Source organism: Delphinus delphis, chromosome 17 (genome assembly GCF_949987515.2).
Source record: "Delphinus delphis chromosome 17, mDelDel1.2, whole genome shotgun sequence".
Taxonomy (NCBI): Eukaryota; Metazoa; Chordata; class Mammalia; order Artiodactyla; family Delphinidae; genus Delphinus; species Delphinus delphis.
The window spans coordinates 64,746,714-64,890,892 of NC_082699.1; the positions used below are offsets into that span (position 1 = coordinate 64,746,714).

At 40.0% G+C, this 144,179-nt stretch overlaps 2 protein-coding genes across 5 annotated transcripts; one reads left to right on the plus strand and one right to left on the minus strand.

Annotated features, from left to right (window-relative positions):
• Nucleotides 1–13,474: 13,474 nt before the first annotated feature.
• On the minus strand, nucleotides 13,475–85,257 carry ATAD2 (ATPase family AAA domain containing 2). Of its 3 annotated transcripts, none has more exons than XM_059995151.1 (27): nucleotides 85,018–85,257; nucleotides 72,692–72,840; nucleotides 66,459–66,508; nucleotides 64,307–64,472; nucleotides 63,572–63,674; nucleotides 63,230–63,317; nucleotides 62,294–62,509; nucleotides 53,407–53,524; nucleotides 45,678–45,786; nucleotides 45,325–45,440; nucleotides 41,301–41,475; nucleotides 40,333–40,421; nucleotides 35,727–35,886; nucleotides 34,768–34,858; nucleotides 33,398–33,712; nucleotides 32,922–33,054; nucleotides 32,387–32,573; nucleotides 31,132–31,317; nucleotides 24,665–24,800; nucleotides 23,329–23,525; nucleotides 22,631–22,790; nucleotides 20,534–20,656; nucleotides 20,268–20,411; nucleotides 18,697–19,089; nucleotides 16,902–17,035; nucleotides 15,938–16,066; nucleotides 13,475–15,167 (listed from the first exon to the last, which is right to left on the minus strand). In XM_059995151.1, the coding sequence occupies exons 1-27, from the start codon at nucleotides 85,183–85,185 to the stop codon at nucleotides 15,123–15,125; spliced, it is 4,080 nt and encodes a 1,359-aa protein (XP_059851134.1). In that variant the 5' UTR covers nucleotides 85,186–85,257; the 3' UTR covers nucleotides 13,475–15,122. The 3 variants fall into 3 exon arrangements, with proteins under 3 accessions (XP_059851134.1, XP_059851136.1, XP_059851135.1); XM_059995153.1 differs by lacking the exon at nucleotides 85,018–85,257 and adding an exon at nucleotides 84,321–84,364; XM_059995152.1 differs by lacking the exon at nucleotides 85,018–85,257 and adding an exon at nucleotides 79,733–79,911.
• Nucleotides 85,258–96,294: 11,037 nt separating this feature from the next.
• Nucleotides 96,295–124,834, plus strand: NTAQ1 (N-terminal glutamine amidase 1). Of its 2 annotated transcripts, none has more exons than XM_059995158.1 (6): nucleotides 96,295–96,613; nucleotides 98,217–98,316; nucleotides 99,107–99,157; nucleotides 103,549–103,697; nucleotides 104,320–104,444; nucleotides 124,637–124,834. In XM_059995158.1, the coding sequence occupies exons 1-6, from the start codon at nucleotides 96,525–96,527 to the stop codon at nucleotides 124,669–124,671; spliced, it is 549 nt and encodes a 182-aa protein (XP_059851141.1). In that variant the 5' UTR covers nucleotides 96,295–96,524; the 3' UTR covers nucleotides 124,672–124,834. The 2 variants fall into 2 exon arrangements, with proteins under 2 accessions (XP_059851141.1, XP_059851140.1); XM_059995157.1 differs by lacking the exon at nucleotides 124,637–124,834 and adding an exon at nucleotides 109,492–110,534.
• Nucleotides 124,835–144,179: the final 19,345 nt, after the last annotated feature.

Consider the following 144,179-nt stretch of genomic DNA (forward strand, 5'->3'; position numbering starts at 1 on the left):
GCTATCTATTTTAATTCGGTAGTGTATATATGTCGATGTCACTCTCACTTCACCCCAGCTTCCCCACCCCGCCCCTCCGTGTCCTCAAGTCCATTCTCTATGTCTACGTCTTTATTCCTGCCCTGCCACTAGGTTCATCAGTACCATTTTTTTTTTTTTTTAGATTCCATATATATGTGTTCGCATTGCGTCCCTGTTTTTAAAGTCTTAGTAGAGGGGGCTTCCCTGGTGGCGCAGTGGTTGGGGGTCCGCCTGCTGATGCGGGGGATGCGGGGTCGTGCCCCCACCGGGGAAGATCCCACATGCCGCAGAGCGGCTGGGCCTGTGAGCCGTGGCCACTGGGCCTGCGCGTCCGGAGCCTGTGCTCCGCAACAGGAGAGGCCACGGCAGTGAGAGGCCCGCGTACCGCAAAAAAAAAAAAAAAAAGTCTTAGCAGAGGAACTTTAATGTGCATGGAAATTATCGGGGCACTTTGTTTAAAATGTAGATTCTCAGACCCTGCTCCCAGGAGTGTCTCATTCAGTAGGTCTGGGATGAGGCTGTAAATCTGCATTTGACAGGCAGCTGGTGACTGTTATGTGAGTGACCTGTAGATTTTACTTTGAGAAATGCTGAGCTAGAAAAAAGCTTATAATTGGGGGAAAAACTTACTGCATTCTTTTAGAATTAAGGGTTACAAGCTATATCAAAGTCAGTAGCTGTCGGTTGTTTTTTGTGTTTTTTGGACTCACCATGCGGCACGTGCAATCTTAGTTTCCCAACCAGGGATCAAACCAGTGGAAGCATGGATTCTTAACCACTGGACTGCCAGGGAAGTTCCCCCCACAAGAGTCAGTATCTCTAAGAAGAGATTTCCATTCCTAAAACTGCCAGTTGGTTGAACATCAACACTGAAAGTGAAATTCTACTGCAGCTACTAAGAAATTTTTGATGCTCCCACCCCCATTGCAAACTTCCATCTTCCAGGAAACCTCATGGCCTGCTAAACTCTGGACATTTTAGATGTACTATCTCATTTTACCTTCCTGGTGTCTCTGTGAGGTAGTTGGTATTGTTCGCAGTTAACAAAATGAGGAAGCCAAGGTTTGGACAAGTTAATCTGCCCAGACAGTTGCCCAGTAACCTGCAAAGTAAAGTGGGTTTTGAACTCACTCAGACCAATCCTGCAATCTAATGAAGATGCTACATATAGGGCTTCTCAGAAGGAAGGTAATGCATTGGCCAGGCTCCAGTGTGCACAGGATTTGAGAGCATACACTGGTGTGGAAGTCAGATGCTCTTCTGTTCAGGTCCCAGACCCTCAGCACCAGCAGTTGTTGCTGCATAACAAACCCACCAAAGCTTAATGGCTTAAAAGTCTAAGGTAATTATTTAGCTCATAACTCTGTGAAGTTGGCTGGGTGGCTCGGCTGATCTTCGCTGGACTCACTCATGCATCCGCAGTCAGCAGGTGGGTTGTCCCAGAGCTGCCTGGCCTCATTCATACGTCTGTTAGTCGGCCGAGTGTCAGGGGATCATCGAGGGGCTGACTCATCTAGGATGGCCTCAGTCACACCTCCAGTGGTCGGCTGGCTATTGATCACAGGGGTTACTGGACCACATGTGTCTCACCTTTCATTAGAGTAGCCTGGACTCCTTCACATGTACAGGGTTCTAAGAAATCAAGAAGCAGCATTAAGACCTCTTAAGCCTAGCCTCAGAACTGACAATGTCATTTATGCCACATTCTACTGGCCCAGAGCAAGTCACAGGGCCAGCCCAGATTCTTCCTCTTGATGACAGCAGCTATAAAGTCACATTGCAAAGGGGGAGGATACAGGAAGGGCAAATTGTGGCCATATTTGTATTCAATTTACCACAATAACTATACAACTAAGGGCAGGTTTCTTAACCTCTCTGTTTTTACTCATCTGTTGTCATGCCCTATCTCAAAAGCTGATAGTTCATGCAAAGGGCCTGGCTTATCTTAATTTCTCAGAAAATAGTAGCCATGATGCTGCTGATGCTGTCCTCTAGGGTTTTTCCAGCCTGAAAATCTTCTGTATCTGCACAGAAGAGAGATTAGGCTGATTTTTTGGTGGCCCCTCAGGGCAGGGCTTTGGCCTCAAGGTTCTCACTCTTGATTTCATGATGTTCCAGTTAACACTCTTCTGTTTGTGGTACAGAAACCCATTCAAGCTAGCTCCGCTAAAGAAGTCAAATCTACTGTTTGTCCCTGCATGTCTACTTTATCCTCTCCTCCCTCGACTCACCTTTTAAGACTCTTCTAGAATATGGCCCAGCCAAGTGGCCTTGGCCAGGGAGTCCAATATGACTGTTCAACTCTGTTCATTAGAGCTAAATGGTCTGGTTCTCAGTGTTGCAATTCCAAAATCTAAAGAGAGAATCTGATTGGTCCAGCACATCTTTTCTTGAAAGGTCAGCTTAGTCCAATCTGCCATGGCAGGAGGGGTAGGCACTCTTGTGGGGGAAAAGGGCAGCTTTATGTGGGCAACAGAGGCTTTGAGCCAGAAGACACAATGATTCACATTTCCTGGCCTTCTCTAATTAAAACTACCTTCCTATCAAATATTCGAAGTACTCAACTTCAAGAACCTTACAAAAACCCCATCTTCTCTCTGAACATCTCTTAATAAAACAGAGGCAGGGTGGCTATTTCTCCCACCCACTCACCAAAAACCTACCACACACTTTAGCTATAACACAGGTATATTAGTTTGCTATGGCTGCTGTAATAAAGTACTACATGCTGGGTGACAGAAATTTATTTTTCTCATAGTTCCAGAGGCTATAAGTCCGAGATCAAGGCGTTGTTAGGGGTGGTTCCTTCAGAGGGCTGTAAGGGAAGGATTTGTCCCAGGTCTCTCTCTTTGACGTGCAGATGGCTATCTTCACCCAGTGTCTTCATATCATCTTCCATCTGTACGTGTCTGTGTTCAACTTCCTCTTATGAGGACACCAATCATATAGGATTAGGGCCCACCCTAATGACCTCATTTTAATTTAATTCCCTCTGCAAAGACTCTACGTCCAGATACAAATTAGGAGGTACTGGGGTTAGGACTTCAACATATGAATTCAGAGAGAGACACAATTCAGCCCATAACAGCAGAAAAACAGTCATCACTATAAACAACATAAATGGTATCTTGAGCCTGTTCTTTCCATTGCAACATCGCTGGGCTTATCAGAAGGTCCTTCAGTCCCGACAGCATCTAGTAACTACTTATTGACTCCGTGTCTGTCATTTATAAATAAGCCTTTTTTAAAGCTCCAAGTCTGTGAAAAAGTGGCCATTCTCTGTATTGTTTGAAGTTTTTTTTTCTATTATTAAGATGATGATGAAGCCCGATGATGAAGGCTTTATTTTAAATTATGTGTAATCAAATATTTTGCCTACACATTGCCTAAGGCAATAGTTCTCAACCCTGGTTGGACAACAGAATCACGTGGTGCTTTTAAAAACCATCTGCCCCAGCCTCACCTCCACAGATTCTGATTATTTGTTTTAGGGTGGGATACAGGTATTAAAAAAAATAGCTTCCCAGGGCTTCCCTGGTGGCACAGTGGTTAAGAATCTGTCTGCCAATGCAGGGGACACAGTTTCGAGCCCTGGTCCAGGAAGATCCCACATGCCGCGGAGCAACTAAGCCTGTGTGCCACAACTACTGAGCCTGCTCTCTAGAGCCTGCAAGCCACAACTACTGAGCCTGCGCTCCACAACTACTGGAGCCTGCATGCCTAGAGTCCATGTTCTGCAACAAGAGAAGCCACTGCAATGAGAAGCCTGTGCACCGCAATGAAGAGTAGCCTCCACTTGATGCAATTAGAGAAAGCCTGTGCACAGCAATGAAAACCCAACACAGCCAAAAATAAATAAATAAAATAAATTTGTTAAAAAAAAAAGACATGCATGTGTCCAGTGTTTTTTTTTTTTTTAAAAAAAAAAGAGCTTCACAGGGACTTCCCTGGTGGTCCAGTGGCTAAGGCTCTGTGCTCCCAATGCAGGGGGACCAGGTTCCATCCCTGGTCAGGGAACTAGATCCCACATGTCACAACTAAAGATTCCACATGCTGCAAGGAAGATCCCGCATGCTACAACTAAGACCCGGTACAGCCAAATAAATAACTTAAAGAAAACTAAACAAAACAAAACTTCTCTAATGATTTTATCCATCCACCTATCCATCTACCTGTCTACCTATCATTTATGGCTGCGTTGGGTCTTTGTTTGCTTTGATAAAATCCCGAAAGTTGTGGAGGCCAAAAGTTTATTTGGGTTTAAATATTGGGTAACAGGGGCCTGTCTAGGTCTGGAGGTTGTTCAGGCCTTTTTCACTGTTGTGAAGTGAATCAGCACAGAAAGACACAGCAGTTTTGGCTACTTTTAATTTTTTAAACAAATTTATATATTTACTTTTGGTTGTGTTGGGTCTTTGTTGTTGCGCGAGGGCTTTCTCTAGTTGCAGTGAGTGGGGGCTACTGTTCGTTGTGGCGCGCGGGCTTCTTATTGCAGTGGTTTCTCTTTTTGCGGAGCACGGGCTCTAGGTGTGCGGGCTAAAGTAGTTGTGGCTTGCGGGCTCTAGATCGCAGGCTCAGTAGTTGCGGTGCATGGGCTTCATTGCTCCGCAGCATATGGGATCTTCCCGGACCAGGGCTCGAACCCCTGTCCTCTGCATTGGCAGGCGGATTCTTAACCACTGCGTCACCAGGGAATCCCTTGGCTGCTTTTAAAAAGCAGATCTCATAGTCTTGCCTTCATACTGATTCTTCCATCACTGGCTCACCAATCATCAAGTGAACAGTATTATCTCTATTTATCAGAACAGACTCGGCGATGCTGCTGTAACAAACCCAAATACACTCTGTTTAACATATAATGATTTATTCATTATTCATCAAGGTTTCTTATAGCTCTTAGTGACTCTCCGGGGCAATGTTTACCAAAAAGTGACTCAGGGATCCAGGCTGCTTCCTCTCTTTGGCTATATCATTTGGAATACCCTTCTTCTAGGTTGCCGAGGCAGAGGGAAGAGAGATTTCTGCCAGCTATTAAATGCTTTGGTTTAGAAGTGACACATAGCACTTCTGCTTAGAGCTCTTTGATCAGCCCTAGTCACAGGAAATGTGAGGGAGCACAAGGACATTTTGGTGAGCGGTAAATGTCTCTGCCATGTTACTGTAACAAAAGTCTTCTTTTTTGGAGAACATCTTCAAGAAGATTGAAGCCCATGTTTGACTCCACAGTCTCTGCTTCTCCACTGCACAGTGAAGCCTACAGTCTGTGCTTCTGTGCCATGGAGGATAAGGTAAAGCCAAACCCATATTCTTTAGTGAGGTATGAGGCAATTTGGGTGTGTTAACATGTAATTTCACCATATTACACATTCCTTAGGGGGCAGGGACCATAGCTCATTCTTTTTTAAAAAAATCTCCCTAATGCCTTATAGGTATTAGGATACATACATAAATATATAAATTCAGCAAATATCTTATAGGTATTAGGATACATACATAAATATATAAATTCAGCAAATATTAATTGGACAAGACACATAGTCCCTGCCCTCATGACTACAATTAAAATATCCTAATAGAAGAATATTCAGAACCACTCAAAAAAAAAAATCCTAATAACATCTTCATTTTGTGTCTTGTCATTTGTAATGTAGTTTAACTATCATTATCTCATTTTAATTATGAATGTTATAAATTGAAAATGTAGGCCAATTAGCTTGGATTTCTCATTGTTAACTTTTCAGTTACTTTGTAGCTCAGGTACTTTGTAATTTACTTCTTCCTTTCACATTTCCCTCCTGTTTCATAGCTGGGTGAGAGGTATGCAGTTTGCAGCCAGCGAGGTGATATAATGCTATGCTTATATTATGCATGTACCCAAAGGTTGAATACCTCCTTTCTGATCACACAGATAAGATCTGCAGACTTTTAACAACTTTTCTGAGAACTATTTGCCCAAAGACAGTAGCGGGACAATATAAAATAATCACTTCACAGAAACTTAAGAAAGATAAGAATTCATTCATGCTTCTCCCTTCCTAACCACTATTAGCATTTTGTTGTATTTCCAGATCAGCTATTTTTAGATGGAAAAAAAAATGTGTTTAATAATCTGTTTCTTCTCCTGAAAAGTTATTTGGTATAAGAATATTAGAAAACTGTCATTTTGGATAGACAATTTCATTTAGCTAGTACTTTAGTGATTATACTTCATGCAACAGCTGTGAGGTGAAGGTTCAGAAGAAACCAGGGAATTTATTTGAGTGATGGTGGTAATTTACATTTTCTCCTTGATGGGTTGGGGAAGGAGTCTTAAGGAAAATTTAAGGAAGAAACAGAAAAGGGACATATGCTGTGGTCCTAAATATAAAACACGTAAACTGAATGTAAAAAATAATTACAGAACATAAGATTGGGGGGTAACTTATTTTTCTTCCTAAATAATTAAAGCAGATGCTAGTGTCTTTTTTTAAGACCCTGATTTTCTTAAATATTCACCACAGTAAATAGCTATAATTAGGATTCATCACACGTAATCAGTTTCCAAATTATTTCATGAATACATTATCTATTGCAATGAGCAACACCCGCCTTCTCCCCAAGTCAATCTTTAAGCCAGTTGAAGTTTCACAATGGTACTTGTAGCTCACAATGTCTGCATGTCCAGGGTACCCACGTTTGGCACTTTTTGATCCATTAAATGTTTTAGTCCCATATCTTTTGGACGTTTAAATCATTTTGATTTGGCATGTGCTCTGAAGGTAGTAGTATTCCAAGAGTCCTCTCACTGCATGTTAAGTGCTATTCTCTGACTCTCAGCCAGAGCTCGGATGTTGGCAGGGTTGATTGCTCAAATATAGTGATTTCAATTCCAACCTTTGCATACTAAAATTACATAGCCTAAACATGAAGCTTCCAGATTTTTCCTGTTAAAAACAGAGTAAAAACATAATTTAACATTGCTACAAGATAACTAAGACAATCTTTAAAATGGGAAGGAATTTGAAAATAAAATTGTTTAGGCTATCACAATAAATATTGAGGAAATTAATGTTGGTTTGTGAGGTTCAATAATAGTGGAGAAAACTAAAAAAAAATTTATAGCTATTGTTGGGGCATTTCACATTTTCTCCTTTACTTTATAAATGGAGCGAGTGTCTTATGTTGGATTCTTCCTAAAGCAGACTTGGAGTAAAGGATGTAAGTGGTTATTTGGGAGGTGATGCCAAGAAGTACAGGCAGGGGAGTGAAGTGAGACAGAGAAGGGAAGAAAGCTAACAGAGTCAGTTTCAAGCAGGTTGTTGCTCTGAGACCTAGGGCTCAACCTCCATGGAGAACTTAGAGACAAAGTGTAGAACACACCTCAGAGTTGTCCCACCCAAGGGGCAAGGGAGCTGGGGTATTATTCACTGACTCCTACTTTTGTGTGGCTGGCAGCTATTCCCAGGGATGTTAACTTCCTGTCACTTCCAGCCTACATCCAGCATGGATCATGAGAACACCCTCAGGTGGGGTTATAGATATTTGCAGGTTGCCAACCATGGCATATACCAGAATGTTGAATGCCAAGAGCCTATGAGTAGGGCACCTACAGTATGTGTTCAGGGAAAGTGACTAAGAACATGGATTTCGATCAAACAGACCTAGTGGAGTCCTGCTTCTCCCACTTACGTGTGAAATTGAATAAATTACCTAATCTAAACCTCAGTTTCTGTATTCAGTTTCTTTATTCTGACTATGCAAAGCTAAGAATATACAATCGTTAATTAGATGGGTTTCAATCTCATGAGGGTGCCCAATATGTGGACAATTAACTACCAGCAAATTGAAGTGAAAATCTGCTCTTTTTATAGCCTTGAAATTGGATAAATCTAACAGAAGCAGCTTCTAAAAATATAAACCTGATTTTATCTTTCTAAAAATTAGATGCTATTAGCTAGATCCCTCTCCTTTTCTGAAGCGTAGGCTTCCCCTTACCGTAGCCCCCCGGGCCTCTATTTCTAACAACTTCATATCTTCCTATTCTGCTCCCAGATCTTCTGCTCTGCTTATCCATTACACAATCATTAAGTCAACTGATTATTTATTGTCAACCATGAACCTATTATGTAAGTGCTAGATCTATAATCATAAAAACGAAACAAACTTAGCTCCTGACTTTAAAAAGCCTATGATCTGTGGTGAGATACACATTAAATAAACAGTAGAAAATATACAGCAAAAATTGTAAGTGTCATGTAAGACTATTAGAGATTAAATGATAGATTAACATAGGAAACTGCATTTAGATTGAGGGGGGTCAGGAAAACTTCTCTAAAACAGTTACTTTCACGCTGAGAAGTAAAGGATAGGAGTAGGAGTTAGACATGCACTGGGGAAGGGAAGGGCATTCTAGACAAAGGGAACAATACATGAAATAGCCCAGAGGTAGGAAAAAAGAAGTGAAAAAAGTCTAATTGTGGCTAAAGTGTCGTGAGCCAGGGGAGGAGTGGAGAGAGGAAGCTGAGAGGCAGGCAGGGGCCATAACAAAGATCTGCAATGGGAAACACTGAGTATGAAAAAATGATGGTATCAGATTTGAGTTCCTTAAAAGAATATTTTGGCTACTGAGTGGAGAACGGATGGCAGGGGGCAAGATTAGAAGCCAGACCAATCAGGAGGCTCTTGCAGTAGTACAGGCGTGTGATTTCAGTGGGTTGAGAGAGCTACTAGAGGAAGCGGAAAGAATTGAGAGATATTTGGGAGGCAGAAAATCAGGACTTGGCAATGGACTGGAAGCTGAAGGGGAAGGAAGCTTGAGGTTTCTGGTTTTGGCATTGGGATGGATGCTAGCGGCATTTATTGATAAAAGGAACTCTGGAGGAGCAGCAGGTTTCAGGGAAAGATTAAGAAATACTGGTCTTTAGTTCAGAAAAGTGATACGGCCTGGAGATATAAATTTGGGAGTAGTTGGTAGTATACAGGTGATATTCAAAGCCTTAAGAGCAAGGAACACCATGTGGAGAAAGAGTGCAGAGTGAAAAGAGAGCCTGGCACCAAGCTCTAGAGAACATGAAGAGTAAGGGTAGAGAAAGAAGGCCACCACAAGGGAAAAAAAAAAAAAAAAAAAGGAGCAGCTCTGGAATCTGGAAAGAAAACCACATGGGTGTAGTGTCCAACAGGCAGGAGAAAAAAATTGTTTCAAAACATATACGTGTTCTATCACATAGAATGGTGCTGAGAAGTAGAGTAAGAAAAAGACCAAGAAGTGCACATTTGATTCAGCAAAAAGGCAGTCACTCGTCCCCTTAGTGAGTGCAGTTGGAAGAAGCATTTTAGCAGCCAGCTATGCCCTATTCCAATCATGCCCTTCTCCCTGAACAAACATTTTTTTAAAATGCAGAAACCTCCTTCCTTTTGCTTTGAAACTTGTAGCACTCCTATTCCAAGGTGAGAAATTCCCCTTCATATAAAATTGATTCAGAACCTCTTTAATTTCCTTCCTCATCTTACTCTCCTATGACCACCTCATCTTCTGAGGAAGACGCATCTCAAGGGGAGATGAGTTGCTCTTTCTCACCATCATTTTTTTTTTTTTAATTCTACTTTAGTTTTGGCTGCGTTGGGTCTTCATTGCTGCGTGAGGGCTTTCTCTAGTCGCGGCGAGCGGGGGCTACTCTTCATTGAGGTGCGCGGGCTTCTCACTGAGGGCTTCTCTTGTTGCTGAGCACAGGCTTAGTTGCTCCGCAGCATGTGGGATCTTCCCAGACCAGGGCTCGAACCCGTGTCCCTGCACTGGCAGGTGGATTCTTAACCACTGCACCACCAGGGAAGCCCCTCTCACCATCATTTACTTATAACTCCTACAATTCTGGAGGCAAGAAGTACAAAATCAATATCAGTAGGCCAAAATCAAAATGTTGGCAGGGCTGCACTCCTCTAGAGGAATGAGGGGAGAATCTGTTCCTTGCTTTGTCTAGCTTCTGGTGGCTGGCTGCCAGCATTTTCTTGCTTGTGGCCACATGATGTCAATTTCTTTCTTTCTTTCTTTCTTTCTTTCTTTTTTTGGGCTGCGCTGGGTCTTCATTGCTGCACATGGGCTTTCTGTAGTTGCGGTGAGCAGGGGCTACTCTTTGATGTGGTGCGTGGGCTTCTCATTGCGGTGGCTTCTCTTGTTGCGGAGCACAGGCTCTAGGCATGCGGGCTCCAGTAGTTGTGGCACGTGGGCTCAGTAGCTGTGGCTCGCGGGCTCTAGAGTGCAGGCTCAGAGCGGCATGTGGGAACTTCCCGGAGCAGGGCTCGAACCCGTGTCCCCTGCATTGGCAGGCAGATTCTTAACCACTGTGCCACCAGGGAAGTCCCTGATGTCTCAAGTTTTGACTTGATGGTCACACTGCCTTCTCTTTAAAATCTCCCTCTGTCTCCCTTTCATCAGGATACATAATTGCATTTAGGGTCCACACAATCGAGAATAATCTCCCCATCTCAAGAGCCTTAATTATATCTAAAGAACCCTTTCCTTTTTTGTTTTGCCATAGAAGGAAACATTCACAGGTTCCAGGGATTAGGATGAAGATATCTTTCTGGTGGCCGTTTTTCAGCCTGCCACAACAATTATGTTCAAAATATGGACTTACAAAGACTGTACTCTCGGGGGCTTCCCTGGTGGCGCAGTGGTTGAGAGTCCGCCTGTCGATGCAGGGGACGCAGGTTCGTGCCCCGGTCCGCGAGGATCCCACATGCCGCGGAGCGGCTGGGCCTGTGAGCCACGGCCGCTGAGTCTGCGCGTCCGGAGCCTGTACTCCGCAACGGGAGAGGCCACAACAGTGAGAGGCCCGCGTACCGCAAAAAAAAAAAAAAAAAAAAAAAAAAAAAATCAACTATGTTAAAAAAAAAAAATAAAAAAAAGACTGTGCTCTCTTCTGCCTCCCCATATTACCTGAAAATCAAAATGTTTTTAATTGTATTCAACTCATCTCTGAAACTGGCAACTTTTCTGTATTACTGTGAATATCCCCACCAATCCCTAGGGGGCTTATGTATACAACTATGGAATTATCTTTAATATGCACTGTACTACTAATCAAGGTCTTACTAAGCCTTTACAAATATGCCTTCTAAGTCTTTCTTTCGACTTTCCTGCCTCTAGCCTGTCACTTTTCTAGACGATCTAAGAAAAGCTTTCAAGTCCATTTGACCATGCCACTTGTGTGCTCAAGGACTCAGTGGCTCCTTACTTTTTCAGCTGTTACTTCCTATAAGCAACAAGTCCTGAATTTAAAAATATTATAGTCCCTGAATCTTGCCATCTTTAAGGTCACCTCACAGTCCAAGATAGCTTCTGGAATTCCAGCTATTTCCTTTCTCCCTCCCTCTCCCTCTCTCTCTCTCTCAACAAAATGGGGCCATGTGACTAAGTTCCAGCCAGTGAGATAAAAAAGGGAAGTGTGCACAATTTCTAGGAAAGGTCTCTGGAAGGAAAGGGGTGAGAGCATTTTCTGCCCTTCTCTGCTTATATATATATTTAATACATATAATAATATATAAATATATTTTAAAACTATAAATATGAATTTATTTATATGAAATATGAATTTATATGAAAAACTATAAATATGAATTTTTTCCAGGCACCAGGTAAAAGGAAACACACATGCACAGAAATATATATATAACTTAATCACTTTGCTTTACACCAGAAACTAACATAACTTTGTAAATCAACTCTACGTCAGTAAAAAATAAATAGAGTTTTTACCCCCACATATAGTATCTCTCAGCAAGTAGTTACCTTACACTCAAGTCCTAATAAAGTCCCTCTTATTATGGGGAAATCTCTCAATTGCATTACTTTGAGCAAAAATGTATTCTTTGTGTGTTACGTGGCAGGGAGGTTGTACTGAAGAGAAGATAAGTGAGACTGAAATAATCTCAGTTGATCCCACGGTGTACACTTCAGGGATCCCTGATAGAAAGAGTAAAAAAAAAAAAAAAAAGGCGAAGGGGGAGCATAACTTCTCGTTCCTTAAGACTGGGCTGTATACAGTGACCTTCCTCCAGAGCACAGTACCCAAAGAGTAATTTTACAATGGAGAAACCTGAGAAACGCTGCTTCTGCCAGGTGATCAAGGTCAATCAACAGTCATAACTCACCATGATAGTAAGTAACCTTGATATGATCACTTTACTTCTGTGATCTTCCTCTGCAAAATCCATAATCCCAGTCTAATCATGAGAAAAACAGACTAATTCCAACAGAGGGAGATCTTCCAAAATACCTGACCAGTACTCCTCAAAACTGTTAAGTCATCAGAAACATCCGTTGCTGGATTGTCTTTTTCTTGTTGAGTTTTAAGATAGTATCATATTAAATTACATAATTATATAATAATTATAGTATAGATACTATCTGCAGAAGTAGTATGAAGGTTTTGAATTTTGATGAAATATCATTTATCCAACTTTCCTTTAGTTGCTAGAGTATTTTTTGTGCCATATTTAAGAAATCATCACCAAATTCAAGGTCATGTTTTCTTCTAAGGATTTTATAGTTTTAGCTCTTAAATTTGTCTGTCCTTTATGCCAGTACCACACTGTTTTGTGAATGTAACTTCGTGTAAGTTTTGGAATAAAGAAAGTATGAGTCTTCCAACTTTCTCTTCTTTTTCAAGATTGTTTTGGCCAGTCAGGGTCCCTTGCAGTTCTGTTATGAATTTAGGACTGACTTTCCCATTTCTGCAAAAAGGGCCATTGGGACTTTGAAAGGTATTGCACTGAATCTGCGGATTGCTTTGGGGAACATTGCCATTTTAACAACATTAAGTCTTCCAATACATGAATACAGGATCTCTTTCCATTTATTTAGGTCTCATTTAATTTCTTTCAGCAACATTTTTTACTCATGAGTGTACAAGTTTATACTGCCTTCGTTAAGTTAATTCCTAGGTCTTCCACTGTCTTAGGTGTTATTGTAAATGGACCTGCTTTCTTAGTTTCCTTTTTTGGATCATTCATTGCTAGTATACAGAAATACAACTGATTTTTATGCTGATATTCTATCCTGAAACTTTGCGGTATTTATTGGCTCTAACCGATGTTTTGTGGATTCTTTAGGATTTTCTATATATAAGATCATCTGTGAATATGCCTTTTATTTCTTTTTCTTGCCTAATTACTATAGCCTGATTGCACTTTTAAGCAAAAAAATGAGAAAAAAAATTCTAGGTTTGCAATTTCAGCATGGTTTTGAAAGTCTACATAGGAATGTAGATATATTACTTCCCACGTCTGCAGACAGTATGTCATGAAAAGGACAGGAAGCAGATTAGTCTTTGTAGCTAAAGAATATACACATTTCAGTGTCAACAGCATTTTAAATTATGCACAGTAATAAGACAGATTTTTGCAACTGTTTTGCACTGAATTATTTTAAAATAATTAAGAAACAGAAACAACATTGAGAAGCAATTTTCACCTTTAAAATTTATTACAGAAGCTATAAATATAAAATAAAATCCTAGTTATAAAAAATGCATCTAGAATAAGTTATAATAAACTTCACTAAAAATGAGTACGTGTGTGTGTATGCGAATCCAGGAATATACAGGTACTTAAACGTTTTCAGTGACTTGCATTGCATCACGCATTACAAAAGACAGTATCTACTAATTAAGGTATCTGAGTTGAGTTTTAGAAGGCTTTAAATACAATATCCAGATAAAATGACAACAAAAGGCAGTTTAACTCAGAAACTGTATTAGAATCCAGAATCTCTCATATGAGATCATTATCCCCTATTCCCCTCAAAAGAAGTTTCTAACAGAAGCTATTTCACAAACTAATAGTAGAATGTCTCCTAAAAAGGAAAAACACGGGCAGAGGGGGAAGGGAGTGAATATGCATGGCAGTGAATGTTTTTATTTCTTTAAGAAAGAAATGTATTTTTGGTATCATTAATACAAAATTTATAATATTTACATAATTGCATATAAAAGGTATCTATAGAATACAACCTAAACACATTTAGAAGGATATAAATAGTTTTCAAATATAAAAATTTCGTGCTATTAAAAAGATGTTTAACAAAGTAGTCATTAATACATTTGTTGTATATATCATAAAAGTAAACCGAAAAATATTTAAAATTTTTATTAATCCAAATGAGAATTATAAAAAATGTTTATCTAAAAAGCATTAATTTTGACCTTCAAGTACAGAATTGTGGTGCAGCTAGAAGTTGTTCAAGGGCCCTCCTGCAAATCACTACTCGAACACTAGCTTTTAAGTGAACAGGCGAGGACGCTAAAGGCAGATGGGAGATGGGCATTGAAGAAAACAAAGATGACAAAGGATGGCAAAGAGACAATGGTTAAATAAGTTTCTAGTCTGACACAATAAACTATTTTTAGGAAGGATAAAATTAAAAGTGCTTAAAACTAAAGAATGTCAATGTCACTAATTACTCTTTTTTTTTTTAAAGGAACAGACTGCCCTTAAATATAATAGTGTTTATTTATTTTTACTTGTTGACAGTTTGCTTTATTTATTTATTTATGGCTGTGTTGGGTCTTCGTTCCTGTGTGAGGGCTTTCTCTAGTTGTGGCAAACGGGGGCCACTCTTCATCACGGTGCGCGGGCCTCTCACTATCACCGCCTCTCTTATTGCGGAGCACAGGCTCCAGACGCACAGGCTCAGTAATTGTGGCTCACGGGCCCAGTTGCTCCGCGGCATGTGGGATCTTCCCAGACCAGGGCTCGAACCCGTGTCCCCTGCATTGGCAGGCAGATTCTCAACCACTGCGCCACCAGGGAAGCCCACTAATTACTCTTAAGTGCCATAAACATTAGTTATCAAAATAACTTTATTAAGAGTTGGTCACACTTTAACTACTGATAAGCACAGGAATACTATACTACAGTGACTCAATGAAAATTCCAATATTTATCAGTTATCTCTGTAATTTATCTTACACATGTACATAAATACCAGAAAAGTTTAAATATTTTTATTTACTATTTTAATCTTTTCCTTAAAGATACAGGATTTCATCTTGCATCAGTTATGTCAGCATGACAAAGGTGAATTAAATAGGAACGGAATATAAAGAATATTTGGTACCATAACCTCATGATCTGGAACAACTGTAGTTTTCTATTTCTTGCTCCATTTTCTAGATAAAGGGTAGGAAGGAAAAATAGTAAGTTTCAATATGGAAAAAATCAAAGAAACATGACTCCATTGCTGGGGTTTTTTTTTTGCAGTAAACAACCTTAAGGATATTATTATCCATGTATATATCTGATAGTGAAACAGAAACTTTGTCCAGTGTTTATGACTATCACATAGACTGGTATCACTGATGGGACTTCATTATTTAAACCTCTTTGAAGTAAGTCTGAGATGCTTTCATCTTACATTAAATTCATACAGTTATTAATCAAGGCACTGGTGTACATATAGATATTAATACTTTATATTTTGTAGGTACTACTGTTACATATATATTATTCTGTGTAGGTACCATAGTATACTTTATTAGATATAATAAATACTATATATATTACATGCTAATAGGTATATAGTAGATACCAGTTATATATAATATAAAATACTATATACGTATCAGCCAAACTCTATTTTTAAACATTAGTACTTGAATGCCCACTGTAAAGCAGGATTAAGTAAAGACAAATAGGTCTATGTTAAGTCTGCCTTAAAAAGGAACTATATATCTTCATCAATATACACACAAAATAGATTTTTCATAGTTTACAGATACTACAGTGTTCCATTGCTTATTAAAGAAACACAAACTAATTTAAGTGCTAGATTTAAAAAAGCACAGAACACAGTTATACCTAGAAATAATCCATAATCCACACATTAAAAAATGGTATTTAAAAATTTTTATAATGTGTTAACTTATATATATTAGTTTACCTGAATAAGTGTTGTTTTGTCATAATCCCTGCGATGCTGATAAATACACTGGCTGATTACAGCATACAAATTTTCCAACTGAGAAATATTGTATTCTTGACTTTTTCTAACAACAGTCTTCAAAAGATTCTAAAAGAAAACGTAAGTGTTACATATGTGAGAGAAATTCCCTGAGATATTTTAATTTTGAAGATGTGGGGGCATTTTTAGAATATAAGCCAGAGAGAAGGCAGGCCAAGTCATCTAATGAGACACTGCAGCCTCTGATAATGACTCTGACATTCAGCTGTAAGTTAATGTTATCAACATTCTATGACTCTGGCCTCTCATCCTAAAAACTACAGCTGAGGAGGTTGCCAATTTCAATTCTAGCCATACATCACTAGAGACAAATTTAAAAATAATCTCAAATTAGACTAACAGGAAAAAAGGCAACATTTTTGCAGAATATTTTATGGCACTATGAGTACATTATAATCAATTCTGTTATGTGAAATAAAAAGAGACAGTACATAAATGACCTCACCACGTCAGGGTTCTTTTCTTACAAAAAGGAATTTCCATCCACTCAGTGTTTTTTTGTCATGACTGAAATGGACTTACTATTGATAAATTTCTGTGATTCTTCAAGTCTGGTCTTACCTTGATATTCCATTACCTCATAGTTAACCACGGTTGCATGTTTTTGTTAAGTAAAAACCAACTAAAATGGCCATATGTAATGGTCATAAAAACAATGTATGGGATCAGTGACATAGATAAGTATGTTAAAAACAATAATATCAACATACTAGCCATCTCCAACCACTGCCTTTATGAAAGTTATTCTATACTAAGTTTATCCTTTCATAAGATCATTATTTATTACATGCCAAATTTATGCAATGTACTATTACAACCCCTCTTTTGGTGGGTTATGTTTCTAACCTGCACAATGAAAGCATTATGATTTCAATTTACATACTTTTAATTGCTTATGGTCCACAACAAGTGAGGGTGTAGGCTGAGAAAGAATTGCCAAAGCCTTTTCAACACTGATGAGCTGCTGTTGCTCTACTTGGGAACGTCTAGCTCGAGTCATTCGCAGAACACACGTTTCTAGAATGAAAAAATAAATAACTATTATTTGTTTCATAGACATTTTATAATACCTAAAATAAATATTAGGCAGATTAAATAGCAGGACATATTTACTTAGACACAAACCCCTGTTCTGGTTTATTGACTCTGCTGTAAGATTAAGATGCTGCCATTTACACACTCAGAAATTAAGGACAGGGAATCCCCTGGTGGTCCAAGTGGTTAGGAGTCTGAGCTTCCACTGCAGGGGGCACAGGTTCAATCCCTGGTCGGGGAACTAAGAACCTGCATGCCGCACAGCGCGGCCAAAAAAAAAAAAAAAAATTAAGGACATTTCAGAACTATTTTCTCAAATAAGAGTATTTCAAGGGATCCTCAACAGATTAGACTGTCTCCTACTTAGGCATAAAACTCAGAATTTAAGAGCTGGAAGGGGCTTCAGTAATCTCGAATAGGAGTTGCAAACTACTATGCATAGGCTAAATATGGATTTAATTAATCCATAATTAAAGTCTTCTTAGAACACAACCATGCCCATTTTACATATGTGTGTCAATGTGGCTTTTCTAGCAGGGTTGAATAGTTGTGACTATCTGGTCCTTTACAGATAAAGTTTGCCTATCCCTGATCTAGAACAATCTATTCACTGAGAGATGAGAAAAATGAGGCCAAAGAAAGGTGAAGACTTTTCTATGGTCAACATACCTAACTGTTCTAAGAGCCAGGACAAGAACCCAAATCTCCTGACATGGAAACAGGTACCTGTCTCACTAAATAGTGTCCTTTTAAAAAAGATAATGATAAAAGAAAAAATAAACTTCGAACCTAAACAAAACATACTAAATTATACAGCCAGAGGATTAACATTTAAAATAGACCATTCTAAGATTACTCAAACACACGAGAACTCATTTTAAGGGAGTCCTTGGAAAAGATTTATCTACAGCATATAAGCCACTGAAGAAAACCAGTCTCATTAACTTAGTCAATACTTGTTTTTGACCAAAATAAATTTTTGACCCTGTTACCCTTTTTTTGCTTTGTAAGACTAAATAATGTTTGGCTTTTCCAAAAACCAAACAAATCTAATGCCAAAGGTCCAAAAAGGTGCAGACAGGAAACAATTCTACATGAAAGACTTTGGGAGCAGGATCATTAGAATAAATATAAATAACCTTGGGCTAAACCTACAGTAGGAATAGAGGAATGATGGGGGTGGGTAACAGTTGTTCTACATCACTCAGCAAGAAATCGCAGGATAAGAAACTGCTTATCTTGCTTAAAAATGAGAGGGTATCCTGCCAGCTTTTAAAAATTGTATAGCCAAGCACTTTGCTACATGCTTTAGATGAATTACTTTATTCAATCCTCAGAATATCTTATTACCCAGCAACTGTCTACCCCAATTTTGCAAATGAGAAAACTGACGCTGATGGGTCAAGAATCTTGACCGAGGTCACAAGCTACTAAGCAGTAAACTACTGTTTGATGCTGTAGTGTGCTTTTAACAACAGTGATTTACTAGCTCAATAGTTATTAAAGATAATGCTATTTTCCCTAATTAACTCCTGTACTCTGAAAGACAAGGAAAAAGGAGTAAACTGAGATGGTAATTAACTATTTAAGAACTTTGAATGAAACATCTTTTAAACTTAGTAAGTTGCTTGACTGAGACTTACCTTTTGCTTCATTTTCATCAGAAGTATCTGCTATCTCAGAGCCAGAAGCATCTCCATTGCAAGTGATCTTATCTTTCCTCAATTCTGTACATGCTATAGTCTTTCCAGATTCTTCAACTTGATTTTCAAAACAAGTACTTGAATAATTATTTCCCAATTCCATTTTGCTTTCAGAGGCATTTTGCTGCTTTTCGTTTTCCTCTATTGAAGACTCCCCTATGTCTCCAGCCGCATTGTGGTCTACGCTTGTGTCTTGATTTTCCTCTGTATCATTCTCAATTTTGTCATCTACGACATTTTGGCCATCATCTTTTGCCCGTGAAATCCTCCTTCGTTTTGTTATGGTGCCTAAGTACCACTTCGACTTTCTGCGGATTTTTCTCTTCAACGGAGCTTCAAATAATTTAAAGAAAAAGGGTAAGAGAACATTCAACAATTTTTTAAAGTCTAAGTAAGTGGGAGAAAAAAATACCTCCTGCGATATTAAGGGGAGAATCTGAGATATCACCATAGTACTGTATGGTTGGAATACACAAACAAAAGTAGAGAGTTCTGTGAGAAGGTAGAAAGTGGTCAATGACCTGTCATTCTAAGGAATTTGGATTTTATCTTGAATAATTTTTTAAAAAATCAAATAGCTTTGAGGAGGGCAATGACATGAATTGTCTGATGCATATTTTACAAAGGTCGCTTTGGCAGTAGTATAAGGAATGAACTGAAGGAAGGGTGAGACTAAAAATAGCTTACACTTCCTGAGTGCTTACCGTATAGTAGGAACTCTTCTAAGGCCTTTATATGTACTAACTCACTGACATTCCACTTTAACCTGATCAGGTTTGCTACCATTATCGACATCATTTTACAGATGAAGAAACTACAGTATACAGAGATTCAACATTCTGCCTAGACTAGATGTAGTGCAACCACACTGCAACCTTATGTTTGGGAGACTCATCCATACTGTTGTATGTACTTGAAGTTTAATAATTTTCACTTTTGTACAATAATCTGTGTTTTTCCATATTCTGCTGTTGATCTGCATTGGGTTGCTCCCATTGAATACTGCCTCTATGAACATTCTGTTTAAAAGCATTGAGGAATTATGGCACCAAAATCTGGGAAAACAAATGAATAGCTGAGAGGCTAAGAAGCTGAGGACAGTCTGAAATTCATGGAGCTTAAAGGGCAAAAACTGGAATTAAGAGCTTGCCAAAGAAGAGAGGCCTCAGGAACCCCACAGGATTTGGGTTGGTACTCCATGGAATTATACTCTAAGAAGAAAGAGGAACAGGAAACAGACTAGGATTTATAGGAAATAAAAGTCAGTTTCAAATCAAGTCATACCACAATTAGATCGTGACCTGAGAGGTGACAGGTAAACTGGGATTGCAAGTGGTACTTTATTGCAAGCCTGGATTTATTTCAAGAATGAAAAGTTGTCTTACTGTTAATGAAATCAACATAATTCGCTGCATCAATATAGACAAAGGAAACTGATGGAAAAAGTAAACAGCATTAGAGGAGAATAAAGGCTATAGTTTCGTAAGTAAAAATTACGTAAGTGCACTTACCAGGAGTGCTGCAAGCCACAGGAGTACTGGGGGTCTTCAGCTTTTCATTTTTCTCTGGATCTGGTCTTCTTTCACCAGCAGGAGTGGAATTTTGCTTTGGCATTACATGGTAGTAAGATGGAGCATATTTGGAAGAGCTACAACCTTATAAACAGACATGTGGAATATCAAATCAAATTTCCAGATTTGAAAATTACATGAACAATTAATTAAAAGGACTCAATACATCTAAAGCATCTTTTTCTGATATCCAATCATTTTCCTACCTCTCTTCTTCCTAGATTCCTGAATTTCTTCACAAAGCCGCTCAAAGTCTTCATCAAGTTCTTCTTTAATTATTGCATAGGCAGTATCTCTTAAAGCACAGGCTCTATGTCTAATAAGACGATCTATGGAATGAATAAAGAATTTTAAAATGTTTTCCTTTTGCTAATGTAACAAAAATTAACACCATATATTGGGCTAAGATTATAGCTGTTACAATTCCTTTTTTACTTCTACCATGAATAGTAAAAGTTACTGGAATTGTGTTATTTCTGTTTTTGATGTTAATCTAATGTTCTGGACATCTGATTCAACATGGCAGACTCAACCTAATTTCATGGCCCTGTCCTATCCAGATCCCTTTGAAATACCAGAGAAATTATAAGAATCAGTAGCAAAACTAAACAACATAATGACACAAAAACAGCAAGGAAGGCTATCAGTGTCATGAGTGAACCAGGGATGTAAAACAATTTTGGAAGAGATATAGAGGATGTTATTACATTGACAGAGAAACTAAACAAAGACAATGAAACAGCAACTCTACATAGGAAACACTAGAAAAAAATCCAAAACTGAGCCTAAGCACTGTTAACTGGAAAATGCCTTGAGGCAACAGGCAGATAATAAGTGAATGTAAATTTGCTTGAACTGCTGGATCAGTCCCCCTCACAGGGCAGTAGGCTGCAAAATTCACACAATATTCAGTTTATAGGTGACAGGAACAGCTATAATAACAGAAGGGATGTTGCTGGGGGCTTTTAACATGGCCTGAAGAAAGGCCAGGCGACGTTCATTGGTTCCTGGAGTGTGGCAGCATCGGCAAAACCTTGGAATCTGTCAGAATGCACATCACTCTCAGGCCCTGCATCTACAGAATCAGAAATTGTGGAGGTGAGGCCCAGCAAGCTGCATCTTAACATGTCTTGTAGGAGATGCTGATGGTAGCTAAAGTGTGAACACCACTGCTCTAAAGTAATTTTAGGTTGTCACAGTGGACGAAAAGGGAAGCAGCGGCAGTATGACTGCAATGAAACAGAAAAAGCCCTCTTCCTCCAGGATAAATGCTTCCTTCTTTCTACAGTTAAGGGGTATTCCCAACATGGTAGGCTGTTTCCCACTGCTTACCTCCAGAACTCTGAACTACAGGATAAAGTCTAGGGAAGGTGTGGGCAGAAGACTGGCAAGGGAAGAACAGTGAGCTTTTAAATTGTTGAGGAAACGCTTAGTGGTGGAAATCAATCTAATTCATAAGGACTACAAATTTAAAAACAGAATGCCAATGTACTGGAGGAGAGAGCCAATGCAGGAAATAGAACTATTAAAAAAAATTATCCACTAAGACAGTTAAGGGCATAGCATCCATAAAGCAAGAATAGGAAGCTAGGAAAAAGCACCTGAGAAAATATTTTTTGGAAATGAACACGTTTATAACAAACATATAGATATTTGAATATATCATTATAAATATGAACAAATATATCACTTAAAAATCCCTTACTTTATACATTTTATTTAACGGACTGGGTATGTGAGGTAGAACGTGAATGCATTCTACGCATAGAAAAGATCTGGAAAGATATCCCCAAACTTAACAGTGTCCACCCTCGGAGAAAGGAAATGGGTGACTTAGTTTTTTAAGTATTACTGTTAGCAAGAATTATGCTGTATTACTTTTGTAATAAAATTTATAATGGTCTTAACTAAGAAAATCCTTTCAAACTTATTTTATTACAGAGAGCTTTAATTTTTCTACTTTGAGAAAGAACATTGATAAACAAAGGAAACAAGCTAAGTTGTTATGCAATTTTGTGTTTCATTAGAGGCTATATCATATAATTGTTTTGGAGTGAAAGAAACCTGCATTTGAATTCTGCCTCTGCCACTTCCTGATAGTATGACCTTGAGTAAGTTTTTTAACCTCTCTAAACTTCCATTTTTCTCATCTGTAAAATGAGGATATCGTTGTTGAGGACTGAATGGCACTGTGAATATGAAATGTTTATAATATAGCACCTAGTATGAAATCACCCACCACTAAGCATTAGCAGCCCCCATTCCACCCTCTGAGGAAGAAAAACAAAACCAGTAATGCTCACCTCCAGGATCTCTATCTGGATTGTATTCTAAAGCATTACTACAGATTAGATCGATATCACTCAAATAGTCTTTCACAGTCAGATACTTGTGGAGATCAATTTTACTGATTACAGATGAAAGGTCCATTGGTTGCTTTATTACAGTGACATAATCAGGAACCTAAAATTCAAGCAAATGACCAAATCACTAAATTAACTCTGAACAGTAAAAAATTTGAGTCAAGTTTTTCTACCAGGCAAAATAAAGGAGAGAGAATAAATACATAAGATATAATGAAAATATATTAATACAAAACTGTGACTCTATTTAAGGCGAGTTTTGTTTTGTATTCATTCTTATTCTTGGTCACCTATATCTCCAGTAACATTCTAAACCTCTTTCCTCATCCAAATGCCACCCACCCTTCAATGTCAACTTAGGACCTCATTCTTAACTGTGTAGGTCACAGTAATATCATGTAGTGTTAAGACATTCTCAAATTACTTCTACAACATTTGAGTTGGGCAAAGTTAATTGTCTATGCTCTGCAGGAAAGGAAAATGCTTTACATAGCTCTTGAAGCCTCTGTGTGCTTAGGATACTACTTGGTATGTTTCCAAATACAGAAAACAAGATCACAGTATACAGAGGGAACCACATAAACTAGTCAAATAGTCTCTAATTCTGAAGCATTTTGATCCAAAGATTAAATTAATACCTCATCAGGGTCAACAGGTTTAGTAAATATTCTGAATCGCTTGTCAATAGCAAGCCTATGTGTAACATTTCTTAAAAAAATCCTTAGTTCTCTAAATGTATCTTCTTCTTGTTCTTCTAGTCGTTTCACTTCTTCTGCTGTCAATGGTCTTGGTTCAGGTGGTGGTGCTACAGGGAGTACCTCCAAGGCCTGCAAAACTTTACATGAATGGAAGATTTTAGTTACCACTCTCCCACCGTATCAAGGGTAATAAACAATTCAGTACACAAAGTAGACAAGCTCTCAGGGATTATCCTCCTTGTATTTGCCAGGAATCAGAGGATTTGGAATACTAAACAGCTATCATAATCTCGACCTCTACAACACCCCCAGCAATAATCGCTAACTTGTAATTTGGAGTGCTAATTCCTAAATCATTACCATTTTAAGATCATTTAAGAGGCTATTAAAATTTTGAAAATGCATATTTCCAAGACAAGAATATTCTAATTTTTTAAAAAGTCATTTTTACTAGTTAACTTTTAAACTAACAAAAAATTGTGGTACGTTTCAAATATAACAAAAATTTAATTTTGTTTAAACAGATATGCACTAATAAGTAATAAGGATAAAAAAGGGAATATGAGAGTGCTGCCCCAATAAGTTGGCAATCAATTAAGGGAGTAAGAGACATAATTATAACATCACTGTAATATCATATTAGTAGTATGAAAAAAGTACAGTGCATCATAAAGGTAATAAATTAATTTTGTCTAGATGTTAGGGAAGAAATAATAAGATATACTGGAAAGAAGTCTGAATGAAATTATGAAAAGACACAATATGCTGTATATGGTTTAAAGATAGAGTGCTTTGGAAGGAAAAAGGTGGGGGAGAGAAAAGTGCCAAAGGTGCGCTTGGAAAGACAGATTGGGGCTATGCTATGAATTCTAGCCCCAATTCCACATAGATTAGGGCTACACTATGAAAGGCCTTGTATGCTTCAAGAACTTGAGTCTAGGGACTTCCCTGGTGGCCCACTGGGTAAGACTCTGAGCTCTCAATGCAGGGGGCTGGGGTTCAATCTCTGGGAACTAGATCCCGCATGCATACAGCAACTAAGAGTCTGCATGCTGCAACTAAGACCTGAAGTAGCCTAAATAAACAAACAAACAAATAAATAAGAACTTTAGTCTATTTTAATGGGAAACATAGGGATTTTAAGAGGTAAGTAAGAGGTATCAACCTCAACTGAGGTTTTGAGCTTCCGATATTAGAAGATGGCAATGCCATTAACTGATATTTCATTTCCACTTTCTCAAAATTATTACATATTAACTTCGATACAAGAACTAACCTGCTTTCTTTTTTGATATAGGAGGCTTAGCAGCTTGCTTTAGAATTAAATCTTCAAAAAATTGTGTCCGTTCTTCTTTATTAGGCAACTGGACATTAAAAATTTCTCCATAATCATGGACAAATAATTCTTGTACCTTAAAAAAGAAAACAGATGCATTTTATATACATATGTATGTATACACACACATTACTATGTATCAATCATTCAATGCCACAGTAGGTTACTGTACACGTTTTTAATGACAATCTAAATTGTGTAATAAAGAAATAATTTCTTAAATCTTTTACTTATATTGAACTTATGTATTATATAAACCATGTATGCAATAGATAAGGAACTAAAAACATGGGATCTTCTTTAGAACTCAAGGCTCCAAACTATAATTCATACAATAACTGATATGGTGATATTTTACTTAATGGGTTTTGTTGAGATCAAGTAATTCACCTTCACAACCCAAAGTGAGATATGAGAATGAGTGGTTCTTCAGTAAGAATAAAGGCTGGAAAATAATAAGTATTGGTAAGGATGTGGAGAAGTTAGACCCCTTGTGCTGGTAGGAATGTAAAAGGGTGCAGCCACTGTAGAAAACAGTATGATGGTTCCTCAAAAAGTTAAACCCAAAATTATCATGTAACCCAGTATATGCAAAAAAACTGCAAGAAAAAAAAATAAAAGACTCAACAGATACTTGTATACCAATAATCATAGCAGAATTATTTACAGTAGGCAGGAGGTAGAGACAATCCAAATGTTCATCACCAGATGAAGAGATAAAGAAAATGTGGTATGTACTTACAATGGAATATTATTCAGCCTAAAAAGGAATGAAATTTGAACACCTGCTACAACATGGATGAACAATGAAAACATTATGCTAAGTGAAATAAGCCAGTCACAAAAGGACAGATACTTTATGTTCCACTTATATGAGGATACCTAGAATAGGTAAATTCAAAGAGACCGGAAGTTACTAGAGGTGTCCAAGGGCTGGGAGAGGAAGGAATGGGGAATAATTGTTTAATGGATACAGAGTTTCTGTTTGACATGATGAAAAAGTTCTGGAAATGGATAGTGGTGATGGCTGCACAACATCATGAATGAACTTAAAGCAATGTACTTGATGTCACTGAACTGTACACTTAAAAATGGTTAAAATGGTAAATTAGGTATATTTTACCACCAAAAAAAGAATAAAGGCAAAACAGGTCTCAGAAGGATGTTTCTAAACAAACCTCTAGATCTTTCCAAGAATTATTAGAGGATGATAATGTTTATTCCTTGTATGATGTTTGTGTACTTTGTTCAGCCTACCTCTGATACAGAGAAATTTACATTCACAGCTTTTGCATTTTCTGCTTTGTAGGTTCTTCCATGCTCCAAACTTATGAAGACTACATACACAACATCATTTATGAAATAAGTCTCTCCTTTTGCTAATCCATTTACTAAACTACTATGTATACAAGAGTCTACTAATGAACTGTATTACATTAATTTGTCATTTCTGGCCCAAATGCACAGTTTTAATCACTAACATTGTGGTATGCTTTACCATATTTGGAGGGCTTTTTCAAAATTTTCTTGGAAATTCAAGAACTTTTTTTTAGCCATGCCACGTGGCATGCAGGATCTTAGTTCCCCAACCAGGGATTGAACCTGTGCCCTATACAGTAGAAGCATGGAGTCTTAACCACTGGACCAGCAGCGAAGTCCCTCAAGCAGTTTCTTCTTCTACATTAAATTTTAGAATCTATTTTTTTGATATTTCTATTGCAGTTTGTACCTTTTCCCCCTTTCTGGTGGCCTGGAAGTTGTATGTTGTATTTCTATTCTTTTATTGTTACAAGTTTTAACAGACATATCTCTAAGCTTCTTTTCCTACCAAACTGTGAAGTTAATAATATCTACATATCAGATACAAATCTGAATGTGCTTTTACTTCCTCATTCTCCTTCACTATGTCCTTCCTGCCGTTTTGAGTTCAGAACCAAGATCAACTTAGATTTACAGTCCTTAAAAAAATGTTACTAGCACAGTTTTGTGACAAGTTTTACTGTTTTCTTTGCTCATTGCTTCTTATATGCAACTTCTGCAAAATAAAAAAAATCCAAGAGGAGAAATAATCCCTTAATAATTATTTCAGTCACGGGTTTATGGGTAATAGTTTCTTAGGCACTGCATGTTCAAAAATATCTTTATTTTGTTCTTTCACTCAAATGCTAACTTTGCTGGGAAGAAAATTACAGGTGCAAAATTATTTTCCTTCTAACTTTGAAAATATTGCTCAGTTGCCTCCTTAGTAGCTGGTATTATACCAGTGAGAATGTAGAAGCAATTTGATTTTCAGTCCTTTCTAGTAATGTTTTATTCTCTTGGAAGATTTTTAGATTTTTCTCTATACTTTTGGAGTTCTGAAATTTTATCTAGATGTGGGCCTTTTTATACCCATCAGTTAGAACAGGGGACCTTTTAAATCTGAACATTATGGTATTCTTTAATTCTATGAAATGTTCTATTATGTGACTATTTTTCTCTTGTACATTTTTCTCCTCCCATAAATCCCATTAAACAGATGTTAGACCTGAATCTATGTCCTCTGTTTCCTTTAACTTCTTCCTCACTTTTCAAATCTTTGTCTTGTTTTTATTATTTACTATAAGAATTTCTGATCTCATGATCTTCCATCTTGCTAATTCACTCTTATCTGTGTTTGCTTCTTTTTAGCCCTGTGGGGTTTTTTATTTGGGGGGAGTTATTTCATGTATAATGTCTTCAGTGGTTATTTTACACAACAATCTGTTGCTGATGCATGGGTATGATTTTCCATGGAGCTGTCCTTCCTCAAAAGCTTACTTATAAATTTATCTTTGCCTTTGAAATCTTCAACTGTCCACAGATGCCTTTTCTGTTTATTCTAGCTTCTACTTCCAGTGATTATGAAAGAAGCTTGCCTATGTTAGACACAGAATGTGCCTGTAATTTGTCTTCTGGGCACAGGGTCTCCCTACTTCTCCCATTCAGTACCTATACATAAGTCACTGCTCTGCCACACTAGTCCTTGGGCCCACCTTCACTGCTCCAGCTGAGGACAAACAACTCAGCTGACTGCTGTCTGGCAATGGCCAGAAGTGAAGAAAGCCAAAAAATCCAAAGTTGTCCAAAGGCTCTTTCAATTCCCTCCTAGCACCAAACCAGAGCTAGAAACCACTCCCATCTTTCAAAGCAGTCCTTTCATGCACATGCTTTAAAATGTGGTTACCTGTATCAATCTAATCCCCACTGCTTGTCTTTCACGATTCATCAAAGTTTCTAATCCACTGATGACTTTCTTTCTCATTTTTCCATACTGCTGTGTTGTTAGGGTCCACTAGTACTCATACATATAGATACTCTGACTGCAGTTTTGAGATGGACAAACTTTAATGTAGCTAATAATGGTATACACAGTACTTCTCACATATTATAGTCCAATGCTATATAGACAGTATCACTGGATCACTAAGGACTACATAGACTATATAAGGCTCAAAGCGGACTTGCTTACTTGTATCCACATAGACTATTCATTTTATAAAATGAGCAATTCCTGGTCCAGTGCCCATTCCACCCTACAGTACAGTGTGATACTGGGATACTTTACTCAGTTTACAGTGATATGCTTAGGAAATATTACCATAAGAAAACAAAGAAGCTATCTTTAAAAAATTTTTTTTTAAGTACAAAATTCCCACATTCTTTTTTTTTTTTTTTTTTCCTGTACGCGGGCCTCTCACTGTTGTGGTCTCTCCTGTTGCGGAGCACAGGCTCCGGACACGCAGGCTCAGCGGCCGTGGCTCACGGACCCAGCTGCTCCACGGCATGTGGGATCTTCGCGGACCGGGGCACGAACCCGTGTCCCCTGCATCGGCAGGCGGACTCTCAACCACTGTGCCACCAGGGAAGCCCCCAAATTTCCACATTCTTGATAAAGTTATCCAAGATTAAACTGATGACAGCTTTTCAACCTCCCTACGTCTTTATAAAGTTCAGCTAGTTTGCCTTACTTATTACCAAGAGTATCAACTTATCTTTGTTTTAAACTTTGAAATAATTAACAAAGTTTTAATTGACAGTGAGTACAATAAATCAATGGTTAATGGGGCTACTAAATAGCAATTCTTTACTCTGTTAATCAGAACATTGCTAGAGTACTTAATTCATTCTGAGTACAGCCTTTCAAAAGGAATATAAAGAGAAAGACATTCAAGAGAGTGACTAGAATTTTGAAGAAACTAAAAATATGTGTGACGTGTAGCAGAGCCTGCTATTATCACACTCCATGTTCTCTTCCTTTTGGGCACACTGCTATATCATATTTCCTGGTCTCCCTTGCAGTTAGGTACGGCTATGTGAGTTTTAGCCAATGGAATGTGAAAGGAAATGATATGTATCACTTTCAGACCAGGCACAAGAAGGCCAATCCTTTCAGCTGGGTGGAATGAAAGTAACCTGGAAAGTCACATGATGAAAATGAGAAAGCTCTCTCAGCCTGAGTGTCTGGTATGACTACATGGTGGAGGGTGGACCCGCCAACCTACTCATCTGCCTGGTATTGTTAAGTGAGCAAGAAATAAACTTTTATTGTATTTAATAGTCCTAAGGAATATCTTATCATAGAAGAAGAAATTTTTAGTGTGAAGAAGACTGGGTCAGAGTAAGGAGATAGAAATGAACACAAAACCATATTCAAACATACAAAGAGCTTGTCATGAAGAAGACAGAATAGACGGGCTCTCTATTTTATGTGGGAAACAAATGGAGATTAAGAAATGGAAGCCTCTCAAAATAAGTTGATTTTTCTAAGGAGTCAGAACTAACAAAATGAATTGTGAAGGTGTTCTATACAAAAGAAAGACTTAGAGTCCAGAACTAGATGACTAAAGTAGAAAACTTTAAGGACTCTTCCCACCCTAAGAATCTGTAATTAATATATACTTAATGTTCATTTCCCAGTTTACTTAAGTTTTAGTTGAAGAATTAACAACTACGAAACTGCCATCAGGGACACAATCTGGTCCTCTGATAACTCCCTGACATCATTTCCTTCTACTTCGTCCTTTATTCACTCTGTTCTAGCCACTCTAGACTTTCTGCGATTTTTTCAACACACCACACTCTTCCTTCAGCGCTTTCGCACTTGCTTTTCCTCTGCCAGGAGCCTCTGTCCCTCAGATACTCAAATGGGTCACTACCTTACCTACTCCAGGTATTTGCTCAAATGTCATCTTCTTGGTGAGGCTAACCTAGTGGATTTAACACTGTGGCCCTACCACACTCTTTTGGCATTGCTTAGCTAAATTTTTCTCCATACTGGTAGCTTGGTATTATATTTTATTTTTGTTTGTCTCTCCCTCAACTAAAATGTAAGCCCTAGGAGGATACAGATTTTTCTCTATATTGTTCAATGCTATATTCCCAATGCCTATAACCATGTCTGTCACAGAATAAGTGCTCAGTAAATATATTTAAAATAAAATATTTGAATTATCTTCCTACTAATGTTCTAAAAACACACACACAAGACTGCAACATGCTTATTATGTATTCTGGGGACGGAGAGGTGGAAAAATGTCCCTGATTTCACATATTTTACATTCTGCTAGTAGAGATAGAGTCAAACAAATTAATACTTAATGTCAAGTAGTGATAAAAACAAAGCAGAGTAAGGGAGAAGACAGTGATAGGCAGAGGTGGTACTGCTGTAATTGAGAAACTGATCAGGAAGACCTCTGAGGTGATATCTAGGCAGACATCTGAGAAAAATAAAGGATCACACCTTTATTTTCTATGTATCTAGGAGAAGAGTATTACAGGCAGAAGCAGAATGAATTTTGTCACTGGTAGTTGTCTAAATTGGCACAAATTTGAAGGACAGTAATTTGGTACTATCAAAAATGTCAAATGTGCATACTCTTTGGCTAAGCTATAGTTATTCCACTTTTAGGAATACATGTTAAAAAAAATCCACATAGTAATGCTCATGTAATTTAAAACCCAAGAATGCTCACTGTAGCAGTTCAACAGGAAAAAAACTGGAAAATAACTAAAATCCTATTAATAAGGATTTGGATAAATAAATTATGGTATATCAAGAAAACAGAAAAAGCTATGCTGCTCTTAAAAGAAATAAGACTTATGTATTAAAAAACACATAAGATATATAAAGTAAGTTACAGAATAGTATGCATCATATTCCATTTAGAGAAAAAAAATTTACAATATGGTCTTACAATATACATACACATATACATATACCATCCTGCCCAACAAGCACATGTATCAAATAGCTAACAATGGTATCTTTAATAGGAAAACTTTTCCTTATAATTTTATTCACCTCTGTAGCACTTGGAATTTTTTCCATAAATTCTTATTACTTAAGTATATCTCTTTTTAAAATATAATAATTTCTCCCAAATTACCTCTTCTGGTAGAGTGGAATGGGGTTTGTCAGAAGTTGCAAGTAGTAAAACTGGAGCAAAAGAAGGAATATTCTGTAATAATGTGGTAAATGTGGCTTTAAGTGTTGGTCCAACTATTTCCCACCACAAGTGAATATGAGGAATATACACTATACTTGGTGCTGTTTTCTTAGCTTCATGAATCATCTAGTAGAGAGAGAAAAAAATTACATTCAATTAGAGAGTCAGCACATTAGTTATATGCTTTATTAATCTGGAACAATGTTTAATTTCCCGGAATTGTCATATAAAACCCTCAAGTTTTAAAAATGCTTCCCCAATCCCACAATCTTGTTTTTAAATGTTTTATAAAAGTCTCATTTTTAGGGCTTGGCTTCTCTGGTGGTGCAGTGGTTGAGAGTCTGCCTGCTGAGGCAGGGGACACGGGTTCGTGCCCCGGACCGGGAAGATCCGGCCACAACAGTGAGAGGCCCGCGTACCACACACACAAAAAAAGTCTCGTTTTTAGAAAAACATAATTGCTTCAAGCAATTAGAAAACAGCTCAAGAAATCTAGAAGACTTTTCTGTTATGGCAACCAAGGTTAAATATAAAAATACAAGTATAAAACACTTTTACATTTAAAAAATTTTAATATAACAAAAACAGAAGCAGCAAGGTTCATATGGTTTTTGGAAACAATCAACCCCTACAGATTTTTAGGAATACTTCATACAGTATAGTTTCTACCATCATGTCAACTGTAACAACAAAAAATTTTCTAATATTTTAACTTTAAAAAAAAATCAATTAGCTGGCATCTTTTATCTTTTCAAACATCATTTCATTTAGTTTTAGGGAATTTACACACACACAAAAAATATATATATACTAATTTTCAAGGGAAATGTACCTACTCAAATGAAGAAAATTAAAATTTTATTTTGCATAGCCGTCACTTTTAAGTATTTTACTCATTTCTCACAACAGCCATACAAGGTAAGGACTATTATCATCTCCATTTTGCAAATGGGGAAAATGGGGCAGAGAGATCTAATAACTTTTCTAAGTCACATAGCAAGTAAGTGGTGGAAAAGGGATTTAAACTCACACTCTTCAATAACTAAGCACTTACGCATAGTTCTATTTTGAAAACCTGAAGTTAGAAATCAGAAAGACAAAAAACACAGTACAAAAAGAACGAGGCAATTCTAGATTTTGTCTTTGGAAGACTACTTTGACTTACAACTTATGTGTCTGGGCAACAATGAATTACCTGGGCACATGTTTCTTCAGGAGATGTAGCACTGACTCCAAAAAGAACAGGAATGTCTAATGTGTACACTGCAAATTTTTCCAAAGCATGGATGACAGCTGGTGCTAAATGAGAACCTTGCCCAAATCCTGGTTCTCCTACTATCAATATTCTTGGTCGAAAAGACATAGGTTGATAACAAGTATTTCTGAAAGAAATGAGTAATAACCTATGATTTAGGGAAAAAAAGTTTAAATTTCCCTCCCAATTACCAACTATGAACTTTAGAAGTCAAAAGTTTTGACAATATGGCCAGTCATAACATCATGGTTCATATGGTTTTTGGAAAGAATCAACCCCTACAGATTTTTAGGAATACTTCATACAGTATAGTTTCTACCATCATGACAACTGTAACAACAAAAAATTTTCTAATATTTTAACTTTTTAAAAAAGTCAATTGGCTGGCATCTTTTATCTTTTCAAACGTCATTTCATTTAGTTTTAGGGAATTTACACAAGAAAAAAAATATATTAATTTTCAAGGGAAGTGTACCTATTCAAATGAAGAAAATTAACATTTTCTTTTCCCTTATTAAAGGATTTTTGAGAAAGTCCATTTTCATATACTGAAGGAACATCGTCATCACTGTATGCCAAGTCACTTTCTAAAAGAGGACAAGAAATATCTATAAAGTAAACAAAAAAAGTGTGCATTAGTAACTTTTCTGAATTACAAAGTAAATCTTCATGTAATGCCTCAGTTAGCAAACCAAGGAACTTCAATGACATTTTTTTAAGAATCAAAAATGTTTGTGTAGATATAAATAACAAGTAAATTAAAATAATGCATTCCAAACTTAGATTAAGTCTAGGGCAATCCGTGAAGTAAATTTCTTTCAAATATCTAGGCAAAGCATGGCCAAATTCCTTTCAAGAGGCTCTTTTATAAAGAAACATTACTGTACAGGGATGTACAAAACATTTAGTTTTACAGATTATGAAAACTAAATGGTCAATCAAGTTTCATACCTGAGTCTAATGCCTTTTTAGTTCCGATTTCCACATGTGGAAATACTCTCTGCAGAGCTTCTAAGATCTTGTCAACTGTGCTTTGCAGGAGTGGTTTCACAATGGCGGACAGTGCCTGCCCAGGTGATGTCACAGCTCTTCGGGAGGCTGGTATCATCTTTTGCATAGCTACTTCGAAGTCTTTAGCTGAGATATTAATTGAAGAGAGATCCAACTGTAGTTTCTCACTGGTGGTATAGATCTGTGGGTAGCGTCGACGCAGAGCACACAGAGCAGCCTCAGAACATATTGACTTAATATCTGCACCACAGTATCCTATCCAAGGCAACCAAAAAACATTTTTTTAAGTAAACCACCGCTCTATTAGCTTGACCATGGTTAAAAGAAAATTAAAAATCAGCCTAGCAATATAGTAGTAAAATATTTAGGAGTAATAAGGCTAAAATGTCTCTCATTCCCCCAAGTGAACTTACATGGTTGATAATAACCCTTAACAAATCAATCAACTTTTGAGAGTGAAATATGCAGGCATGAAGTAGAGCACAAGGGTCAAGAGCACGACTTTTGAAATCAATCAGGTTCAAATTCCAGTTTGTCATTTACTAGACGTGTGATCTTTAGAGATTTATGCTCTCTTTATTCATTTATGCTCTCTCAGCCATTTCTACATCTGTAAAATGGGGATAAAGCTACCTACTTCGCAGGACTGATGTAAGAATTACCTGAAATAATATATGTAGAATGCTTAATAGGATAATTAGAAAAATGTGAACAGTTAGTAAAAGATCTAACTTCATTCTGATATTCCCTGACAGTCAAAATATCAATTACCTCTATATAATATCTAGGACTTTATACGAAGAAAACAGGACTTCCCTGGTGGCGCAGTGGTTAAGAATCCGCCTGCCAATGCAGGGGACACGGGCTCGAGCCCCAGTCCAGGAAGATCCCACATGCCGCGGAGCAACTACGCCTGTGCGCCACAACTACTGATCCTGCGCTCTAGAGCCTGTGAGCCACAACTACTGAGCCCATGCACCACAACTACTGAAAGCCTGCACACTCGCACGCCGCAACTATTGAGCCCGCACGCCTAGAGCCCGTGCTCTGCAACAAGAGAAGCCACTGCAATGAGAAGTCCGTGCACCGCAACAAAGAGTAGCCCCAGCTCATTGCAGCTAGAGAAAGACCCCGCACAGCAATGAAGACCCAACGCGGCCAAAAGAAAAAAAAAAGAAAACATGCCGGCAACTATAAATAAGAAACAAATATAATTTGCATTTCTTTAAACATAACCTTGGCAAAACTACAACTTATTCCATCTTTGAAATGCATGTAATATTTCTTTTAATGCTTAAAGCAATGTTTACCAGCACAGTTTTCCGCTAGTTCTTCTAGAAATATGTCCAGTGGTTTAGGATTCCAATCCCTTGTGTGAATCTTTAGAATTTCTTTTCGAGCCTACAAATAAAAACAGTTAAATTTTTATTATTCAGATTAATTTCAATTTAGAATAATTTATCTAAAATTTTAAAGATTTTAATACCTAATATAAACAGAAATATGAAACAGTAAAAATGAAAAAAAAAGATGTATTTGTAAGAGCTTGAGGATTTTATGTTAAACAGATCTACATTTATAGCTCAAGTTCTAGTCATCATAAATGTGAATGAGAGATATTAAGAAACTACTGGACTATTGTTTATTCTGGTACATATTAAGAACTGTTTTTAAGAGTACTGACAGCTCTACCCATATTTTCTTACTTGGTTCTCAAAATATTAGGCAGCTTTAAAATAACTGCATAGGATTATATGGTTGTATCTGTGAAAAAAGCCAAGGCTAATGAATTGGCTAAGGATTGACTGTTAGGCCACGTGTTCTGAATCAAAATAAAGCTGTATAATTAACATGCAAATGTTGTGCTCAAATTGAAAGAATTTTAAGAGTATTTCTAGGGAGGCACTATTTTATTACAAAAAAAAAAAAAGAGGGGGGTGGGGTGGGGAGTTCCCTGGCTGTCCAGTGGTTAGGACTTGGCACTCTCACTGCTGTGGCCTGGGTTCATCCCTGGTCGGGGAACTAGGATCCCACAAGCCGCGGGAACCAAAAAAAAAAAAAAAAAAAAAAGAATAAAAATTTATCCAAGTTATTTTCTTTAAATAAAATAATGCCTCCCTAAAAATACATACATACATGTTTGAATGTTAATCATACAACTTCGCTTCAGAACATACAAAACTCAATCTTCAATTTTTCGCTATACCAAGACTTGTTCATGATAAAGGCAATCAACTTTGTCAAAATTTGAGTGATGTTAAATTCTTACATCTTTATCAGGTAGGCTAAAAAGGAATTCTCTGTCAAAACGACCAGGCCTTCGTAAAGCAGGATCGATAGAATCCAGTCTGTTGGTAGCACCAATGATGACAATTTCTCCTCTGCTGTCCAATCCATCCATAAGAGCTAGCAGGGTGGAAACAATTGAACTAAATTTAAAAATAAGAGAGAAGAGATTAATTGTATGGAAGCTGAACACATCATTTCTTTTTTTTGCTAAGATTTAATACATTAAATGTGTGACTGAATTTTCTCAGAGCATTCCACTACTTTCAATAAGCTTTTTAAAAAGAAAATCTGTAAAATAACATACTACATGGCACATAGACATTTAAAGTCAATGGAAAACACAGTTTTTAGAATGCTACAAATGGATCCTGGAAGCCATTTCATAAAGCATAATTTCACATAGGAACTTTAGAGTTCTCAAACAGGGATACAACATCAAAAAAATACAAGTACTAGGCCGACAAACAGAAAGTAAAAATAATAAAATGGTTCATTGTGTACACATTATCAAAGGACCCCAAAATAAAAAAGAATATACATAAAGCATAAAAACATAGGATTTGGACTTCCCTGCTGGCACAGTGGTTAAGAACCCCCCTGCCAATGCAGGGGACACAGGTTCAATCCCTGGTCCGGGAAGATCCCACATGCTGCGGAGCAACTAAGCCCGTGCGCCACAGCTACTGAGCCTGAGCTCTACAGCCCGTGAGCCACAACTACTGAGCCCACGTGCCACAGCTACTGAAGCCTGTGTGCCTAGAGCCCGTGCTCCACAAGAGAAGCCACTGCAATGAGAAGCCCGCACACCGCAACAAAGAGTAGCCCCCACTCGCCGCAACTAGAGAAAGCCCATGCGCAGCAATGAAGACCCAACACAGCCAAAAATAAATAAATAAATAAATAAAATAAATTAATTAATTTTTTTAAAAAAGAGTTTTAATTACATTTTAAACTTTTCATTATGGAGAGAGAATAGTAAAACAGTCTCCACATCTTCATCACTCAGTTTCAACAATTATCAGTATTCCTTTTTTGTCTTCACCCAATAGCTTTAAAAAAAACCAACCAAACAAAAAAATCTCAGGTCATTTAACCCATAAATATTTCATGTTAAGTGCTTCACATATGTATTTCTGAGGATAAGGACTTTTAAAAACTCCCACAATACTATGACACCAATGTAAATGACACTAATTCCAATTTCCCTGATCGTCTCAAAATATCTTTTTACATTTGGTTTGTTCAAGCCAAGATCTACACACATTGCACTTGGTCAAACAACCCTCAAATCCATAACAGTTCCCCATCACCCTTCCCTCACTTTTTTTTTCTTCCTCCATGCCATTTATTTTTTGAAGAAACTGGTTCATTTGTTTTGTAGAATTTCCCTCCCACATCTGGATTGAGCTGATTGCTTCCTGATAGGCTCATTTAACTTGTCCTTTAGCTTTCATATTTCCTGTAAACTGGTAGTTACATCTACAAGCTTAATAAATATAGATTAAACTATTTGGGATAGCACATTTCACAGGAAGATACCATGTATTTCCTACTGTATACATCAGGAGGCAAGCGATACCATATTTTCATTTTTAAGATCAGTAGGTTGGGTTTAGTTGAGGTGTTATCAGCTTACTCCACTCATCATAAACTTTACTATTAACCTTTTCAACTTATCTGCTTTCATAGCAGCCACCGATAACTATTGCTTAGATTAAGGTTTCTCAATCTTGGCACCATTGACATTTTGGGCCAGATAATTCTTTGTTGTGGAGAGCTGTCCTGTCCACTGTAGGATATTTAACAGCATCCATGGTTTTCACCCACTTGAAGCCAGTAGAGCACTCCCCCCTCCCAGTTGTGACAATCAAAAATATATCCAGACGTGTCCCCTGGGGGGCAAAATCACTCCCAGTTGAAAACCATAGTTCTTGATCCACTATTTCATAAGGGGTTGCAAAATGGTTATTTTTCTAATTCAATAATTTCCTTTGCGTTTATTAAATGTGATTTTTCTATAGAGAACAAAGTTCTCTTTATCATTATTATTAAATTACTCTGAATCAGGGTTACAGGACAGGAAAAAGAAATGCTTGATTCATTCTCTTCATCAATTTTCAGAGTAATGAGTCACTGTCTTAGCAACCTTTGGAGTGACCAGTTAAGTTCTTTTTTTAAAGAGATCATTAAAAACTGATTTCTGTGTACTTGATACACTTCAATATACTGAGTCTCTTAAATATGTGTATACATATTTAAGAGACTCAGTATACTGGGTCTCAAACTGTCCCGTCTTTGGCCAATGGAAACCCCTTCAAACTGGCTATGTCACTCTGATGTGACCCCAGTAGTCTTTGATTGCTTCTTCACTTCCAGGAATTACAGTATGTTCCAGGCTTGTCTTGCTATTTCCCATCTCAGTTCTGCCTAACACCTCCTCTACTAAAGAATCCTAGTATTTAGAGATCACACTCTGATTACTAAGGGTATGAATTGCCACTGGACTGTGATTGTTTCTAGGCCTTTTTAGTGTCCAGAGATAGGAATCATTTTTTTCTTTAAAAATAAAATTCATCGTAAGTTCATACTGGTATTTCTAATTCAAGTAAAGATTTGAGGGTTTTTTTTTTTTTTTTTTTTTTTTTTTTTGCAGTACGTGGGCCTCTCACTGCTGTGGCCTCTCCCGTTGCGGAGCACAGGCTCCGGACCCGCAGGCCCAGAGGCCATGGCTCACGGGCCCAGCCGCTCCGCACCATGCGGGGTCCTCCCGGACCAGGGCACGAACCCGTGTCCCCTGCATCGGCAGGCGGACTCTCAACCACTGTGCCACCAGGGAAGCCCGATTTGAGGGTTTTAATTTAATTTACTTTATATTTGTATCCTCTTTTCTTAGGCTAAAAATCTTATTTTCTAATGCATTCACATACTTACTTATTTGCATTATCCTACAATTATTACCAACAATAAGATAAAGAGGATAGTTTAATCATGTTCAATGTGCTAACTTCTAAAAAAGCTGAATTTGGACTTCCCTAGTGGTGCAGTGGTCCACCTGCCAGTGCAGGGGACATAGGTTCGAGCCCTGGTCCAGGAAGATCCCACATGCCGCGGAGCAACTAAGCCTGTGAGCCACAACTACTGAAGCCCGCGCACCTAGAGCCCGTGCTCCTCAACAAGAGAAGCCGCCGCAATGAGAAGCCCACGCAACACAATGAAAAGCAGCCCCTGAGCGCCGCAACTAGAGAAAGCCCGCGCGCAGCAACGAATACCCACACAGCCAAAAATAAAAAATATAAATAAATAAATAAATTTGTAAAAAAAAAGAAAAAGATTTACTCCCTTAAAGTAAATAAATAAATAAGCTTAATTTAACAAAAATGTTTTTCTCTCAGATTTTTTAAGTCTTTGGAAAAAACAAAAAACTAAAGTTCTCTTAAAAATATATATTTGAAATGATAAGTGCTTGCTAAAATTATTCTATATTTCTTGTTAAAATTTCTCTAATCCCTTTTAGAACTGTTCCAAAATACAGTAAGTACTCAATTACTTGATTGCAAAGTGATGGTCGTATTATTAAATATATTTTTCCCTATCAACACAATGAATACAGTATGGCTGATAATGAAATGTGTCATATATATAAAAAGTGTGTATGATTATTGGTAGGGTATGTGCACACACAACTATTTTTACCATATAGGAGTAAACATTTTAATTTACTCAGAACAAATAAAATTTTATAGTATCAAGTCAAAGAAGGGGACCAGAATATAGTAAATGTTGTTAGGTGTTAGAAAAGCCAAAACCTACCTATCACTCATAATTTTATGTCTCGTTTCTCTTTTATATTATCTACAATGACAAACAATACTGGCATAATGAAAGCATGCAAACATTTGCTTTTGGGTACCCAAATTAATTAAATAATTGCATTTAAAAAGAAGCTGTGAAAAACTGAAGATGAACTAGGACTAAAATGAATTTAGATTCAGGTTGAGTCAGTGGTACTAGTGAAAACTGCTCCCTTGGGTAAGCAATTATCACAGGGGAGATGCAACTTTCCCATTCTGAAAATCAGGAAGTTGGGCTAGTACTAGGGTAAAAAAAAAAAAAGCATCTGAATTAGTTGGCAACACCTAAAAGATATTTAACGCAAAAATCTGAATATAAAATTGAGGAAAGAAAATTTATTTTTCAAGTCTGAGTCAGCTTTTGCACTTCAGTAATAGGCTGGAGCTAAAAACAATTGGCCACGCTCTTCATGATTGGACACTCAGCCACATTTCCCAGACCCACCCTTATCACTGGCCTGCCTCACTCATTTTATTTGCCTTACCTCACTGGCCAATGGGCATTTAGGTCTGTATCACAAGTTAAATCTATAACCAATACTGTGCTTGAGAACACCCTACCCTTTAGAACAAGTTCACTTTTTCTTTTTCTTCTGTACTACACATTGGTTTCTACTACCAAACAACACTGGTTTATAAACATTCTTTCACCATCTAACATTCTATCCCTCATGCAACATCAATACTGCTCAGAATATAGGAAGAAAGGCAGAAGTACCATCAAGCAAGTTTTACCTGTGAATTTGATCTTGCCTGCTTGATCGTACTGGAGCCAGACCATCGATTTCATCAAAGAAAATAATTGATGGGCGCATCTGATAGGCCTAGGAAGCAAGTCCAGTGATTGCATGTTATCATGAAAAACTTCAAATACATAGACTTAGTATAAAGCATTTTAATCCATTTTCATTCCTATTTGCTTATAAGAAGTTTTTAAAAATATAAACTCAAGAACTATGTTTTAATGATTCAGACACAATAAATTATAAGAGCATACAACTTAAGTTTATTTGCATTTTCAGCTGGAAACATTCAATATACTCCACTGGTTATATCCCTCAGATTTCATACAGCTACAATTATTGGGACACAAAAAATATCTACTGAAGACCAACTGTCGAAACAAGACAAAGAATAGAAGACAGTGACATAGCTTTCCTCCATGTCAGGAGGAAAAAAACATTTATTTAATAAGATGCCATAGTTTAAAATCTATTTCAGTAAAGTTAAAACAAAAAAACCTCAGTGAATTCTACAAAGAGATATAAAAGCATTTGCAACAATATGCCTCAGTAGCTAAGAATGCTATTATCTCACAACTTACTGTCAATACAATTGGGATATGAAACTGAAAGCCACTCTAGGGCAGAGCTAATCTTCAGCTCGTATACTGAAACATAACTCACTACTGTCGTCTCTTTTAAGAGTGAGACTAACACTCTGTCTCTAGTCTTTAGATATGAGACCTAAGACTCCAGAGAACTTAGACCCAATTATTCCTTCCTCTTTTTACTATAAAACTGTTCATCATACGTTGGTGTAATCATGACACGACAAAGGAAAATAATCTAGGAAGAGTATATATTTGGTATAATTATTATGAGTTTATTTCTATGAAAAGTGATCAAATGCAAGGTTTATCCAATCCTTATACTTAATCTACACTGATTACAGATCTATACAGGTAAATTTTAATATCATACCTGATCAAATAGCAATCGCAGCTGTCTTTCAGATTCTCCTACCCACTTACTCAGACCATCAGCACCTTTCCTCATGAAAAATGCTACTCTTTTATCCCCTTGACTGCATTCATTGGCAAGTGCTCTAGCAACCAGAGTTTTTCCAGTTCCAGGTGGACCATAAAACAAGCAACCCCTGTAAAAGAATAAGTATTATTTTAGTACTATACTGAAAAACAGACCAAACAAAAACTTAGAAACCAATTTCATGGATACATTTAATGAATAAGAATGTAATTAAGACAAGTGAAATATCATTTCAATCCACAAAGCACAACTTAAAACCTAGGAATTAATATTCATACTATAAAATTAATATTGAAACTAAATAAAACCCTTTATGTGAAACATATTTTCTTTCATTCATTCATCATGCTCATCATATTATCTTATCTTGCATAAAAGTTATGATTGAAAAGACCTGACTGTTTAATTTTATAACATATCAGGGGAAAGAACAGCAGATTTCACGTATAATCTTTGGTCTGAGCACCAGTAACATAACAGCAAAAGTTTTGCAAGAAAACAGTGGGAATGGACACAAGAGAAAATAAGATAAAAGAAGAGAGAACTTGAAGTAGTGGCTGGGTGACAGGGACTAGGACAACACAAAGAATTCAAGATAATTTTTGGTGACATCACTGCACTGTCATAGGGTAATGTACAGCTTTTTCACATATTTCCAAAGTTATTCATTGTTCTCAGGACAGAATTCTGAGAAAATGGGTTATATTCATAATCTTACTAGAAATGATCATCAAATAACTGCTCTTGAAAAGAAAAGTTAAGGAAGATCCCAGAAAAACAGAAATGACAAAATAAGAATGGCAAAAAAAAAAAAAAAATCACAAGTGATGGATAAAATCTATTCAAAGTCAAGAAAAAAATAAAAGAAAAATAAGGGAATTCCCTGGCAGTCCAGTGTTTAGGACTTGGTGCTTGCACTGCCAGGGCGCGGGTTCAATCCCTGGTCAGGGAACTAGTATCCCACAAGCCACGCATTGCAGCCAAAAGAAATAAAAAATAATAAGAAATGAATATAATCAAATGCAAATGGTAAAAAAACAAAGCAATTGTTAAGAAAACAATCAGACAAGTGAAATAAACCAGTGATTTCAATGTACAAAAGTCAAGACAGAAACAGATTTTTAAAAATATATCTATTTTTGGGCTTCCCTGGTGGTGCAGTGGTTGAGAGTCTGCCTGCCTATGCAGGGGACGTGGGTTCGTGCCCCGGTCCAGGAGGATCCCACATGCTGCAAGGCAGCTGGGCCCGTAAGCCATGGCCACTGAGCCTGCATGTCCGGAGCCTCTGCTCTGCAGCGGGAGAGGCCACAGTGGTGAGAGGCCCGCATACCGTAAAAAAAAAAAAAAAAAAAAAAATATATATATATATATATATATATATATTTTTTTTTTAATATATCTCACAGTAATCTTATTTGTAAGGTGGTATCTTAAAGAAAAAACTTAATGATTCCCATAAAGAGGAAGCAATGAGATGTTCATGATATTGACATCTGTGATAATGAAAACAGGAGAAAACAAAATAGCCAGAAATAGCAGAATCAATTAAATAAAATGTGATACATCCACAAAATGGAATATTATTCAGCCATTAAAATGGAAAGAGAACATACCATATGAAAATAGTTTAACATAGTCATATATTGATTTTTTATGAGCAGAAATGTAAGAAAGGGGAAATGTAAGGAAGGGGAAATGAAGAGAAAAAATTGAAGGAATCTGTTGTTGAATTTTTTTACTTTAATTTTTAAAATTCAAGTATAGTGGATATAAAATATTAACTAAGTTACAGGCATACAATATAGTAATTCACCATTTTTAAAGGTTATATTCCATTTATAGTAATTAGAAAATATGTGCTCTATTCCCTATGTTGTACAATATATCCTTGTAGCTTATTTTATACCTAATAGTTTGTACCTCTTAATCCCCTACCCCTATATTACCCCTCCCCAGTTCCCTCTCCCCACTGGTAAGCATTAGTTTGTCCTCCATATCTGTGAGTCTGCTTCTTTTTTCTTATATTCACTAGTGTATTGTACTTTCGTATTCCACATATGAGTGATATCATACAGTATCTGCCTTCCTCTGTCTGACTTATTTCACTCAGCATAATGCCCTCCAAGTCCATCAGTGTTGCTGCAAATGGCAAAATTTCATTCTTTTTCTGAGTGGCTGAGTAGTATTCCACTGAGTATATACATACCACATCTTCTTTATCCATTCATCTGCTGATGGACACTTAGGTTGCTTCCATAACTTGGCAACTGTAAATAATGCTGCTATGAACATTGGGTTGCATGTGTCTTTTTGAATTAGTGTTTTTGTTTTTTTCAGATATATACCCAGGAGTGGAATTACTGGGGCATACGGTGGTAGTTCTATCTTTAGTTTTTTGAGAAACCTCCATACTGTTTTCCACAGTAGTGCACCAATTTACACTCCCACCAACAATGTATGAGGGTTCCCTTTTCTACACATTTTCCCCACATTTGTTATTTGTGTTCTTTTTAAAATAAATTTATTTATTTATGGCTGTGTTGGGTCTTTGTTGCTGCATGCAGGCTTTCTCTAGTTGCGGCAAGCGGGGGCTACTCTTCGTTGTGCTGAGTGGGCTTCTCATTGCGGTGGCTTCTCTTGTTGCGGAGCACAGGCTCTAGGCGCATGGGCTTTGGTAGCTGTGGCTTGTGGGCTCTAGAGCGCAGGGTCAGTAGTTGTGGTGCACGGGCTTAGTTGCTCCATGGCATGTGGAATCTTCCCGGACCAGGGTTCGAACCCATGTCTCTTGCATTGGCAGGTGGATTCTTAACCACTGTGCCACCAGGGAAGCCGTATTTGTGTTCTTTTTGATAACAGCCATTCTGACAGGTGTGAGGTGATATCTCATTGTGGTTTTGATTTGCATTTCCCTGATGATTAATGATGCTGAGCATCTTTTCAACTGCCTGTTGGCCATCTGCATGTCCCTTTGGAAAAATATCTATTCAGTTCTTTTGCCCATTTTTTAATCATGTTTTTTGTTTTTTAATGTTGAGTTATATGAGCTGTTTATATATGTTGGATATTTACCCCTTATCAGTCAGTCATATCATTTGCAAATATCTTCTCCCATATGTTGTCTTTGTGTTTTGTCAATGGTTTCCTTTGCTGTGCAAAAGCTTTTAATATAACTATGTCTCATTTGTTTATTTTGCTTTTATTTCCTTTGTTTTAGGAAACAGATCCAAAAAAATTTTGCTATGATTTATGTTAAAGAGTGTTCTGCCTATGTTTTCCTCTAGGAGTTTTATGGTGGGGAGAGGAGAGATATAAAAGAGGAAATGAAGTTATATAATACATGGCTAAACTGCAAGAAATATTTACATAGTCATAAAGCAAACAGTGAAAATCAAGTTTATCTATATATAAATAAACTACTGGAAATATGGAAGGGGGAAAATGTGTATATGTGGAGGGTGGGGAAAGTAAGAGTCAAATAGTCATTGTTCACAGGAAGTCTATATATTATGTCTAAAATAGAAAAAACAGAAGGGACTACTACCATTTTTTCTTTGTAAAACTTATAGTACTATTTAACTTTTAAAATTATGTACATATAATCAACTATACTTCATTATAAAATAAAGAATATATTAAAAATTACATACATGTATTACTCTGACATAAATTCAAAACTAAATTACAAAACTGAAAGAAAAAAAGTAAAGAGTATGTATGAGAGGAATTCTACTAAATTATGAAAAGCCATGGAAAACGATTTTTTTTTAATGGAGAATCAATTTTGAAACCATTTTTCATGTTAAACATTAAGAAAGTAAAATATTCGAAACACCCAGGATGTTGCAGGGCAAATATAACAAATTACTGTAGACCTGAAAATTTTCAACAGAGAAGCATTATCTTTCTGGACATAGCATAGCTCAGATTTTGGCTAAAATAAAATGTATAATTAAATTACCTTGGAGGTTGAATTTTGAATTTTTCAAAGACTTCTGGATAAAGTAGTGGAAACACCACCATCTCTTTTAGAGCTGCAATATGATTAGACAAGCCACCAACACTATCAAATCGCACCTGGTAATGGAAGGGAAACATTGACATTCTTAAATTTGGAATCAAAATTAAAATCTTACTCCATTCCCAAACTACCCAAGCCACACACAGTCAACTGAGTAACAGGATCTTAGTTGTGGCCTAAAGATTAAAAGAAGAAAGAAAAGAATCTATAAAGATTAAAATTTCTGATAAAACAATTGATTTCTTTTTTAACTTTGAACTGAAGCAAAAAATAACATTTCAGACTGTACTTACTGAAGAATCTACTTGCATTAGATCAACATCAGCAAGGCTTCCTCCAATTTTCATTCCATCTTTATAAATTCCTTTTAATTCATCTTTCCGAAAATTTAGTGGGAGGCACCTATTTTAAAAAGATTAAAAAAAAAAACCCATTCATCAACCCCCTTTCCTTCCCCAAATTCCATGTTAGAATATATACATTTTTCTTAAGAATTAAAAAAATTTCAAATGGGGAAATCATGAGATTATGTGTTTCAAGTTCCTCATTTTCTTTAGAGGTTGAGAACTTAAGTGTTAGAAATATTTATATCTGAACCTTTATTATTAAAGACATACAATCAAATGAAAATATCAGTTTTCAAGATACCACAGCAACATAAAGTAATTCATGGTTGAGAATTCAGAAAGTATCAATATACATTATAATAATCTTGTCTGACCTACAGAGAGTTTACCATTTGTCAAACACTGTTTTAGTTTAGGTGATTTACATGTATAAATTCATTAAATCCTCACAATATTCTTATGAAGTAGGTATTATTATTTCCCCAATTTTAAAAGAAAACCGAGGCACAGAAAGGTTAACTGTAATGCCCAAGATCACGCAACTAGGAAATGGCAAATCTAGGAATCACATACAAGCAGCATGTCTCCAGATCTGCAACAACTCTGCTACTATACCTCTCAGCAAAATACTCAGTCTACCAGCACCTGGATCCATATCAACCCTTTCAAGCAAGAATGAATCACTACTTTCCTAATTACTTTCAAAAACAGTTATGGTAGGTTACAAAAAATATACCTAGAAAAACCTGCTTGTTTTATAGCTGGAAGAATGAACACACTTATGTTAAAAGTTAAGATGCTTGTAGCAGAATGCCTAAGCAAAAAATGCCTGCTCCAACTGAACACAAGTAAAAGCACACCATGCTCACCCCAAGTGACAATTCTTGCTAGTCTCAAACTCCACGAGGAATTTATACTGTAAAGTCTAAGATGGAAAAGTTTTCAGCTGTGGCTTTTAAAAAGATATTTCTTAAACAATTTTTAATAGAACTGCATAATAATAAAAACCATAGGATTGGGACTGCCCTGGTGGTGCAGTGGATGGGACTCCGTGCTCCCAATGCAGGGAGCCTGGGTCCGATCCCACACCCACATGCATGCCGCAACTAAGAGTTTGCATGTCACAACTAAGGAGCCCGTGAGCCACAACTAAGGAGCCCTGGAGCCGCAACTACGGGGCCAACGTGCTGCAACTAAGGAGCCGGGGAGCTGCAACTAAGCAGCCCACCTGCCACAGCTAAGACCCAGGGCAGCCAAAAAAAAAAAAAAAAAAAGCCATAAGGTTAGATGCACATTTTTATGAAATGAAGGCAAAGTACATAACTTTTGAATGATCTCATTGCTGTCCAATAGATATGAAATGCAAGCCAAAAATGTAATTTAAAATTTTCTATTAACCACACTAAACAGAGTAAAATTAATTTTAATAATGTATTTTATATATCCCAATATATCCAAAATATTATCATTTAATCATACAAAATCAATATTTAAAAAATTAAGGTATTGGACTTCCCTGGTGGTGCAGTGGTTAAGAATCCGCCTGCCAATGCAGAGGACATGGGTTTGAGCCCTGTTCCGGAAAGATGCCACATGCCGCGGAGCAACTAAGCCCGTGCGCCACAACTACTGAGCCTGCACTCTAGAGTCCGCGAGCCACAACCCCTGAAGCCCACGCGCCTAGAGCCTGTGATCCGCAACAAGAGAAGCCACCGCAATGAGAAGCCCACGCACCGCAACAAGGAGTAGCCCCCACTCACCACAACTAGAGCAAGCCCGTGCGCAGCAACGAATACCCTACACAGCCAAAAATAAATAAATTAATTTAAAAAAAAAAGACAAAAATAGGGCTTCCCTGGTGGCGCAGTGGTTGAGAGTCCGCCTGCGCATCCGGAGCCTGTGCTCCACAACGGGAGAGGCCGCAATAGTGAGAGGCCCGCGTACCGAAAAAAAAAAAAAAAGATAAAAATAATCAAAATCGTAGGCTGGTTGGTAGTATCCAATACGATGCTGATATATGTGGAATCTAGAAAAATGGTACAGATGAACCTGTTTGCAAGTCAGAAATAGAGACACAGGTGTAGGGAACAAACTTATGGACACCAAGGGGGGACAATGGTGGGTGGGGTGGTGGTGGTGGGATGAATTGGGAGATTGGGATTGACATATATACACTAGTATGTATAAAATAGAAACTAATAAGAACCTGCTGTATAAAAAAATAAATAAAATTCAAAACAAAAATACAATGCTGAGTGCTGCAAATACTCAAAAAGTTTTAAAATCACTTCTGCCTTTGGACAGTTGCAAAGACTCACAGAATAAAAACAGAATCTGGCTGGGAAAACCAGATTTAATCATTCTATTGGCTCAGGGTCTAGAGCATTTCCTGAGTCAGAGTACAATCATGGTTAAGTAGGTATGTCCAAAAATATAAAAGGTTCACAATCTATTATCTGAAAAATTGAGGTCCAGAATCTTATACCTAAAAAAAACCTCTGAAAACAACTTTTTTCATTATTCACTTAGCAGCAAAACATGACCTGAAATGTCATAAAGGCAATTCAAAATCTCTATTTGTCCTGCTTACTATGGTTATTCATACATTTTACTATAAAATTAATATATCTGACTATACAGTGCTGGCCCAGACACACCTACAAATGTTAATATTGCACATTATATATGTTGTATGTTTTCTTTGTAAATCCCTCCCCCAAATCTGAATTCTGAAATATAAAGCAGCCCCAGGGTTTTGATAAGGGGCTGTGGAAACAGATATAAGTAAGAAAATAATCCTTCACCATCTACCCATTCAAACACGTCCAAAGACCATATTTGTGATCTGCCTGTAAAACCACCGAGTACAAGTCTCCAGTTTTATATGCAAGACTAACTTATTTAATACTATCATTAATATTATAATAGAATCTTACTTATAATTATGTAATATACATAATTGTGTGTGAATTCAGTGGGTATTCACATAATTAAGACTAACAATTAATAAAAAGGACTAACATTTACTAAGTGTTTCTTGTACCAGGTGGTTGACGTATTATCAAACTTAATTAAAATTGGACAAGTACATATTAGTAGGCTCATTATACAGTTGGGGCCAACGTGGCTCATAGTTTAAAGAACTTGCTTAAAATATCAGAACTAGTCAATGATGGTATAATTCAAAACCTTTCTCTATTTAAAAAAAAATCCACCTTCTGTACACTACCACATTGATGATCTCCAGTTGTTTATTTCATAAACCAATAAAGTTATAAGCAAACAACAAAACCTTGTGGACTGAGAAAGTTTCCAACGTCTGATGTGCAAAGTAGGGATTATTTTTGAACATTATAGTTACAAACGCATATAGAACTTAACATATGTCAGATACTATTTTAAACATTTTATAGGTATTAACTCACCTAATTTGCACAATTCTATGAGATAGGTGCTACTGTCTCCATTCTACAGATCAAAAAACTAAAGCATGGAGAGGATAAATAACTTGGAAAAGGTCATTAATAAGTGGTAGAGCTGAACTCACAACCTAGGCAGTCCTAGTTCTTCAAAATTACACTGTAGAAAGGCCATTATTTCAGTTTTTTAAAAAAATTCTAAATACATATACCCACATTCACTTTTTCGTTTTTCCATTTTACTAATAACTTTTGAAAAATTTGGCACAGACAGCACTGAACCAGCACTTTGAACCTAACCAGAGCGTCTAGAGTTGCCAGTTCTAGTTCCTTGACAACCAGTAACGTGTACTTTGTAATACCGGTGAAGCAATTGTGCTATTTATGTTACCTTCTTGTTTAAAGGGGCTAGGCTTGTTCCAGAAACTCCAAACTGAAGCTAAAGAGTAAACTTTAGATGACTAGAGGTTAGCAATCACAAGGAAGAAAGAAAATCCTACTTAAAGGCAGCATTTCTGAAGTTCTGCTATGTAAGTACGCCAAAGACCCTTCAAAAATCCTACGTTGTGGCTGCAAGTTTCACTAAGAGCAATGTTCAAACAACTCTTTGGATGTGTGCTTTCTTTCCCTGCCTAAGTAGGATATAAATGATAAACAGAAGCTGGTCTCTTCAAGAAAAAGTAAAAAGACTAATAAGCCAAATGACTACCATTAAAGTTGTTAGAAGGAATGAGATGTTAACTCCACCATGGTGAAGAAATTGAAAAAAAAAAAAGGTTTAAAGGGCTACATTCAAAAGATCAGGTAATAACAAGTGTTAGTAAAGGTGTAGAGAAATTGGAACTCTAGTACATTGCTTGTGGAAATGTAAAGTGCAGCAGCCATTTTGGAAAAACAATCTGGCAATTCCTCAAAACATTAAATATAGCTAGCATTTGATCTAGCAATTCCACTTTTAGGTATATACCCAAGAGAAATGAAAACATTTGTTCACACAAAAAGTTGTACATGAATGTTCATAATAGCATTACTCATAATAGCCAAAAAGTAGAATCAACCCAAATGTCTATCAACTAATAAAGGGATAAACAAAGTATAGTATATTTATACAATGGAATCTTATTTGGCAATAAAAAGGAATGAAGTACTAATACATCCTACAATGCGGATGAACCTGGAAAATATTATACCAAGCAAAAGAAGCCAGTCACAAAGAATTCCACTTATATGAAATACCCAGAATCTATACGGACAGAAAATAGAACAGTGGTAGGTTAGGGCTGGAAGCATTGGCGAGTGATTAACTAAAGAGTACGGGGTTACATTTCTTTTTTCTTTTTTTTGGTCACACCGTGCATGTACGGGATCTCAGTTCCCTGGTCAGGGATGGAACCTGTGCCCCCTACATTGGGAGAGCTGAGTCTTAACCACTGGACCACCAGGTAAGTCCCCAGGGTTACTTTTTGAGGCAAGAAAAATGTTCTAAAATTGTGGTGGTTGGGATTTCCCTGGTGGTCCAGTGGGTAAGATTCCACTCTCCCAATGCAAGGGGCCCAGGTTTGATCCCTGGTAGGGGAACTAGATCCCGCATGCATGCCGCAACTAAGAGTTTGCATGCCACAACTAAGAAGTCCACATGCTGCAACTAAAAGATTCCACATGCTGCAACAAAGATCCCGCGTGCCACAACTAAGACCTGGTGCAGCCAAAATAAATAAATAAATAAAATTAATATTAAAAAATAAAACAAAATTGTGGTGATGGTTGCACAACTCAGTGAATAAAAACCATTGAATTGTATACTTTAAATGGGCGAACTATATGGCATGTGAATTATATCACAATAAAGTTGTTATCAAAAAGAAAAAGTCTAAAGGGAATTATCAAAACCAACACCAAGGTAATTAAGCCAAATAATGTGACTCAGGGTACAGATTAAACCTCTTGGTTCATAGTTTAAATGAGTCAGAATCCTCCACTAGTCCGAGATCCAAGGGCAGGAATTCTGACTTAAGTCATTTTTATATCCATAGTGCTTGGCACATAGTAGTACTCAAACATTTGTTAAATAATAGGAGGGGGAAAAAATCCTGTACCCAAGGAGCTATGCAATGACATGAGACACTCTCCACAGAGAAAGAGTATACCCTGTGAACCAAATATGGGAACTCAAGCACCAAACAGGCAAAAAAAATTCCTCCCTACTGCAAGATATATCGTAGGTGGTGATTACAGAGGTAAGTCAATCAACAAGCATGTTAATTCCAGAAATATAAACACATTAAATATGGGAAAAGAAATTAAATTTCAAAGTAACTGAAAGCCTCTCACTTCTGTGGGATCAAACATAGGCCTGTTTTGTGAGTCAGTCAACCAAGACAGCTGCCCTGGGCCCTATGCTTGATGGGGACTCCAGGGAGCACTACACCTTACTCTCCTTTTCTGAAGATCATTAAATTACACTATCAAAATATTGGTCTTTAACAATATCCTATGGGGTCTATGAAAAGTACTGACAGCATGGCCTCCTTTTTTTTTTTTTTAATATTTATTAACTTATTTTGGCTGCACTGGGTCTTAGTTGTGGCACACAGGATCTTTGCTGTGGCATGTGGACTTCTTAATTGCAGCACGCATGTGGGATCTAGTTCCCTGACCGGCTATCGAACCCGGGCCCCCGGAACTGGGAGCGCTGAGTCTTACCCACTGGACCATCACAAAAGTCCCTGGCCTCTTTTCTTTTTTTGTGTGTGTGTTTAACTTTTTTTTTTAATTGAAGTATAGTTGATTTACAATGTTGTGTTAGTTTCAGGTGTACAGCACAGTGATTCAGTTATACATACATCTATATATAAAAATATGTATATATTCTTTTTCAGATTCTTTTTCCTTATAGGTTATTACAAGATATTGAGTATAGTTCCCTGTGCTATACAGGTCCTTGTTGGTTACCTATTTTATTTTATTATTTATTTATTTATTTTAAAATTTATTTATTATTTTTGGCTGCGTTGGGTCTTTGTTGCTGCGCGCAGGCTTTCTCTAGTTGCGGCAAGCGGGGGCTACTCTTCGTTGCAGTGCGCAGGCTTCTCACTGAGGTGGTTTCTCCTGTTGTGGAACATGGGCTCTAGGCACGCGGGCTTCAGTAGTTGTGACTGGCCTCTTTTCAAGTGCAGTTTATCTTGGGCAGCCCTGACAGGTTGTCTTTCTGATTCTCTATGCTTCTGGGCTCTGGTTGTGTGAAAAGGGATGATGAAACAAGAAATCTAGACCGTACACTTGTGATTTTGAGACTCTGAACATCAAATTAAAAGACCCTGGGTTCATATTTGTCCTAGAAGAGAGAAATTTGTCAGTACCTATAGAGGTGTTGCCTTCCATGGCCAAAACATGATCAGATATAGTCTGCATCTAATGAGGAGGCTTCTAAAAACTGTTCGAATAGTTGAAGTCTCATAAGACCTCAGTCTTACTTCTGAGCACATTAATAATACTAGGAAAAAAGCACCATTCCCCACATGAGTGTCATTTTTTTCTGCCTTTTTAGGCTTCACCCTATAAGCTTTCTCATTCATGAACTACTATAATGCTACTATTACCCAGAAAATTTCTAATGCATCAGAAAATCTGTTATTACTCAGGAGAATGAAGAAATAACAAGAATTACCTCTTTAGACTTAAGTATGACAGATAGGCAACAAGTGTTAGGATGTAAAAGGAAAAGAAACCCACAAATAATTTGAATAGTCATAGAAAATTAATGTTTCCCAGTATGTAAGAAGAGCAAATTTGAAAAATATATCCAAAAATGGATGGTCACAGTCATAAGTCTAGAAGCTATGTAACTTAGAATTTGTCATGGTAAGAAAATATATCTAGGACAGTATGTGAAGAGAAGACTAAACCTATACTCTAACTTAATGTGAAAATTAAATGAAACAATCTATGTAAAATGCTTAACACCAAGCCAGGAATACAGTAAACACTGAAGCAAAGGTAGCTCTCTATTATTAGTGTGGAACAATGGAACAAACTACCTTACCATGGTAGTTGTTAACAATTCCTATCAGTGGAAGCAAAACCAAAAACTAGTCAGTGGTAGTGGGGATTAGAACACTAAAGGCATAGAGCTAACTCTCCCAAATATACAATTCTAGAATTCTATCCTGATACACCTAATCCTAAGACTCTACAATCCTACCTTAACATACAGACAACTATGTTGTCATAAATCAGTCACTATTTCAGAACCAAACCTGTTCATTCGTTTACAATAAGGACTTCTTGGTCCCGCAGAAGATAATCGATATCTTGGTCTTTTGGGAGAAGCTGGGCCACTATAAAATATGTTGGGCTTTCTCTGATGACGAGGTTCTAAAAAAAAAAATTATATGTATGTGACATATAAATATGTATAAAGACAATTTTGCTCTTCACCTAAATATTTACAATGATGCTACTTTCCATGAAAATACTAGTACATATCTACTGTAGAATATTTTACTGTTCATGTTTTAAATCGTTTATGCCTGCAACGTCGCTGTTGAATATATATGTGTAGCATAAACAACAACTAACCAAAACACACACTGGCCATAAACAACCATTATGATTATACTGATGCATAATAGCTGATTATCAGCTTTGCATATATACGCTCAGATGTATTGAGGTACAACTTTAACATAAATCAAAAGCGATCCTATTTACACTAACTTATAAAATAAAGTACAGAGCTTCCGGGAAGATGGCGGAAGAGTAAAATGCGGAGATCACCTTTCTCCCCACAGATACACCAGAAATACATCTACACGTGGAACAACTCCTACAGAACACCTACTGAACGCTGGCAGAAGACCTCAGACCTCCCAAAAGGCAAGAAACCCCCAGTAACAGGGGTGCGGGGGTCAAAGAGGAGAGATTCCCGCACAGAGGATCGGTGCCGACCGGCACTCACCAGCCTGAGAGGCTTGTGTTCTCCCCCGCCGGGGCGGGCGGGGCTGGGAGCTGATGCTCCGGCTTCGGCCGGAGCGCCGGGGGCGGACTGGGGTTCGAGGCATGAACACAGCCTGCAGGGAGGGAGTCCGGGGAAAAGTCTGGACCTGCCGAAGAGGCAAGAGACTTTTTTTCCTGCTTTGTATCCTGATTCGCTAGGAGAGGGGATTAAGGATGCTCCGTAACTGAGCTCCAGAGACGGGCGTGAGCCGCGGCTAAAAGGGCCTGAAACGCTAACGCCGCTGCTGCCGTCACCAAGAAGCCTTTGTGCGATCACAGGTCTCTATCCACACGCCACTTCCGGAGAGCCTGTGCAGCCCGCCACTGCCAGGTTCCCGGTAACCAGGGACAACTCCCCCGGGAGAACGCACGGCGCGCCTCAGGCTGGTGCAACGTCACGCCGGCCTCTGCCGCCGCAGGCTCGCCCCGCACTCCGTGCCCCTCCCCCCACCCCCGGCCTGGGTGAGCCGGAGCCCCCGAATCAGCGGCTCCTTTGACCCCATCCTGTCTGAGTGAAGAACAGACGCCCTCCGGCGACCTACACGCAGAGGTGGGGCCAAATCCAAAGCTGAGCCCCTGGGAGATGTGAGAACAAAGAAGAGAAAGGGAAATCTCTCCCAGCAGCCTCAGAAGCAGCGGATTAAAGCTCCACAATCAACTTGATGGACCCTGCATATGTGAAATACATGAATAGACAACGATCATCCCAAATTGACGAGGTGGACTTTGAGAGCAAGATTTATGATTTTTTTCCCCTTTTCCTTTTTTTGTGAGTGTGTATGTGTATGCTTCTATGTGAGATTCTGTCTGTACAGCTTTACTTCCACCATTTGTCCTAGGGCTCTATTCGTCCGTTTTTTTCTCTTAATAATTATTTTTTTATTTTAATAACTTTATTATATTTTACTTTACATTATTTTATTTTACTTTATCTTCTTTCTTTCTTTTTTCCTTCCTTCCCTCCTTCCTTCCTCCCTCCCTCCTTCCCTCCTTTCTTTCTTTCTTTCTTATTCTACTAATTCTTTCTTTCTACATTTTCTCCCTTTTATTCTGAGCCATGTGGATGAAAGGCTCTTGGTGCTGCAACCAGGAGTCAGTGCTGTGCCTCTGAGGTGGGAGAGCCAACTTCAGGACATTGGTCCACAAGAGACCTCCCAGCTCCACATAATATCAAACGGCGAAAATCTCCCAGAGATCTCCATCTCAACACTATCACCCAGCTTCACTCAGCGACCAGCAAGCTACAGTGCTAAACATCCTATGCCAAACAACTAGCAAGACAGGAACACAACCCCATCCATTAGCAGAGAGGCTGCCTAAAATCATAATAAGTCCACAGACACCTCAAAACACACCACCAGACGTGGACCTGCCCACCAGAAAGACAAGATCCAGCCTCATCCGCCAGAACACAGGCACTAGTCCCCTCCACCAGGAGGCCTACACAACCCACTGAACCAACCTTAGCCACTGGGGACAGACACGAAAAACAGCGGGAATTACGAACCTGCAGCCTGCAAAGAGGAGACCCCAAACACAGTTAAGATAAGCAAAATGAGAAGAAAGACACACAGCAGATGAAGGAGCAAGATAAAAACCCACCAGACCTAACAAATGAAGAGGAAATAGGCAGTCTACCTGAAAAAGAATTCAGAATAATGATAGTAAAGATGATCCCAAATCTTGGAAATAGAATAGACAAAATGCAAGAAACATTTAACAAGGACCTAGAAGAGAAGAACTAAAGATGAAACAAACAACGATGAACAACACAATAAATGAAATGAAAAAGACTCTAGATGGGATCAATAGCAGAATAACTGAGGCAGAAGAACGGATGAGTGACCTGGAAGATAAAATAGTGGAAATAACTACTGCAGAGCAGAATAAAGAAAAAAGAATGAAACGAACTGAGGACAGTCTCAGAGACCTCTGGGACAATATTAAATGCACCAACATTCGAATTATAGGGGTTCCAGAAGAAAAAAAGAAAAAGAAAGGGACTGAGAAAATATTTGAAGAGATTATAGCTGAAAACTTCCCTAATATGGGAAAGGAAATAGTTAATCAAGTCCAGGAAGCACAGAGAGTCCCATACAGGATAAATCCAAGGAGAAATACGCCAAGACACATATTAATCCAACTGTCAAAAATTAAATACAAAGAAAACATATTAAAAGCAGCAAGGGAAAAACAACAAATAACACACAAGGGAATCCCCATAAGGTTAACAGCTGATCTTTCAGCAGAAACTCTGCAAGCCAGAAGGAACTGGCAGGACATATTTAAAGTGATGAAGGAGAAAAACCTGCAACCAAGATTACTCTACCCAGCAAGGATCTCATTCAGATTTGATGGAGAAATTAAAACCTTTACAGACAAGCAAAAGCTGAGAGAGTTCAGCACCACCAAACCAGCTTTACAACAAACGCTAAAGGAACTTCTCTAGGCAGGAAACACAAGAGAAAGAAAAGACCTACAATAACAAACCCAAAACAATTAAGAAAATGGTGACAGGATCATACATATCAATAATTACCTTAAATGTAAATGGATTAAATGCTCCAACCAAAAGACATAGACTAGCCGAATGGACACAAAAACGAGACCCGTATATATGCTGTCTACAAGAGACCCACTTCAGACCTAGGGACACATACAGACTGAAAGTGAGGGGATGGAAAAAGATATTCCATGCAAATGGAAATCAAAAGAAAGCTGGACTAGCAATTCTCATATCAGACAAAATAGACTTTAAAACAAAGACTATTACAAAAGACAAAGAAGGACACTACATAATGATCAAGGGATCGATCCAAGAAGAAGATATAACAATTGTAAATATTTATGCACCCAACATAGGAGCACCTCAATACATAAGGCAAATACTAACAGCCATAAAAGGGGATATCGACAGTAACACATTCATAGTAGGGGAATTTAACACCCCACTTTCACCAATGGACAGATCATCCAAAATGAAAATAAATAAGGAAACACAAGCTTTAAATGATACATTAAACAAGATGGACTTAATTGATATTTATAGGACATTCCATCCAAAAAAACAGAATACACATTTTTCTCTAGTGCTCATGGAACATTCTCCAGGATAGATCATATCTTGGGTCACAAATCAAGCCTTGGTAAATTTAAGAAAATTGAAGTTGTATCAAGTATCTTTTCCAACCACAACGCTATGAGACTAGATATCAATTACAGGAAAAGATCTGTAAAAAATACAAACACATGGAGGCTAAACAATACACTACTTAATAACAAAGTGATCAGTGAAGAAATCAAAGAGGAAATTAAAAAATACCTAGAAACAAATGACAATGGAGACACGACAACCCAAAACCTATGGGATACAGCAAAAGCAGTTCTAAGAGGCAAGTTTACAGCAATACAAGCCTACTTTAAGAAACAGGAAACATCTCGAATAAACAACCTAACCTTGCACCTAAAGCAATTAGAGGAAGAAGAACAAAAAAACCCCAAAGTTAGCAGAAGGAAAGAAATCATAAAAATCAGATCAGAAATAAATGAAACAGAAGTGAAGGAAACAATAGCAAAGATCAATAAAACTAAAAGCTGGTTCTTTGAGAAGATAAACAAAATTGATAAACCATTAGCCAGACTTATCAAGAAAAAAAGGGAGAAGACTCAAATCAATAGAATTAGAAATGAAAAAGGAGAAGTAACAACTGACACTGCAGAAATACAAAAGATCATGAGAGATTACTACAAGCAACTCTATGCCAATAAAATGGACAACCTGGAAGAAATGGACAAGTTCTTAGAAATGCACAACCTGCCAAGACTGAATCAGGAAGAAATAGAAAATATGAACAGACCAATCACAAGCACTGAAATTGAAACTGTGATTAAAAATCTTCCAACAAACAAAAGCCCAGGACCAGATGGCTTCACAGGCGAATTCTATCAAACATTTAGAGAAGAGCTAACACCTATCCTTCTCAAACTCTTCCAAAATATAGCAGAGGGAGGAACACTTCCAAACTCATTCTACGAGGCCACCATCACCCTGATGCCAAAACCAGACAAGGATGTCACAAAGAAAGAAAACTATAGGCCAATATCACTGATGAACATAGATGCAAAAATCCCCAACAAAATACTAGCAAACAGAATCCAATAGCATATTAAAAGGATCATACACCATGATCAAGTGGGGTTTATTCCAGGAATGCAAGGATTCTTCAATATACGCAAATCAATCAACGTGATACACCATATTAACAAACTGAAGGAGAAAAACCATATGATCATCTCAATAGATGCAGAGAAAGCTTTCGACAAAATTCATCACCCATTTATGATAAAAACCCTGCAGAAAGTAGGCATAGAGGGAACCTACCTCAACATAATAAAGGCCATATATGACAAACCCACAGCCAACATCGTCCTCAATGGTGAAAAACTGAAAGCATTTCCACTAAGATCAGGAACAAGACAAGGTTGCCCACTCTCACCACTCTTATTCAACATAGTTTTGGAAGTTTTAGCCACAGCAATCAGAGAAGACAAGGAAATAAAAGGAATCCAAATCGGAAAAGAAGAAGTAAAGCTGTCACTGTTTGCAGATGACATGATACTATACATAGAGAATCCTGAAGATGCTACCAGAAAACTGCTAGAGCTAATCAATGAATTTGGTAAAGTAGCAGGATACAAAATTAATGCACAGAAATCTCTGGCATTCCTATACACTAATGATGAAAAATTTGAAAGTGAAATCAAGAAAATACTCCCATTTACCACTGCAACAAAAAGAATAAAATACCTAGGAATAAACCTACGTAAGGAGACAAAAGACCTGTATGCAGAAAATTATAAGACACTGATGAAAGAAATTAAAGACGATACAAATAGATGGAGAGATACACCATGTTCTTGGATTGGAAGAATCAACATTGTGAAAATGACTCTACTACCCAAAGCAATCTACAGATTCAATGCAATCCCTATCAAACTACCACTGGCATTTTTCACAGAACTAGAACAAAAAATTTCACAATTTGTATGGAAACACAAAAGACCCCGAATAGCCAAAACAATCTGTTTTTTTTTTCAAAGCAATCTTGAGAACGAAAAACGGAGCTGGAGGAATCAGGCTCCCTGACTTCAGACTATACTACAAAGCTACAGTAATCAAGACAGTATGGTACTGGCAAAAAACAGAAAGATAGATCAATGGAACAGGATAGAAAGCCCAGAGATAAACCCACGCACATATGGACACCTTATCTTTGATAAAGGTGGCAGGAATGTACAGTGGAGAAAATACAGCCTCTTCAATAAGTGGTGCTGGGAAACTGGACAGGTACATGTAAAAGTATGAGATTAGATCACTCCCTAACACCATACACAAAAATAAGCTCAAAATGGATTAAAGACATAAATGTAAGGCCAGAAACTATCAAACTCTTAGAGGAAAACATAGGCAGAACACTCTATGACATAAATCACAACAAGATCCTTTCTGACCCACCTCCTAGAGAAGAGGAAATAAAAACAAAAATAAACAAACAGGACCTAATGAAACTTCAAAGCTTTTGCACAGCAAAGGAAACCATAAACAAGACCAAAAGACAACCCTCAGAATAGGAGAAAATATTTGCAAATGAAGCAACTCACAAAGGATGAATCTCCAAAATTTACAAGCAGCTCATGCAGCTCAATAACAAAAAAACAGACAACCCAATCCAAAAATGGGCAGAAGACCTAAATAGACATTTCTCTAAAGAAGATATACAGACTGCCAACAAACACGTGAAAGGATGCTCAACATCATTAATCATTAGAGAAATGCAAATCAAAACTACAATGAGGTATCACCTCATACCAGTCAGAATGGCCATCATCAAAAAATCTATAAAGAATAAATCCTGGAGAGGGTGTGGAGAAAAGGGAACCCTCTTACACTGTTGGTGGGAATGTAAATTGATACAGCCACTGTGGAGAACAGTATGGAGGTTCCTTAAAAAGCTAAAAATAGAACTACCATATGACCCAGCAATCCCACTCCTGGGCATATACCCTGAGAAAACCACAATTCAAAAAGAGTCATGTACCAAAATGTTCATTGCAGCTGTATTTACAATAGCCTGGAGATGGAAACAACCTAAGTGCCCATCATCGGATGAATGGATAAAGAAGATATGGCATATATATACAATGGAATATTACTCAGCCATAAAAAGAAACGAAATTGAGCTATTTGTAATGAGGTGGATAGACCTAGAGTCTGTCATACAGAGTGAAGTAAGTCAGAAAGCAAAAGACAAATACCGTATGCTAACACATATATATGGAATTTAAGAAAAAAAATGTCATGAAGAACCTAGGGGTAAGACAGGAATAAAGACACAGACCTACTGGAGAATGGACTTGAGGATATGGGGAGGGGGAAGGGTGAGCTGTGACAGGGCGGGAGAGAGGCATGGACATATATACACTAACAAACGTAAGGTAGATAGCTAGTGGGAAGCAGCCGCATGGCACAGGGGGATCGGCTCGGTGCTTTGTGACCGCCTGGAGGGGTGGGATAGGGGTGGTGGGAGGGAGGGAGACGCAAGAGGGAAGAGATATGGGAACATATGTATATGTATAAGTGATTCACTTTGTTATAAAGCAGAAACTAACACACCATTGTAAAGCAATTATACCCCAATAAAGATGTTAAAAAAACAAACAAACAAAAAATAAACAAGTGGGACCTAATGAAACTTCAAAGCTTTTGCACAGCAAAGGAAACCATAAACAAGACCAAAAGACAACCCTCAGAATAGGAGAAAATATTTGCAAATGAAGCAACTGACAAAGGATTAATCTTCAAAATTTTTAAGCAGCTCATGCAGCTTAATAACAAAAAAACAAACAACCCAGTCCAAAAATGGACAGAAGACCTAAATAGACATTTCTCTAAAGAAGATATGCGGACTGCCAACAAACACATGAAAGAATGCTCAACATCACTAATCATTAGAGAAATGCAAATCAAAACTACAATGAGATATCATCTCACACCAGTCAGAATGGCCATCATCAAAAAATCTAGAAACAATAAATGCTGGGGAGGGTGTGGATAAAAGGGAACACTCTTGCACTGTTGGTGGGAATGTAAATTGATACAGCCAGTGTGGAGAACAGTATGGAGGTTCCTTAAAAAACTACAAATAGAACTACCATATGACCCAGCAATCCCACTACTGGGCATATACCCTGAGAAAACCACAATTCAAAAAGAGTCATGTACCAAAATGTTCATTGCAGCTGTATTTACAATAGCCTGGAGATGGAAACAACCTAAGTGTCCATCATCGGATGAATGGATAAAGAAGATATGGCATATATATACAATGGAATATTACTCAGCCATAAAAAGAAATGAAATTGAACTATTTGTAATGAGGTGGATAGACCTAGAGTCTGTCATACAGATTGAAGTAAGTCAGAAAGAGAGAGACAAATACCGTATGCTAACACATATATATGGAATTTAAGAAAAAATAAATGTCATGAAGAGCCTAGGAGTAAGACAGGAATAAAGACCCAGACCTACGAGAGAATGGATTTGAGGATATAGGGAGGGGGAAGGGGGAGCTGTGACAAAGCGAGAGAGAGGCATGGACATATATACACTACCAAACGTAAGGTAGATAGCTAGTGGGAAGCAGCCGCATGGCACAGGGAGATCCGCTCGGTGCTTTGTGACTGCCTGGAGGGGTGGGATAGGGAGGGTGGGAGGGAGGGAGACGCAAGAGGGAAGAGATATTGGAACATATGTATATATATAACTGATTCATTTTGTTGTAAAGCAATTATACTCCAATAAAGATGTTAAAAAAAATAAAGTACAAAGCTGTGAAAACTAAAATAATTAAAAACAGACATGAAATTTCAAAATAATCCAATTATTTACTTTCATCAAGGCTAACATTTAACTTTCTTTAGAAGAAATAACTTCTTGCACATCTTGGGTAAGTTATGAAAGACAACAGCCATGGGTATTCTGCAAAATGAAAACATGAAAAATAAGAATAACAGAAGAAAGGCAGTGAAGATAAAGGAAACCTGTTTACATCTTCTCCTGGAAAAAAAAAAAAAAAAGATAGCACTTACTTTCCAATGGAGCCTGATAGTAAACAGTAGCTTTTCTCTGTCTAAGATAATATCGTTTCTGATTATCTTCTTCTCCATCCTCTTCATCTTCATCGTCATCATCTTCATCATCGTCATCATCTTCATCATCGTCATCTTCTTCATCATCTTCTTCATCATCATCTTCATCTTCACCATCATCTTCATCTTCCTGGTCTTCACCCTCTTCGGATGACTCTACAATTAAGAAACATTTACTTTCAGGCTTCTCACCCAAATGCTAACAATTTTTAAAATAGGGGAATAGAAAAAGACTCTCCTTTTAAAATTTATTTACTTCTAGGTTGTTCATAGAAAGAATCTGTAATTCTGCAACATCAAATGAAGATTTTTAAAAAATGAAGTAAAAAACTATAGAATTAAAAACAACTAGGGGAAGGAAAAAAGTAGTTTAAAGGCTACTACCAGTACATACCAAACTAAAGTTTATAGCGTTACTGCTAATTTCATTGATATAGTGGACTTCTGGCTGCCACTGAGTTACATGCAGTATAACTCAAATAATCTACTTAAGATAATGTAAAACGCCCTCACCAAACATTTAAAATGCATTTCGGAAAACTGATTTTTCATTCAATAAAAGTTCTAAGAAATTGCAGCAATAAGTCCTAAACAGAATAGTAAAACTCAACTTTTAACTTTTAACTCAAACAGGTAGAGAGAGATATGCTGTCTGTAGATGTATTACACAAGCAAACCAGTTTCATTTGTTTTAGCATGTTTAAGTACTTTCCCAACAAAACATATTACCCTTTTATCTCCCCTGCCTTCACTTTTTCTTTGAAACTATGATAACCCTAACTTATCATAAACTACCATAAATGTCACAGCTTCTGAATAAAAAGGCTATATTCTACTAAATAAAACCCAAAAGACAGAACAAGAGAAAAGACTAACCCACACTGCCTTCTTGATTGTCAGTTGTTTCTTCATCAGTTCTTTGAATATCTTTTTGTTTTCCTCTTGTGTACATATTAAGATTCCCCTAAAAATATGTAAATAAAATCCATTAAAGTTTAGTATGTTTATTTAAAAGAATCCAGTAGGGCCTTCCAATCCTACTGAAAATGAAGATATTTCCAGCTATAAACTCTTAAAACTCCAGCAATAACTAGTGACTGATCAAACAAATGCTGAACAAAATGATGAATAATTTAACCAAGAAATGGATAGGTTCTAGAGAAAAAAGGTTAAACTGGAGATTATTAAATCATCCCCTTAGTGGAAGAATATATTTACTTCTTCTGTTTCATTAAACACTCCCAAGTCTTCAAGTTCTCTCATTCGCTGTCTACGCATCTTCTTCATATCATCCATTTTTTGAAGTACAGCTTCAGCAGTGCTTTAAAAAAAATGATATAAAAATAAGCTAAAACTGTAAGAGTAGTATATTTTAGGACTTTCCTGGTGGCGTAGTGGTTAAGAATCCGCCTGCCAATGCAGGGGACACGGGTTCGAGCCCTAGTCCGGGAAGATCCCACATGCCGCGGAGCGACTAAGCCCATGCGCCACAGCTACTGAGCCTACACTCTATAGAGCCCACACTCCGCAACAAGAGAAGCCACCACAATGAGAAGCCTGTGCACCACAACGAAGAGTAGCCCTAGCTCGATGCAACTAGAGAAAGCTCGCATGCAGCAACGAAGACCCAACGCAGCCAGAAATAAAGAAATTTATTTAAAAAATAAAAGAGCAGTATATTTTTAAAAACTTCATTTTTCTTTCATTGTATTCTCTGAGTGCTGGGATTTTAAATACCCTTAATAGAAGCACTGATTTACTAATGTAAAAATATTTCATATTCTTTGTAAGAATTTAAATACACATACAGAATTATTACAAAGTCCTCTAATAATCACTCTCCTTTATACTTTACATAAACTGAATGCATTAAATACTCCTGCTAGTCAAAACTTAGTCCCCAACAAAAAGTTTTTTGCCAGCTAAATAATCTTGATCTAAATTTTTACTTACTTTGTTATAAGTTTGTCAAATAGTACAGACTGGTTCACGCTACCATAACGACTTCTAATCCTGCAACTTCGGCGAACTTCAACATCACCATTCTCTTCATGCAAGCGTTCTGTCTTTTGAACTATGTTTCTAGTCCTCAATGACCGAGTAACTGTAATTACTTTGTCTTCATAGATGTGTACATAAAAGCAAGTAGAAAGATTTGAAATAACAGCATTTATAAAACAATTCTAAAATGAACAACTGAATAGCTACACTTTCATATAACGAAATTTTAGTTTCTTGAACTTACCCTTCTCAAAAATACTAGAAAACAAAAATAAAGTTACAACATACACCTACCGTAGGTCCAGCCATACCACTCTCAAGAAAAAATGAAAGCTATATATATAATACAAAGACTTGTACACAATGTTCAAAGCAGTTTTGTGACAGTCCCCAAATGGAAACAACCCAAATGTCCATCAAAAGATGAAACTGGGGGAAACAACCTAAGTGTCCATCAATAGGTGAATGGATAAAGATGTGGAATATACACATAATAGAATATTATTTAGCCATGAGAAAGGACATCCTGCTATTTGCAGTAATATGGATGGACCTTGAGGGCATTATACTAAGTGAAATAAGTCAGAGAAAGACAAATACTGAATGATATCATTTACATGTTCAATCTAGAAAAACCAAACTCATAGAAACAGAGACTAGAATGATGGTTACAAAGGACTGGGAAGTGAGAGAAAAAGGGGAGATTGTTAGTCAAAGAGTACAAATTTTCAGCCATAAAATGAGTAAGTTCTGGGGCTCTAATGTACAGCAGAGTGGCTATAGTTAGTAATACTGTATTGCAGGGGTCCCCAACCCACGAGCCTGTTAGGAACCAGACCGCACAGCAGGAGGTGAGCAGCAGGTGATCAAGCGAAGCTTCATCTGTATTTACAGTCGCTCCCCATCACTTGCATTACCGCCTGAGCTCCGCCTCCTGTCAGATCAGTGGTGGCATTAGATTCTCATAGGAGCTCAAACCCTACTGTGAACTGCACATGCGAGGGATCTAGGTTGCACACTCCTTATGAGAACCTAATGCCCGATGATCTGAGGTGGAGCTGAGGCAGTGATGCTAGCGCTGGGGAGCAGGTGCAAATACAGATTATCATTAGCAGAGAGATTTGACTGCACAGAGACCATAATAAATCAATTGCTTGCCGACTCATACCAAAACCCTATCAGTGAGTGGCAAGTGAAAACAAGCTCAGGGCTCCCACTGATTCTGCATTATGGTGAGTTGTATAATTATTTCATTATATATTACAATGTAATAATAACAGAAATAAGGTGCACAATAAATGTAATGCTCTTGAATCATCCCCAAACCATCCCCCCAACACCCCCGCCCCCCGGTCTGTGGAAAAATTGTCTTCCATGAAATTGGTCCCTGCTGCTAAACAGGATGGAGACTGCTACCATATTGTATACTTGAAAGTTGCTGGGAGAGTGGATCTTGAGTGTTCTCAGCACAAAAAAGAAATGGTAATTATGTGACATGATGCAGGTGTTAGATAAAGCCACGGTAATTATCATTTTGCAATATATAAGTATCAAATCAACAATGCAATGTACTCCTTAAGTTAAGGCAATGTTATATGCCAATTATATTAAAATAAAGCTAAGGAAAAAAATTGTGGTATATCCACATAATGGAATACTACTCAGCAATAAAAAGCAACAACATGGATGATACTCAAAGTAATTATGCTGAGTCAAAGAAGCCAAAGAAGAATGCATGCCGTATAATTCCATTAATATAAAACTCTAGACAATACAAACTCACCATACTCTACAGCACTCTGTAGAGTGCTGTCACACTCTCTACAGTGACAGCAAGCAGATTGGTGGCTGCTCAGGAATCTTGGGTCATGGAGAGGAGCTAGAGGAGCCAGGAGCGATTACAAAGGGGCCTGAGGAAATCCTGGAGGGTGATGGTTATCTTTACTACCTTATCGTGGTGATGGTTTGACGGCATGCACTTATATCAAAACCAAACAAACTGTACACTTCAAATATGGAGTTTATTGTATGTACCACAATATGCCTGTAAACAAAATACTAAATACATGCTTTAAAAAATTTAAATGCCTTTAACATTACTTACCTTCTTTGCACTCTTCTTTTTTTTTATCAGCCTGCTGTCTGGCCAACTGCCTACATGAAAAAAATATAGCAAACAATTCAAAATAATTTTAAATCCTATATTTTATAATACTACAAACTAGGACCAAAAATTAAATCAGCTTGTAGGGTAAATACTTAGAGTTACCTAAAAACCAGTGAAAAAATAGCGTGAGAATACCTGTGCTTATATATTGTTATGGCTAAACAAAGGCTGAGAACCCTCTTGTGAAATTCAATGATATACAGCTGTGTCTCAGTAACAGCAGGGGATTGGTTCCAGGACCCCACATGGATACCAAAATCCGAGGATGCTCAAGTCTCTTATATAAAATGGCATAGTATTTGCATATAACCTCTGCCCATCCTCTTTTATTTTTATTATTATTTTTTTTTTGCGGTACGCGGGCCTCTCACTGTTGCGGCCTCTACCGTTGCGGAGCACAGGATCCGGATGCGCAGGCTCAGCGGCCATGGCTCACGGGCCCAGCCGCTCCGCGGCACGTGGGATCTTCCCGGACCAGGGCACGAACCCGCGTCCCCTGCATCGGCAGGCGGACTCTCAACCACTGCGTCACCAGGGAAGCCCCATCCTCTTGTATTTTTTTTTTTAATAAATTTATTTATTTTTGGCTGCGTTGTGTCTTCCTTGCTGTGCGTGGGCTTTCTCTAGCTGCCGCAAGTGGGGGCTACTCTTCATTGAGGTGTGCAGGCTTCTCTTGTTGCAGAACACGGGCTCTAGGCACGCGGGCTTCAGTAGTTGTGGCACGTGGGCTCAGTAGTTGTGGCACATGGGCTCTAGAGCGCAGGCTCAGTAGTTGTGGCGCATGGGCTTAGGTGTTCCGCCGCATGTGGGAACCTTCCCGGACCAGGGCTCGAACACGTGTCCCCTGCGTTGGCAGGCAGATTCTTAACCACTGTGCCATCAGGGAAGCCTGTCCTCTTGTATACTTTAAATCACCTCTAGTTTACTTATAATACCTAATACAATGTAAATACTATGTAAACAGTTGTTGGTGAGTGGTAAATTCAAGTTTTGCTTTTTGGAGATTTCTGGAATTTGGGGGGAGGGGATATTTTCAATCCACTGTTGGTTGAATCTGTACATGCAGAACCAGTGGATACAGAGGGCCAACTGTATGCGTTAACTTTTAGGTAAACAGAATTAATCAGAACAAAGTATCTTACTTAAAACAAGAAATGAAATCCTTAGCCTAAGTATTTAGGTATAACTAAACTATTAAGCACTGAGTAAAAACAAGACAATGTGTTTTATACCACAGGGATATAGTGGTCCCACATCCTTGAGGACCTATAAACATGTTACAGAACTTAGTGACATGTTCATTTCCTTCTCCGAACATTTGCTGGCTACAATCTTTACATGACATGTAGAAAGAGTCACATTTGTGAATCAGATATCCCACCTACAAACTGGTATACAGAATCTGTTGAATTGCAAAGAAGACCTTCCAAAGCTTAAACAAAGTATCCTTCTCTCATCTTTTTCCCCAAATCCACTGAGCAACAAAGCAGTATGTCTCATTAACCTATTTTTAGGGGCTCAATTTTCCATACTTGGATAGGCTATATTAATCAACCTATGAATCAAGCAATATTTGCAAGTGTGCTGGTTAAACCCATGGAGTTTCAAATGGGACACTTTAAAATAAAACAAAACCATCTTATCCAGAAGAGCTAACTCATGTGTCCTCCTAACAATGTAAGTCATCATTAATTCCTTATCTCTTTTGGAACACAGGTAAGAACAAAGAACAAAATAAAAAACCTTTCAGCAATCCATCTACAGATCAAGGTCTAGTTTGTTCACAGACTTTTCTCATAGAGGAGACACTCCCTCCATACCATGTAGGTCTACACTTTTATAAACCAGACCCCCTATCAGGTGCTAGGGATACAAAGACTAAAGCAGTGTTTTTTTTCTGGGTTTTCTTTTTTTTTTGCCTGTAGGGGAAGGGAAGCACTTTTTACCCTTGCAGGGGTTGCTATACTTGTTCTTAAACAGCTAGATAATAAGTATTTTTGGCTTGTCAGTTTCTGTCATAACTACTCATACAACTCTAACAGTGAAGCAGGAATGCAGCCATAGACAGAAGTAATGGGCATGGCTGTGTTCCAGTGAAACTATTTACCAAAACAGGAGTCTGGACTTTTGTCAACTCCTGTGAATCTGATGAAAGCTATGGATCTTTTCTCCCTAGAAAACTGCATATACATATACAAGTTTAAACATTACTTCAGAGGTTTCATATGCCCCCTGAAAACCATGATTACTGGACCTAGTTAAGAACTCCAGGACCAGACAAATATATATCCTGCTCTCAAGGCACAGTTATTCAAATCTTTATTATTCTAACAGTCTTGGTCCCCTGGTCTTTGAGCCCCAAATAGATTTAAAATAAAGGGGTGAGGGGTAAAAAAACATAGAAAGGAAGTTAGAGATTACTATAGTCAAACTGGCAACAGCAAAAAGGGTCACCATGATAGGAAATAAGAAAACTACATAAGGCAGAATTCAAAAATACTATAGACTACTTTATATGTCTTATACAAACAGATCCTGGTGTTACTACTATATAAAATTATCGTCTTTGTAATAATGATGTGAATACAGGGAGTTTTTTTAAAGATAGTAATTCTTCTTTTAAAGATCGGAAGAAATATAAATGGTCAGCCAATAAGCACATGAAAAAATATTCAACATCATTAACCACCAAGGAAATGCAAATGAGAACCACAATGAGATACTTCATACCCACATGGCTAAAACCAAAAGGACAGACTATGGCAAGTGTTACTGAGGATGTAGACAAATTGGAATCCTCATGCACTGCTGGTGGGAATGTAAAATGGTACAGCTGCTTTGGACAATGTTAAAACAGAGTTACCGTTTAGCCCAGCAATTCACTCCTAGGTATATACCCAAAAGAACCAAAACCCTATGTTCACACAAAAATTTGTACACCAATGTTCATCAACTAATGAGTGGATAAACAAAATGTAACATATTCATATAATGGAATCTTACTTGGCAATAAAAATAATGAAGTGATGATAGATACTACAATATACATGAACCTTCAAAACATACCAAGTAAAAGAAGCCAAACACGAAAGAACATATGTCGTATGATTCCACTTGTATAAAATATCCAGAATAGGCAAATCCACAGAGATAGAAAGTAGACTTGTGGTTCCCAAGGGGCTGGGGATGGAGGGATAATGCGTATGGTGTTTCTTTTGGGGTGATGAAAATATACTGAAATTAGATAGCAGCAATACTTGTACAATACTGCAAATATTCTAAAACCACTGAATTATACACTTTAAAATCATGAATTTTAATGGTACGTGAATTGTTATTTTAAAATAATTAATAAAGATAGGAATTCAATAAATTTTAGAAGCAACCTCATTTAAAAACACCAAGTCACTCATTTTTAAAAATAATACTATCTTAAAAAATATTTTTGTTTGTTTATTTATTTATTTATATTTTTGGCTGCGTCGGTCTTAGTTGCAGCACGCAGGATCTTCATTGTGGCATGTGGGATCTTTGTCGCAGCACGCGGGCTTCTCTCTAGCTGTGGCATGCAGGTTTTCTCTCTCTCTAGTTGTGGCGCACGGGCTCCAGAGCACGTGGGCTTTGTAGTTTGCAGCAAGCAGGCTCTAGTTGCGGCGTGCAGGCTCAGTAGTTGCAGCGTGCGGGCTTAGTTGCCCTGCGCCATGTGGGATCTTAGTTCTCTGACCAGGGATCGAACCCGAGTCCCCTGCATTGGAAGGCGGATTCTTTACCACTGGACCACCAGGGAAGTCCCACCAAGTCACTCATCTTTAAATCAGGATTAAAAAAGTACTTATTTTAATACATTCCTTTAATACCTAACACAATGTTTCACAGACCTGAGTAACATACAGAGCCTTTTAAAGAAAAAGACTTTTGAGGATTTCCAATATTAAGTTTTTTATGATTATGTACAAGCCAAACTAGATATAAATAAATTCATTTAGGTTTTATACAAATGAAACTATAAAAACAACTACCAACAAAAATATTAACGTAATACATTGGAGGTTTTGCTGAAACAAATTAGCCATTTGCTGTGTGAATGTGGTTCAGACTGCTATGGGTTTCTCTTGAGTTTGGCATGTTATGTATTATGTTTATTGTGTAACATGATGACTCAATTCATCCATTTCTCTTTATCTGAAGTGCTCCAAATCTTCATTTGAACAGCACGTCATGACATCACATCACGTGGCTTTCTCTTGGAAGCAGATGCATCCTTTATGTATTAAGGTCAGACTCAGTTTTTTTTGTTTTTTTTTTTTAATTTATTCATTTTGGTTGTGCTGGGTCTTAGTTGTGGCATGTGGGACCTTTGCTGCGGCACGTGGACTTCTTGGTTGCAGCATGCAAACTTCTTGGTTGCGGTATGCGGACTGCTTAGTAGCGGCATGCATGCAGGATCTCGTTCCCCGACCAGGGATCGAGCCTGGGCCCCCTGCATTGGGAGTGCAGAGTCTTACCCACTGGACCACCACGGAAGTCCCCAGACTCAGTTCTTATCTCCAGAACCCGAGATAACTAAAGCAGTACTACTTGGTACCAAATAGTGCCTGAAATTTTATGGCTATTCTCTATGAGGTAGCAATTTAGATGATTCAGAATATTTTTTCTTCAGATCATGAAATAATCTTTAAATTCTCATAGAGAATTCACGGAACCCACCAATCCAACCCCACGCCAAGAAGACTTCAAGTTTCAGAAATACTGGGGTAGCTTAAATTGTATTTCATTGATTCTAAAAATTGTACATTTCCCCCCCATTTTACCATCTCTGAAATTGGGATATATCTTAACTACTGATGGTATGTCATAGTTTAACTTTCAGTGTTTTTTTCTTTCTTACTGTCTCATAAAATAATGCTGTGTGTTTCAATTGTTGCTAACTTGGATTCCATGAAATACAGTAGGTATTCCATGAATAGTGGATGAAACAAGATGCAGATTTAAATATATACAATAAAAGACCAAGTATGTAATTGAAAAAAATAACAGTACCAAAAAGAAACTTAAAAGGGCACAACCTCACTTATCTGGAAAATCTGCTACACAAAATAAGAATCGAGCCAAAGCAATCTTGCTGGGGAAAAAAACAGAGCTGGAGGAATCAGGCTCCCTAGAGCCCGCACTCCGCAACAACAGAAGCCACCACAGTGGCCTGCGCACCGCAACAAAGAGTAGTGCCCACTCACTGCAACTACAGAAAGCCCTTGCGCAGCAAAGAAGATCCAACGCAGCCAAAAATAAATAAATAAATATTTTTTAAAAAAATTCTATTTGAGAGTAAGATGGTTCTAGTTTTCTACGTCATTACGAGTAAATTCTTTGTGAGAAGAATTAATGTAAAAACAATTATTTCATCAAATTTTATTATAATTGGCACCCCTCTCCCAATTCCTGTTAAGCCCACCAAAATGGGGACAAAAGTGAAGGTTTTGAGCTAATTAAAGTTAGATTTAAATTTGCCCTGGACCAAATAAACCCAATTTCCATGAAGTACATACTTCCTAATTCACTGAAATTAATTCCTTGAGTATTAAAATGTAATTCATGCCATCTACCTCAGGGTTCTTGAGAAACAAAATTTAAATATGTATAAAGCACCTAGTCAAAAAACCACTGAACCACTAAACAAGTCAAAAAACAAAAACAAAGCCATGTTCTGCCTCCTATGTGAAGCCTTAGAAGAATACCAATAGAGATATTCATAAATGACTTAGAATTGATGAAAAACTTGACAGTAAGTAATCAGAAATATAACTACTATTTTGAATAAAGGTTTTTTACAGACTATGAAGCAGAACCACATATCATAAGTTATAGTCATAAACTCTCTTTAGATTACTCAAGTACCCAGAACTCATCCTATATCAACCAACCTCTTCAGTTGCACTCACACATATCACAGATACCATCTTTGAACAAGAAAATAAAAACAAACCTGACCGGAGGACATATTAAATTTTTAATTCAATAACATTCATTTAGTGCAATTTCATCTCAAATAAATTACATTTTACAATCTGGACTCTTGATGACCAGTCAAGAACACACTTAAAAATTAAATGCAGAACTTAAATTATTACTTTAAAACTATTTTGAATTAGCATTTAAGCATCTTGTATTACCTTGTAAAATGCCTGCCATTAGTATGTTTCTCCGTTATTTCCATATTCTTATCAAAACTAGAATCTGAAGAATTCTGTGCATTTTTTCTCAAGCACCTTAAAGCACGTGTCCGGTGGTAGGTTTCAACTTCCTTAACTGAAGACCCATCCTTTAAAAAAAAATTAAGAAAGACATCTAAGTTTTTCTTCAGTCAAATCCCCAAGTTAAACTCCTAAGATCTGTCTCTGATTAAAAGTTTTAACAACTGCTTCCGGTGCACAGTATCATTTTTGCATCTCCCCAAGAAACGAAAATAATTAATCTCTAGAATAATCATTTTACAATGAACAAATATGAGCAATGTCTATGAGGCGGCTAGTATAAGATTTATTAATGTTTTATAGTTCTACTTCACAACAAGTAGTCTCCAGTGATATTTTCTACCACTGATAAAAAGTTGTAATAGTTCATAACGGTAAGTACTCCTCTATTTTAAGGACAGAAATTAGAAAGATACGCATACACCATGAAACCACTGGAAACAACCCTAAAATGACTGGACTGTCAAAAGTGTAATTTGGTTTGGATGACAAAAAGGAGTAATTACTATCTCACCCAATTTCACCCACATAATGTAAAAAATGAATTTAGAGACTGTTTAGGTACATTAATTTCTTCTAAAAACCACAGAGCTCTATTTAACTTTATTTTTGCTCAAGAGACTACAGGCTCTCTAAGTTACTGGGTTGCTTTATGAGCTACAGAGGTTCTGTCATAAAGTATTCAAAATTTCATACATGCCTCTTAGAAATCATACAGAGGATACTTTTACGTTAGAAGAGAAGGCAAATGTACCTAACAACTCTATAATCCTATGTCTTACTACTCTAAAAACTTATAATTTTAGAACAACAGGCAGTGTTTTTTTTAAAAAACAATAAAACATCTGTGCCCCCTTACCCCATGCACCTCAGGCTGGCTTTACCTGGTCATTTCCTTATATTTTATTAGGATATTTTGTCATTGAATTTTGTTTCAGGAAGAATATTTGATTGGTTCAAAGGTAAAGTAAGGATATTTACACCACAAGGATCTGTGCAAGAATTAGACAGGTTCTTAAAGGCACGAGAGGACAATTAAAAAAATTAGTTTCTTCATAAGGTATTAAGTGATACGTATGATTTGTTACTTTTATCAGTGTACCTATATTTCAGGATGTTTCAAAAAAGAATAGCTATACATTTAGGTAGGTGTATTATTTTTTAGATGAATACCTACCTACATCTTAGATGGGTGTAGTGTAACATAAGACTTTCCAAGGAAAATTGTAAGGGTATCTATTTCCACTCTCTCAACTTCCATGTGTACTTTTTTCTTAAAATGGACCTAAGGGCTTCCCTGGTGGCGCAGTGGTTGAGAGTCCGCCTGCCGATGCAGGGGACACGGGTTCATGCCCCGGTCTGGGAAGATCCCACATGCCGTGGAGCGGCTGGGCCCGTGAGCCACGGCTGCTGAGCCTGCGCGTCCGGAGCCTGTGCTCCGCAACGGGAGAGGCCACAACAGTAAGAGGCCCGTGTACCACAAAAAAAACCCCCACAAAAAACCAAAAAAAAAAAAAAAAAACGGATCTAAGAAGGCATCTTAACACAGGCATCCTCTTTCATTTACCTTTCTCCCATTTTACAAAAGAAAGTCATAACTCTCACTCATTCTGAATCTTACTATTGTGGGCTGCTTCAAGGCATTAAAAACCTTCCTAAAGCCAAAGAAAAACACTAATGTAGGTGTTAAGCGAATGAATGACTAAGCTAGGCAACAAATCCTTTCCTTTGTTAGGTGGTTTCCAATTCTTCCGCTTTTAACAAAATTGAAAGGAGATCTAATCAAGCTAAGAGACCATTAAAAATGTTTGGCAAGTGATTTTCTGCTTATAAGCCAGAAAAACTGAGTGGCACTGCAAATATAATTCCCTTCATTACTATCTACTTATTTATATGAACAATGTTTCTCAGTGCTTACCTTTATAAAAACAATGAAACTAATGACAAAACACTCTTCAGCAATAAATAAGATTCATCCACAGGGTAGGGGGAAGGGTAAGCTGTGACAAAGCGAGAGAGAGGCATGGACATATATACACTACCAAGTAAGGTAGATAGCTAGTGGGAAGCAGCCGCATAGCACAGGGAGATCAGCTCGGTGCTTTGTGACCGCCTGGAGGGGTGGGAGGGAGGGAGACGCAAGAGGGAAGAGATATGGGAACATATGTATATGTATAATTAATTCACTTTGTTATAAAGCAGAAACTAACACACCATTGTAAAGCAATTATACTCCAATAAAGATGTAAAACAAAAATCAAAAAACAAAAAACAAAAAAAAAGATTCATCCACAGATACTTAAACTAACTGGGTGGGCAGGGAGACTTAAACCACATGAAATCCTAATAAAAGATTACTTCCTATGTTTAATCATTTTTAATCAAAATAGATACTTTTTTGTTTTGATCAATTGAATGTTAATAATGATAATTCAATACACAAAAATTTTATTTCTTGGAGCTTTGTCATCATGGAAAAGTAGAAAAATCCAACTTTTGTTTTATAAGTATGAAAGGATAATTAATAACTGACTTTCAAGCATGAAAATATATCAAGATAAAATGCTGTGGGTTAAGTGGATTGAAAATACAAATTAAAAGAGGGAAAAAAAAGAAGGTAAAATTTCTGACTACTAAGAGAACTTGTTCATGTATTAATTTTTTTTTTTTTTTTTTTGCGGTACGCAGGCTTCTCACTGTTGCGGCCTCTCCCGTTGCGGAGCACAGGCTCCGGACGCGCAGGCTCAGCGGCCATGGCTCACGGGCCCAGCCGCTCCGCGGCACGTGGGATCTTCCCGGACCAGGGCATGAACCCGTGTCCCCTGCATCAGCAGGCGGACTCTCAACCACTGCGCCACCAGGGAAGCCCCATTTATTAATTTTTAATGTTTCAAGACAGGTATCAAATAACTATAATTTTTACATTCCAGTGGATACTTATAAAAGTGTGATGTAATAGTTTTATTTTTTAATGTCAACCTTAAAAAATGACAGAAATGATCCCTTTGTAACTACTTAAACCTATGCGGGGGGCGGGGGAGACCTTACATCTAAGGTCAGCTTAAAAATGTAAAAGCTGGTACTTCCCTGGTGGTCCAGTGGTTAAGACTTCACCTTCCAATGCAGGGGGTGCGGGTTAGATCCCTGGTCAGGAAGTTAAGATCCTACATGCCTCAGGGCCAAAAAACCAAAACATAAAACAAGCAATATTGTAACAAATTCAATAAAGACTTTTTAAAAAATGTGAAAGAGATTATAGAGCTAAAAAAATTTGGAAATGCAGGGGAAAACTTTCATGACATTGGATTTGGCAATGATTTCTTAGGACACCAAAAGCACAGATAACAAAAGAAAAAACAGATAAGTTGAACTTCATCAAAATTAAAGAACTTTTGTACAAAGGACATTATCAGTAGAGTGAAATGGAAACTCATGGAACAGGAGAACATATTTGCAAATCATGTATCTGACAATGACAAAGGACTGATATCCACAATATATAAAGAACTCCTATACTTTTAACACCAACAACAAAAAAAGATAAAAATGGGCAAAATATTTAAATAGACATTCCTCTGAAGAATATACACAAATGGTCAATACACATGAAAAGATGCTCAGCATGAGTAGTCATAAGGAAATGCAAATCAAGCCCAATGAGATACCACTTCACACTCATTAGGATGGCTATTATCAAAAACAAAAAAAGAAAATAAGTATTGGCAAGGATGTGAAGAAACTGGAACCCTTGTGTACACTGTGGAAAATGATATGGCAATTCCTCAAAAAATTCAACATAGAATTACCATATGATCCAGCAATGTTGCTTCTGGGTATATACTCAAAAGAAGTGAAAGCAGGGACCTGAAGAGATATTTGAACGCTCATGTTTATAGCAGCATATTCACAACAGCCAAAAGGTGGAAGCAATCCCAGTGTTCATCAACAAATGAACGGATTAAAAAATATATATATGTATATATACATATATATAGTACATACAGTGGAATATTATTCAGTGTTTAAAATAAAGGAAATTTTAAACACGCTGAAATAACATGAATGAACCTTGAATACATTATGCTAAGTGAAATAAGTCAGTCACAGAAGAAGTAAGGTTCCTTTTATGAAGCTCCTTGCCAGGGGCTGGGAAGAGGGAAAATGGTGTGTGTGTGTGTGTGTGTGTGTGTGTGTGTGTGTGTGTGTGTGTGTGTGTGTGTGTGTGTGTGTGTGTGTGTGTGTGTGTGTGTGTGTGTGGTGTGTTGGGTTTTTTTTTGGCGGGATCTCTGTTTCCCGACTAGGGATTGAACCTGGGCCACGGCAGTGAAAGGGCTGAGTCCTAACCACTGGACTGCCAGGGAATTCCCAGGGGAGTTAGTGTTTGATAGGTACAGAGTTTCAGTTTTGCAAGATGAAAAATTCTGCACGCAGAGGGTGGTGATGGTTGCAGAACAATGAATGTACTTATTACAAAACTATACACTTAAAAATGGTTAAAATGATAATTTTATGTTATCTATATGTTATCACAATAAAAAAAGAAAGTAAATGTCACTATATTCCTGGGGATAAAAAAAAAAAGTTTGTTTCCATAGGAAAAAAGAAAGGAGGAAGTTGCTAAATACCGGGAAAAAGATTCCTTGAGAAACTTAGAAGATTTAATCTTATAAGTGAATCTTTGATTTGCATAGTGAGTGGCTTAGTTCATCGTCCCTAAATAAGCACTAAGCATCAAGAAAGGCTCTCCTTAACAGCATGGAGAAAAAAACAAAACAGGTTTTTTGAGAGTCACCTATATAAAGGCGCATACTGGGGAATTTAAAAATATAACTTTCAAAAATGGTTTTTATAAAAGCAATATAAAAAGCAATACGTGCCCATTATAATCAGAAAAATGAAGAAATGTACAAAGATGAAACTGTCACCCTTAATTCCAAGCTACCCACAGATAACCACAGTTAACCTTTTGGTGCATAAACCATTCTTTTCCTTTGCAAACACATTCACACAATTTTAAAATTGCGATAATATTATTTATTCTTTGTTACTTTTTTCTAGTGATACAACCATTTTCCCATGTCATAAAATCCATTCTAAAAACCTTTTTACATGAATGAATAGTATTTCAGCCATTACATGAATTTAACAAACTGCTTAATGTATCATGTATAGGTAATCTGCAATTTTTTGTGCTATAAATACCTCTAGATGAATTATCTTTTTTTTTTTTTTTTTTTTTTTCGGTACGTGGGCCTCTCACTGTTGTGGCCTCTCCCGTTGCGGAGCACAGGCTCCGGACGCGCAGGCTCAGCGGCCATGGCTCACGGGCCCAGCCGCTCCATGGCATGTGGGATCTTCCCGGACCGGGGCACGACCCTGTGTCCCCTGCATCGGCAGGCGGACTCCCAACCACTGCACCACCAGGGAAGCCCTGAATTATCTTTTGAACATCTGATTTCCTAAGGAAACTAGCACAGTTGTTAAATCAAAGTCACATTTTTTTTTTTTTTTTTTTTTTTTTTTTTTTGCGGTACGTGGGCCTCTCACTGTTTTGGCCTCTCCCGTTGCGGAGCACAGGCTCCGCACGCACAGGCCCAGCGGCCATGGCTCACGGGCCCAGCCGCTCCGCGGCATGTGGGATCTTCCCGGACCGGGGCATGAACCCGTGTCCCCTGCATCGGCAGGCGGACTCTCAACCACTGCGCCACCAGGGAAGCCCCGAAGTCACATTTTAATACAGCTAATCAAAATAATTCTCAAGAGGTAAGTTAAACACCAACTAGTAACAGTAATTAACACTGATGATAGAAATGGGTACTTTCACTATCTATTTTTTACATTTTTGCAACATTATAAGAAAAAATTTTCCTAAGAAGTGAAAAGCAAAGAAAACATACTTAGTCTGAAAACTAAACCTAGTGATGTAGTGTCCTCATTTATTCTTTCGCTAAAATCCACTTTAATATTGAGAGCACTGATTGTTCTTAAAAGTGAAGTTTAAAAGGAGAAAAAATATAGTTCATTAGATTTTAAGTCTGTTATAATGTTGCAGAATCAGTAAGTTAGAACAGGGAGCATGCAACAATAAGAAAAGTTTTTCCTCAAAGTGGACACAATTGAGAAACAAATATTCTGATGTTATTTTTCCACAAAAGATCAAGCTTAGTAAAGCTTTAAATTAATAAAAAATATGTATGGGAGTCATATTGGTTGAGTTAATTCAAGTTATCAATTCAACAAATGAAATTTAAACAGGATTTTTAAGATCACAGTTATATTACTGACATGAAACGTATTCATCCAGACTTGGGGCTTCTTGAAAGCCTAAAAAGCAGTGTTTTCTAATGTACAATGGTATACACATTATACCCACATTACATAGTTGTGACAGCCCTCGTTAGCTTCATATTTAAACACTGGTGTGGTCAATTACTCATCATGGATCTACTCCACAAGTTCCAGCAATTTGCTTTCTAACCATACAGCTCTTCCAGTAGATCTAAATCTCCAAATAGCTAAAGCCAATGGCCTTCTCTACCTCATTCACTTCTATGATCACTCTGTTGTTTGCTTTGATCCTTTGTTTACATGATTTTTTTTTTTTTTTTTTTTGCGGTATGCGGGCCTCTCACTGTTGTGGCCTCTCCCGTTGCGGAGCACAGGCTCCAGACGCGCAGGCTCAGCGGCCATGGCTCACGGGCCCAGCCGCTCCGCAGCATGTGGGATCCTCCCAGACTGGGGCACGAACCTGCGTCCCTTGCATCGGCAGGCGGACTCTCAACCACTGCGCCACCAGGGAAGCCCATGATATATTTTTTTTTAAACCTAATTCATCCTCTTCCCACCCTTAAAATAAAGCCATTGCTCCAGATCTTAAATATTCTTGTGTTTTGCTATGCACCTTCAAGGATTCAACTCTCAACTCTATATAGGTGACTCACAAAGAAAAATAGTCCTTACCTCTCACCGAACTCTGGCGTCATAGTCCCAAAGATGTACAGCTTACCTCTTCAGCTGGAAACAACACTGCCTTTGCTGCCTCTATCTGAACAGCTCTCAGATGCCTTGTAGTACTTTTGGACTTTTTCTCTCCGTGCCTCTTAATACCACCTTAATTTAGGCTCTGGTTTTCTCTCCTTTGGTCTGTTGTGATAATAATGTACTAATTAAGAGCCCAACCTTTTAAAGATAGACTGCCTACGATTGAACTGTATAATCTTCTCCAAGTTACATAGAGACCTTAGTTTCCATATCTGTAATGAGTATAATAATACTTTATTTGTAAACTTTTAAATTACTATACTTCAATTTAAAAATAGGGACTTTCCTGGTGGCACAGTGGTTAAGAATCTGCCTGCCAATGCAGGGGACACGGATTCGAGCCCTGGTGCAGGAAGATCCCACATGCCACGGAGCAACTAAGCCCGTGCGCCACAACTACTGAAGCCCGCGCGCCTAGAGCCTGTGCTCTGTAACAAGAGAAGCCACTATAATGAGAAGCCCGTGCACAGCAATGAAGACCCAATGCAGCCAAAATTAAAAATATAAATAAATTTATAAAAATTTAAAAATAATAATTTCGGGAAAACAAACAAAATAATAATAGTTACTTTACAGGGGAAATATGTGTGTGCATATTAGGTACCTTGCCTGGAACACAGCAAATGCTATGTAAATGGTAGCTATCAGTATTATAATCTTTTAACTGGTCTTCCAAACTCCAGATCTGTTGACTATAATCCATCCTAAACACTATCTCATCAGATCTCTGTTCTAAAAGTTGCAACTTCTAAGCCTAAAATCAAGAACCAGCGCAACACAAACTAACAAAAATGGACAATAATGGACTATCATTGTCACAAAACAAGTACACTCTCTCAAATGCAGAGCAGCCCACTCCAGGGAGCAACAGTCATCGCCACTTGTCAAAATATCCCTCTCCATGCTTTGACATACTTCACTGAACTGTACACTTGTCATTTTTGTGTTGTGATATGCTTCAAGTTTTAAAGTATCTCCCATAGGCTGTACATATCAGTGTCGAGTTTGGGATATTTTTCCAGGGTAAATAAACATACAATTGAAAAAAAAAAAACAACCAAAAACAGTACCTTCTACATACTAGTGTTTCATTTTACCTAAAAACATACCGAAGAATAAAAACGTACATAAACACAACCCAAAAGTAACGTACAATCATCACCAAGAAAACCCCTACTACCCATCCTTAAGTATCTCTTCAGCATGAGAAACAACCCTAAATTTAATGAATCAAAGAGCCTCAGACCTGTGAAAGCACAGAAATAGGCAATGGCTAGCCTGACTCTGGAGGAAAAGGGCATCCAAACTTATAAATAGGAAGAAAATAAAAGCTTAAAAACCAAAGAAACAGATTTAAAACAACAATAAAATATTTTCAGGGAACCCATACAAGTCAGGGGGAAAACAAACCCTTAAGCGCAGTTGAGTGAGATCATATTCAAAAGGTAAAAGTAAAATGTGGTTGAAATTTCCCCAGCTGTCCAGCGGTTAAGACTCTGCACTTCCACTTCAGGGGGTGAGGGTTCGATCCCTGGTCAGGGAACTAAGATCCCACATGCCATGCAGTGCACCCAAAAACTTAAAAAAAAAAAAGTAAAATGTGAAAATGTGGTTAATAAATAGGTAACTGTAGGTATCTTCAGAACTTGAAGGTCAGCCTCCAAGATTAGATGAAGAAAAATGCAAGTTAATGAATTAATATGAATAAATCCAACCATCTTTAAAAGGAACCTACTCTAAGAAATGCTGTCAATAAATGTGTGAATGAGACAAGGAAATACCCAAATACAATGAGGGTGGATCAAGGAGTTAAGTTTCTGAAATGCATGATTGATGTAAAAAAGCAAGCTATAATCAAATCAAATGTATTGAATGTAAAGAACCCTAATTAGGAAATATTCCAATCACAAAGGTATGTTTCATTTTTGGTATTGGTGGACTTTGTCAGCATGAATACATTACCCCTGAAGACCCAATCCCACGCTCACTAAATAACACCCTGATTACAATTTGTTCTACGGAGGATTTGAGAGAAGAGTACTATGTCTCAAAAAGATATAATCCCTACTGGAAACCCTAGTCTGGAAAAGAATCTTTTCAACCCTACAACAACCAGGTGAGTGCTAATTGCTCAACCACCACATACCACTGATACAGCAAGACAAACAACAACAAAATATTTATTATGCACCTACTATGCTCTAGGTGCTAGGAATAACAGCTGAACAAAAGGTCAAAATCCAAACCCCTATGGAGTTACATTCTGATTTGGGGAGAGATAAAAATATTTTAGAAGTAGGAAATTATAGGATATTTAGAAGGTGGTAAGTGCTGGGGACCATAAAACAGAGCAAAGGGGCCTGTCAATGAGTGGTTTGCAATGTTAAACAGGGTGGTTAGGATAAGCATCATTGAAAAGGTGAAATTTTAGCAAACACTTGAAAGAGACTGTTTCATAGGTTCTCCTAGGTAGGACTCGCAGCTCTATTGCTTACTATAATGGTGAATTGAGCAACTTATTTAAGTCTCTGTGCCTCAGTCCTCTTACCTGCAAAACAAAGATAATCGCACCTACCTTATAAGGTTATGAGGATCGAGTTAATGTTTGTAAAATTCTTGGAACACATTAAGCACTACGAGTTCTGAGGCTTTTTTTATTTTTTAATTAAAAAAATGTAAAAGGTAAAGGAATAGCTCATGCAGATATCCAGGGAAAGAGTATTCCCAAAAGAAAGCAGAGCAACTGCAAAGGCCCTGGGATTCAAGAAGCAGCTAGGCCAGAGAGGGTAGAACAGACTGGGTTTTGCAAAAGGGAGAATGGAAGAGGATGTCATCATAAAGAGAAGGGGGCAAGGAGGTACAGGGCTGCTTCTCAACTTTTAAACTTTTACTCTTAGATAGGGATTTTTGAGCAGAGGAGTGATCAACTGTTTGACTTTTTACAAGATCACTCTGTAAGCTATACTGCGAACTGACTTTCAAGGGAGGAGGGCATTACATATAAGGGTGGTAAACAGGGAGGCTAGTCAAGAATTTATTTTAATAATCCATGGGAATTCCCTGGCGGTCCAGTGGTTAGGACTCGGAGCTTTCACTGTCAGGGCCCGGGTTCAATCCCTGGTCAGGAAACTAAGATCCCACAAGCCACAGTGCTAGATCAAAACAAACAAAACCAAAACAAACCAAAACACACACACAAAAACGAAAACACTGTATTAATAATCCAGGCAAAAGATGATGGCTTGAACCAGCATGGCAACAATGGAGCAGCTGAGACGTGGTCGGATTCTGAAAAAATTCTGAAAGTAAAGCCAACAGAATCTGCTAATATGAACGGAGAGAAGAGTTAAGGATGATTCTAAGGTTTTTAGCTTGAGGAACTTAAAAGATGGAGTGGCCATTAAAATCGACTGTGGTCTCAACAGCTGACAATGACTGAGTCCTAACTATCAGCCAAGTGTTCAGGTAACCTCCTTACATGCCTGATCACATTTAATTCTCACTACCCTTGTGGTGGGTATCACCCCCTTTTAAGCATAGAAACCTGCTGATATTGGTAAACTGATATTCATAACTAACAGTTGTTTTTTTAAATTAATTTTTTATTGAAGTATAGTTGATTTACAATGTTGTGTTAATTACTGCTGTACAGCAAAGTGACTCAGTTATACATACATATATGTATATATATATACACACACACATACATTCTTTTTCATATTCTTTTCCATTATGGCTTATCACAGGAAGAAGTAACAGTTGTTTTAAGCACCTATGTTTCTTAACCAGTATTCAATGCATCATTACAGTCCCAGGAACTAGCTTTGTCCTGAAGATAATAAACACTCAAATATTTACTGAAATAATTAGCTGTTTCTGAACATAGGTTAGTGAGTCGAGTGACTGAGTTTATTGAAGAAGTGTCCAGCCTCCCCAGATCTCTTAACAACTTCTGCCTGTGATAGAGAAACAGATCCTAAAAGTCAGGAAATTGTTTTTTCAATTCAGAATCACAATTCAGAGACTGACTGGACCATTTCATTCCCCTCAGTAGAGGAACAACTCGTATAGGGCCTCTACAAAAGACACCACTAATTTCCTATCGCGATCTCTCTCTTACCTGTGGTTTGTCCCTCTCTCCCACCACAGGTTACCTCCCCTTGGCCTCTCATTCTGACTTCCCAGTTCTAACCCTCTCTCTGGTCCTAGTTTTCCCACCCCCATGACTACCCTCCCTTCAACAGAACTAGACTACTTCCTGCTGCCTTAACTTTACTAACGTTGCTTCCTCAATTTCTCTAACCTTTTGTTAGCGCTGTCTCCTCCACCTGTGTCTCTTTCAGCAGCTGGGGTGGGGAGGTGAAGGGAGGAGAAGCACTTTTTTCAGGAAGACCTGCACCTCCTTGGAAACCTACAGACCTTGCTTATAACCGTAGCATGAAATAACAGAAAGGGAAAGGTGGTGGCGGCAGAGAATCCAAGTTCCAATTTTCGATCTACCACTTACTGGTTAGCTTCTTGAGTCTGTTTTTTCATCTGTAAGAGCCATATCGTAACTATCCATTCTCATGGAGCTGTTATGAGGCTTAAGTGAAGAAGACGTACATGAAACGTTGCTCTCCATCTCTCTACATTATGCAACCTGGTATTATTCACTGCGTTCTGGTTACCGAACCCCTCTGGATCGTAAATGAAGGTCAGGGAACCTGAGTTACAACCTTTCTATCCCCCGCGGCCCCTAAAACACTTGTTATGCATACAGGAAGCGCTCAGTAAATGCGTGTGGCTCGCGATCGCTGCAAACCTAGGGCGGGAGCCCGGGCGACTGGACAGGGAGGTGTGTGAGGTCGGGGGCGGGGCAGCCCCAAACCGAGATTCGGCCTCCAGCTGCACTTCGGATGCGGAGGGCTCCGGTTTCCTCTCGAGTAAAAGTGGGTGGTAACGCACCGCTCACCCTCCCGCAGTCAGTCCATCTCTCCACCCGACCCACACCCCTCCGGGGCTCGGATCTTGAGAAGCCTTCCATTTTACTTGTCCTCGACAATACTCCTCCCAACCTACCTCCCTCTCCTTCCTCTACCCCCAGCCAACTGTCACCCGGACCGCCCGCCCACCCACCCCACCATCCTGGGCCCCACCGGGCAAAGGGCCGCCGGCAGTCCCCAGGTCCGGCCCCGAGGGGCCCGCTCCAGGCCGGTACTCACGCCCGCGGCGGCCACGGTGACGGCGGACTGCTCAGCGGCGCCGGCCGAGCGGAGCCGCCTCCGGCCGATCTGCTCCAGGCTCAGGAACTCGCTGGACAGGTCCAGAGAGTCCGTGGCCGAGGCGGCGGGGTGGCTGTGCAGCTCTAGGCTGCTGCGGAGGACCACCATCTTCTCTCCTTCCTCGCCCGGGCGTCCGCGGCGGGAGACGAACCCGGCGGCGGGAGACGAACCCGATGCCAAGCGACAGCCGCTCAGGCTCTTCCGCGCTCCGAATTCTGGCGCCACAAGCTCCGCGCCGACGGCCGCAGCGCGCGCGCCCGGAATCCCTCCGCCGCCTGTCCCTCCCACGTCGCCACCCTATCACGGCGGGCTCGAAACTTCCCTCCCATCTGTAGAGCAAAGGACTTTGGGCCGAACTTGAAGAGAATCCACACCGACAGGGTAGAGGACCCGAGCGGACAGTGACGTGAGACCACTCTCTCCTTTTTCTTAGATAGTGCCGGCTCGCAGAGCTCGGCGGAGGGAGACGGCAGGTAGTGGCGCGCGTCCCGTTTGGAATTTTGGCGCTTGGACGCCGTAGGGGGAAGGGAGGCTCCCGGACGCTGTGATTGGCTGGCGGGGCCTGGCGGCTCCTCCCCGCTGCTCCCGACACCTGCCTTCGGCTTCCCGCCACGCGGGATTCAAATGCGAATTGCAGAGTCCTTAACTGGAGTGGGAGAAAGCACTTGGCTTTTGACAGGTCTTGACTTTGATTCTTAAGAGCTTAACCCAAACAAGTTAAGAAAAAGAGAGATAAAAGAGAGCGGGCAGAGTATTATAGTTAAAGCGCAGGTTCTGTACCTAGAGCCAACAGATCCCGCGATCTTGAGCAAATGATTCACCTCGCCGGGTCTTAATTTCCTAATCTGTGTATTAACTCTAATTACAATACCTGAGGTTCTAAGATTTTATTATACCTTAGAACCGTGTCTACACATAAATGTTTGCCAACATTACAGAATTACAGAAGATGGCTTCTCTAAAAAATTAAAACAGGTAACGTGACTACTTTGAAAGAGATAGCAACATGCTGAATGATCAGAATGTGAGAGGAGCCCTACTGAAACAAACAAAAGCTATTTATTGATTTGGATAACCACATTTCCTTAATTCGACATGATTGAGCATCAGTTATGTGCCAGGCAGTATTCTAAGCACTGGGGATGCAGCTGTGAACAAAGAGAGCAAAAATGCCCTCAGGGAACTTAAATTCTGGTAAAAGGAGAAAGACAACAAACTAAATGATACGTTTGTTAAAAGTTAGTAAGTGTTAACAGAGAAATATAGAGTAGGGAAGGTGAAGGGAAGCGTGCAGTTTTAAACGGCGATTAGGGAAGGTCTCACGAAGTGTAAACAAAGACCTAAAGCAGGTTAGGTATATCTGGGAGAAGAGAGATGCATGCAGAGGGAAGGAGAGGACAGTGGGCCTACGAGATCAAAGAGGAAAAAGCTGCTAGGAGCCGATCCTGCAAGGCCTCAGCTTTCAGGCTTTTGCTTTTTATTATGAGATGAAAAGACATCACAGGGTTTTGAACAGAGGAGTGACTTATTCTGACTTTTTGAAAGAATCCGTCTGGCTGCTGCATGGAGAATGTAATATTGGGGACAAACTTATGCTTAAAAAAATTGTTGTTAATCTGAAATTCAACTTTAACTGGTTGTCCTGTATTTTTATTTGCTAAATCTGGCAACTCTAGTTAGGAGGCCACTACAATTATCCAGGCAAGCGATGACGTGACACAGACCAGTATGAGAGCTGTGGAGGTAATGAGAAATGGTCAAATACTAGGTATTTTTGGAAGAAAGAGCACATAAATTTGCTAATTAATTGGATTTAGGCATGAGGGAAAGAGAAGAGTCAAAGATGACTCCAATATTTGGTTGCTTGTTTGTTTGCTCGAGCTAATGGCAAGATGGAGCTGTACCTAACTTAGAGAAGGCTCTGGCTAAAGCAAGTTTGGAGGGAATATCAGGAATTCCTTTCCATGCACATTTAAGATACAGAAGTTACTATATATTCAGCACTTAAAATTTGGTCTTTTAAGAGTTTAAAAAAATTATATTTACCACAGCATTATTTATAATGTCAAAAAGCTGAAAACAACTTGAATGTCCCTCAGTGGGACCTTAAGAAGAATAGTCATTAAAAATTATGATGCAACTCTGTGTTAATTTAATTATATAGAAAGTTGTGCATAGTGCATTGTAACTTGTTAAGAATGTACAAAGAAATAGATACCATACAGTTATATCTTTGTTTAAAAAAAAGTATATGTGTATACTTGCATCGGAAAAACCCCCAAAGAAACTACAACAAAATGTTAATGTTTAATTTATAGATGGTAATAGTATGGTTGTTGTGTAGTTTCTCTGTACTTTTCTCAATTTTTCTGTTTTTTTTTTTGCACTAAATATGTATTACTTTTACAATAGGGAAAAGAAAGCTTTAAGATGATTGTTTAGGGGGATGGTGGTGGTGGGATGAATTGGGAGATTGGGACTGACATATATGCACCAATATGTATAAAATTGATAACTAATAAGAACCTGCTGTATAAAAAATAAATAAAATAAAATTCAAAAAAAAAAGAAGTATATGTGTATACTTGCATCGGAAAAGCCCCCAAAGAAACTACAACAAAATGTTAATGGTTAATTTCTGGATGGTAATAGTATGGTTGTTGTGTAGTTTCTCTGTACTTTTCTCAATTTTTCTGATTTTTTTTTTTGCATTGAATATGTATTACTTTTACAATAGGGAAAAGAAAGCTTTAAGATGATTGCTTAGGGGGATGGTAGTGGTGGGATGAATTGGGAGATTGGGACTGACATATATGCACCAATATGTATAAAATTGATAAATAATAAGAAACTGCTATATAAAAAAAATAAAATTCAAATATATATATAAAAAGATTGTTTACCCAATATAAATGAAAGCAGAAAGAACAATATTTAAAGTAGCATAGTGGGCTTCCCTGGTGGTGCAGTGGTTGAGAGTCCGCCTGCCGATGCAGGGGACACTGGTTCGTGCCCCAGTCCAGGAAGATCCCACATGCCGCGGAGCAGCTGGGCCCGTGAGCCATGGCCGCTGAGCCTGCGCATCCGGAGCCTGTGCTCCGCAACGGGAGAGGCCACAACAGTGACAGGCCCGCGTACTGCAAAAAAAATAAAAATAAAATAAAGTAACATAGTCTACCATTATGGTATGTCCACTTTTCTTTATGCATCTTATACATCGATAAACATTTATGGAAAGAACTTCCACCCAAAAGGCATATACATTTGTGATTTTGTTATATATTACCAAATTGACCTCCACAGAAGTTATAGCTGTCATTCTAGTTTTTAGGGTTTTTTTTTTAGGGTATTAGAAATATAATATCTTTTTTTTAAACATCTTTATTGGAGTATAATTGCTGTACAATGGTGTGTTCGTTTCTGCTTTATAACAAAGTGAATCAGTTACACATATATATATGTTCCCATATAGTTTTTTTTTAATAAGCAAAGAAATAGAAATATCAGAACACCAAGAGATGGAGCCAGCCAAATGGTTTTCTTTGTTCCTTTACTCTCTCTCCAACAACATTAAGAATTACCATACTTGCTTCAGCCTTTAGTTGATGTAGTGGGTTGATCTGTGTACCCCAACAGGATACGTCCAAGTCCTAAACTCTGGTGTCTGTAAACATGACCTAATTTGAAATAGGGCCTTTGCAGATGTAATTAGGGTCTTGAAATGATATCATCCTGGATATACGGTGGACCCTAAATCCAAGTCTGGTGTCATAAGAGAAAGGAGAGGAAGATCTGACACACAGACTCACAGAGAAGAAGGTCATGTGAAGATGGAGGCAGAAATTGGAGTGATGCATCTGTAAGCCAAGGACCACCAAGGATTGCCAGCAACCACTAGAAGCTCGGAGAGAAGTATGGAACATTCTCCCTCAGAACCTCCAGAAGGAACCAGCCCTGCTGACACCTTGATTTCAGGCTTCTGGCCTCCTGAACTGTGAGAGAATAAATTTCTGTGTGCGTGTGTGCGTGTGTGTGTGTGTGCACGTGCACGCATGTGTGTGTGGCGGGGGGGGGGAGGTTTAAGCCACCCAATTTGTGGTAATTTGTTACAGCAGCCTTAGGAACTTATAGAATTGGTCTGGAATTGGTCTTTGGCAGGTCATTTCTTTCTTTTGCTGAAGCCTTAGCTATTGTCGACAGGAATGTCTTGATGTAGGAAAAGAGGGGCAGTGGAAACTGAAGTTCTTTCCCGTACTCCCTGACTTCCTAAAGAGGGTCAAGTGTTCTTACCTCACATGTGACAGAAAAGAGGCCTGAAGTAAGAGCTAATCATAATTCATTATCTCATTTGAGATGAGGTCATAGGTGGGTCCCTTTCTGTTTAGTAACAAAAATAGAAAGTAAACATCAGTTTGAACAGGGATTTCTTTCAAGAATGTGGTATATCTGACCTTACTTAAATTTGATAGCTAATCTCATTGATTTCACATGAAAGAGGAGAAAATCATTAATCCCATGGAGGTGGGGGTCATAGTTGACATTTTCCATTTTTTAGCTACTCCAAATTTAAACAGACACCTCTCCTACCTGAGAGATTTTCTCTTTGAGTGGGTTTGGGTTAGGCAGGGCCCACCTCCTTCAGTGGAAATCCAACAGGGACGGATACTTCATTTCCCTGTTAATCTGGCAACTAGGGCTCAGGCATGTTACCTCATCTCAATCAGTAGGTTGCTCCCACCTGGGACGTGCATTACGTCTTAAAGAAGTGACCCAAAGATGCAGGGGCAGAGATTATTCTTGGTGGCAGCAGCAGAGGGTACAGAGGCAGGGGCATTTAATGGTGGCATTCTCACCATCTGATTTTTGGATTGTTGGAGCATTTTATCAGTGTGACCTGGCTGTGCTTCCTCCCCTCCAAGTCCTACCCAGCCTCCCTCATCCCCATTCTTCTAGTAAATTTGACTTCCTGTTTAAGTTAGCCAGAGATGGTTTCTGTTTTTTTTTTTTTTGCGGTATGCGGGCTTCTCACTGTTGTGGCCTCTCCCGTTGCGGAGCACAGGCTCCGGACGGGCAGGCTCAGCGGCCACGGCTCACGGGCCTAGCCGCTCCACGGCATATGGGATCTTCCCAGACCGGGGCACGAACCCATGTCCCCTGCATCGGCAAGGCGGACTCTCAACCACTGCGCCACCAGGGAAGCCCGGTTTCTGTTGTTTACAGTCAAGAACTCTATCTGGTATAGAGGCTTCAGGTCAGAAAAGGGAATTGTACCAGTGGTTTCCTTTTTTGTTTATTTTGTTTTGGTAGCATGCGGGATCTTAGTTCCCTGACGAGGGATCAAACATGTGCCCCTGGCAGTTGAGGTGTGGAATCTTAACCACTGGACCAGAGGTCCCTTACCAGTGGTTTCCTATAATGGACACTGCCATGTCAGACAGATACCCCTATCAGATTTGGAGGATGGAGGACCAGAAGAGGGGGTATATTGGCACAGGAAGTGAGCCAAGAAGACACATCACAATTTTATGATGTGGTTTTCAGAGTTTCCCTCTTTTTCAGCCTCCCCTGAATATACTTCAATTTCTCAATTTTCCCATGTAAGGTGTGGTGCACAGCCCTCAGTCTAATACCACAGGCATGGGCCCTGGGACTATTGCCTCCCTCCCACTGCATTCTAAGTAAGATTAGTAATAATCGTATTGCGCTCCAACCCAGCCCAACTCCCCACCCTCAATGATGAGGTGCTTCCCCCGCCCACCCCGCCCCAGAGCTCACATAGCACATTGCTGCCTTAGCATTTACTGCTTTATGTTGAAGTTATCCCTTTAACACGGGAAAGTAGTAATCAGATAAGTGCAAAATAAAATAACAATGGGAATGCCAGGTTTTTTGCCTATATTTTTGTTTTTTAATAACAATGTGATATTGAGGTATACGCTTGTTTCTTAAAAGCAGTATAGCAACATGTATCAAGAGAACTGGAAAATATTTAAAAACTTAGGCCCAGGAATTCCACTTCTAGGACTCCCTCCAAACATAAATAATTAGAGGCATGGACCAAGATTTATGTACAAAGATGTTGACTGCAGCTTTATTTATAATAGTAGGATCTGAAAACAAACTAAATGTACAACAGTAGGGGAAAAGTTAAGTGAGCAATAGTCTGTCCATGTAGCTTTTTATACTGATGTTGATAAACTTGACTTTTTAGAAATGTTTTATTAAAAAATTTGTTATTAGAAAGTAACCCATGTGAAAAATTCAAGCAGTACAGAAATGTAAAAAATAAAGGTACAAGTCACTCTGTGTGATTGCCATGAGGAAAAAGAAGTTTTCTCTTTCTGCTAGGGTTGTCAAGCCTGGAAAGTACGAAATGGGGCTGCCAGCAGCCATCCTCCCACAGCAAGAAGTGAAGTGACCTCAGAATGAAGCCAAGCACTGAGAAGCAGACAGAGGGGAGAGCAAGAATGCCTGGGGAAGTGAGTTCTGCTTCTGGTCCCTTGAGACCCTGGTTTCCGCAGCTCATCCTTTAACTGTGAGGGCCACTTCAGTGTCCTTCCTGTTCAATGGGCTAGTAAACAGCCTCTCTTCCCTTGACTTTTAACTGATTGAGTCATGACTAGTATAACTGGGACAGCTGCTTTGTGGGAATCAAATTATACTGTTTGTGCTATAATCCTATTCTAACGATCAAATAATTCTTCCAGCAGCATGAAATGAGGTCCATTTGGCATGAAGTGGGCTTGGCAAACCAGTAGAAGCCTCTAAATAATCACCTTTTTTTCATGGTCACAAATCATCCTGGGACTAGACCTCAAGTTCATCAGGGTATACTGTCTGGAATATATGTATTTTTCCTTTTATGAAACTGAAGACAGCAACTATTCATATTTAGTCTTATGTTATCTCTTCCAACATATTTTCTCAAAGATCCTTAAGAAAGGCTTTGGGGTCATAATCTAAAGCACTATCCGTATGCTAGAATGTAACTCATTTGAGTCTAAAGATTTTTAACCCATTTAAGGCAACTTGGTGATTTCTATCACCGCACCTATCTTGGCTTTTAATTTCTTCTTACTGCTATTTTCTTTGTTCTTTACAGCTTGAGGATCATTTTCTTTGATAGAAAATGCAAGCAAAATAGACAGACATTGGGTATTTCTGTGTTCTTTCAGTTGTCTGATCATTATCGTATCATGTGGTCTCAAGCAGTGGGAATATCTTTTTCTTCTAGCTCTTGATATTGAGCATAAAATACTCCCTCCCCCAATAAAAAATAAAAGCCCTTTTTGCTATTAAACCTGACTGTATTGTGTGCTATAGACTTCCTGAATCTCCCCTTTCACATCCATGGCCCTTTTTAATATTTTCCTTTGTTATGTGTTCCTCCTCCAAACCCCTGCCCTTTAACATCCTGATTTCACTGGGTGTTGGCTGTGTGAGTACATCTCTTATTTCTTCCACAGCCAGATCACTGGGATTTGTAGGTCAGAATCTGGGTCTATGCACCTCCTACTCCTCTGAAACCATATCCTTTTTTATAGCCTTTACCATGAAATTGTATGTATTTAAAAAATATGATCTATTTTTTCCAATTTAAAGAGTAATTCCTGCTTATGAGACAAAGTTTAGAAGCATAAAGAAAGCACATTATGGCAGAGACTGCTGGCTCTCTCAATATTCATTCCCTCCTTCTGCTTGACATACTCAGATGTTAGCTGGGCTGCCCAAAATAAACCCTACATTTCCTGATCTCCCTTGCACCTGGGTGTGACCTTGTGGCTATCTTTTAGGCAGTGGAATGTGAGCAGAAGTGATGTGTACAACTTGTGGATTTTGTTCTTAAACCTTCCGCTCCTGCTTTTTCCTGATTTTGCTGGCCAGCATGCAATTATAGCAGATATGGTGGTGAGCATTCTTGAAATATGTGGACCAGGGCAACACCCTAGATATGGCTTTCCATCCAAATCTCAGGAGCCTGGGTAACAGACACTGTGGAGACACTACATCAGCTCTGGAATGTAAGTGTTCAGGGTGTTATATGAGAAATGCATTTGTATCTCATTTAAACCACTACATTTTTGAGTTTCTTTGTGACAGTAACTTCACCTGTATCCTAATAAAATAAAGTCATTAATTCAACAAGGATTTATCCCAGTCACAGTGCTTATACTCTGTTCACAGAGAAATATAATAATAATCATAACTGCAAAACTCTGTAGTTGTTTACTACATAGGGTACTTCTGTTGTGCCAGGTACTATGCTTTTTGCACAGATTAGTTTATTTAATGCTCGCTACAGCTTCATTAGGTAGACACTCGACTTTTATTACTCATTTTACAAAGAAACTGACACACAGAAAGGTTGGTGACTTGTCCAAGGTCATACAGGATAGTAAGTAGCTGAGAAAGGATTTGAGCTAGAGTCTCTGACTCTGGAGCTATTATTTTGTCTCACCAAGACAAGACTGTGTCATGGAACTGCTCATGGCAGAGGTAGAGTCAAGTTGAGTTACTTAAGATGATAATAGTATTGAAGACATATGACTAAAAAGTCATGACAAAACAGAAAAAAAAAAAAGCTGTGCAAAAATGGAAGGCAGCAATGAATTTTCCCTGGGAAAAGCTGCAAGTAAGGAAAGTGAAAGAGCACACATTAGATAGAAGATATGTATACCTTTTGCAAAGTTTTAGTGTGTCTGAGGAGTAGTAAGACACTCAGTGACAGAAGTATATGGTATATTGGAGATAATGGAGTGAAATTATACCATAAATTGTTGTTGCTAACATTTTTTTTTAATTAAAAAAAAACCTATTTATTTGACTGTGCCGGGTCTTAGTTGCAGCAGGCGGGCTCCTTAGTTGCGGCATGAGAACTCTTAGTTGCAGCATGCATGTGGGATCTAGTTCCCTGACCAGGGATCGAACCCGGGCCCCCTGCATTGGGAACGCGGAGTCTTGACCACTGCGCCACCAGGGAAGTCCCAGCTAATATTTATTATTATGTGTCAGCACATATTCTAACTGCTTTATATACATAAATTTAGTCAACCCTCATAACAACCCTATGAGGTAGGTGTTATTAACTTCATTTTAGATGAAGAAATTGAGGCATAAAGAGGTGAAGTAATTTTGCCCAAGGTCACACAAATAGTAAGTAGTAGAACCTACCTAGTTTGGCTTCAAAGTCCTGCAGTAGTCTGGGTCCAATAAGAAGAAACCACATGGTAGGTTAAACAAGAGAATTTGAATGTCAAGAATTAACTATGATAAAAGTGAACTGTAAGATAAAAGGAAACTATATGGTAACTAGGGCTGAGGGAGAGTATGCAAGGACAAATTTGAGAGGGGTCTGGATCTCGTTGGAGAAAGCAAGGGTTGGCTACCAGACAGCAGAGAAGTTTGCTGGTTTAGCCAGGCTGCAGGCAGTCTGGAGTTGCTAGGCAGACGGCAGAGAAGCGGGTGGAGGCGAGCAATCACCAACTGGCCCTGTGGGGAACCACGGGAATCTGGGAGCCAGCAGGGACAGAAGGCCTTCAAGAGGCCTGGGGGGAATACTGGGGTGGGGGGCGGAAGGACTGCTCAGTGTGTGACCCTGACCCCCAAAAGTCTTGCTGAAGGACAATGGGCAGGTGGTTGCCTGCAGGCCTCGCAGGGCTCTGGTTTCTGTGTCAAGAGGGCTGCATACAGGTTATTGCCAGGCTGAAGCTGCAAGGTTGCAGAAGGACCGAGTTTGGGTCTGTGGCTGGAGCGGACCCCACTGGATGTTTTCATGACCACACTCCTTCCTCTGGTCCGGTCTCTCCTAACCACACTCCTAACTCTGGTCAGGTCCCAGAAACTGCAGGAAGCTTCTTCCTCCAGCGAACTTAACTGAGAAGGCTTAACATCGTGCTCACTTTAAAGAAGAAATGCTTAAAGGAATTCAGTTTTTTATCACAGAGCCTATGTTGAAGTATGTATTTGGACCTGAGAGGCAATACACTGATAACTGACACAATGACTTATGTTCAAAGTCTTTAGGACTTTTGGGCTTTACAATTCATGAGACTGAGAGAATCTAAAAACCAATAAAATAAACTAAAAATTTAAGTTTTGATAATGGGAAATACCCTGATCAGCTATATATGTCACTTGCAAATTTAAACATTCAGAAGGATATAAATCTAAAGTGAAAGTCCTCCATACCACTCATTAACCAGAGATAAACACTTTTTAAAAAAAAGTTTTTTCTTATTGGCTGGGTTGGGTCTTCATCGCAGCACACGTGTTTTCTGTAGTTGTGGTGCGCGGGCTTCTCACTGCAGTGGCTTCTCTTGCTGCAAAGCGCGGGATCTAGGCGCGCTCACGGGCTCTAGAGCGCAGGCTCAGGAATTGTGGCGCATGCAGCGATAAACACTTGCAACAATCTGCTGTCTTTCCTTCCAGACTGCCAGCAAATAAACAAATATATGATTAACACAAAAAGGATATCATGAGGACCCTCTCAAAACTGTTCTTACTATGTTAAAAAAATCAACATACCTTTCTGAGCCAATATATTTGGAATTAACCCCCCTCATCATCCTCTCCGCTACCCCTCCCCACCAGACTCAAACTAAACCTTTGTTTTTCACACAGAGGTCCTCTTACTTCACTTGCACACGTGGAGTCTCCCGAGTCTCATCTGCCACAGCCGGCAACAGGTTACAGGGTCTCGGACTCCTCGGAGACTCATGAAGCACCGTTCACCAACTCCAAGCCCTCCCCTGACTCGTGTCTCAAGCGGCCAGCCGGTGACCCCCTTTTCCCCCACGCTGACTGCAACCCCGCTGTTCCCAAAACCTCCAGCAAGCCTGGCGCCGCAGCCGCTCTAGGACCACGTGCCGCCCCGCCCCGCCCCTGGCCCACCCCGCCCCGCCCCTGGCCCCACCCAACTGGGGTCTCGCCCACCAGAAACCACGCAGTCCTCCTCGCCCTGGGCTCCGCCCACTGTGAACTCACGCCGCTCACCCAACCCCGGATCCGCCTACGTTGCCCTGGCTCCACCTTCACGGGACCAGCACTGCGCGCCTCGAGCTCCGCCCACCTCGTCCCAAGCTTCGCACGCCGGGAGATTGCGTCGCTCGCCCCGCCCAGGCTCCGCCCAACAGGACATGCCCCACCAACCCAGGGCAGCGCTCGTCCGCCCACTGACCACACCCCCCCCACTCCCGCCCCGACTCCACCCTTCCGGAATCTGCAACGCGCGTCTCAAACTTCTTGCGCGGGGATCCTTCGCGCCCGCTCGCCCAGGCTCCGCCTACCCTGCCCCAGGCCCCACCACCCGGGGACGCCACCAGCGGCCTCGAGCTCCGCCCACTCCGCCCCGCGAACCCACGTTGCGCTTAGTGCGCCGACGCCTTCGCTGAAGCCCGCCCGCGGGGCTCTTCCAGTCGGTTCGCCTCAGGCCTGTGCCGAGGCCCGCCATGGAAGGGGACGTCTCCGCCGCCGCAGCCGCCCACTACCAGCCGGCCAGTCCCCCGCGGGACGCCTGTGTCTACAACAGCTGCTACTGGTGAGGGGTAGCGGGGTCGGCTCCCGGCGTCTCCCTGGCCCGCTCGGCCGCGGCGTCGTAGCCGAGCCCCGCCTCTTCCCGGCCCCTCCCCGGGGCCGCTCTGGGCCTTGGCGGGCGAGTGTTCCGGTTTGAGGGGAGGAGGGAGCGGGGAGCGGGAGTGGCAGCCCTTGTTCCTTGAGTCGAGCGTGGGCGTTTGGGTGTGGAGGGGGCGGTATTCGCCAGGAGTGGTAGGGTCGGTGGTGCGTTACTTCTGCCCGGCTTCTTTCGCTTGGACGTTTGTCAGCAGATCTCAGGGCTTGGGCGGCCAGGAAGGGGGTTGGAGGCGGAGGGTGGACCGCAGAGAGCATTTGGAAATTATTCTGCTGAAGCCTGCGTGGTTTCACACTGATGTGAAGGTCATCTTAATTTTGGAAGAGAATGAAAGCGCAGAGATCCTACAGTAACATTACCAAGATCACCCAGCTAATAGCAGCCCGGAATCCAATTCAGTCCCTTTTGTACCAGAAACCAGGATCTGAACCGCCGTGTCGTCATTATAATAGTGGTTACATTTACACGTAGCACTTGATATATGCCAAGAATTGTTCTGAGACGTTTATGTCAACGAAGTAATGTGAACCCCACAGTTACACGAGGAGGTCGGTACTGTTGTCCCCATTTTAAAGGTGAGCACGTTGGAGCATGGAGGGATGCAAGTAATTTGCCTAAGGCCACATAGCTTGTGAGTGAAGGAATGGGGATTTACACGCAGAGTTCGGCTCTGGAGTCCACACACTGCACCCCTGTCCTAGGCCACCTCTGTGGCTGAATCACCACTCTTATCTTGGTCCTTTTCATACCCACACCTGCCTTTCCCTTGCTTGAATAATGACTTCTAACCCCACTTTCCAGTCCCTGCACAAAAAACCTTAGGGTCCTCTATAACTTACCTTTCCCTCCTTCAGATGATCACCAAACCGATGCTGTGGAGCTCACCATTTGTTCAGCTCTGACTGCATGTCAGGCCTAGTGCCAAGTACTTCCATCCATGCTTAGGAGATAGGTCTTTTGTTATCATTCTCCTCATGAAAAGACTGAGCCACAGAGAGGCCTGTTGTTTGCCCAGGGTCACACATCTAGCCAGTGGTGGTGCTGAACCTGGAACCTCTGTAAGGGTGGAGCCATGCTTCTTCTGCTCTGTCTCCCACCTCAGTCCTGTTAGTTCTTGTCCCTCACATCCATCCGTTGTTGTTGTTTTTTTGTGGTACGTGGGCTTCTCACTGTTGTGGCCTCTCCCGTTGTGGAGTACAGGCCCTGGACGTGCAGGCTCAGTGGCCATGGCTCACGGGCCCAGCCGCTTCGCGGCATGTGGGATCTTCTCGGACCGGGGATTGAACCCGTGTCCCCTGCATTGGCAGGCGGATTCTTAACCACTGTGCCACCAGCAAAGTCCCTTGCTGGGGATGTTTTTGAGAAGGTTCAACTGTTAGCCAGTTGTTGGATGAGATGGTATTTCAGGTCTCTACCAATTTTTTTAAATGTCATTATCAGTCTTTTGGGCAAATTTGAAAGACATAGAGTGTTCTTGTTTAATTATATTGATTAAACAATTACTTTATTTCAGTGAAGAAAATATTTGGAAGCTCTGTGAATACATCAAAAACCATGACCAGTATCCTTTAGAAGAGTGTTATGCTGTCTTCATATCTAATGAGAGGAAAATGGTAAGTTGGGGAGTGATTGTGGAAATTTAGGATTACATTAGAAGCTAAATAGACCATGGGTTTAGCACTGTTCTAAAATGTGCCTTATAAAATACAGCAACATTTTAAAGTTTGTTTTTGAATGAGATTTTTTCCCTACCAGGACATGGTTGAGTTAGTAGAGCTTAGTCCCTTACTTGCAGGTAAGGAAATATGTGATGGTATGTTTATGCAAATAAAATCCCCTTTCTTTAGGTATTAAGTTAGAGCTTTTAAAATTAAACTTAATTTTTAAATTAAGTTAGAGGCACATATTCTCAGGTTTGAAGTAAAGGTTTCTTTGTTTCTGGAGTTTTAATGGAACTGTAGTAAACTTCTATGAAGTATTAAGAAAAGTAAGCCCTTAATATTTTGTAAAGCACTTTTGTGAACATCATCTTGTTTGACCCCAGTGGAAACCCTGTGAAGTAGACAAGGTCCAGACAGCTGTCTCTGTTTTATAGATGAGGAAATAGAGACTCAGGGAGGTCCCATGAATAATTAAGTGGGAAAGCAAGATTTGAACTTGCCAGGAATTCCAGTTCCTAGTTTAGGTCTCTTTCTACTCTCCAGAAAACATCTTGTAATTAATTATTGCTCCTTCATTGTTAAGGACACTTGGAAGGATTTGGATTTCTTCTTATCCATTCATTCTTTCACCTTGATTGTTGGTTGCCTAGAAATATTTTATTTTTCATGTATGTATTGCTTTAAAGAATTTAGTAGTGGTTTAACTGAAGTTGTGGCTTAGGAGAGTTATTGTATTTTGTAGATACCTATCTGGAAACAACAGGCAAGACCTGGAGATGGACCTGTGATCTGGGTAAGGTGGTCAACACAGACAGCTTCTGATGCAATAGTACTTGTAATCCATGAGTGGTCTTTATGTTTTGGTAGAGCAGAAATAATGGGGCAGTAGAGAAAGACTATGATAATTATTAATAATTTGACTTCTTGACGATAGATGTTATTTGGTCTAAGGTAGAAGCACTTATGGGCATGTTTTCTTTTAATTTTGAAATTATTATAGGAATGATTTTAAATGGCTGATGTAGCAGATATATTTGTTATCTAGACTCTTGTCTATTTAGCACTGGAAGGAACTTGAGCATTATCTAGTCCAGCTGCACAGTAGAATTATCCAGAGATTGTTAAAAATACAGGTTTCTGGGAATTCCCTGGCAGTCCAGTGCTTAGGACTCAGGGCTTTCACTGGCAGGGGCCCGGGTTCAATCCCTGTTCGGGGAGCTAAGATCCTGCAAGATGTGCGACATGGCAGAAAAAAAAAGAAAAAAGAAAAAAAAATACAGGTTTTTGATCTAGTCGATCTAGAGGTTCAGGAATTAGTGTTCTTAGTAGACTTCTGAGTGAACATGACTGGCATTTGGAAAACATGGATCTGCGCCAACCCCTTCATTTTTCAGGTGAAGAAAGAAGCCAAGAAAGGCAGAGTGAATAGCTCAGGGTCATTAAGCTGATCATTGGCAGGGCTGGGTCCTTTCCAGTACACATCCATATGTCACCTTAAACTGGTCCCCTGAAGAATGGAATTGTTTATGCTAAGAAACATGAAAGTAAAGTAAAACTCCATTCATGATAATGCAACAAACATCAGGTTTCTGATGCTTATTTAGAATAAGATATCATTTGAATTGGCTTCATTCATTTACTTAACATATATTTATTGAGTGCCTCTTATATGCCAGGCACAAATAGACTGAAATCCTTGGCCTCATGCTCTTGCTTCCTTCATCAGCAGGGGATCCTCTGCTCTAACATTGAAGCCCAAATCCAGCAGTGTTGGGTTAGGAGTGCAGGCTGAGTTGGACACATGGGGGTTAAACCCCAGTCCTCCCATTGGTGGGCTGTGTGAGCTGGACAGGTTATTTACGCTCTTTCTTCGGTGTCTTCCTCTGGTCACTGGAGGCTTTAGTGAAATAATGCATTTGAAGCATTGTCCTGGTATCTGGTACCAGTGCTCCAGAAGAGTTAGCTATTATTGTTAGCAGAGCTACAATAACCCCAGTTGCGGACTGTCCATCTGCCCTAGCAATCATGCCCATTGCTGAAGTGCTCAGCTGATTTTGAGTCACGGTCTTGCTTCCTGTCTTCAGGAAACTCGTAGGGAAAGGACCTGTCCCCCTTTACACAGCAGCTCATGGCGGCTCAGTGTGGGGAACCTTGTTTCAGGAAGTCTCCCCACAGATTTTCTATGTGGAGCAAGTCTCTGGCAGATTGATCTGGGCCTCACTGCTGTTCTGTTGCAGGGAATGGGTAGGCTTCCCTAAGTGGGTAGAGGCACGATCCCCAGAGAAACACATCACTTTCTAAGTGGACATCCCTGCCTCTAGCCCCACTGGGTCTTTACCAGGCATTTGGACAAGCTCTGTACCCAACTCAGAGAGTGAGGCTATTGCTGGAATCTGCATTCCTTGGTTCCGCATCTCTGCCGTGAAGGTGACTCCTAGTTGAGGCCTGCTTTCCCTCTCGAGTTCACCATCTGTTATGTAGGAATATGGACCCGAGCTAACCAGAAGAGTATTCCTTGTTTATGCCTTTTCCTCTCTTTTTTTTTTGGGCTGCGCCTCGTTCCCTGGTCTTAGTTCCCTGACCAGGGGATGAACACACGTTCCCTGCAGTGGAAGTGTGGCGTCTTAAACACTGGACTGCCAGGGAAGTCCCTGTTTGTGCTTTTCCACAAGTTGTGTCCTCCTTCTGGGAAGCTCTCCCCTTCAGGCAAGAGGCAGTGACGGCAGCCTTTCCTCAGTGAAATGCTCCTTAGCAGTTGCCTGCCTTTTCCTCCCCGCCCACACACCCCTTGCCTTGGTTGGCTTTTTTTTTTTGTGGTACGCGGGCCTCTCACTGCTGTGGCCTCTCCCTTTGCGGAGCACAGGCTCCGGACGCGCAGGCTCAGCGGCCATGGCTCACGGGCCCAGCTGCTCCGCGGCATGTGGGATCTTCCCGGACCGGGGCACGAACCCGTGTCCCCTGCATCGGCAGGTGGACTCTCAACCACTGCGCCACCAGGGAAGCCCTTGGTTGGCTTTTTATAAGGCTGATTATTTACATAGTAGTCTCATTAATTCTCTCAGTAATACTGTGAGGTAGACACCACAGTTATCTCCGTCCTGTAGAGGAGGAAGCTGGCTAGTGGTGGGGCTGAGGCTGAGCCAGGTGACCCCGCTTCAGGCGCCTGTGCCTGCACGCTCTCCCACCTCTGCTGAATTACCTCATCATCTCACTGTTCTGCAGCAGTTGACCTGTGTTTCCCCCTCGCTTCTCTAGGAACTCCTTGAGGGTAAGGACCTATCTTTCTCATCTTCATATCTGTATTTTAATAGCATGGTTTCCCACAAAAAAATAAGGAGTACATATTTAAAAAAAAACTGTAATATAGGGTAGAAGATGTCAAGAGAGAAACAAATTTTGGATACGGCGGAGACTGCTTCTGGCAGGGGTGGGAAAAGATGAAAGATGGGCTCATGGGGAAGAAAGCATTTGAGTTGGAGCTTGAGTGACAGATGTGGGGAGAGCGGAGGAGAAGGTGGTGCAGATGGGGCCGAGTAACGTGAGCAAGCCTGGGGGAAGGGAGTCGTGGACTGTTACCGGGGGAGCAGCGCTTAGTTCATGTATCTGGAGGGTAGGATGCATTAAGGGGAGGACAGGGAATAAGCTTTCATTTCTGATGCTATTCTGATTTCTAAGATAGAACTGGAGCCAAAGGAAGCACTTTCAGCTCTGATGGTACAGCATCTCCAGTCTCAATTATGTTCCCCACCTCACAGGGTCAAATGAAACATCGTTTGAGAAAGTGCTTTGTAAGCTCTGAAGTACTAGAAATATCAGATGGTATTTCTAACATTGTATTGATGTGATTGAACTTTTTATCTCGCAGTGCTGTTCTCTGTGAGAGCATTTTTCTTCTGAGGAGCTCTAAGCATCACACTGCCCTCATGTCCATTGATAAACCTCCCTGACGTCCCTTCCAGCCCTTAGCTGGTTTGGGCAGTGCCCCGTGTCCGGGAGTGAGAGTGAGAATTCACCTGTGCGCTGGGACCCAGCTGTGCAGGAGAAGCTCTCTGTATTCTTCTTCCTTAATGGCTACATATTAGGGCTTGGCTGACTTAAAACCAATAACAACTGCATTTTAAAGTCCTTCCCCTCTCCAGGCTCACCTCAAGCTGTCCCGTTTGTTAATGGTTTGGAGGATATCCTTGTAGACTTTTTTCTCTGTACTCATATGCATGCATGTGTACTTCTGAATGCACATGTCTGTCTTTATATACACATAAATTAAAAAAATAATAAAATAATATACATAATCTGCAATTTGCTTTTTCCATCCAACTGTGTAACATGGACTTAGTCCAATTTCCACAAAAATTTACCTACTTCTCTTTAGCAGCTGCGTAGGACTCCATCTTATGACTGCATCGTGGTTTGTTAACCATTCCCGTCTTGGTGGACTTCTGGTTGTTTCTGAATTTTCAGTGTTATAAACAGTGCTGCAGAGATTTGCTTTGTTTATATACCTTTACATGCATGTGGCCATTTTTCTATAGGCTGGATCCCTAATGGTAAAATTGCTGGATCGAAAGGTGAACATTTAATGTACATGAACATTTCCACTATTTGACTGTTCCCTGTCGCTGGACATTTGGTCTGTTTTCAGGGTTTTGTGTTTGCTTTATTTTGCTGTTATAAGGAGGACTGTCTTAGTCTTGTATATGGTTTTTTGTTTGTTTTTAAGCCTTCAACTTTATTTTTTTTAAGATTTATTATTTATTTTATTTATTTTTGGCTGTGTCGGGTCTTAGTTGCGGTACGTGGTATCTTCGTTGAGGCATGTGGAATCTTTTGTTGGGGCATGCGGGCTTCTCTCTAGTTATGGTGTGCGGGTTTTCTCTCTCTAGCTGTGGCGCACAGGTTCCAGAGCACATGGGCTCTGTAGTTTGTGGCATGCAGGCTCTCTAATTGGGGCGTGCGAGCTCAGTAGTTGTGGCGCACGGGCTTAGTTGCCCTGCAGCATGTGGGATCTTAGTTCCCTGACCAGGGATTGAACCCATGTCCCCTGCATTGTAAGGATTCTTTACCACTGGACCACCAGGGAAGTCCCTTGTATCTGTTTTTGATGATATATATGCATTATTACTATAACCTTGGAATACACCATCATAAGGTAACCTGGTTAACTTCAGCAACTTTTACTTCTAGGATTACCATGTTGTCTTGCTTCATGTTTCAAGTGGAGGACAGAGCTTCATTTATGATCTTGACACTGTCCTGCCATTTCCCTGCCCCTTTGATACTTATGTGGAAGATGCCTTTAAGTCTGATGAGGACATCCATCCACAGTTCAGAAGGTGAGGAAATTCAGGGTGGATTTACCTTACTTTCTGAAGTTGGACCTTGACAATTAGACAGTTACTTTGGGTGTTTGTTTTTGCATTGGTTTTGTAAAGATCACTTGTCTTCACCATTGAGTTGATGTTTGAGAATCATGTGCTCTACAGAAGATTCAAAATGTTTTAAAGTTTTAAAGGTTGTCTGTTGTATAAAAGGTTGGCAGTCTTTAAAAATTTGTGTGATGAGATCCAGAACATTTTCCAACAGTCGTTTTGGGCATTTCTCTCATACTCTTCGTTTTGGGTGGGTGGTTGGTTGGTGGCGGAGCTGGATGCCTGGCGATGACAGAAGTCAGAGGGCTGTGACGGCAGCACCTGGACGTTACGCCCTCTGCCCCTCGTACATAACACTGAGCAAGTAAAGGCAACCGGCTGTACTTCCATGCCTTTGTAGTTTGGGATTTCAGCTGATCATTTCTCATGGCGTCTTTAACAGGTATTAAAGCTATATATGTATTTGTGTGTCACTAATAGTACAGAAATGCCTGTCTAGTTTTGTGCATGTCATAGAAAATGAGTCTATATGAGAATTGAGTTAGAATTTCAACTGTGATATAAACGAATGTTGGTTTATGTACAGGAAATTTAGAGTGATCCGCGCAGATTCATATTTGAAGAACTTTGCTTCTGACCGATCTCACATGAAAGACTCCAGTGGGAACTGGAGAGAACCTCCTCCATCATATCCCTGCATTGAGACTGGAGGTGAGCCAAGGACGCCCTCTCAGAGGGGTTTCCCATCACTGTGCAGATGAGCGTGTTCCCTTAACCAAGGACAAGAAGTGCATTGTTCTTTGGGTAAGACTCCCTGAGTGGTAAGAGGTAAGAGGGAGTATAGTTCTTATATTTATCAGATTCAGAAATTAAGGCACAGAGAGCAGCACCGGAAGGCACCAGAACTCATGGGAGAGGCAAGGCATGAGGGAGCCGAACCACGACCCCGTTGCTGGAATGTTGGGTGTACCTGCTGCTCGCGCCCTGGACTTGGGGAGATCTGCGTGTTTGTGCCGCTTAACGGGGGGACTAGTAGCGCCTTGCCGTGGTGGGTGTCATGTGATGGTGAAGGAAGTCCCCATTGCATCTTTGGGATATGTGAAATGTCGTTTCACTGACTCTGTGACAAAATCTGCATTAGAAGGAGGTGAGAGCTAGCAGGTTTTACTGCCCCACTCGTCTCATTTCTGTGCTTTCAGGCATCAGTCCAGTTACGAATTTCTTGAGACTTAAGTAGGTAAAGGATTCTTCACCGTGTTACTATTGTTTGGCATTCACCTGAGTTGGAAACATTATTTATGGTGAGAATTAATTTGCAACGTTGCCACTTATTGGTGAAACATCCTCTGAGTCCAAATGCTCTGTAAGCCGTGAAGGATGCCAGAAAAATAGGACATTAGTATTCAGAGTTCAGCAGGGGAGAAAGTAAAAAATATATTTGGTGTATTTGAAGTGAGTGAACACTGAAAGAGGATTCCAGCTCTGATTTTTGAGGCTCTCTGTGAAAAGCTCTCATGATTTTTAAAGTTTATATTGGAGTTTCTTTGGGTTCACCAACCTGGTTCCCAGCTTCAGCATTAGAATTGGGATAGCTCAGGTCAGGAAAAGGCATCATGGGTCTTGCTTTCAGTCTCACACACCCTGCTGCACGGCGTGGTCTGGACAATGCTTGCATGGCTCCCTGTTTCTCTTTTACATGTGAGCACTAACACAGAGCCTGACATGTCGTGGACCTTCAGTAAACACCTTGTCAGCCCCGGTCGTTCCTTTGGGTTTTAATGACTACTTCCCAAGAGGTGCCTGGCAAAGGTGCCAGGCTTTGTGCCAACCCCTTCTATGTAACTAGCTCATCAGGGGCCTCCTGAGGTTGATATTGGAACTCAAAGGAATCTGCTCTGAATGTGGGGTAAACATACTGGTTTCTCGTGTAGTAATTTAACCACATGTTCATGTTCTCTCGTGTGGTAAATCCATTACTTCAAGCCCTGTGTTTATCAAAGGAATGTATTTGAAGTTAGGAGACAGAGGAATTACCTTTAGCTAATTAGTATTGCTTTATATAAAAAAAAAAAGCTTAAAAAAGAAAAAAAATGGTTCAAGAAGACATCAAACTTTAAACTGATGCAGCTTTGTTTTTTTCATAGCAGTTTTCCTTGGTCCCCTGCATTTAGTTATGGAATTGGCCTTTAGGGCTTAAAATTTAGTACATTTGATGTGTTGCACATTACAATAAAGCCTATACATTTAATAATTTTGGTGGTCATGTGTCTGCAGGCTCACTATTTTCAATTCAGCATTTAGTGTATTTTAAATAAAGGAACTCTTTTTTTTTTTTTTCTCCCCTCCCTGAAAAAAGAAGGAAACGGAGAGTCACAGTCTTGCAGCCTTGCTCTGAAGGCTCAGTTCCAGTACCAGCTACAGATGGTTCAGTTCTTAAGGACGTTTCCCAAGTCTTGGGCTGAGTTATAGGGTCTACCATATTTGTCCCGTTCTCTTTCTGAGCCCTTTGCTGCCTTTTGTCCGCATTTACCTCTCATCTCCTTGTCTCAGATGACGTGTTATAGTAACACTGGCTAATTTGAGCCCAGCTGGAGGACCAGTGTTATGTAAACAGAAATGTTGTAGTGCCTCTTGGGGAGATTATAGGCAAGTGCTGATTTGTTATACATTTATCTTTAAAAATTAAAAAAATTCTTATTTTATTTTTATATGTTATTAGGTAATGAATGCTTGCAGATCGTAATCCTCTTTTATTTACTTACATTAAAAAGCCCTAGAAAATGAATACAGTTGTATTTCAGAAGTTGAGGTTTCCTTTAGCCATTTGTTAAAGATTTTAGCTGACTTACATGGAGTCTGGCATCTACCCCAGGTAAGCAAGAACTTTTGCCCCATCTCTCCTGGGAGGCGCCTGTTTTTCCTTTATTTTGGATTCCTTGGTCATCGTGCATCCCTGGCCCTCTGATGACTTCAACAGAAGTCCTGCTTTTGCTGATTATCTAGCTTTTCTTGTTGTAAGGGTGGGAATGACTCTAGTTTTCTGTATCCTAAGTGCTTACCTTCACATTTGAAAGATATATTTGTTGGGTAATGTATGCTAGTTTTACATGTTTTTTCTTTCCGTTTTTTAAAGGTGTCTCGCTTGTTTTCTGCTTGCTGAGTTTCTGATCAAGGAGCATGCCGTTGTTCTTGTGTTTGCTTCTCTAAATGCAGTGTGCTCTGGCTGCTTTTTAAAGTTTTCTCTCTATCTCTCGATTTCAGGGATTTGGTTGTGATGGACTGTAGCATAGTTTGCTTTAGGCTTATTCAGCTTGAGGTTTGTTAAGATTCTTAGATTGCGGGATTTATAGTTTTCATCGAATTTGGAAACATTTGGCCAGTACCTCTTCAAATATTTTTTCTGACCTCTCCCCCTTTTTAAAAAAAATTCTTGTCCTTCCCCTACACGTATGTTAGATGGCTTGTTACTTCTCTTAGGTCAATGATGTTCATTTTTTTTCAGACTTTTTCTGTATGTGCTTCATTTTGAATAATTATTTTGTCTGTAAATTTATTGATCTTTTCTTCTTCATTAACTCATTTGCTGTTAACCCCATCCAGTGCTTTTTTTTTTTCATTGTACATATTTTATTTTTTCATCTCTAGACATTCCATTTGGGGCTGATTTAATATCTTCCATTTCCTTCTTTGTCATGCTCATGTTTTACTCTACCCTTTTGAGTATACAGAGCATGTTTATAATAGCTGGTCCTTGTCTGCTGATTCTGTTATCTCTGTCGTTTCTGTCTGTGAATGTTGATTGAGTTTTCTCCTGGCGTTGAGTCATATTTTCCTGTTTCTTTGTGTGATTCGTAATACTTGGTTGGGTGCCGGGCTTTGTGAATTTGAGGTACTTTTAAAAACAGTGTTGGATTTGGTTCTGTCATGCACTTAAATTCCTGGGGGTCAGCTGGATCCTTTCAGGGCTTGGTTTTAGGCTTTTTTAGTGCAGGTTTGAAGCAGCCTTTCACCCAGGGCTAATTTAGCCCCACTGCTTTGGTGTGACCCTTCTGAGGATTCTACCAAATGCCCAGGTGTTATGAGTTCTCTCTACCCTGGCTGGTGGGGACCATGGAAGTTCTGGGAGTTATTAGACTGACTGCTTTACGGTACTTCTTTCCTGGCCTTATGAGATTAGTCCTTAACCAAAGACTTAGAGGTAGAGGAGTGAGTTCCCTCTGCAGAAATCCGGAACACTCTCTGCGTAGTCCTCTCCTCTCCCACACTATGTTCCTCACATGTAGCTGCCAGGCCCTCCTGAACTGAGAGCTCTGTCTTCCCATTGGCGGGAAAAACTCCCATGCTGTTTGTGTCCCTGCCTCCGTGCTGTGGTCTGGAAACAGCCCTCCGGGCAGTGAGCTGGAGGGATCCTACAGCTCCTGCCCTTGTTTCTCTTTTCTTAGCAGTCAGTTGTGTGTTGCCCATTGTCTGGTGTCTGGAAACAGTTGCTAAATATATTTTGTCCACTTTTCTGGCAGTTTATGGTGAAGTGCAGTTCCCATAACAGTTCTTTGATGAGTAGAAGCATCCCTGTATACACTTAAAAATTTGTAGTATGGAAAATTTTAATCATATACAAAACTAGGCAGAACAGTAGACTTTCAGCAGTTATCAGCTCATGGCTGATATCCCATCCACTTATATCCCATCTACTTTCCCCCTTCTTGTATTATGTTGAAGCAAATTCCAGATATTATATCCTTTCAACTCTAAATATTTCAGTATGGATCTCTAAAATATAAGGATTAATTTAAAAAATACGTGACCACAATGCCATTATTACATCTAAAAAAATTAACAATAATTCTTTAAAATCAACATATATCTCTGTAGTCAGTGTTGAGATTATCACAGTTATCTCATGAAGTCATAATCTTTTTTCATGTAGTTTGTTCATGTGAATCAAGGTCCAGATAAAGCCCCCCCGTCGTGCTTGGTTGGTATGTGTCTCTTTAGGGTCTTTTTTAATATGTAGAGATTCCTAGTCCCACTCTTTTTTTTTTTTCCTTGTAATTTATTTGTTGAAGAAATGAATCTGGGAGAAATGGTCTGGATTTTGCTGATTGTATCCTTTTGTATCCTCTGTATTTCCTGTAAATTGGCAGCTGTATCCAGTAAACTGGCAGTTTGCTTATTTAGGCATTTTTTCATTTAACTTTTTATTTTGGAATAACTTTAGATTGCTAGGGAATTGGTTGAAACAGTACAGAGAGCTCCTATATACCCCTTACTCAGATTCCAGGGGGATCTGAGAAAAACCATAGTGTAATTATCTAAATCAAGAAAATAATAAATCAGTAGGAAAATATTGACACAGTACTGTTAACGTATAGACCTTACTTAAATTTTGTAACTTTTCCTCCTATTTCTGTTTTCTGGTCCAGAATCTAACTCAGGATATTACATGTAGTTGTCATGTCTCCTCATCTCATTCTCTTTCAGTCTGTGACAATTTTTTTTTTTTCTTCCTTACAACTTTTACCCTTTTGAAGGGTACTGGTCATTGACTATGAATAGTGTCCCTCAGTTTGGGTTTGTGTGATGTTTTGTCATGATTAGATTGATGTCATACATTTGAGACAAGAATACCAGAGAAGTGATATTGACCCCTTATGAAACATTGGAATAATTTTCCCTACTTTTGGTCTTCTGGGTTGTTTTATTGCTGTTAAGCCAGAATTGTGCTTTCAGTGGACATTTCTTTCATGTATTTTTGTAGATTCCAAAATGAACCTGAATGATTTTATCAGTATGGATCCTGAGGTGGGATGGGGAGCCGTCTACTCACTGTCTGAATTTGTACATCGGTTTGGCAGTCAGAACTACTGAACTTGACCTCTGGATGTAGTGCCATGGAGAAATTCTAGGACGTGAACAATCCACCCCTTCATCTGAGACAGCAAATGTTATGATGGTACATTTGGCTTGGAATTATGCTTTCCTCTTTTAATTCAATTGAGTTGAAGCATAAGTGAACAAAAGAATAGATAGAAAATTTTTTTTTGGTATGTCAGGTTGAAACTTGATGTAGTTGCTCAGATATTCCTACTGCTCCTTTGTTAAAAAATGTGAAGACTTATGCCAGTAATTGCTTTTGTTATGATAAATGTGTGGACTTTGTGTCTGTTTTGGATGGTTCATGTCTCTCCAGCTATACTGTAAGCTCCTTGAGGGTAGGGCTGTAGCCCGTTGCTCTGTGAATCTCTAATGCCCATAAAAGGTGCCCGTAAAATGTTTGCTAGTGACTGTGCTGCTGCCTGAAGAGGGCTGACGTTGTGAGCCCAATCAGCAATAAGTATTAGTCTTTCTGGACCATTCATTCTGTTCTTAGCAAAGATTGCAGCCCTCTCAGGCTTAAGTGTTGCTTGGCCTATTTATATATGTTTTTAAATAAAATTGACCTAAATTAATTTTGTTTTGAAGATTTTGTGTCCCTCTTTGATAATCTGGGATACCCAAGAATGTCTCAATTATAGATGGGAACCATTGCTTTAAAATACTTTGATCAGTCTTCCTTCCTGAAGATGTTTTGGAAATTTGGCTTTCATCATATAATTCCAGATAAAAGATGTTTGGCATTAAACCAGCATATAGCACTAGCTCTCATTCACGTCCTCCATGGTTCTGTTGTAAAAATGAGCAGGTTTCTTATAACAGGGCTGTGCAAACTTTTGCTCTTAGATGAGTCTTCTGCTTACTCCGGAACTTCCATTCAAATCCTCTGCCTTGTGCTCTGGAGGGACACCTGCAATCATTTCCTCAGGAGTCAGTCAGTTAGTCAGTCTAAGGAAAGACCATATATCCATTTGGCTCGGCTGACCTGGAAGATGCTGGGAGAAAGTGAATCAACTTTGGTAAGAGGAATACAAATACAACCTAAATTATTTTTATAATTTAGAGTTAAATACAGACCCTAAACTTAGATAACTTTGTTGAGTTTTAGATGGTCATTTAAAAAGTATGTGACTACACTAAAGAAGATAGATTTTGGCAGGTTGTACCACAGAAATACTTTGCCCTGAGCAAAAGGAATTCAGAGACCCCAAAGGATTGTGATCTGATTTACAAATTGCATTTTTTGGAGCTTTGTTTTTGTTTTTTTTCCCCTGCCAATTTATGAGCAGTTCCCAATCTGGTATTCAAAATTATGTCTAGTGCAGACCAGTCAGACAATCTTGTGTGTGTAAGTTTGAACTTTCCAGCCACCTTGCCTTGAAATTGAAAACCCCCTGCTTCTAACCAGTGTGATGAGCAAGGTTTATAGTTATGTTAACATATCCAGTGGCTGTTGTCATGACTTGTTAGAAGCAATAGAGGACATCTGTTATTTCTACCTACCACTCCTACAGTACCCTTTGGGGAACTCTTCTTTGTGTAGGTCATATATTGTATATAGTCCTAGTGGCCCATAAATAGAGGCATGTAGCCTAAACCGGGCCAGGCTTAGACCCCACCCCTGGACAAGTCTAGGAATAGCCTGTCACAGTGTTCTCTGGAATTGCTGTATTGACATTAAGAGAGGATAATTCTCTGTCCATCAAGACTGCTGGGCTAGGGCCACTGGGAGTTTGGGGCTGCTGGTGGGTATCTTGACTGCCACAGAAGAAAGGCCTGCTTGCATAATGCACCCGAGCAGAGCGGGAGCCCCAAGGACATTTCTGAGAGCCTGGATCTTTCTTTGCTTCAAACCAACCCCAATTTCGAACTTGCCAGTTATACAAACCAGTGGGTTCCTTTTTCTCTTCAGTTTGTGTGAGTTGGATCGCTGTCATTTTTAACTGAAATGTAAGCTCCCTTGCAAGATTTTTCATCAGAATTGTTGATTTTATCAGGAACTGTTTCTTTTGTCTCTCTGTGCTTAATTTTTCTCTGAGGTCAGGTTTGCCTCTCTTTATACTCAGTATGTGTGAGAGAACTGAATAAATACTGATAAATGCTGTTTGGAAAGAGGAACTTTCAAGAAAAGCAGGGGACTAAAATAGAATTTGTAGTTGACTATGAAAATAAGAGAAATAAGGTATCTCTGAGAATCTGACGGGAAAGCAAATACACAATATAAAATGGCTCCCAGGTCAATAGAACTGACCGTACCTGATTGTGGGTATTACCGTGGCTTTTACAAGTGATTGTGTCTTTCAGAGGAAGGGTTTGTTAGCAGTGGAAGTAAAGACAAATGCTTTTTTGTGTGTGGTTTTTCTCAGTTTAATTTTTAATTATTTAAAAATAGATGGCACATGCATATTGTACAAACGCAAAAGATATAAAAAGGTATATAGTGAAAAGTACTCTTTCCTCCCGTTCTTACCTTCAGTTTTCTGATTTCCCTACCCAGAAACCTGTTTTCAGTTTCTTTTCTATCCTTACAGGAATTTTTTTATGCCCATGGAAGCATATAGCATTATGTATGTATTAAATTCTGGGGGTTTTTTCTTCCCACAAATGGTAACATTCTAAAAGTATTGTTCTGCATTTTACTTTTTTTTTTTTTTTAAATTTATTTATTTTTGACCGTGTTGGGTCTTCATTTCTGTGCAAGGGCTTTCTCTAGTTGCAGCGAGCGGGGGCCACTCTTCATCGCGGTGCGCGGGCCTCTCACTGTGGCGGCCTCTCTTGTTGCAGAGCACAAGCTCCAGACACGCAGGCTCAGTAGTTGTGGCTCACAGGCCTAGTTGCTCCGTGGTATGTGGGATCTTCCCAGACCAGGGCTCGAACCCGTGTCCCCTGCATTGGCAGGCAGATTCTCAACCACTGCGCCACCAGGGAAGCCCCTGCATTTTACTTTTTAAAGTTAATATATTTGGATATTTTCCAATCAGTACATGTTGAATTTCCTCTCTCCTTTTAAGGGGGGATACACTGTAGTTTGTGGTGTGCATGGTCCATAATTGAGCAGTCCTGAAGTTGTTGTAGTCTTTTGGTATGACCCCCCCCCCAAAAAAAAAGGTTCCAGGAGTATTTTTGGCCATGTGTCTTTATAGCAATTTCTGAGATAAATTTTGGAGGTGTAGACTGCTAATTGTCTCACCGAATCCATTCTCCTTTTTTTTCTAGAAAAAGGGATACAAATGTTTTCTATAAAGGGCCAAACAGTAAATATTTTAGGCTTTGCAGGCTATAAGGTCTCTGCTGTAGCTGCTCAACTTGGACCTTGTAGCTGGTAAGCAGCCATGGACGATATGTAAATGAATGGATGCAGCTGGGCTCCAGGAAAACTTTGATGTGGGGGCTTGATGATTTGACCCCTGGGCTACAGTTTGCTGTCCCTTGTTTCAGAGTCACAGAGGTGCAGCTGGCCTTGTGGCTGCTCTGCCAGGGACTACATTTCCCAGTGTCCTTTGCAGCTAGGTATAGCCATGTGACCAGGTTCTCACCGTAGGAATGTAAGGGGAGGGGTGTGTGTCACTTACAGGGCTGACTTGTGGGACGTTGCCCACCCACTCCTTCACATCTCTCCCCCCTTTCCTGCTGGGTGGTATGATGGTGACTAGAATGACCTTTGGAAGCCACCCACTGAAGATGGCAGAGCCACCATCAACCTGGGTTCCTGAATGACCCCATGGAGCCGAGCTGCAGGCCTGCCTGAAAAGCATATTGTAGAACTGTTCCATAAGAGACACACTTGTGTATTTTTTTTTAAGTCACAGAGCCATTGGTGAGTCTTTAGCCCTCCCCAGTTAATACAGTGCCCATTCAGGACTTGTCACAGGGTATTTCCACTGGGTTGGAAATGAGACTTTGTGATGTTCCATGTGGAGTTGATCCGCGGTGTTTTCGTGCAAGCTGCCCCTTAAGTGTCCTGGAGTGTTTGTGGGATTATTGCCCTTTGCAGAATGTTCAGGAACACCGAATGCAGATATCCATCCATACCTCTTATTTTGCATGAGGTTCGAGAGCCTTGTGGGAAAGAAGCCAAATGAATCCTGTCCTCATTTACAGTTCAGACATGTGTGGGCCTGTCTGATGGACTAGGGGTCCTCAGAGCTATCCTAGCTAGAGGAGAGGAAAACAGATTCCTGAGGGAAAATCACTCTTAAGTGAGGAAGACACCTGGCTGAGTGGACCAGACCTGGCAACGAGGCCTGGTGGTTAGAGGGACCACTGGTGGAAGGTACAGTGTGAGGTGTGCTTCCTCATTGCTCACCCTTCGTGCGGTGCACCCCTTTACTTGCTCTCTCACCCTCTTGAAAGCCCTGTCCTCTGGGAATGAAGGGAAAGAACTGTGTCACTAGGGGCCCAACACGGCTCTATGGGAACCTTGCAAGTAGCTGGTCTTGGGCATCAAAGGAGAACAGTGGAGGCCAGTGGCCTGAGAGGTTGGAATTCTGGTGGTTGAGTGGTTGGCTCAGAGCAATGGAGCAGAAGCATGATAAAGCCTGAAGGCTGTGGCTCTGATTTTCTGTGAATCCCCATTTCATCAGGACTGTTTTTTGGTTGCTGTTCAATTCAAATAAACACTTATTGAGCCTATGTTAAATGGGGGCATGGTTAAGAGAGGCACCTCTTCTGTCTGTGTACAATTCCTGCCACTCTGTTTATCCTCATATGTCTCACTATTCTTGTACAGTTATTCAAACTCCTATAATGGAATGGTAACCTTGTTCAGAAGCTCAGAATCTTCTTAGAAAGTTGTTAGTAGAGTGATGGTCACAGCTAGTGGAGAATCTGCTTCATTTTCTGAAAAAAACAAAACACTGAGCTGGACTTGTTGCTTCCCATGAAGATGCTGGGCTCATCTGGGGCTTCAGTCATAGGCTCTTTAGAAAAACCAGCAATGACGTCTTCTTTACTCCGCAGTTCTTTACTCCAATCTTTACTCCAAAAGTTCTCTGTGGGAAGAGAGTGATAATCAGCGGTGGCCTCAGTGACTTCTTCCTCAGAGCTCAGGGTGTGTAATTTCACCTCAGTAGATAAAGCGAAAGTCTGCACATGCTCCAAATACAAGTCAGTGGTAGTTTCTTCATCTTCAGTGAAGCCTGCCTTGATCAGTGGTCAAGGCTGGTCGGTCAGTGGTCGACTCTAGGTGTGTGATGAATTCCGGGAGTCGTGTGGGGTTGGGCACAGCCAGGGTGAACCCGGCAGAGGGGAGGAGGGCCTTCCTGAGAAGGATGCTGATGCCAGCGGGGAGCACGGGGGCTTGTGAAGGCGAGGAGACTGAGCGTGTCTCCATCTCATCAGGACTTCGAAGTAGAAAATGACCTTATATAGGGTTCACAAGCTAGTGGGGGGCTTGCGTACACTCAGTTTATAATAGCAAGCACCCCTGACAATTCATAGAAGTTCTTGGTGAAGAATGCTTATTAAAAAGCTGGACTTAATTTTGGTGAATATGTGCTTAAATCATGAAGAGTTGGGATTACTGTAAAAGTGAAAAGTTTGTACTCACTGGTGGTTGGAAGCCTGGGACATACCAGGTACTTACCATTCGGGGAAGGGGAAGTCATAGTCATTTGCCTTGAATATATTTGGAGAACAGAGTTAGAAGTTACAGGCAGGTTCCCTCCCTCCCTCCCTCCCTCTGTCCACCCACCCAGCATGTATTACATGCCTGCTATTTGCAAAGTTAGGCCCTGATGAATGAGGCAGAACTGTCCTAAGAGGAGACATGCAGAGTGCTCTGGTTCAAGGGACAGAACCTCTGTCCTTTATTAGTATGTCTTTTATTACCTCACTTTCATTAGCATGTAAAGCAGAGGGCCAGCCTTTGAGGAGCCTGTTGTATAGAAATCTTTTGGTAAAGACTTGGTACTTAAAGATTGCACTTTGAACAAATGTATAAACCAAAATGAAGGACTTTTCTGTAATTATTTAAAAGGATCTTGAAGGAAGAAGTGATTATTCCAGTACAGAACCAGAAAATTTGGGAACACATGAGCATCCCTAGGACCAGGAAGACAAATCCAGCCTGAACCAGAATTATTCACTTAGTTCCCCTAGTTAGGGGTTACCATCAGCTCTTCAGTGAGCAAGAGCTGGAGACTTATGTTGGCACTATTGCCTCTTCTGTGTAGTAGTTAGTTGTAGGTGTATATCAGTAATATATAGTTGAGTCTATAGTACTCATTCTGGAGGCTAGTGACAGTTTCTCTGAGCAAGTCCTTTTGCCACCTTCATAGGACACTGAGTGAAAGAAGCTGTCTAGTTATAACTGCAGTGAGGTGTTCAGGCTGAGTGCTGTAAATATTATAGACCAGCTTCTGATACTCAGTGTGGGCAAAAGGTGCTAAGTAGTCCCCCATACTGCATTATCTTTCAGCATGTGGCACACAGTAGATGCTCAATAAACATTTGCTACATGAACGAATATATATTTATGAGGTTCTCTCAGTGTGTTTCCATTAGCGCTGCTAGTTATAAAATCGATGAAATGATGTGTAGTTGTGCACATAGAACAGCTGCAGTCAGTCGATTAGGTTGAATTTGGTTGTGAGACAACTATTACCACCGTTTTTTCACTTGGCAGAGAAATGACAGAAATGCGCTGTGGGAGGGCTTCTCTCTCAGCCTATTCTTTTGCCCTTTGTCCCACTGTGCTCCCTCCCAATCCTGTTTGGACATTATTTGTGCCGTTTCTAAGAAGAGGATTCAGAAGTGTCCCAACTAATGAGAACATTTTGTCAGGGTATCTACTTCCCTGTGGGCCATGACTGAAGAAACAGAGGGAAGGAACGATACACCATACCCCTGTATTTCACCATGGTGAACTGCAGAGTAAATTTAGCCCCTTGTAATATAGCAAGGGTGCTATGGCTTGAATATTTGTATCCCCCCACCCCACTCCCCGAATTCATATGGTGTAATCCTAACCCCCAGAGGTGGTGGTATTAGGAGGTGGTGTGTGTGTGTGTGTGTGTGTGTGTGTGTGTGTGTGTGTGTGTGTGTGTGTGTGTGTGTGTGTGTGTGTGATTAGATTAGATTAGATTAGGAGGGTGGGGCCCTCATGAATGGGGTTAGTGGTGCTAGAAAAGAGATCCCCCGAAGCTCCTTCTGCTCTGTGAGGACACAACAAGAAGTCTGCGACCTGTGATTTTACCCAACCATGCTGGCACCCTGATTGGACTTGCAGCCTCCAGAACTGTGAGCAATAAATTTCTGTTGCTTATAAGCTACCCAGTCTGTGGTATTTTGTTATAGCAGCCCAAATGGACTAAGACAAAGGGTTCCTAACCTGGAGTCCTAACACACATTGAGTGTATATATGAGTATATTTTCCTGGAGAGAGGACACATAGCTTGTATTACCTATTTATTCATTTAACAATATTTATTATTATTTTTATCTATTGAGGGCCTACTCTATAACCTTAGGCTCCAGGTTAGATGCTGGTAACTGAAACCAGAATAGCTTTTGCTCTCTTGTAGCTTATAGGCTGATGATGGAGACTGACATCAATCAAAGAATCACACACAGATGGCTGTACAATTGCAACTGTGAAAGTGCTGTCAAGGAATGGTACCAGTTCTATGAGAACATGTAATGGGGGAAATTAGCTGGTTAAAGGGGGTTGGGAGGCTTCTTGAGGAAGTGTTTTATCCTTTCAAACAAATAGCTCCTACTAGGTGGCAAGCACTGTTCCTGCCCTGGTGATTGAGCAGTGAAGAAAACAAGCCCCTGCACTCATAGAGCTCACATTCTGGTGGAGAAGACAGACAATGGACACATACTGTGTGTGGAAGAATGGTTGCTGTTTACCGAATTGGAGAAGATGGTGGGTGGACCGCTTCTGGGGAGGAAGGTCAGGAGTTTTATTTTGGACAATCTTAAATTTGAGATGCCAGTTCGATGTCTAAGAGGAGATGTCAGATAGGAGTTGGATAAAGGAGACTGGGATTCAGGGCAGATGTTCAGGCTGGGAGTATGAAATGGGGAGACCTCAGTTAATAGACGGTATTTAAAGGCACAGGACTCAGAAGATCACTGAGAGAATGAGTGTAGACAGAAAAGAAGTAGGGGGACATAGCCCTGGGAGCTTTTACATTTAGAGGTCAGGAGATGAAGGGACACCAGAAGGAGGACAGAGGGAGGGGTTGGTCAGGGAGGGAAGAGAAGACAAGGAAAGCTCAGAGAAGAAAGTGATTCAGCAGGGACAGAGGGCTCTGACACATCAGATGTTGATGATCAGTTGAGTAAGCTGAGGACTGAGATGACCGTTGGCTTCGGCAATGTCTTCAGAGCAAGTTCAGAGGAGTGATGGGGATGAAAGCCTACTTGGAATGGTTCAGGAGGGAAAGGGAAGAAGGAGGCAGAGTGGTATGGTAAAAGGAACAGAGAAGTGGGGCAGTACTGGAGGGGGACATGGGTCAAGGGGGACAGCTCTGAACCTGGCCGTCACCCAGTTCTGCCTTTATAATGAACAAATTTACCATTTCTAGCCCTCCAGAGAGACTTCTAGGGACATCAGAGACCTGTCCTCTAGGCCTGTTGTTCTCATGCAGGGCAAACACTGCTCTGTTCTTGACTAGATCCATCCCTTGGTTCATGCAGCCTTCCTCAGCATTAAGATGGAGGAAAGAAAGCTGGATACCCCCAGAGGTATAGTCATCTCTTGGTACCTGTGGGGGATTGTTTCCAGGATCCCCCACGGATACCACGCTCCATGGTTGCTCCCTCATGTAAAATGGCACAATACAGTCGGCCCTCCATGGGTTCCACATCAGTGGACTCAACCAACCGTGGGTGGAAAGCTGCAGATTGAAATCCACAAATGCGGAACCTGTGGATAGCGGGCCGGCTGTATTTCATCAATGCAATTCCTATCAAATTACCAATGGCATTCTTCACAGAACTAAAACCAAAAAAAATCTTAAAATTTGTATGGAGACATAGAAGACCCTGAATAGCCAAAGCAATCTTGAGGGGAAAAAATGGAGCTGGAGGGATCAGGCTCCATTACTTCAGACTGTACTACAGAGCTACCGTAATCAAGACAGTATGGTACTGGCACAAAAACAGAAATATAGATCAATGGAACAAGATAGAAAGCCCAGAGATAAACCCACGCACCTGTGGTCAACTAATCTATGACAAAGGAGGCAAGAATATACAATGGAGAAAAGACAGCCTCTTCAATAAGTGGTGCTGGGAAAACTGGACAGCTACATGTAAAAGAATGAAATTAGAACACTCCCTAACACCATACACAAAAATAAACTCAAAATGGATTAAAGACCTAAATGTAAGGCCAGACACTATCAAACTCTTAGAGGAAAACAGGAAGAACCCTCTCTGACATAAATTACAGCGAGATCTTTTTTGACCCATCTTCTAGAGTAATGGAAATAAAAATAAGCAAATGGGACCTAATGAAACTTAAAAGCTTTTCCACAGCAAAGGAAACCATAAGATGAAAAGACAACCCTCAGAATGGGAGAAAATATTTGTGAATGAATCAACGGACAAAGGATTAATCTCCAAAATTTACAAGCAGCTCATGCAGCTCAATATCAAAAAAACAACCCAATCCAAAAATGGGCAGAAGACCTAAATAGACATTTCTCCAAAGAAGATATACAGGTGGCCAACAAACGCATGAAAGGATGCTCAACATCACTAATCATTAGAGAAATGCAAATCAAAACTACAATGAGATATCACCTCACACTGGTCAGAATGGCCATCATCAAAAAATCTACAAACAGCAAATGCTGGAGAGGGTGTGGAGAAAAGGGAACCCTCTTGCACTGTTGGTGGGAATGTAAATTGATACAGCTACTAGGGAGAACAGTATGGAGGTTCCTTAAAACACTAAAAATAGAATTACCATATGACCCAGCAATCCCACTACTGGGCATATATCCAGAGAAAACCATAACTTAAAAAGACACATGTGGGCTTCCCTGGTGGCGCAGTGGTTGAGAGTCTGCCTGCTGATGAAGGGACACGGGTTCGTGCCCCGGTCTGGGAAGATGCTGCGTGCCGTGGAGTGGCTGGGCCCGTGAGCCATGGCCGCTGAGCCTGCGCATCTGGAGCCTGTGCTCCACAACGGGAGAGGCCACAACAGTGAGAGGCCCGTGTACCAAAAAAAAAAAGACATGCACCCCAGTGTTCATTGCAGCACTATTTACGATAGCCATGTCATGGAAGCAACCTAAATGCCCATTGACAGGCAAATGGATAAAGAAGATGTGGTACATATATACAATGGAATATTACTCAGCCATAAAAAGTGGGTCATTTGTAGAGACACAGATGAACCTAGAGGCTGTCATACAGAGTGAAGTAAGTCAGAGAAAAACATATCGTCTATTAACGCATATATGTGGAATTTAGAAAAATGGTACAGGTGAACCTGTTTGCAAGGCAGAAATAGAGACACAGATGTAGAGAACAAATGCATGGACACCAAGGGCGGAAAAGGTAGCGGGATGAATTGGGAGATTGGGATTGACATATATACACTAGTATGAATAAAATAGATGACTAATGAGAATCTGCTGTATAGCACAGGGAACTCCACTTCGCTGTATGGTGGAAACTAACACAACATTGTAAAACAACTATACCCCAATTAAAAAAATAAATAAAAATAAGGAAAAAAAAAAGTGCACAGATGTGGAACCGGTGGAGAGCGGGCCGGCTGTGTTTCATCCGGGTCGTGGAGAAGCCTTGCCACCACCACTCATAGGTTCCCTCCTTTTTTCCTTGTCCCCTTCCCACCTTTCAGTGTTTTTTGCACAAAGCAGCCAGAGTGATCTTTTAAAAATATAAACCAGATCATCTCACTTCCCTTCTTTAAAACCACCAGCATCACCACTTCACACTGGCTTCAACATGTACTTAAGGTAAAATCCACTGTTCTTACTCTGGCCCGCAAGGCCCTGCGGGGTCTGATTGGCTGCCTCTGTGATTCCAGCTCCACCACTCCCAGCCATTCCCCGTCCTGCCTCCCCTGTGACGTTTCTGTCTCCGAGCAGGATGAACTCATTCCTTCCTTAGGGACCTCACATTCCATTTGCTCTGATTTGACCCTTTCGCCCCGTATTTTCTCTTGGCTGTTAGCTCCCTGACAGGTCAACTAATCCTTCCCTGGTCATGTGTCGGAAGCTGCCTGCCCCAGTCAGCGTCAGGCTACTTCACCACTTTTTTCCTTCATAGCAATTATCACTATCTGAAATGATTTTGTGTATTTATTTGTGTAAAGTCTGTTTTCTATTTCTTTTCACTAGCCTGTGAGCTCTCTCTGCCTTGCCTAGTACAGTGTCTGCCACAGTGTAGGCACGCAACAAACGTGCCTCAAGTATTTAATGAAGGAACAATTCCTGTTACTGCAGGGGTCTGGAAGGTCAGGTCTCCTCCCATCCCCTGCAGGATCTCTGGGTAATGCTGGTAAAGTGCTGCTAAATTCTTGCTCTTTGCATTTTTCCCTTTGACTGGATTTTGTTCTTTTTTCAGATTATACTGTCCTTTTGCAAACAGTACTGTTTAGAAAAGGTATATAATTCTCGTTTAGGTTGTACTGTCCTTTTTCTTTAGCAGTCTCGCAAGCCTCCACTCTAAGCCTTACTATTCTTTCACCTTTTGGTCTAGAAAGCACATTACAGATGACTTCCAGAGATAGCAGAGATTATCACGAGTTGATTGAATCATTGTCACTGTCACATTCTTGGTGGGTTCCTCACTCTGGTCACCTGTTGCAAACATATATTGAAAGCACCTTGTCCTGTGTGTCTGGTCGTGACAGTTGGGGATCACATTACTTTTTCCTTCCTTCTAAGCTGACCACATAGCCTGGCATCAGAGAAGTAACTATTTCTTTCACCCTCTCAGTCCAAGGAGAGCATGGCTTTCACCATGAGCTACGGCAGGCGTCTGTTAGAGCCAGGCTTTTAATAACATCCATTTGTTATCAAGGGAGCAGTCGTAGCAGAATTTCACTTAGAGTCAGTAGGCAATCTTTCCTGTGGTTTCCATGGGGATCTGGTATTTTAGAGCCATTTCTGGGAAGAACATTGAAAAGAAATTGAGGGGCAAAATGTTAATAACATCACTGTTCTGGCACACACCGTTTCTAGAACCATGGGCAATGGATGAGTCACTTCCCACCCAAGGCCCACAGGGTGCAGAGCTGTGTGTGACCTCCTCAGGGCCAGGTGTGGAGGAGACCTAGTGCCTGCACTCAGAATACAGGAAAAATCAGATTTGAGTCCTTAGTCCCCATTGTAGCTGTGCTTTGTTAGTCACTTGCTGTGTGACCTTGAGGAAGTCACTTAACCTCTCTGGGCCTTCATTGCTTCACTTAAGAAAGAGTTATTTTGAGGCTCAGATGAGATTGTGTGTGTGTGTCTGAGAGAGAGAGAGGGAATTTTTCATAACTCTGAAAGGTAACGTGTTTTGAATAGCTAACACTTAACTGTGTGCCTAGTAGGTGCTAGATAGCCCTTCTAAGTCCTGTATGTGTATTAACCCATTTAATCCTTAAAACAACAATGTAAGGTAGATAACTGTTACTCTCCCCATGTTGCAGATAGGGAAACCAAAGCACAGTGAGTTAAAGTAACTTACCCAAAGCCACATAGCTAGTGAGTGGCAGAGGCAAGGTTTGAATCCAGATAATCCCACGTTAGGACCAGGCTGCCATCATCTTTATCCAGTTCCCAGTTCATCTCCACATTCTGTAAGCAAATTCCAGTTGCTAGAGAGGTGCTCTCTATCGTGGGGCAGGAATGGGGCATCCAGTTTCCCCGTGGCCTGGGCAAAGTGTCTTTCAAAGCTATCTACCTGAATTAACCAACTTTGTAGTTACTGCAAACAATGTTTATCAATTGATTTCAAACTTTTTTAGCTTAAGATTTGTTGGAGAGGTTGTTAAAAAAAAAAAAAAGGCAGATGCTCAGAACCCTCCCTGAGGGATGCTGATTCAGTAAGCATACCAGTCAGGCTTCAGTTGCAGGTAACAGAAGTCACTCTTGCTGCTTGAAGCCGAAAAGGATTTGATTCAAAGTCACAGAGAAGGGAAGCAAACATTTGGAGAGCAGGGTCATTGGGTGTAGCAGCCAGAGATGCTTCACTACTCTCCCTTGGTGCCTGGACCCATGAATTCTGGCAGCACCGTCATGGCTTACTGCATTCTTTAGGACAGGACCTCAGTATCACCAGGTGGTGTCTCCCAGCTGGTACTGTGCCTCAGCCTTCAATAGGTCATTTATTCTACCATCCAGAAGATCAGCTACTTCTGGGTTATGGGGAGCATTGTAAAACCAGAGAATCCTGGGGGCGCCACTTCATTGACTTACTTCTTTTGCTGTAAGTGGATTCGTGATTAGAAGTAATGTTGGCTTTGAGTAAGTCACTTTAACTCACTGTACTTATTTACATGAATCGCCAATGCCAAATTCCATTTCATAGCTTCCTATAATCTGACAGTGGTTGTATTTCCAGATAAACACTTTAGTTAATAGTCATCCTGCTTGTTCCTGATGCTGTTGAATGTCAAGAGAACTTACATATAACAGGGATTTTTATTTCAAAACTTGGAATGCAAGATGTACTTCTTAAATATCTTAGGCATTAGGCCTTTTTTTTTTAATTTAAAAAAAATTTTATTTTTGACTGTCTTGGGTCTTCGTTGCTGCCCGCGGGCCTTCTCTAGTTGCATCAAACGGGGGCTACTCTTCATTGAGGTGCGCAGGCTTCTCGTTGCTATGGCTTCTCTTGTGGAGCACAGGCTCCAGGTGTGAGGGCTTCAGTAGTTGTGGGTGGCGGGCTTTAGAGCACAGGCTCAGTAGTTCTGGCGCCCGGGCTGAGTTGCTCCGTGGCATGTGGGATCTTCCCAGACCAGGGCTCAAACCCATGTACCCTGCATCGTCAGGCAGATTCTTAACTACTGCGCCACCAGGGAAGCCCCGCATTAGGCATTTTTAAGTAAACAAAATTACAAAGAAGTGTTGCTGAACTTGATTACATAATTACCTCATTACGGGAAATAATTATTTTGGTCAGTTCTGAACAATATCAATCCTTACAGGAATTAAACCAGAATAAAGTATATACTTGGACTCTTTACTGAGTATTGAAGGAGAAGCCAGGGCTTGTTTTGTATGATTACCTCAGGGTGAAACAGAAAAGATATTTAGTGCATCCTTTAAAAAACAATGTCACTTTAAAGTGACCCTTTCGCTTTCCCATCCTCTTAGCTCTGTCAATTAAATGATGTTGCCACTTATTAAACTTCTAGGCATCTTGGAAATTTTCAAAAATAAAAAAATCAATTTGTTTCAAACTCTGTGGAAGGCAATCCAGATAATTTATTTGTAAAAAATGACCTATGCGCATACCTTTGGCTTAGTAATTCCCCTTCTAGGAATTTATCTTACAGATATACTGCACATATGTAAGATGATGGATAAACAAGGTTACTCAGTGTAACAACAAAACATTGGAAACCACCTACCGGCTCACCCACTGGGGACTGATGAAATGAGTTATGATATAGCTATGGAAGAAAGCATTATGAAGCTATGAAAACAAATGAGGAAGGTTATGTTTCTTATGCTGAGTAGTGGTGTTTTTATTCTTTATCTTAAGCTTATGTTATATTCTTTTGCATGTATTAGATATTTAGTAAAATTAAATTTAAAAAGCAAGTGAAAAAGTGCATTAAAAGAGAAAAAATATGTATTTGTGTGGAATATCTGAAAGAATATCCAACATCCAAAACAAACTGGTAATGTTAGTGGCCTCTGGACAGGAGAACTGGGTGGCTGGTGTCAGAGGAGGGAGGGAAACTTCATCGTATATCCCTTTGTGTTTTTAAGAGTCGTGAGTCCCGTGAATATATTACTCATTAAAAATAAAAAATGTATAAACCACACCTTCTCTCACTCAAACATTTACCCACATGACTTTTTTTTTTTAATAAACAAACACAGCTTTTAACAGGTACAGCCTCAGATGTTGTCTGTAGTGAAAGCTGCATTGACCAGCAGCACAAAAAACCGGGATGTGTGGCGCACACTTACAGAGATTGCTGGCAGTGTTCACGTGACGAGAGACTGAGGAACGAGGAAGAATTCCCCAAATTGTTTTTCTATTATACTGCTCTTAGCCTTTTGTCCAGCTGTTCTAACCTTTGATTTGGCTGCTGTGAATAAAGGTGAGACCTTTAAATGACTGGCTGACGAGCTGTTTGTGCACTGGTGAAGGGTGTTTCGGTGCCTTATATGGCTTTGAGCTGCAGTTTGGGTGCAGGAAGGCTCAGGAAGCATGAGCTCATGCAGAGAGAAAACCTTCTTAGTAGATGTCTCTAGATTTCTCTTAAGAATCTTAAAATTACCCCTTGCGGGAACCCATAGTGATAGCCAACATTTATTGGGCACTCATTTTGTAGCAGGCACTGGTCAAAGCTACTGATTGTGTATAAAATGATTAATCCTTGGACTTCTCTGGTGGCGCAGTGGTTAAGAATCCGCCTGCCAATGCAGGCGACATGGGTTTGAGCCCTGGTCTGGGAAGATCCCACATGCCGCGGAGCAACTAGGCCCGTGCGCCAGAACTACTGAGCCTGTGCTCTAGAGCCCGCGAGCCACAACTACTGAAGCCCGTGCACCTAGAGCCCGTGCTCCGCAACAAGAGAAGCCACCGCGATGAGAAGCCTGCGCGCCACAACAGTAACCCCCGCTCCCTGCAACTAGAGAAAGCCCGCGTGCAGCAACGAAGACCCAATGCAGCCAAAATTAAATAAATAAATAAATTTATTTTAAAAAAAGAAAAGATTAATCCTTACAACAGCCTTATGAAGTAGAGATTATTATTATCTCTGTTTCCCAGATGAGGAAACACGTGTGGACAATGTTTCCAAAGGAGCACAGTTACTACTCAAACGAACGTGATCTGAACCTGGGTATGACTCCAGAATTACTAGCCCCTAAGATGACAGTACAGTCACATTGGAATAAATCCAAAGGCGAAATTAGGGCACTGCTTCTCAAGCTGGTCTCGGGGCTGAGATGCTGGGTGGATTATAAAAGTGAGAGCCTAGGGAAGTAATGGGGTGGCCTGTCTTTGGAATGTGGGGTGTCTTTACTGCATGAGAGCCTCAAACCTCAAGATGAGATTCAGGGCTTAATCTTGTAGGAAAAAAAGGGGCCGGGGGGCAAGCTCTTAAACAGGGGAGAGATGTAGGGAAACTAGCATCTTGTAGGGTGTCCTTGAGCTGTGATTGTCAGGTGGGGGCTGGCAGAGGGGAGACCAGAGGGAAGAGGCCTCCGCATGCAAACAGATGGGGGTCAGGACTATGGAGACCATCATGGAAATGGGAGGAAGGATGGGTCTGGGAGATTTTGTTTTGAGGATTTGGTTGGGCTCACACCAGTTGAAGGTTGATGAGGAAACAAGGAGATAAGAACATGCTTAAGATGCTCTATCATGCAGGGGTGCATAGAGGAGATGCTTCATCACACTTTTACGTTCGGGTGCGTTTAATGCATCCGCCACATACTCTGCTCAGGGCTTCCCGAGTCTCATATTTGTCCGCCAAAACAGTTCTTCTAGAAGGTGTAGCAGATGCTGTCAATCCCTCCCTCCCCTGTAGTGCCCATCTCCCCTTACTCTTCCTCACCTGAGTGAAGCCCTTGTGCGTCCGTGAAGGGCTTTCCCTGGTCCTAATGCACTTGGCCCTGGCTCAGGCAGGCTGGAAGCAGGGAGGACTTAACACGCCCAGAGCAGCCTTCAGCTGCTGATGTGCTGGAGCTGGTGGGTAAATGCTTCTGCTTTTTTTCTCCTCAAAGGGTAGAGCTTTGAGTGGGGTGCTGCACCCTCTCCCAGGCGTCCCCAGCAGGGTCGAGCCCCCGCTGGCCACTCAACACCTGCTCAGCAATCTGCTTTCTTGCCTCTCCTGACTCACTTCCCCACTCCTTGCTGTGCTTCCTGGGATCCCCCGTCTCAAGGTCTGCTTTCCCAGCCTAAGGCAGTTGACAGATGATACTAGCTAGGCCCAGAGAGGTTATTTCACTTCTTCAAGCTTACAAATCCAGTGTGTAGGAAATCTAGGATTTTAATTCAGCTCTTCTAAACCCAGTGGGCTCCTGAGGTTATTTTCTGCTAACCATGTTTTGTATCTGCTGTAACAACTCCCTGAGTCTTTTTACATGTCTGGCTTTCCTACTAGAGTCTGGCCAGTTAGACTCCAGTATAAACTAATAAACGGCAGAAACTATGATCCCGATCATTTTGTAACCAAGATCAACAAGAACAGTGACTTTCACAGACAGATGCTCAGTGAGGATTTGTTGAAAGGAAGAGACGGAGCAAGAGGAAGGCGGAGGCAAAGGCAGACAGGTGCACGACATTGGAGCTAGGACGAGAGTCTCCAGACATCCTGGCCTGGGCCCTGAGGGCGACTTGCCTCAAAGGAGACCATGGTGAGAGGGTCAAAAGCAGAAGACCCAGAGGAGGCACAGCGGCGAGCAGAAAAATTGGTGGAGAACTAAAAAGATACTTTTTCTGGAAATCACTTATGAGGAAAGATAAACCTAACGAAATAGTCCTTTTCAGTGCATGTAAGGGGAGTTTTTTTTTTAATTTATTTTTTGTTTTTAATATGAGTAATCTTAGCTTTGTAGGAAAAACATAAGATGGGTTCTCACCCAAGAGTAAGCTCTACAAATCAGATACTCCAGGGCAGTATTTTTCAAACTGTGCTTTACAAGGCAGTAGGACTTCTAAGGATCTCTCAAGAATAGGTTAGTAGATCATAAAAATTGATTAATACTTACTGAACTTTAATTAGACCATGGGGCTAATCACCCAGCTAGTAAGTGAACCAGGTGGGATTTAGCCCCCGGGTTATTTGACTCTGGAGCCCATGACCTTCACAGGCAAGGCTGTAGGTACCCTCCTCCCCACCCCTTGGCCAACCACACTCTCCCTCCACCAGAACTGAAGCTCAGGTTTTGACACGTGGACAGCAAGCTGGGGAATGGGAACTACACTGTTGGTCAGGGGTTTGGAGAGAGTGCATTAAAATGTGCCACACTTTGCCTTCTCTAGAAGTCTTGGAGCTTTGCTTTCCCACTGTGCAGGGGAGTTTTTAAAATGCATTTTGATGAATGCATTCTGCTCTCTTGGTACACAAGGGGGAGCATTGAGCACAGGAATGGGAATAACATTGCTACAGGGCGTGAGTTCTTGCTCTTTACCGGAAAGAGTTTCTCTCTCTTTCTCTTTCTCTCTCAATAGGATTTCCTAAGAACAAAACCAGTTTTCTGCCTAATCACAATACTATTATCATCATGTCCAAGAAGTTAATATTGATGAAACCGTATTATCTAATACATTGTCTATATTCAGATTTCCCCGAATATTGCCAAGATGTCCTTTATTGCTTTTTCTTTTTCTTTTATTTTGATCCAGAATCAATTTTGTATTCTCTTAATATTAGATCATCGTCATTTTTCTGAAATATTTTGGTACAAAATGTTCATAATTTTTACTGGCTATTTACTATCCCGTGAAGCTGATTTTTCATGATTTATTAATTTCTCTTTGGTTATTCCTGTTATAAGCATAACATGGTGTTAGGCGGGGCTTTTCCTTTCTCAATTTTGACTCAGGCACCAATTCAATAGATATCAGATTGCAAAGTGAGAGTGAGACTGATAATCATGTATGGCACTCACCAAGTGTCACAGGTCAGGTTCCTCGGAAAAGCCTCCTGATGGAGATTTTTGTACAGGAGGTTTATTGAAGAGTGTTTGGGGATCAACACCTATGGAGGAATAAAGGAAGTAGCGCTGGAAGAAGGAATAGTTGAACTTTGATGCAGTCACTACAAAGGCCTCAGCTGGCCCTCTGCTAGCTCTGGAGATGGTCTTGCAGAATTGTTCCCTATTGGGGCAAGGAGATTGGGTCTTTTTACCAGTCATTGGATGCAGATTGCCCCTGGGAAGTGGCCATGACCTTGGGTAAGATAGCTAGTTTAGACCAATTTTCAAAGAGACTCAGGGTGGCAGTGAGGGCCTCAGTCCTGTGGGGAGATCTGGGCAGAGACCACAGCATCCACTACACCAGGGGAATTCTCATGGACCTGTCGTCTAAGTCCTGGATCCCTGCAGCCAGACTGAATACACAAGTGGGCGTGTGGAAATGGACGGAGGGTGGAGAGATGCTATTGGAGAGAGCATTGCATGTTGGGACTCCTCCCTCCCTCCCCAGGGGAAAGGCCTGGATGCTACCTCCTTACCTGAAAGTGTGTGATGGGGGCTTCCTCAGGACCACATATTGAGCTTGAGATTTTTTTTTCTACTGTTGGGGGAAAAGAGAAGTGGCTAGACTTGCCTGTGGCAGCAGGACACAGAGGGTGGTGTTTGGTTTTGCCCTCCCAGGGTTTGTTGGGGCAAAGGATGAGAGAGTGTTTCCTAGGACTCAAATGTGAGTCACTTGGGAGAGAGAGTACTAGGCTAGAGCTATTTTTAAAAATATATTTTAAAAAAGTCCTCTAAGACTCACAAGAAGTTGCAAAAATAAAACAGAGAGTTCCCGTGTGCCCTTCACCCAGCTTTTCCCAATGATAACATCTTATATAACCATAGTGCATTTTCAAAACTAGGGAATTGACATTGACATTGGTACAGTGTCTTGGTTTTTATCATTTTTTACATTCACGTGTGTATGTATTACTATGAAATTTTATCACATGTATAGATTTGTAGATTTATGTAATTACCACCATAGCAGGATACATAGTTGTCCTGTAACTAGGAAGAAACTCCCTCACATTCCATCTTTGCAGTCAGACCCTCCAGTGGACCCTATTCCCTGGCAATGACTAATCTCTTCTCCATCACTATAATTTTATCGTTTTCAAGAGTGTTACATAGTAGAATCATGCAGTGTGTAACCTTTTGAGATTGGCTTTTTTCACTCAGCAGAAATAACAGCTTTGAGTTCCAGCCATGCTGTTGCATGTATCAATAGTTCATTCTTTTTTATAGCTTAGTAGTATTTAATCGTATACCTATATACAGTTTATCCAGTCCCAGTGGGAGTCATTTTAAGTCCTGCCCAGCATACTTTCTGGGAGGGTGAGAGGAAATCAAATGATGAAGTCTGAATGGAGAGGATTGCCAGGGAGCCTGGGGCAGAGGGGGTGGTGGCAGCTGAGAGGGAATGCTTCTCCTTTGTCCTGAGAATTAAAACTGGAGCGGTTCCCAGAGATGGGGATCTCCAGAGATCCCATGAAAAGTGCACAAGCAAGAAAAGTGCACAAGTGCACAAGGCAGTTTTTTATAGCTTCGAAGCCCAGAGAGCACGAAGTTGGCTTACGATGGTGCCAGTCACAAGCCAATTAAAGTATTTCCAGGCATAACCATTTCCGTCTACACCATTGGTACTTTGACATGGGATCCAGAACAGCAGCTAGTGAGTGGGGGAGGGAATGTGAAAGAGTCGTGGAAGGGAGCAGAAATTGCATATGAGACTCCCTTCCCCCACCCCGACACCTCTCACTGAACAACTGGCTCTAGCTGGGAAGGGGGGGGAAAGCGTTGGGATGAAACTGAATTGTTGATTAATATAATGACCTGACACATGCAATTACTCTATTAAGACCATGTTTGTGACTTGATGTGACATCAGACTGTCATTACTTGGAAGTGACCAGAGCAGGCATGGTCCTGCAATAGTTGTCATCTGGAGTCAAGGACAAGCCCCTTTTTTCCTCCTAATGGCACTCCCCCTCAAATGAATAAATTTTTGGAGGGATGGTGGGAGAAAAACAAAGTATGTTTTGATTATGTCCACCAGCAGTTACATAAATAACTTGGAAATAAACATCTTTTATACATAAGCCTTTTTTTTCTTTTATAGTATACTTCGAGCAGATTCCTGGAAATGGGGTTAATAGGTTAAAGGGCATGGATATTTCTGTGATTCTCAAAACATATTGCCAAGTTACTTTTCTAAAGATTTGTACCAATTTACCTTCCCACCAGATAATGCGTGGAAGTTAATATCATAAGACTGTTAGTATAATGGGGTTTAAATGCTATTTCATGTTTGGAATAATTTTTAAAGTGCTTTTGTAATATGACACTTTTTGCATTAGGTGTTTTATCAATCTCTTTAAACTCGACATTAATATCTTGAATGCAGAATATTGTTAAGGGTCTGATTTAATAAGTTGATTACTGGCTATTCACATTCAGCTTCCAGGGGATTCCCTGGCGTACTTAGAAGAAGACCAAATCCTGTAGGATTTGTGGGCAAGAAAGAAAGGGAGAGGTGAAGGCCAGATGATCAGTGAATACAAGAGACAGGTTCAACAGCCATGAGTGAGAGGTAAACAAATGAAGCGAGGGACCAGGAGCAAGGAGATGGCCATGAGGTCAAGAGGTGATGTGGAAATGGACCTTGGGAGACAAAGATTCTAGCACAGGCCCCAAACAAGGAAATACGCCTTCCCCCCAACCCCCAAATATCAATGAATTCAAAATTTATTTTTTTAAAAAACCATAACATTTACTATCTTAACCATTTTAAGTATACAGTTCAGTAGTGTTCAGTATATTCATACTGATGTGAAATAGATTTGTAGAACCTTTTCATCTTGCAAAATGGACATTTTTACCCATTGAAGAAAAACACCCTTTTCCTTTCTCTCCCCAGCCCCTGGTAGCCACCATTTATTTATTGTTTCTACGAGTTTGACTACTTAAGATACCTGATATAAGTGGAATCATGCTGTATTTGTCTTCTTTTGTGACTGGCTTATTTCACTTAGCATAGTGCCCTTGAGGTTCATCCATGTTGTATAGCACTTGACAGGATCTCCCTCCTTTTTAAGGCTGAATAATATTCCATTGTATGTATATACCACATTTTGTTCATCCATTCATCTATCAATTGATATTTGGGTTGCTTCCATCTTTGGCTATTGTGAATAGTGCTAAAGCATGGGTGTGCAAATACCTCTTCAAGAACCTGATTTCAATTCTTTTTTTTAAAATTTCAATTCTTTTGAATATATATCCAGATGTAGGTTGCTGGGTCACATGGTAGTTCTATTTTTAATTTTTTGAGGACCTGCCGTAACTGTTTTTTATGGTGTTTTACATGTTTTTTACCATTTACAATCCCACCAACAGTGCACAAGTGTTCCAGTTTCTCCTTATTCTCACCAACACTTGTTGTTTTCTGTTTTTTTTTTTTTAATAGTAGCCATCCTAATGGGTGTGAGGTGGTACCTCTGTATGATTTTGACTTGCATTTCCCTTAAGATTAGTGATGTTAAGCATCTTTTCATATGCTTGTTGGCTGTGGGCATATCATCTTTGGAGAAATGTTTATTCAAGTCCTTTGCTCATTTTAAAATCAGGTTATTTGATTTTTTGTTGTTGAGTTATAGGAGTTCTTTATATATTCTGGATATTAACTCCTTATCAGATTCATGATTTGCAAACATTTTCTCTCATTCCATAGGTTGGCTTTTAACTCTGTTAATTGTGTCTTTTCATGCACAAAATTTTAAAGTTTGATGTAATCCCATTTGTCTACTTTTGCTTTTGTTGCCTGTGCTTTTGCTGTCATATCCAAGAAATCATTGCCAAGTCCAATGTCATAAAGCTTTTTCCCTGTGTTTTCTCTTAGGAGTTTTACAGTTTTAGATTTTTAAGTCTTTAATCCATTTTTAGTTAGTTTTTGTGTATGCTGTAAGATAAGGTTCTAACTTCATTCTTTTCCCTTTGGATGTCTAGTTTTCCCAACACCATTTGTTGAAGAGACTGTTCTTTCCCCTTTGATATTAGCAACCTTGTCAAAAATCATCAATTGTTATTATTTTTTAATCAATGGAAAAATAATAACAAGATCACGGAATTCTTCTTTTGTGACGTATATTTGGGACATATAGTGACTATTTGAATGAGGTGGAGAGGTCCAAATAAAAAACATAAAAATGTGAATAAAACTTTGAGACTGTTGGATGGGGACCTTGTAACACCTTTTCTTAAGATGTCATCAGTGCCAATGGGCAGCAGTTGATTGATAAACTAATTAATTCACCAAATAAGTGATTATTGAGTGCCTACTATACAGACACTAACCAGGCCAAGGGAATACAGGTGTATATAGGAGACAAGTCCCTGCTGTGTGTGTTTCTGTGTAGGATCTCATTTTCTGTTAGCAGCATCAACAAAAATGTGTGTGCTGGCCCTACCTCTGCAAGGAATTTGGAGAGGTAAAAGAGACTGTGAGATGCTGTCCATACTGTGAAGGGCCCGTGTGAGCTTATTCTTACCGTGGCCCCAGATACCCTTCATGTCCACTGCTCTTTGCTAAGGGTTAATACCTGATGAGATGGACCCATTTTGTAGCTTGGAGAATGAAAAGGATGAGGGCTTAAAGGCTGGGTCTTACGTCCAGATGTCTGAAGGAGTCTGTGTTCCATCTGAAGCTGCTCTCCATGGGACTATTTCTCAGGGTCTCCCCAGACGTATCCCACTCTGGTTGAAACCAAAGGTTCATTTCAATAACCTAAGTGCTCCATTCAAGAAACACAGAAAATAGGGTAATGTCCCTTTTCTGTTCTACAGTTCAGTTTAGGATACCACGACATTGAATTAGTTGTTGTGCCTCCTGTAGTCTGTGACAGTTTCTCAATCTTTCTTTGTTTTTCATGACCTTGGCAGTTTTGAGGAGAACTGGGCATGTATTTTGTAGAGTGTTGGGCCCAGTCACTTTTAAAAACAAATTTTATTGGCGTATAGTTGATTTACAATGTTATAATCATTTTTAATGCATTATTTTGTGGTCTTCGTAGAGCCCAGAGTTAAAGCAGTTCTCGAGTTATTCATAAAGGTAGTTTTCTAGGTTGGATAGACCTGAATGGACCCTTGTAACTCATACAATAATTTAAAAAATCCATTGCCTAGAAGGGAAAACTGCAGGTATGAGTCACCCTGACAGAGTCCAGCATTGGCCAGGTTTATATCTGTTTGGTTTTACATTATAGCCGATCTGTTAGTCAGGGTCTTGGAAGGAAAATCTAAGATACACTCAGCCAGGATTTTGAAGACAATTTAATGAAGGGACTGTTAACCCAGGTGAGTCAGTGTCTTAGCTTGAGCTTCTATAAAAATATCATAGATTAAGTGGCTGAAAGTACAGATGTTTATTTCTCACAGTTCTGTAGGCTGGGAAGTCTAAGACCAGAACCTTGGTGAGGGCTCTTTTCCTGGCTTGCAGATGACTGCCCTCTTTCTCCTCGCATGGAGGTGGACGAAAGCTCTGGTCTCCCTCTCGCTCTTTTTTAAAAAAATTTATTTATTTTGGTCGTGCCGGGTCTTAGTTGCGGCACATGGGATCTTTGTTGAGGCATGCGGTATCTTTTAGTTGCAGCATGCAGACTTCTTAGTTGCGGCATGCAGACTCATAGTTGCAGCATGCATGTGGGATCTAGTTCCCTGACCAGGGATCAAACCCAGACCCCCTGCATTGGGAGCGCAGAGTCTTACCCACTGGACCACCAGGTAAGTCCCTCTGGTCTTTCTTTCTCTGCTTAAAAGGGCACTTATCCCACTATGGGGACCCCACCCTCATGACCTAATGTACACCTAATTACCTCCCAAATGTCCCACCTCCAAATACCATCACATTGTGGGTTAGAGCTTCAGCATATGAAATTCGGGGGGTAGGGGGACAGAAGCAAGCAGCCCATAATAGGCAGGGATAAAAGGAACCAATAGGGGTGTTGAGGCTCTCAGGGACTGTCAGCAGAGGGAAGCTGTTCCACACGAAGGCCTGAAGGAGCAGGGGAGGAAATTGTATCATGGATCTCAGAGCTGCAGATGGCAGTTGTGAGTTGGGCAGGGGGCCCAGCAGGAGCTGTAGTAGTAGAGATATGAAGACATTGCCAGAACATTGAGGCAGGAGAGAGCAGGAAATATCCAACCTTCCATGTCCTCTCTTCCAGTTCCCAGTTGTTGTCACCCTTTGGCCAAACCCAACCAGAAGCTAAGGGCAAAGGAGCCTGGACATTGCAGTCCTTCATAATCAGCCCCTCCAGGCCACACAGAAGGGTAGGGAATGGAGGAGAGTGTGTGTAAATGGTGAATAGCCAGCACAGATACTTAAAAGTGTACCTATGTTGACTCTATCCATTTATTTAGTAATGCAAACTTTCGGAGGGCAGAAACACGACCTTTTTGTAAACTAAGCAATTGTATACATTTCCTAGGGCTGCATGCATAACAAAGTATCACAAACTCTGTGGCTTAAAATAACAGACACAAATTCTAACAGTTCTGGAAGGTCGAAGTCTGAAATCAAGGTGTCATCAGGGCCACGCTCCCTCTGAAACCGGCAGGGGAGAGTCCTTTCTTGGCTTTTCTAGCTTCTGATGGTTACATTCCTTGGCTTGTAGATGCATCATTCTAGTCTCTGTCTCCAAGGTCACATTGTCCTCTCCCTGTGTGTTTCTGCTTCCTCTTCTTCTAAGGAGACTAGCCATATTGGGTTAAGGGCCACCCTACTCCAGTATGACCTCATCTTTTAAAAAAAAAAATTTTTTTTTAATAGTTTATGATGAGCAAATCTTACTGTTTTCTTTGTTGTTTTTTTTAAAATTAATTTTTATTGGAGTATAGTTGCTTTACAATGTTGTGTTAGTTTATGCTGTACAGCAAAGTGAATCAGTTACACGTATACGTATATCCCCTCTTTTTTGGATTTTCTTCCCATTTAGATCACCACAGAGCACTGAGTAGAGTTCCCTGTGCTATATAGTAGGTTCTCATTAGTTATCTATTTTATACATAGTAGTGTATATATGTCAATCCCAATCTCACAGTTAATCCCCCCCACCCCCAGTATCCATAAGTTTGTTCTCTACATCTGTGTTTCTATTTCTGCTTTGCAAATAAGTTCATCTGTACCATTTTTCTAGATTCCACATATAAGCAATATTATATGACATTTGTTTTTCTCTTTGTGACTTACTTCACTCTGTATGACAGTCTCTGGGTCTCTCCATGTCTCTGCAAATGTCGCCATTTTGTTCCTTTTTATGGCTGAGTACTATTCCATTGTATATATGTACCACATCTTCTTTATCCATTCTTCTGTTGATGGACATTTAGGTTGCTTCCATGTCCTGGGTATTGTAAATAGTGCTGCAATGAACATTGGGGTGCATGTATCTTTTTGAATTATGGTTTTCTCTGGGTATATGCCCAGGAGTGGGATTGTTGGGTCATATGGTAGTTCTATTTTTAGTTTTTTGAGGAACCTCCAAGTATGACCTCATCTTTTTTTTTTTTAATTTTAATTTTATTTTGACCTCATCTTAAATAAACTAGTTACATCTTAAGTGACTCTATTTCCAAGCAAGGTCAAATTCTGAAGTTGTGAATGGACATGAGTTCAGGGGGACATCCCACTACACTACTGAAATTCTTTTTTTTTTTTCAGTTGAGGAGAAGGAGGCAGAACAAGTAACTTGTCTAGGTCACAGAAAATGGTTGAGCTGAGTTTAGAAGCATATTTTTAACTATTAATTAGCCAAAATGTCTTCCTCCTTCCCATCTGCCTGCCCCCTTGCCAGCCACCAACCCCGTACTTTCATTACTTATTTTCTCATTCAAGGACAACTTGGATGTTAGTTGACCTTAATTTCAGTGGACAAAAATGACTGGGTTTGTTGGCTATTGGGTGGAGGGATGTGTGAGGAAAAGAAAAATCTCTCAGCCTCCTTGAGATTTACTTTTCTTTTTGTTTGTAAAATAACAAAAATGAAACCTATCTCATTTAGTGGTTGTGAGCATTAAATAAAATTTATGAGAAAGTGCTTGGCAGAGTCTTCCAAAGCATGCATGCAACCCTGAGGAATTTTATAGACAATATTTCAGAGAGTAAAGAGGACATTATTCATGCATGGTGTTAATTAATTTATATTCTTGAATTTCTGCATTGTTGACATGCCTTCAAGTCTTAGACAAATGAACAAGAAACAGAAGTAGTGTAGCACAGATCTTCAGCATTGCCTATAAGTTTAGGTTGCTATTTAGCCTCTTTCAAACAGTAAGTAATTTACTTTCATCCTCTCTGCTAGGTTATAGCAAAAGTTGATGTCATATCTCTTGCTATTTACCAGCAAAATTACTTTGGTCATGTTGCTTAGCTTTATGATCTTGTGTTGTAAAGGTTAAAAGGAAACACACACACACAGAGGAAGGAACACATACAAGGTCCTACTACAACTCCTGGTACATTAAAAGTGATCAGAAATTGAAAGTTAAAAAATTTTTTTATCACATTATTATTACCATTAGTGTTATTAATATCATTGATATGCACAGGAATCGAGTTATAGATACTTGGCTAATGAACTTTTTTTTAACTTTTAAAAATTTTGAACTAATTTTAGACTTAAAGAAAAGTTACAAAAATAGTACAGAGAATTCCTATATATGCTTCACTAGCTTTCCCTAATGTTAACATCTTAACTAACCACAGTATGATGATCAAAACCAGGAAATTAAGATTGTTATAATACGATTAAGTAAATTACAGATCTTACTTGAAATTGCTTGTTTTCCTGTTTAACTTTCCAATTTCCTATAGCGATCCAGTGAATTTATGAGATGAGACTAGCTTAGTCTTCTCTAATGTAGTTTTTTATTGTGTTTCATGATCTCGACACTTTTGAAAAGAACTTACCGGTTACTTTGTGGAATGTCCTTCAATTTGGGTTTGTGTTTTCTTTGATTAAACTGAGGTAATGCAGTTACGGCAAGGATACCTCAGAAGTAATGTTACATCTTCTACCACGTACCATATCAGGAGGTACATGATGCCAATATATTTTATAACTGGTGTTGCTAACCTTGACCTCTTGGTTAAAGTGGTACTTGTCAGGTTTCTCCATTTTAAGTTACTGTTTTACCTTTTGTAGCTAACAAATATCTTGGGGAGATACTTTGAGACTATGAATATATCCTGTTTCTCATACTTTTGCACACTCGTTCTAGCATCTATGGAGGATTCTTGCCAGCAGCAGTTACTAATGTGGTATTTGCTTACTGGAGATTTTCTATTTCCTTCATGCCTATGTTTATTAATTGGAATTCCTCTCTAGGGAAGAGTTGTTCCTTCTCCCCCACTTATTTATATTAGAATGAGCTTGTACACATTTTGTTTTATGGGTTATAATCTGATACTGTCATTATTAATTTTGTTGCTCAGATTGTTCCAGCTTTGGCCACTAGGAGCATAGTCAGGCTGGCTCCCGTACCCTTTCAACACGCTCTATCATTTGTTTGTACCTCCTCACGTTATGGCACTTCCTTCTTTTTCTAAGCTCATCTTGCATTTTCCTTGCCCCAACCCTGGAATCAACCTTTTTTCCAAAAAGCACTAGTTCCTTCTATTGGAGGATGAATTTAGAAACCATGATCTTGGTGGTGGGTGTGCTCATTGCTACTGGGGTGTCATTGTTTCTAGGTCCTCTCAGTGGACAGAGCTAGGAAATATGTATATGTATACTAAACACACACACATCTACATTTATTTCAGTATGAATCTGTGTAAATATGAAAAGCCATAATGAATATTTTCATTCTAAAGTAAATGCATGAGTATGTGTAAGGTACGCTTCAATTCGTCTCCCCCAAATAAGGAGAACATTACAGTATTGCTTGTTTACTTGAAATAAACGGTCAGTAGTACTTGTTTACTTTAAGTTTTGAATTTTTTTTTTTTCTTTTTTTGCGGTACGCGGGCCTCTCACTGCTGCGGCCTCTCCCGTTGAGGAGCACAGGCTCCGGACGCGCAGGCTCAGCGGCCATGGCTCACGGGCCCAGCCGCTCCGCGGCACGTGGGATCCTCCCGGACCAGGGCACGAACCCGCGCCCCCTGCATCGGCAGGCAGACTCTCAACCACTGCGCCACCAGGGAAGCCCTACTTTCAGTTTTATGTTATGATTCACATAGCTGAGGTTATTAGAGAAGAGACCTAACCTCAGAGAATTCTGAAAACAGAAAAAAAAAAATCATAGAGGTATCCAATTCGTGTTTCCTAAACTGGTATTCCATGGGGTACTGTTTTGGGAGGTGTTAATAGGCTCATCAGGATAAAAGGGCTCTGTGGCCCAGTGAATTTGGGAAACTTGTCACGGTAGATCCCCCCCCCCCGACTTGTGTAACACTGCTCAGGGATTATTAAAGGAGTTTTTAAAAAAAATGTTTTTCAGAAAACTTATATTTTATAAACAAAATATCACACAAACTTTATAGAAGCAGAGATATAAAAGAAGAAGAAAACGTCAAATTTATATGCAATTTTTGTTGTATAAATTTATTTGAGACTAAATGTTGGTCTGCACAATAACGTGAAATTTTTAAAGTAAGTGTGACCACATTCCTTGTTAAGAGAAGCTGCTATAAGGTATGTCTTCAGATGGCTTTTAAAATCTATGGGGAAAATGACATTTGCTTCAACAGGGGCAGATATATTCTTTAGAAAAAAGGTGTTCTCCACTCCTGCTTATGGAAATACAGCTCAACAGAACTTATGGGAAAACTAACAACAAAGACAAAATATCCTGTTTCAAAGTAGTCATTTTGCGGATGAAGGTAGAAACCTACAATCTTTCCCCCCAAGAGCATTTCATATTTAAACCTTCTATTTTTAACCTGATGGTGGGATTCATGGCTAATGCTTATGAGATCTGTGTCTAGACAGTTGAGAAAAACAGGAAATGAGTTACATTGTTGTAGCTTAAGATAATTTAACCTTTTGTCTTCTAGCTCCAAGCTGTGCCTGCTTTTAAAAAAAAAAAAAAGAACATTCCTTCTCTCCTGAGAATTTCAGGGCATTTAGGGAACTATAATAATCCAAGGCCTCTTCAGGGAGCAGAGATAGCTATTTTGGTGGAAAAGGAAATGAGAACATGGTTTACTGGGCTTGGCCTATGAAATGAACACAGCCATTTGGAGGAACATGTTGCTCTCTTCTGAATTCTGAGCGTGTGCTCACAGCTGTCTCGGATGGTGTGCTTCTAAAGGGCAGGAACTCAGCCTGGCTAACCCAGTCTCCCTGTGTGCTGGTTGCATCGTGTGATGCTGTAGTACATACAGTGTCCCCCAGAAGAGCAAGTTAAGAAGCAGAAGCTGGCATCTATAGAATGCTTTCTATGTGCCAGGCACTGAACTAAGCACATTCACATACATGATCTTGTTTAATTCTCTCAACAACCCTAACAAGGTGTGGCTATTACCATTACCCCCATTTTACCCATGAAGAAATGGAAGCACAGAGAAGTTAAGGAACTTTGCAAGAGTAGCAAACCTGGCATTTGAACCCAAATCAATATGATTCTAGAACCTATGTTCTTAGTTGGTATGCTATACTGTAGTAGGGCTGTTTTGAAGATTAAATGAGATGATGTATATAATAAATTTATCATGGTTTCTGGCCCATAATAGGCATGGTAACTAATTCCTGCTATTATTTACACGTATAAGTAAAATAATACTATTCTTCTTTACAAGTAGATGATGACAGGGAACTTCCCTGGTGGTCCAGTGGTTAAGACTCCATGCTTCCAATGCAGCGGGTGCGTGTTCGATCCCTGGTCAGGGAACTAAGATCATGCGTGCCCCTTGGCGCGGCCAGAAAAACAACAGCAGCGACAACAACAAAACAACAGGGCTCGCTGCACTGAGAGGCAGGAACCGGAGCCTCGTGGCCATGAGTCCATTTGGCAGTTCGGAATTCTTTAATAGAAGAAACGTAAAATAACTCGATGTTGGAGAAGATGAGCACTCTGTTTTGTGGCCATTAAGTCCACAGATGCGCACTGGTTGATAGCAGAGGAGAGGCACCAAGTTACACTTGACCTTAAAGCAACAGGGTGGTCGGAATTAAGTGAGAGAGATGCCATCTACAAAGAGTTCTCTTTCAAAAATTTTCATCAGGGAACACAGCACTTATCTCCTTATGCTGGTCATCAAGTCACACAGTGGGTCACACACATCACTGGTCCACCCCCTTCCTCCCGTGTGAGGAAGCCAAGTCTGAGAAGAAGTAACTATCGAAGGCATTTGGCTTTATGTCCTGAGTTGCCCTACAAACAGAGAAGATGAATCATCACCTGGAGTGGTTCAATGTGTACAACAAGGTCCAGATAACTCTCACATCACATGACTGTGGTTGACTGACCAAAAGAGATGTGAAACTGGCCAAGTTTTTATTGAAAAAGGCAGCTGCTTCTGTGTGATTTCTTCCAAAACACATGTAAAATCTTATATACACATCTAGCTCCAATGTATTTTGAAGGCAATTTATATGAACAAATTAAGCTGTAAATTTAGTTCACCTTTTGAACTATCACATTTTGTAAAATCAGTGCTTAAATAAAAATTATTTAAACTTGAAAAAAAAAAACCCAACAAAAAACAAGTAGATGATGACACTCACCCTCACCCTTCTCCTTGTAAGATGCACAGTGCATAGTGCTTCTAAGTAGCTGTTGAATTGAGTGAATTGAATAGTGATTTTATTGAATGTATTTATTACCTGCAACATTATAGTGGGGCTGGAGATACAATGATGGCATCAGCTGGTCAGGTTAGAGAGTCTGTAAACAAGTAAAGGAAACTGGCTCACACAGCAATAAAGTCTACAATTGGCTTTATTAACCATTGCTTCTCAGAGTCTAAGAAATGGCCGTATACCACACAACAAATATTACATTAAGGGTCTGCTTTGTCACACTCAAAGATATTAGGGATACAGTATTAGGTAAGACATAATCCTTGTGCTCATGGATTTACAATCTAGTAGAGAATACATGAAAAGACAAACAGGGACTTCCCCGGTGGTCCAGTGGTTAAGACTCCACACTCCCAATGCAGGGGGCCCGGGTTCAATCTCTGCTCAGGGAACTAGATCCTGCATGCTGCAACTAAAGAGCCTGCATGCCAGAACGAAGATCCCACACGTGGCAGTGGAGATCCTGCGTGCTGCAACTAAGACCCGGCCCAGCCAGATAAATAAATAAATATTAAAAAAAAGACAAGCGAGTGAAATCATTACAAATTGTAATAGGCACCACCAAGGAAATAATCGAAGGGTTGAAATATAGAATAATGGAGTTGGGATGGGGGGAAGGTCAGACCCTACTTTGCATGGGGAACTAAAGGAAGGCTTCCTTGAGGAGGTGACATTTAAGCCCTGCTGATAAGAAAGAGCCTAGGAAGAAGAAACAATACAAAGGCTTTCAGGTGGGGAAATAACTTGACAAGTTCAAGGGCTTGACGGAGAGTGAGTGTGGCTGGAGTATAACAAGGAGAGTGGGATGAGATGAGGCTAGAAAGATAGGTGGGACAGATCATGGAGGGCCTTACCAGCCCTTGGTAAGAAATTAGGTTTTATTCTAAGTGTAGCGGAAACCCACCAAAGGGTGCTAAATAGACAAGTGACATGATCTGATTCGCTGCTGCGTGGAGAATGAGCTAGACAGGATGAAAGTGCCGTTGGGACCAAGCATCCCTTCTAGGGTGGAGGATGGACACTCAGAGACAGAAAAAGAAGTGCGACGGTGGAAGCAGAGGTCAAGGAGATGTGGGGCTAAGAGCCTAGGAAAGCAGGCAGCCTCTGGAAACTGGAAAAGGCAAAGGAGTGGATTCTCCCTTAGAGTCTCCAGGAGGGACCAGTGCTGCCAACCCATTCTAGACTTGTGACCTACAGAACTGTAAAATAATAATTTGTGTTGCTTTACGACTCTAGGGTTGTGGTAATTAGTTACAGCAGGGAGGTGTTGGCAGGAATAAATAATCCGCCTTCCACCCTGCCTCTGCCTCCAGATCTCTGTCTTCCTTCCATTGGCCGGATCTAACTAGAAGCCACAGGCAAGGGATTCACAGATGCCGTTCGCACGGGTCAGCCTTTCAGGTGACAAAGAGGATGGAGAGGAGTGGGGAGTGGATTTGGAGCAGCAAATGGAAAATATCCAGCCCAGTGCAGGTTGTCAAGCTGAGTGGTTTGCTCCTAATCTGGAGCTTATAATGAAGTAGGACGTTTGGCATGCTGCCCTTGCTTATCTCAGCCCTCTCTTTTTTGAGTTCTCTCTGGCGTAGCCTTCAAAAACTTCTTTGGTTTTGCCTCATATCTTTATAGTGCAGATAGATGATGTCAATGCACCTGTTTCTAATATCTGATTCGCCCCTCAGTGGGATGCAGCAAGTTTCCAAAGCAAATGATGTGAATTAAAAGTTAGTCCAGGGCTTCCCTGGTGGCGCAGTGGTTAAGAATCCGCCTGCCAATGCAGGGCACACGGGTTCGAGCCCTGGTCCGGGAAGATCCCACATGCCGCGGAGCAACTAAGCCCATGCGCCACAACTACTGAGCCTGTGCTCTAGAGACCGCGAGCCACAACTCCTGAGCCCATGTGCCACAACTACTGAAGCCTATGCGCCTAGAGCCCGTGCTCCGCAATGAGAAGCCACTGCAATGAGAAGCCCGTGCACCGCAAGGAAGAGTAGCCCCCCCTCGCCACAGCTAGAGAAAGCCCGTGCGCAGCAACGAAGACCCAACGTAGCCAAAAATAAATAAATGAATAATAAATAAATTTATTTTTTTTAAAAAAAGAGTGAAAGTCCCCTTTCACTGCTCTCTTCTGGGTCCATCGAAATCACGCTCCCCCACCCCCGTTCCCCCCATCCTGAGGTAGCCATTGTTAATAGTCTGGGTGATGCATTACAAATTTTATTATATATGTTTTCAAACCTACTGCTATGGGCTGAATTGTGTCCCCCCCTGAAATTCACATGTTGAAGCCCTAACCCCCAACAAGACTGTATTCGGAGATAGGGTCTTTAGGAGGAAACTAAGATTAAATGAGGTCAAGTGTCTGTCATCCGAGGCCACAGTGAGAAGATGGGTGTCTGCAAGTCTGGAAGAGAGCACTCACCAGAAACTGGACCCTACCAGACCTTGATCTTGGACCTTCCAGGCTCTGGAAATGTGAACAAATTAATTTTTGTTGTTAAAGGCCCCAGACTGTGTTATTTTGTTATGGCAGCCTGAGACTAAGACACCTACCTAAAATCAGAAGAAGTGGCAAAAAGAATCTTCATTTACCTATTATTCAGATTCAACAATTATCTATTGAATGATTATAAACAGGGAAGTGCTATGATTAGATAATGTGTTCTAGAAAGATCTCTTGGGCAGCAAAGTAGATATGTTGGAGGGGTTCAGGCTGGAGATGGGGAGAGAAGTTAAGCACCTCTTGTAAATTTCCAGGCAAACGATGCTGAGGGCCCTAGTCAGGGGGAAGGCAGTGCAGAAGGAGAGGAGGGGCTGACCAGGGAGAGATTTAAAAGTAGACTTGATGGGCTACATGTGTTTCAATCATGAGTCTGTGTTTCATTATATCTAAGATGCCGTGGATTGTAAGATGCAGCCTGAATTCAAAG

What these genes read in the sequence shown, in the direction of transcription:
- ATAD2 (XM_059995151.1), bottom strand. Translation starts at nt 85,185, where the DNA reads ATGGTGGTCCTCCGCAGCAGCCTAGAGCTGCACAGCCACCCCGCCGCC. An exon ending in TATTGTAAACGAATGAACAG is followed by an intron (nt 45,787 to 53,406) that starts GTTTGGTTCTGA and finishes TTTTTAAAATAG; the next exon opens with GTGCCTCCCACTAAATTTTC. An exon ending in ACTAGCGGAAAACTGTGCTG is followed by an intron (nt 33,713 to 34,767) that starts GTAAACATTGCT and finishes TGCCTTGGATAG; the next exon opens with GATACTGTGGTGCAGATATT.
- NTAQ1 (XM_059995157.1), top strand. Translation starts at nt 96,525, where the DNA reads ATGGAAGGGGACGTCTCCGCCGCCGCAGCCGCCCACTACCAGCCGGCC. An exon ending in TATCTAATGAGAGGAAAATG is followed by an intron (nt 98,317 to 99,106) that starts GTAAGTTGGGGA and finishes TGTATTTTGTAG; the next exon opens with ATACCTATCTGGAAACAACA. An exon ending in GAGATGGACCTGTGATCTGG is followed by an intron (nt 99,158 to 103,548) that starts GTAAGGTGGTCA and finishes TTTTACTTCTAG; the next exon opens with GATTACCATGTTGTCTTGCT.